Raw genomic sequence first — 123,315 nt, 5'->3', positions numbered from 1 at the left:
CCCCAAAACCAAACCAAACCAAACAAAAACCAGTAAAAGGCAGGGCTGTTTCTGTAGGTCAGTTATGGAGTGCTTGCTTGCCCAGCTGGCATGCAAAAAGCCAGTGGGTTTCATCTTCAGTGATGCCAAAAGCGGGCTAGGAGGTGCGCGCCCGTCATTCCAGTACTGAGAGGAAGAAGCAGGAGAATCAGAAAATGAAGGTCACTCAGCTGTATACTGAGTTCACTATGTCTCAAAAATGAGATAAGGAGCTGGGAACACGACTCGGCAGTTACGAGCACTGACGGCTCTTCCAGAGGACCTGGGTTCAGTTCCCAGCACTTACATACTTAGTGCAGTCTGTAACTCTGTGTGTAGGAGACTCACTGCCCTCTTCTCCATGAGATAAGCACGCACACACACACACACACACACACACACACACACGTGTGTCTTGTGCAGCACACATGCAGGCAGAACATCTGTAAGTGTGAAATAAATTTTGTTTAAAAAAATTGAAATAGGGGCTGGGGTTTAGCTCAGTGGTAGGCATTACCTAGGCAGCGCAAGGCCCTGGTTAAGGTCCCCAGCTCGAAAAAAAGAACCAAAAAAAAAAAAAAAAAAAAATTGAAATAGGGCTGGAGAGATGGCTCAGTGGTTAAGAGCACCGACTGCTCTTCCAGAGGTCCTGAGTTCAAATCCCGGCAACCACATGGTGGTTCACAACCATCTGTAAAGAGATCCGATGCCCTCTTCTTGTGTGTCTGAATCCAGCTACAGTGTACTTATATATAATAAATAAATCTTTAAAAAAAATTGAAATAAACAGACACACACACAACCAAACCACAAAACAATGACCGGTGCCATGCTTCATACTAGGCATGGTGCTATTTACTTTTAATACCAGAATTTGGAAAGCAGAGGCAGGAGGAGCTCTGTGAATTCAAAACCAGCCTGGTCTACAGAGAGAGGTCAAGGCCAGCCAGGGCTGCCAAAAAAAAAAAAAAAAAAGAAAAAAAGAAAAAAAGAAAGAAAGAAAAAAAAAAGGAAGAAAGGAAATGCGCTCTTCTGATGCTCAAACCATCCTTTCCTATGCCTGAAAAGGGGTGGGAGGTAACTACTTCTCACACTTTTTTTTTTTTTTTTTTTTTCAGAGCTGAGGGACCGAACCCAGGGCCTTGCGCTTCCTAGGTAAGCGCTCTACCACTGAGCTAAATCCCCAGCCCCTTGTTTTTTTTTTTTTTTAATTGATTTAAAAACATTGTTGCATTCATTTGTTTGTATTGGGGTTGGGTCGGGGGTCAGAGTACAACTGGGAACTGATTCTCTTCCTTGAACCCAGGCTTCAATGTGACAAGTGGTAAATGCCTTCACCTTTTGAGCTACCCTCCCGCCCCTCAGTCATCATATCCTAAACTCCCACTCGATTTTCTCTGCCTTTCAAGAATTGGAATCCCGGTGAGCCAGACCCCTCGTTCTTGTGAAGACTCTTGCTCTGTGATTGCTATTATTACAAAAACCAAATTGGAGAATGTTTTTTTTTCCTTAAAGTTACATGTCTGGGGATCTTCCTGAGAAACGGGAAGTCTGAAGGCAGTGAGCAAAGCAAGATACAGATACTTTGTGATCGTAGGAAACAAAGAAGCCTGAGGTCTTTGTTTCTGCTTGTGCTTGCTGGGGATGGAGCCCAGGCTCTCTTCCTCAGGCAAGAGCTCTGCCACCTTCCACACCCTGGGCCCCAGAACAATCAGAGCAAGACAAGGCAGGCACGGACATAAAGCTGGGGAAACAGTGGAATGTGGAATGTGAATAAGGAGGAGGGGTTTCTGGCTGAGTCCTTGGGAGCTCCTACTTAGGACATCTTGGTTGTCTGGGTTGTCCCGTTGTCCCAAGGTGTCAGAGGTGGCAGAGGATTTGTGACAGTGAGAATCTCTGTTACCTTCAGCTCAGTAACCCTCAGGAATGAAGGGAGAAAGACTAACTTCTTCAGGTTCCTTCACCCGCAAACTACTGCACCACAGGCCCAGAATGCTCTGGCATACTTTGCCTCAGATATCAGCTTTCAATGTTATTAAAATGACAGTAACAATTATTATTGATGGCTTGATGGAACCCAACTCAGAACCTTGCCATCTATAAGCAGGCACGCTATCATTGGCCACTCCCCCAGCCCCTCACTGGGGGATTCTAGGCAGGGGCTCAACCACTGAGCCACACAAAATTTCTTTTAAACAGTATAAAGTTATAATTATATTATGGTTCTACCCCAGGCTGGATGATTTAAAACACCCAGCAGAAATGACCGGGGGCTGGTAATTATAAGAATATCAAGGGGTTGGGGATTTAGCTCAGTGGTAGAGCGCTTGCCTAGGAAGCGCAAGGCCCTGGGTTCGGTCCCCAGCTCTGAAAAAAAAGAACCAAAAAAAAAAAAGAATATCAAACATACTTTCTACTTCTAAGATGTATGTGCATATGTGTATACACACACACACACACACTCACACACACACACACTCACACAAACGCGCACATGCACGCGCACGCACACACACACATTTGGCTGGGAATTATAGTTAGAAATTGAATCCTTGAACTTCTGATCTTCCTGTCTCAGTCTCCAGAGAAACTTGGATTACACAGATGAGCCATTAGACCCAGGTTAAGAAGACTTTAAGGGGCTGGAGAGATGGCTCAGTGGTTAAGAGCACCGACTGCTCTTCCAAAGGTCCTGAGTTCAAATCCCAGCAACCACATGGTGGCTCACAACCATCTGTAATGGGATCTGATGCCCTCTTCTGGTGTGTCTGAAGATAACTACAATGTATATAATAAATAAATAAACTTAAAAAAGAAAAAAAAAGAAGACTTTAAAATTAGATCTACTTTACCTGTGTGCTCTTGGAGGTCACAAGAAGGCATTGGACCCCTTGGACCTGGAGTGACAGATGACTGTGAGCCACCATGTGGGAGCTGAACTTGGTCCTCAGCAAAGAGCAGGAAGTGATTGAACTCCTGGAGGAAATCTCCAGCCCCGTGATTTAGGGTTCTTTACAACCCCCACCTAATACTAGGCAAAGGCTTTCCCACAGAGCAAACTCCCCAACCTCAAGACTTAGAACATGCCACCACTATTAAAGCCCTTGCCGGGGTGGGGGGTGGGGGGAGCGGTCTTGGTTTCTCTTGCAAGCGCCTCTGCTTTGGGGGAAGAGGCCTAAGAAAGGCTCCAGAGGAAGGGCTGCCTCTGTGCCTGCTGTGTGGAAGTTCCCAGCGTCTCCCCTAAGCTCAGCCAGGGCCCCTTGCATGCTCGGTTGCCTTGGAGACCACTCGTCACCGTTCAAGGTTGAGTGGCTAGAATTCTGCCTTGTGAAGAGGAAGAAAGTTCACTTAAACAGAGCGAGCAAGTGTTCCCTGTCCCACAACAGGGACGCTGCAGTCAGGACAGGACCCATACAAAGAGCCCCACCCCTACCCCATCCTGAAAAAGCCTCTCCTACACCTTTTTTTTTTCTTCTCCGTTCCTTTCCCTTCCCTCATTGCTCCTGATCTGCCTCCAAGGTCTTCCTCGGTTAAATAAAATCACTTATGTTTATTTTACTTTATTTTTTTTTTAAAGATGTGTGTGTGTGTGTGTGTGTGTGTGTGTTCACGCACGCGCGTGCGCAACTTGTGCAGGCGTGCTTCTTATGGAAATTAGGAGATGTCAGATCCCCTTCAACTGGAGTTTTGGGTGACTGTTAACCACCATGTGTGTACTGGGAACCGAATCCAGGTCCTCTGTAAGGGCAGCAAGTGCTCTTAATCACAGCCATCTCTCCAGCCCCTGGGCTGTTGCTTTTTGAGAAAAAAAAAAAAGGTTTCTTGTAGCTCAGGCTGGCGTGAACTCTTCGTAGTTGAGACTGTCCTTATTCGCCTGATCTGCCTGCCTCTGACGACTGGGATCACAAGTGTGCACCCCATGTCTGATATCTGTTTTTATATTGATATTAGAGTCACTTCCTTACTTGGCTTTTGTTGTTGTTGCTTAAGCCTGATATGGTGATCTAAGTAAAGCCTAGTGACAGAGACTGAGGCAGGAGGATTACTGAAAGTGGAGGCCACGTGGGACACATAAATTAAGAACATATCTCTGTGATCTGAAAGATTTTTTATTTTTAGAAAATGTTTTATTTTTTATTTAAAAATATATTTATTTGGGACTGGAGAGATGGCTCAGAGGTTAAGAATACTGGCTGTTCTTTCAGAGGACCTGAGTTCAACTCCCAGCCACCACATGGTGGCTCACAACCATCTGTAATGGGATCTGATGCTCTCTTCTGGTGTGTCTGAAGACAGCAGCAGTGTACAAAAATACATAAAATAATAAATCTTTTTAAAAAAAGAGAAAGATTTGCTTTAAAAATATTTATGTGCATTGGTGTTTTGATGTATATCAGTGTGAGAGTGTTGGATTCCCTATAAGTGGAGTTACAGATGGTTGTGAGCTGTTATGCGGGTGCTGGAAACTGAACCCAGGTCCTCGGAGAGAGCAGCCAGTGCTTTTAACCAAGGAGCCGACTCTTCAGCCCCAAGAAAAGATTTTACTTTAAAAACGTTTTCATCGTGTGTGAATTTATATGTGTATAATCTGTGTGTAGGGGTGCACGCGTGGAGATTGAATAATAACTTTATAGAGTTGGTTTTATGTGGGTGCTGGGATTAAATTCAGGCCATAAGGCTGGCACGGCAAATGTTTTTACCCTCTGAGTTATCTTGTGGGCCCCCTTTTTATGTGCATGAATGTATTCTCTGTGCACGCACGCGAATCACGTATGTAAGTGCACACAGAGATCAGAAGAGGGTGTTGGATCCCCTGGAACTGGAAATACAGAGGGTTGTGAGCCATCATATGGGTTCTGGGAGTCAAATCCAGGTCAAGGGGTTGCAAGGGCAACCCACGCTCCTAACCATTGAGCCACCTCTCTGGTTCCATCGCCTTAATTTTAAACGGACGTTCATAATTGCAATGGCCTTCAAAGGATTTGGGACACCCACACCTCTTGGGCTTGCGGGTCAAGGATGGCAGGTTGGGACCCCCATTGCCTTTCGGGAAGGATAATGACGTGGGTCTTGGCTCTAGCTAAGAGAAGCCCTGGCCCCAGTGAGGCTCTGAGGGACGGCCACACCTCTGTGGGGGAGGAGAGGGAGGCTGCCCTGAAGGGAGTGGACAGCCCCGCTGCCAGTCTTCCCAGGCTTAGAGTGTAAGATGAGAAGGAGAAGGTGGGCCTCACCCAGGAGGGGAGGGCGCCCAGAAACTTCCTGCCGCTCTCAGCTCCACCGCAGACTGAGCGCAAGGTCAGTTTGGAGAGGGTGGCGGCCTGCCTGGGGGCGGGAGACCCTCCTCGGGGCTGGGCGAAGGCCTTTAAGCGCCTCGCCATATTGAACCGCCACGCTGAGCCATCTTTGTCTGCAGAGTCCTCCCACGAACTTTCAACTTCATCCCAGTGTCTGGGGCAAGGGAGCAGCGATCGGAGCTCGTGCGTTCCCAACTTGGAGCAGGGACACTGGCGATTCCAGTTTGGACTGAGCTTTGAGCCTCGGGACTAAGCGTGCCTCGGTTCATGTAAGCATCCTGGAAAACTCCTTGCTACAACTCCGAGGGGGTTGGGGATACTCAACTTGGACTTGTCGCCTGAAGAGAAAATTGCAGGGAGGCGACACTCTGCGTGAGCAGAGTTGCTGGGACCCTCCACTGCTCCCTCCCCAAGACTAGAAACCGAGAGAGCCTGGGCTTCTTGCCCCCAACTCGGGAGTCCACACTGGAGATCTTAAAGACTCTCGAGAAAAGCCACGTGGGGGGATGGTTCCCCTGGGGCTTCCTCCCGTCTCCCGATTGCCTGATCCTCTGGAGTGTCCCCGACGTCTGCAAAGATGTCGATCTGGATGTGTTAGTGGAGGCCTTAAGGCCTGTGGGCACCTTCAAGAAGATCGGGAAGGTGTTCCGCAAAGAGGAGGACTCCACGGTGGGGATGCTGCAGATTGGGGAGGATGTTGACTATCTGCTCATCCCTCGGGAGGTCCGGCTGGCTGGGGGCGTGTGGAGAGTCATCTCCAAGCCTGCCACTAAGGAGGCTGTGTTTCGGGAGCGGCTGATCCAGTTTCTGCAGGAGGAGGGCCGCACCCTGGAAGATGTGGCTCGTATCATCGAAAAGAGTACTCCACATCCACCCCAGCCCCCCAAAAGAGCCAAGGTGCCCAGAGTGAGGAGAGTCCCGCAGATGGTCACTCCTCCACTTCGGCTGGTTGTAGGCACTTACGACAGCAGCAATGGCAGCGATAGCGAGTTGAGTGACTTCGATACATCCAAAGTCAAAGGCAAAAGGGGCTCCGGGAAGACCAGGAAGGTGCGCAAAATGCCGGTCAGTTACTTGGGCAGCAAATTCCTGGGCAGCGATGAGAGCGAGGATGATCAGGAGCTGGTAGAGGCCTTCCTCCGCCGTGGGGAGAAGAAGCCCTGCGCGCCTCCTCCACGGCGCCGAGTCAATCTTCCAGTGCCCATGTTTGAGAATAACCTGGGGCCCCAGCCATCCAAGGGGGACAGATGGCGGGAGTATGTCAGCCAGGTGTCCTGGGGGAAGCTGAAACAGAGGGTGAAGGGCTGGGCGCCCAGATCAGGCTCCGAGGTGGGCCAGGCCCAGCAGGCCTCCGTAGCTGAGAGGGCTGGAGAAATGAGACACAGCCACACCAGCCCAGACGATGATAGCTCCAGAAACACAGGAGACCTGAGCGACCAGACACTGATTACCAGACGCTGGAAGCCCAAGATCAAGTGGGTCTCCTTGAGACGATGCAGGAAGGAGCAGGTGCCACCCTCGGCTCAGGGGACAGCTGAAGAGCCCCGAGAGGCTGCAGAAAACCAGGGAGCAGGGGCTGCAGCTGAACATGGGGTAGAGGCTGCAGCTAACCAGAGGCCAGAGGCTGCAGCTAGTCCAAGAGCAGAGGCTGCAGCTAATCCAAGAGCAGAGGCTGCAGCTAATCCAAGAGCAGAGGCTGCAGCTAATCCAAGAGCAGAGGCTGCAGCTAATCCAAGAGCAGAGGCTGCAGCTAATCCAAGAGCAGAGGTTGTAGCTAATACAAGAGCAGAGGCTGCAGCTAATCCAAGAGCAGAGGTTGTAGCTAATCCAAGAGCAGAGGCTGTAGCTAATCTAAGAGCAGAGGCTGCAGCTAATCCAAGAGCAGAGGCTACAGCTAGTCCAAGGGCAGAGGCTGCAGCTAGTCCAAGGGCAGAGGCTGCAGCTAGTCCAAGGGCAGAGGCTGAAGTTAACCAGAAGGCAGAGGCTGCAGCTAGTCCAAGGGCAGAGGCTGAAGTTAACCAGAAGACAGAGGCTGCAGCTAGTCCAAGGGCAGAGGCTGCAGCTAGTCTAAGGGTAGAGGCTGCAGCTAGTCTAAGGATAGAGGCTGCAGCTAGTCCAAGGGCAGAGGCTACAGTTAGTCCAAGGGCAGAGGCTGTAGCTACTCCAAGAGCAGAGGCTGTAGCTACTCCAAGAGCAGAGACTGCAGCTAGTGCAAGGGTAGAAGGTGCAGCTAATCTCAGGGCAGGAGTCCTACCTGACCAGAGGACAGAAGCCATAGGTAGTCAGAGGGCAGAGGGCCCAGTTAACCAAAGGACTGGTGCTACAGAAAATCAGAGGGTGGAGGTCCTAGCTGACCAGAGAGCAGGGGTCCTCCATGATCAGAGGGAGGAGGCTGGACCTCAAGCTATACTGGAAGCCTCGGCTGATTCGGGATCTAGAGCCCGGAAACAGGTAAAGACAGTGAGGTTCCAGACCCCAGGACGCTTCTCCTGGTTTCACATGCGCAGGAAAGCTTTCTGGCACACTCCCAGGTTGCCAACCCTGCCCAAGAGAGGCCCCAGGGCAGGGGCGGGAGAGGCTAGGAGCCTCAGGGTGCTAAGGGCTGACACCAGAGCAGACATGGAACACAGAGAGCAAGAAGAACAGCTGTGAGGGAAGCCCAGTGCCTGGGCACCCTGCCTGCACCCTGCCTGCGTGGTGTTAGCTGCTAGGATACTTCTCTCCTCTGCGGGCTGCCTCTTCCTCCACATTTGAAAATGGAGGCTGCAGGGGCAGGCAGCACTGCCCACACCTTTCCTCCCCTTTCCACACTCATTCTCTACTCTCTTCTGTCCCTCCCTGCCTCCTTCTCTCTCCTCTCTTTTTCTTTCCTTCTCTGTCTCTATATTTTTATTTGAGACAGAGTCTTGCTATGCAGCCCTGATGGCCGGGTGCTCCATATATAATTGGTCTTAAACTCACAGGAGTCCTCCAACTTAGCGCCCAGAGCATGAGGTTACAGGTGTGCGACACTACATCTGGCTCAGTGACCCTCTTTCTGTTTTGTTTTGTTTGAGACAGGGTCTCTCTCTATAGCCCTGGCTGGCCTGGATCTCACCATGTTGACCATGTCTAGAATTAATGTAGACCAGGCTGGCCTTGAACTCACAGATCTGGTTGCCTGCCTGTGCCAGGACTAAAGGCGTGTACCACCGTGCCCATCTTCCAGTGGCCCTCTTTTTTTTTTTTTTTCTTTTTTCTTTTCCAGTGGCCCTCTTTATCATCTTGTTTTTACTTGATGAGAGTGTGTATTCAGGGTGGTACGGCTATAGACACACTTAATTTTTTTATATGTTGATTTAAAAAAAATACTAAATATAGCATCTCAAAGCCCGTGGAGCCTGGTTGCCTGGGTGGTGTTTTAACTCCTTATGTATTTTAAGTGCTTACTAAGCCTGGCAAAGGGAAATGGGTAGAGGAGGGAGGAGGGGGGTTGGTCTGTTCTTTGTCACTAACTTGGATTGATGGCCTTTTTGCACTTAAAGAGAGAACTCAAGCTGATATGCAAATAAAAATGTGTACAAGGCGGTTTCTTGTTTCCGAGGTGGCAATAGAGAGTGTTGGGGTGATTTGGCTGACCCAACCACGATGACCCTGTGTTTTACCTTGTCACTTTGCCTGCCATGTTTAGGCTGCTAAGGGCTGGAGGATCTGAGGGCACAGGGCCTATGGGCTTCACATACCTTACTGATCTTGTTGAAAAGGCACAGAAAAAAAAAAAAAGAAAAAGAACAAGAGAAAAAAGAAAGAAAGAAAGAAAGAAAAGGCACAGAAAACCCACCATGTGGGTTCTGGGCATCAAACTCAGGTCATCAGGCTTGGCAGCAGTCACCTTTAACTGTTGAGCCAGCCCTCCGATCTGTTTGAGCAAGCCCACAGACATCTGGGATGTTCTTGCCACTGGATGCTTTAAAACACTGTTAGAACAGAAGCATGCTCATAGTGGGAAATAGTGTGCACAATTGCTTCTTATAACCAGATCCTGGGCTGCTGAGGGCCTCGGGAAGGAAGGTGGAAGTGTATCTGTGATGCTTGGCAGCGGCACAAGTAGCAGAGAAAGAGAATAAATGTACACACACAGCCTCTAAGTCAGCAGGAGCAGCGAGCATTAGTGGAAAAGAGCAGCCCAGTGCTCATGAAACTGAAGAAGTATGTCCCAGGAGCCCTAACACCACCCCCACTGCCATGGGAAGATATCTGGGGAGATAACACAGGCTCCCATGATAGGCAGAGGCTCTCCCGCTGAGCCACGCCCCCAGCCCCTCACTGGGGAATTCTAGGCACACGCTCTATTATGCACCCTTGTATACCCACTTTCTCCTTCCCTGCTCTGTTCCGCACAATTCTCTGGGTGGCCTTTCTATGGCGCCCTTTGCTATTGTTAATGGACGAGGCTTGTTTCCTTACAGCTCAGCTTGTCCAGAAGAAAGTCCCACTGATGTGTTGAATAAAACACAAAATATGGACCCCACCTGGGGGAGTGGAGTTGGTGGGGGCTGGAGTTGTCTGGGATGTCCAGGTAAGGGGGAGAGGTCAGGGGTGGTCCTTGCTGTTGTCCAAAGCCACCTGAAGGCAAAAGGAAAAGCATCAGTAGATGGTGCCACCTAGTGGCTGACCGTTGAGCCTCCCTCACGGGCCTGGAGCTCAGTGGGCTTTAGGGATAATATTGGAGTCTGTCCCAGGGAGGGGCTTTGCATCAGCAGCAGGATGGGTTAGACACAGGACTGTGCACTTCACAGATGTCACTTGCACTTTGTGACACGGGCTTGCGTGCACACACACATAGACCCTAGGACAGGCACAAATGACAGGTCCCTATACAAACACACTGGTGGCCCCCCAGAAATGTCCGTAAGTTTGTGGGCACACATATGCAGTATTCATTCACACTGGCACAGACCCGCCAGGCTCCTGCACCTGCCAGGAAACCCTTTGTCCCCTGCCACACACATTCCACCATACTTACAAATGTTAGCATTGGTACCCATGCTGCCGGACACGCTGTAGACATATGCAATGCTACTGAAACCCAGAAGACAGCCACAGACTGGAATAACACTACAAAACAAAACAAAAAACAAACAACGAAAAAAATCCGTCTTCCTGGGAGTTATTTTCACAGTCAGTGCTCTTAACCACTGAGTCTTCTCTCCAGCCCGGTTTTTGTTGTTTTAAAGACAGGGTCTCTCATGCAGCCCTGGCTTGCCAGGAGCTCCCTATGCTGCAGAGGAGGATAACCTTTAACTCTGCATCCTCTAGTCGTTGCCTGCCATGTGCTGAGATAGCAGGCTGTACCACCACGCCAGGGTTCTTTGGTGCTGGGGGATCAAGCTCAGGGCTTCGAGCATGCTAGGCAAGCACTCTGCCAACTGAGCCAGATCCTCAGACTCACAAGGTATTTCTGCTAGGCTGATTCCAGAATTCAGCCTGGCATGCAGAGAGGCCAGGCATAGCTTTGGTGCTGTTAGATGTTGAGCATACCCAGGGCACCCAGTCCAGTCAAGCTTAGTCACCTGAGTAATTTGGACCTGGCGGATTGGATCTCCACCTGGTGGCCACAGTGAGAACTGCAGCTTTGGCTGCTTGGTTGTTGCTGGCTTGGGAGTGAGGGCCCTCATTCTAGACAGTTCTAGAACATGGCCACCCTGCGAGACATCTCAGCGTCCTGCGACCAGCAGTCATGACCAAGTTGGGATGATTTCTGATAAATGACTTTGAAGCCCCAATCCCGAATTGTGAATTTGGGCGTAGCAGGTACCATTCAGATTCTCTTTGTGGCCAGGGTGGTTATGCCAGGAGCCCTGGAGTAGGACACTGTGGAGATCGAACTCCTGGCCTCTCCAAGTTTTGTCCTGTGGGAAATGGGGTGAAACTCCCTTCCCTCATACTATCCCCCCTCTTCCCTAAGGAACGAAATGAAAACAGGCAAGGGAGCAACCCAGAGCCCCACCCCTTCACTTTCTTTTCTTTTTTTTTTTTTGGTTCTTTTTTTTTTTTTTTTCCGGAGCTGGGGACCGAACCCAGGGCCTTGCGCTTCCTAGGTAAGCGCTCTACCACTGAGCTAAATCCCCAGCCCCACTTTCTTTTTACTTATTTAAAAAATCACATGTTAGCTAACATAGCGGTACCCAGCTACTCCAGGGACGGAGGCAGAAGAATCATTTGAGCTTAAGAGTTCGAGGCCAGCCTTACCTAGGTAATAAGGCGTGGATACATCCACCTCACATGGATAAACATGGAGACAAACAGATAAACAAATCAAACTCGGTCCCATGAAGCACATCTGTGATTCTGGTACCTGGGAGGCGGAGGTGAGGACTAGAGAGACGAAGTCTCAGGAGTTGAGTGTTGAGCTGCTCCTGCAGAGGACCGGAGTTCAGTTCCTAAGCGTCTCCATCTCGATGCTTACAACCACTTCTAACTCCAGCTCTAGGGCATTCGATGTGCTTTATTCATTGGCCACCCCAGGCCATGACACCTGTCCTGCACGCACGCACACGCGCGCGCGCGCACACACACACAAACACACGCACACACACCCACATGCACACACAAGCACATGCACACACATATGCACACATGCGTGCACACACACAGACACACGCGCACACGCACACACATGCACATGCACACACACACATGCACACAAATACGATTTTACAAAAAGAAACAAAAGAATGTGCGTGGTAAGGGGGAGTGAGAGGTGAAATCACACTTTGGAGCCCACAAGCTAAGTAGCATATTCTTTTTTTTTTTTTTTTTTTTTTTTTTTTTTTTTTTTTCGAGCTGGGACCCAACCCAGGGCCTTGCGCTTCCTAGGCAAGTGCTCTACCACTGAGCTAAATCCCCAACCCCTAAGTGGCATATTCTTATTCTCTCCTTGCTCTGTTGTAGCGGCAGCTCTGATGAGTGGATAACACTGAGTCAGCAGGGTGCAGGGACTCGGAGATCACTTCTGTCTATCTCAGACTAATTGAAACCACTGGCTCTCATGTGGGCCCAGCCAAGAGCATGATGGGGGGCACCTTTGACACTTTTGTCTGGTATGGTAACAAATGATGCAGGAGGATTAGGACTACAAGGAAGGCTATAGAGTGAGTTTTAGACCAGCTTGGTCTATAAGAGACACTGTCGAAATAATAAATGAATAAATAATACAAAAATGGCAGGCTATCCTGCACTAAGACATTAATATTGCTCATTTCTGAACATTATCCTAAGACTGATTACACAGCTAATTGCATTTTTCTGTGGTCCTGATCGCACTTGCTTTTTAAAAGATGAAGCTATTGGGGATGGAGAGATGGCTCAGCGGTTAAGAGCACCCGGCTACTCTTCCAGAGGTCCTGAGTTCAATTCCCAGCAACCACATGGTGGCTCATAACCATCTGTAAAGAGATCTGATGCTTTCTTCTGGTGTATCTGAAAGACAGCTACAGTGTATTCCTATATATAATAAATGAATAAATAAATCTTTAAAAAACAAAGATGAAGCTATTGACTTCAAAGTGGAACCCAGGGCATTATGCGTGTCAGGCAAGTGCTCTACCATGAAACCATGCCTTAGGGCCTCACTGGATGCTGGGGGATTCTAGGCAGGGGCTCTACCATTGAGCCACACCCCAACCCCTCACTGGATGCTGGGGGATTCTAGGCAGGGGCTCTACCACTGAGCCACACCCCAACCCCTCACTGGATGCTGGGGGATTCTAGGCAGGGCTCTACCACTGAGCCACACCCCCAGCCCCTCACTGGGGGACTCCATCTCAGAGGTATAGTTCCAAGCTCTTCATTATCTGAATCAGTCTGGCTGCCATTCAGTGTCACAAGAATGAGGTGAAAGAGCTGAGGCTCCCAGGCCCAGGCTGAGGAAGGAAGGTTGACAGCCGTGGAGAAACAGGAGTCAGGAGGTGGTGGTGATGGGTCTTTGGAGGAGCTTCCTGGACTACTCCTGCCATCTGGAGCCACCTCCATCCTCTTTTTGGGGTCTGTACACATCTGAAACTAGTCTCTTAGCCACCCTTCAAGACGGAGATGCTGTGGAGTCCTAGTGCTCTCCTACTCTTTGTTGCCCCTGACCAGCGAAGATTAACCAGCAGCTTTTTTTCCTCACCACATTACCCTTGACCATGACCACCATAGGGGGAAGGTGTGCAGAGACCACTTGGAGACCAGGCAGGAAGCATCCATGCTCACCATCGATCCTCTGACTGCTGTCTGGCTCTTATTCTCCATAACCACATTTCCCTAGCTCAAGTTTGGGAGCAAGAGGGGTCATCATCAGGTGAGTCAAGAAAGTGGGTTCCTATTTCAGGGCTGTGTGACTCTTGGCCAGTCATCCACCCTCTCTGAGCCAATTTCCCCATCTGGAAAAATGCTCACAATAAGAGCATCTAGGACTGGGGAAGTAGCCTGGTTGTTGCTATCTTGTAGGAAGCCCTGGGTTCAACTGCACCACCAAATCCACACTCAGTGGTGCATGCCTGAAACACTGGCAGCACTCTGGAGGTAGATGTAGTAGGATCAAAAGTTCAAAGTCATCCTCTGCTACATGGGAGGTTTCTGAGCAGCCTGGGTTACAGGATAACCCTGTCTGTCTGGGTAGAGCTTTAGACATTGTAGAACATCACTGGTGAGATAGAAACATCAGCTTCTGTGGGTTTTGTAACAGGTATAAACTGCCCTCCCCCCATCTCAAAGGTGGACAGGCCTGGGCACGCTATTTTGTCCTGAGTGCCAGCCATCGATGGGTTTTTAGCTGTGGTCCTGGAGCACCACCTAGTGGTGGATTCTAGTCTTGCCTGGCAGGGACTTAGGGATTCGGGTCTCCAGCACCTTCATTCCTCCCATAAGTCATTCTAGGCCCTTGTCACACACACAGAATTGTTTCTCTGCCTGAGTGATCCAGGGGATCCTGGCACATTGAACCACTGTACATGTCATGCTCTACAACTTGGCTTCAGTCTAGAAATTATTTACTCTGCCAGCAACAGTAGAGGGTGATAGTGAGCAGGACCTGGAGTCCCGGGCCTGAGTGACACCTCCCCAACTTTTGCTTTATAGGATCTCATGAAATCAGGCTGGCCTGAACTTGCTAGGTAGCTATAATTTCTGATTTTCCTGTTTCTGTCTCCTCAAGTGCCTGTGTTCCCCACACTCCACCCTAACCCCCAATCTTAACCTGCTTTCACCCAGTGTGGGGTGAAGTCCACCCGTATTCTGCCCCCAGGGTTGAATGTGGGAAAGGCGGAGGACGGGAGGGGGTCTGCAAGTGGAATTCCTATTGCGCTGTTTACAGGTCTGGTTTGGAGACTTATTTCCTGAGCACTCTTTGGCACTGGACCTCGTTGTCCTCTCAGGCCTTTCTGGTGAATTCTGGGTAAGTGCTTTCTGGTTGAGCCACATCCCTAGCTCCTCTTCAAACTGTCTGGGACTTCTTTGCTGGGCTTGTGATGATTTTCAGGAAAGATCGATTAAGGATTGAAGACCCTGGCAGCAGGTGGCCGATCCAGAGAGAAAACACCAAGCTTTTTCTGAGGAAAACATCGCTTACCTTCATTTTTTAAAAAAATGTGTGGAGGAGGACAATTGTGTGTGTGTAGGAGAGGGCACGGGGGAATGTTGGTCCCTTCCCACCACGGATCAAACACAGGCTATTACATTAATCTTGGTGCAGGCAAGCACCTTTACCCACTGAACTCACTGGCCCACAGTTGAGGCCCTGTTCTCCCGCAGGTACAGTGGCCCTACTGTGTGATGTGAGCCCTGTTCTGTGCCTTGAGAGAACACTGACACAGCGTGCACTGCTTGCTTCTATATCAGGAAAGATGTTAAAGTCAGTAATCATGGGAAACTCATGGTTTGAACAAACATATGGAGAAACTTCATAGCCCAACTAAAAAAAGCTGTGTTATTACTGGGGGTGGGGCACGTCTACCACAGCGTGTGTGAGGTCAGAGGGCAACTTTATAGTCAGCTCTCCAATTTTTGCAAGGGATCCAACTTGGACTTTGAAAGTAGAACTTTTTAGACATGTGACTTAGCTGGAGGATGCAGGGCACAAAGGGTGGCCTTGAACGTTACTAGCTGGCCCTGCTTGAGCTCTGCTCTCTGCTCTCTGGCCACGAAAGCTCCTGCAGTCTTGACCCAGCATGGTCATACTGCCTTTCCTGAATGACGGCGCACTCTTCGACTGACTAGCAACCATCCCTGGAGCTGCTTCTGTCAGACGCCCTGCACAGTGTGGAGAAAAGTACCTGCTATAGGGGCAGTCAGTCACACAGGTTGCTAGGGGTTTACAGCACACTAGGGACTATGGAATTTTCTGAGAAGTTCAGTGTAATCCACCCTCAAATTTGGAAATAAACACCAGCCACACCCGCTGGTCACACTCTCAGTTACAGGATTCTTAAATTCCTCAAGCACTACTGAACTGAGGGCTCCAGGCCTCTCAACTACATAGGAGCAACAGAGAACTCCCAGGCCAGAAAAACAGCAGCTTCTCAGGCAGAGTCGTTGCTTGTCCCCTGGCAGCCCAAATCCTTACTTGTCCCATCAGCACCCAGCACAGCAGAACAGCTGCTGGGCACGGCCCCTGCTGAGAACAGCTCTGCTAGCCCAGAGCCCTGAGCCCTGAGAATGCTGGCTTTGCATGGCTGCAGGGAGATGAGGGTTCAGAGGCTTCTGAAGGGGTCTGAGGTCACATTGCAGCCTGCACAGGTCTCATGAGTCGGATGATGCTTCTGTGGTCGCTCTTGTCCTGTGAGGCATCCAGAACCAAACTGCACCCACCCTGGAGGAGCCCGCACATGGTAGACACATGCCAATGTGGGTTTGAGATGAGGTTTGACTTACAATAATGACTTTATTTTATTTTAACATATTTAATTACAGAACATAAAATAGCTGGGGGGTGGGCCCCAGCCTCGCCCCACCCTGAGGCTACCAGGAGGAGGCCTCCCTGATGACCCTCTTTTGGGGTCTTCCTATGGCAGGGTCCTATTGCTTTACCAGGGGAGGAGCCATGCAGGTGAGGGGGCAGGACCTCCTCTCGGCCCTACCCCTACCCAGGTTGGCCTTCCTCCAAATGCCCAGGCTGTGCCCTACCCCCAGTTTCAACTCCTCCTTTCTCTGACCAGGAGCCTGTCGTCTGCTGCCCCACGCTGCCCCCACCCCCTCTGCAACCTAAAGGGGAATAAATACAAACTTTACAAAGTAAAAGGGGGTCCAACGCTGCCCTGGGGCGGGGCAGCAGGCCGAAGGCGGGGCCCTCCAGCTGTGCAGGCCCTGTTTCCTGCTGTAGACTGCCTCACATCATTCCTAGCTGCAGCAGCGTGTTGGCGTATGCCATGGGCTTGACGTTGGGGTGAGGCTGCAGCAGGGGCAGAAGGAGAGGGAGGGTCAGAGGACTTCCCCACACACAGCACCCGCCCGGGCAGTGCCTGTCCCAGGTCACTCACCACTGCTGTGAATTGGTGGAACTGGGGCCGCAGGTCGGAGCCCTGGAGGTGGATGTAGGAGGCTTTGTTTCCCATCTGGTCACTGTAGGGACAGGAGCAGAGGGGCTTGTGTGGTTGGGGCTGGAGATTATGACAAGGTGAGAAACAGAAGGAGGGAGACAGGAAGGGGCTGCAGAAGATCAGAGAAGAGGGAGACATGCTTGCCACGGAGAGATGGTGGTGCCAAAGAAACCACACTGAAGGGCTGGAAGAAATTCACGGGAAGAAGAGGCAGCGGGAGAGCCTGGAGACCTGATCTCCTACTACCCTAGCACTAGAGGTTTAGTATAGGGACAGAGTGATATGGCACCATCAGGCCACAGCCTATCCAGGAACAGAAGCCCAGGGAGCCCTGAGTCTTGGCTTCCTCTACAGATACTGAGAGGAGAGAGAAGACTGGGATGAAAAGACCTAACACCTGGGGCTGGGGATCAGCGGAGGGCGCACAGTTGTTCATTATACGACCAGGTGTCCTTCCTATGGAAGTTCCCACACATGAAAGTTAAAGCCAAAACCAACCACAGTGGCTCATGCCTGCGATCCCACTACCAGGGGGCCCAAGGCAACAAACATGCTGTTAGTTTGACACCAGACAGCAGTTAAGACCCTGTCTCAAAAGCCGTACATACACAATCCACACGGAATAAATCCTGTGGCTTGAGCAAAGAGTGAGGGGTAGACGCACCAATAATTGGGGGCAGAGAAGACGGTGACACAGCGGCCACCATGGGCCACCTCGTAGCCCTCAGCTTTGACTTCATGGCTGCGGATGATGTAGTCCAGTTGATTCTCCTCCAGGAAGGCCTTGGTGACATCGGGCCCAAACTGGCAACTCACACCACGCTTGCTGACGGAGCGCCCATTCTGGTAGGAGCAAGGGAACAGGAGACCCTGGGTGAATGAGGGCCTGGCTCCACCCCATCTCAGTTCAAACCCACAGCCAGACCCCTGCTCACCTGTGGCTGGGGATCTGACCACAGCAGGTCACACATGGGACCTAGGGGAGAGGGGAGAGGGAAGATATCAGAGATCTACCTGTCTCCCAAGCTTCATCAGACAGGTGCCTACCCCACAGTACAGCTCAGTGGTAAGGGTAGTGGGGTCTCACAGTTGAGCTGAGCCCAGTTTCCCTGTGCTCTCATTTGATCCGTTATATGCCTGCTGCTGAACGGAACTTTCACCACTGATTTAGAGCAGGCCTGTTCTTGTCCAAGGCCTCCTGTGGCTCCCCACTGCCCCAGCACAAACCCATGCTTCAACCAACATCTGTAACTCTCAGGATGTGGCCTTGGGCCTTTATGTCTAGCAGGAACCTCTGAGGGCCAGCTCTAGTCAACCCACCCTATAAGTGTCTGCTGCCCCCCTGTATTGGACACAATACTGCCTGTCTAGTGTCAGCTCAAATGTCACCACCCCACAGAGTTCACCCACACCATCCATGTCCTCAGTGACACATATCTCTGGGACTTGAACAGATGCCTTAATTCCTCACTCTGGGGTGAGGGAAGTCAAGGAATGACAGGTGTGTCAAAGACTCTGATGTTCCCCAGCCAACGCAGTCCCACACAGCCAGACTGCAGATGGGAAAGCCACAGAAGGTCTGTGTGGGTCCAGGCACTCTTGCCTATGTCTGGGCCCACTCACCTGAGTCTGGGGGCTGCCGATTCCGCTCAATCTTCCGGATGTCATCCAGAGTGACACCATCTTCACTGAATAGGCCTCCATGCATGATCTAGGGGAAGCATGTGCCTCTGTGAGGGAAGGAGCCCATCTCACCCCCTCCCCCACACCCGCATGTTGCCTGCATGGTGTGAGAGGCCCTGAGACTCCTCACCAGCACTTTGCCATTGATACACTGTGCCAGCGGAAGCCACTCGAACACCTCGCTGAAGAGCTCATACATCTGGGCTGTGTACTTGGCCTTCACCTCGCCCTCGAAGCCATAGATCTGGTTCATGTTGTCCGTCTCGTGGTTGCCTGGCCATAATGGAGGACCAGGAGAGGACCTTAGCCTCCAGTCTATTTATCATTTACCCACCTGGTAATCTCAGGTACAGACCCGGGGACAAGATGGCATCGCCCAGTGATGGCTAGCTGGCACTGAACCTTGCAAATGAGTGCCCAGCTCGCTACTCAGCCGGACCTTTGTGCTAGATTAGTGTCCCTAGGGGGCTGGTCACACTGCTGTGTGTGAAGTAGAAAAAGGCAGCCTTCGTCCTTGAACCTTTTGTCTGGCACCTACCAGCAAAGGGCGTAGTTAACGCCCACCGAGCTGCCTACGCCAGTGCTGCTGCACCTCTTGCGGTGCTGCCGGGGCAGTACACAACCTGTTCAACTTCACATGGTGGCCCGTGTACAAGACAAGCTTGCCGAATTCGCCAAGTGCATGACTATACTACCCTAGGCTTCACAGATGACGACAGAAGCCCAGGGGAAAGTGAAACCCTCCTTACCTCGAAGTAGATGAAAATGATCTGGATACAGGAGCTTGAAGCCAAAGAGGGTGAGGATCACTTCAACGGAGAAGGAACCACGGTCCACAAAGTCGCCATTAAATATCTTTTTTTTTGTTAAGGAAACTGTGGTTCAGGTGGCAGATGGGCCAGGAGGGCAGTCAGTCCTGTCCCCTTGGCTCCAAGGCTCCTGGACCTCCAAAGGGGGCACACCTCTGGCCTGCCTTTGAACTGAAGCTCCCCAGGATGCACCAAGGACCCAACCTCACCTGTCCCGGGGAAGCCAAAGGCAGAGCCGAGGCAGCCAGCTGTTCCCCGAGGCAGAGTTGTCCTCAAACTACAGGGGACAGGTCCTACCTCCCAAAAGCACACGGCCCAGGAGCCCACACAGAGGCTGAGCATCAGGAAACTATCCCGTCAGCCATGAGAGGAGCGGCTGGGACTGTGGGTGGAGAGGATGCTGAACACAAGAAAACCTCAGGCTTCATGCCCAGCACTGCATCAACCACAATCCCATCGAGAGGGACACGGGAGGCCAGAAGCTCAAGACCAGTGGCACCTTGTGGCAGGTGAGAGAAGTGGGGCCTGAACCTGCAGGGGACTGTGGTATCAGTAAGATGAGGTCCCTATGTTCTTCCCTGGTGGGGCCCACATGGGGTAGCATAGAGGATACATAGGGGTTGGTCTCTGAGGGTAAACCGTTGAGCTCAAATATGTTGAGGAGGTCATAAAACTGGCCATGGGTGTCCCCGCACACTGTAATCTTCTCTGTCTGAAAGAAAAGAGGCCACCGGAGAGGGAGGGGCCCAGAGAGAGATGTGGGGAGGGGGCAGAGGGGAATGAGGGGTGAGAGGTCACAACAGACCAAGAAAATCCATGCAAGACACAAAGGTAAGGGACACAGCAATGAGGAGGGCAGACAAGTAGGAGGGGTGTCAGGTACAGAGAGTAGGGAAGGATGCACAGGTGGGTTTCTGAGTCCGGAGCTGGGGGACCTCCCGACTGCTTGCCCTGCCTTGATCACATGCACCCCTCCACCCTGCACCCATAGTCCAAGGCGCACCTCTTTCAGCGTTGTCTCCACCAGCGTGCTCAGCTTGCAGAGGACTTCCTTCACCTGCACTAGAATCTGGAAGACAGGGCAGGCTGTAAGCACGGCTGCCTGGGGGCAGGAGTACAACAAAGCCTCAGCTGTCCAGGAGCTACTGAGAAGGCCTGGGCTACTGGGTGCTCCCCAGGGACAGGAAGAGAGGTAGCCATCAAGCCGTGATCTGATCTGGCCTATGTGTCATTTAAATACTATGATTGGGGGCTTAAGACGTGGCTCAGCAGCATTGGCTGCTCTTCCAGAAGACCAGGGTTTGATTTTCAGCACCCACATGGTACCTTACAACCTTCTACATCTTCAGTCCCAAAGGACCCAGTACCCCTTTCTGGCCTCACGGGTACTGCATACATTCAGTGTACACATATACACACAGGCAAACAATCTCAACACCACCATCACTTCACAAGGATTTTGGTTCATCTTTTAAAATTCGCCAGCATTAGGAAAGAAAATCATGAGTTCACAGTACAGGAAACCTTATAGAAGGAACCAGCCTAGAGCCAAGGAGATGGCTTAGTGGGTAAGAGCACTTGCTTGGCAAGGAGCCGAGTTCAAATCCCCAGCACTTTTGTGAGGGGCCTGCAGTTCCAGCATTGAGGCTCAGAAAGAAGGCAGCTCCTCAGAGCTTGTGGGCCAGCCAGCACAGATGAAGTGCTGAGCTTCCAGTGGAGTAAGATCCTGTCGTCTGCCCTCCTGTGGCATCTGCAGGTGCATCCAGGAGCGGATGCACACACATATAAAGAGCTAACCTGCACACATGTAAAGGCCATGGTCATAAAGATGAGTTTTTCTAACGGCAGAGAAGGGTGGAGAACCTTCAGTCCTGCGGTGGGTATTGGCGTTCTGAGAATCTGCTAAAGTGAGTGTTCGGACACACCTGTAATTCTGGCAGCTTATAGCCAGATTTGTTCTTTTGATTTTTCAGACAGGGTCTCACAATGTATCTCTGGCTGGTCTAGACTTCCCTATGGAGATGAGAATGGCCTTGAACTCAGAGTTGCATCTGTCTCTCCCTCCCAAAGGCTAGGATCGAAGGTGTGTGCACACCACCATGCCCTGCACAGCCTGGGATGTATAGCAAGACCTTGTCTCAAGAACCCCCTCAATCACCTTAAACATATTTTGGGGGACTTGAGAAATGAAAACACCAGGACATCTGTTGGTACAACTTGCTCACACTGAACATAACCTTGAGAAAAGTCAAGTGTGTTTATCTGTGTTTTAGGTTTTATGGAGAGCCTTTGGGTTCATAAAGCCATTTGATTCTCAAATGTTCCTGGAAAAGCAAGGAATGGAGTCCCCACACCTGTGAAAAGTATGTGGCTAGATTTTTGTTTTTGTTTTTTAAGATTTTTTTATTTTATGAATATAAGCACACTGTTGCTATCTTCAGACACACCAGAAGAGGGCATCGGATCCCATTACAGATGGTTGTGAGCCACCATGTGGTTGCTGGGAATTGAACTCGGGACCTCTGGAAGAGCAGTCAGTGCTCTTAACTGCTGAGCCATCTCTGCAGCCCAAGTATGTGGGCTGTTAACTGCTCACCTTCCAACATCCTTGTAGGTTTAATCATTAAGAAAAATAAAACTTGGGGAGAAGATAAGTGTCATAAACCCAGGGGCAGCTATTCTGGTCAGGCAAGGACACCGCAAAGGATGGAAACAAGCCAAACAGCCAACATCACACTCACAAAGAAAACCAACAAATCCACCCAGGAGCCCCAGTACAAAAATCCTGAAGGACTCACACCACCGAGTGACAAGCAGCCCCTCCATGGGGTAGTGGGGCTAGGGCTGCTCAGGTTGGTGGGCAGGAAAAGTGGCTCCTGTTAGGGCTAAGCACCAGGGGAAGGCAGTGACCACTGGCAGGCTGTGACCTCATTACAGGAGAGGCAACACATGCGGCTAGCTCTGTCACAGAAATGACTTCTCTTATCTGAGACCTGTCCTGACCATGCACGTCCTCTTACTCCTGTCCCCAACTTAAGCCAGCCATGCCCTTCAAGAATTCCTCTCTCCCATGCCTTCCCAAGATCTCACTTCTGAGGCTGGGCAGTCTTCTAAACTCAGCCCGACGCCCCCAAGTGCTGTGTTATTAGACGAGGACAGTGTAGCCCTCAGCATGTGCCCAGCACACTGCCCTGTCCTAGGACGGCTGGCAGTGGCAGGCTCATTCCCGAGTCCTAGGCGTGTGTGGCACAGGAGGGTGTGTTACCTGGTAGGCGCACTTCCGGTGCAGTTTCTTCTGATCCTTGTACCACTGCATGAGGTCTTTCATGAAGGTGATTGTCACTTTGCCGTCCTCAAGCTTGGGCCCACTGTATTCATCTTCAATGGCTGGTGTATGGACAAGGAGATTAGTTAGGGGCTTCAGCCGTGGAGGGGCAGGAAGGGGACCTGGCCCCCAGGGCTGGGGTAAGAGATTGGGCAATGAAGTTTCCCATGGTACTGTGGTGCTCCTGATCTTAGCATCAGCCCACAACTCCTGCAATCCCTGGACTCTGGCCAGTTCTAAGCAGTGGCTTCCTGCTTTGGCAACTGTCCTTTGGGGAGTTGTTTCCCCTCCCTTTGCCCCACATTCTAAACTCAATTAGCAGAGGCTAAGGGGTGACTGCTAAATAATCTGTTCAGACTCAGAGCCAGAGCACCTGTTAACCTTTGGGTGACATTGGAATGTGAGCCACTCTTCTTCCCTAGTTCTGTGCATCGGCACACACGGCACGGGGAGCATTAGGCTACACTGCAGTCACAAGCCCATCCAAAGACGGTGGGCGCCATGGCTCCAGAGGGTCAAGGCCCACTGTGAAGACACTCAGGCCAGAAGAAAGATGACGGCACACACCCTGAATGATGAAGACCCCATCCTACATGTAGCATCCTCTCCTAGATAAAACCCCTTGTGAACCAAGTTCCCCGAGTGGGTGTGTCCGGGAGGCAGACAGACAGACATGCTAGCTCCTGCCACATTCTTAGGAGGCAGGTCTTCAAATATAGCTGGTTCCTCCATCAACTCCTGGCTCCCAGGTCCTGGCTCCTCAATGGCTAATGGTTTAACCCAATGTCTATGCCTACGTAAAGAAGTCTCTGTAAAGACTCTGAGGCAAAGGCAGGCAGGACTCTGAGAGCTCCTAGAGTCTAGGACCTGGACAGTAGAACCCACGGAGGCTCCAATGACCATGTATGTGCCTTCCCTCCGCAGCTTTTCATCTGTAGACTGTATAACAGACTGGTAAGGACCCTTGCGGGTTCTGAATCACTCAACAAACTAATGAAACCTGAACGGCAGATTGTAGGAGCCCTGATTCATACCCAGTGGGTCAGAGGCACGATCAAAACCGATGTGGAATTTGAACACGCGTCACTGTGGAGATGGCAGGTTCTGCACTAGCACCACGGCACATACACACATTTACTCACACAACATGACAATCAATGAATATTTTTCAAAGCGGGGGGGGACGGAGGCTTGGGCTGTGTCTCAGTCTGTCTGATCTGAATCAGAACAATATGCAGATGGTAGCACTGCAGACTGGAGGGCTGGTTATGGTGGGAGACATCTGGATACAGTCTTGGTGACCAGGAGTCTGTGCTGGCTGCTGGGGAAAACCAATGCTCTGCACCAGTGTTCCAAGTGGGATTTGCTAGGACGGCTGTAGCTCACAGAAATGTGATAGGGGAAGGAAGGAACAAGGTTAAGACAGGAAAGTAAGGGCTATGACTTCCGGGTAGCCACATGATCACCCACTGTACAGGGCTACAGCTGTGCCGTGTTCTCACTAAAGGCACCAGCTCTACATTCTATAAGAAAATGTGAACCGGGGTTGGGGATTTAGCTCAGTGGTAGAGCACTTGCCTAGCAAGCGCAAGGCCCTGGGTTTGGTCCCCAGCTCCGGAAAAAAAAAAAAAAAAAAAAAAAAAAAAAGTGAACCGCTAAAATGGCTACAACTGCAGCAGAAAGAGTTTAGGGACTGATGCTGGCCCAAGACCAACTTTTTAGCCTCCAATAGCAGCCATGGGAAAGTCACACAGGGACAACAGCACCTCCAGGACCTCTGGTCACCAAAAGTGAAAGAAAGGACCAGAGGGAAGACCAAAAACACTTCTAAGAGCAGAGGGCCTGTTGTTAAAGGTCTGTTTGTTTGTGGGAGCCTTACTGTAGTGTTCTAAAGGCTTTGACTCAGAATGGTGCAGAGCAGAGGGACACACTGGGCAGTGCAATGGTTAGTGTTAGTTACTGTCAACTAGGCAGAGTCCAGAATCATCCAGGAGAGGGGCAGCTGGGCATGTCTGTAGCAGGATTATCTCAATTAACTGAGGTGGGGAGACCCACCACTGTGGGTGGCACCATTCCCTGGCTGGAACCCTAGATTGTGTTAAGAAAAAGGAGTGGAGCATACATTCATCTCTTTCTGCTTCCTTCCTACTGTGGAGGCAATATGGTCAATGTTTTAAGCTGCTGTCGCCCTGGCTTCCCTGCCATGAACTGTACTTTTAAACTGTGTGCCAATACCCTTTTCACTGTATTTTACCATAGCAACAAGAAAAGAAACCAAGACAGACTTCTACGGCATACTGCAGGGGGCCGCACACACCCCAGACGTGCCAGGGTTACCACCCAGAAATGGCTTACCTGGCCGACTGACTACAAGCTACTGTACTGTCTGCTCACTTTACATGGGGTGCCTGCCTCTTCCATCAGTCTGGAAGAACACCCCAGAGGAGTAGCTGCTCTGCTTCCTGTGCAAACCATGTGAGGTTGCAGACCCTCTCTGCTCCATGGAGCTTAACTGTTACAAAACCAAAGTCAACTCAGAAGCTCTGCTAGATTTGTGGTCCCCACTTCCCCGTATAGGTCTGAGAGATCCACTAAGAACACCAAGAAAATGAGCAAGAAGAAGGAAGAGTGCATCCCAGGCAGGGAGCCGTACTGAGGGTTATTAAGAAAGTAAGACGAGGTGTGCTGGTGCGTGAGCGCAACACTAAAACTTGGAAAGCAGAGGCAGGAGGATTTGAGTCTGAGGGCTTCTTGAGCTTTACACAGAGAAAAGATGAATAGAGAAAGTGAAGAGAAGAACTGGCAAGATAGCTCAGTAGGAAGACAAAGGATCCCCAGGACCCACATAGTGGAAGGAGAGAAGTGGAGAGAGCGAGGCTTCCACCCACAAGCCATGGTGTGTGCCCTCATCATGCACACAGGAACACCCCACACTTACCCTACCCCACATACATGTACAAACAGAGCCAAGAGGAAAAGGGGTTTAAACACAACATGCCATCATAGCTGGGGTCGGACAAGGGAGCCCCTGCCAAAGCCCAACGTTAAGGGAGTCCACAAAAATTTGCTATATTTATCCCTGTTTGGAAATGTCTGACATTTCTAAGTGATTATGGTGAGAAATCTGGTCAGACATTGCTTGGAGCAGCAGACATACTAATGATACCGAGTAATAAGAATTGAGAATTTAGAAATAGACCCCACCCCACTCCTGAGATTACAGCAGTAGGTCAAAGGGTTAGAGGGGATAGAGAAATTCCCAAAACCTCTCCATGTGCATTGTGGTGCCTAAATATAAGGTTGGAGTTGTAGAGATGGCTCAGCAGTTAAGAGCACTTGCTGTTCATGCAGAGGCTCCAGGCTCAATTCAAAGCATCCACACAGTAACTCAACTACCTGTAACTCTAAGCCCAGAGGATCAATACCCTCCTCTGGCCTCTGAGGGCACCAGGCCCATAAGTGATGTGTGTGTGTGTGTGTGTGTGTGTGTGTGTGTGTGTGTGTGTGTGTGTGCATGTGTACACATACACACACAATATATATATATACATACATATACACACACACACACAGAGGCAAAGTATCTATACACGTTAAAATAAAATTAATAAAAGACTTCAAAAACTGGCAGGACTGCGAGTTGGAGGGTGAACAGGTGTCTTAATAGTTCATAGGGGCTGATGTACGTGAACACACGTGACAGACACACCCGTCCACCTCGCCGTATTATGGGAGGTACAGTGGGGTCAGTCTCCTTTCGGGCAGGACCAGTGAACATGTAAACTGAACCTGAGCATGCTGCTCAGGCCATGTGAGCCCATGTCATCTGTCACAGGGACAGAGGGCTGGCCTGGGCACATTTCTGTGCTGCAGTCCTGGGCACAGACTTGACTGGGGCTTATAGCATTTCAATGTGGGCTTTCTCTACCTTGCTGTGGGACACTGACTGAAGCTCCCCCTGTGCTGAAGGGCACAACATGAGACTCCATAATGTCTAGGTGAGTCACTCGAAGGATAGTGCTCTTAAGCATCTCACATGGTACCTGGGAAAGCAATGAGGAACCCTCACAGGAGCAGGGGACCTCTCTTCAAGGCTGACTCTAAGAAGCTGGGTATTGACTGACATTGGACAGTGGCCTCTCGTGAGAACAGGGGAACATCTCTGCTAAGCAGTACAGCAAATTGGATGGTGTCGAGGCCCATGTCTACGCCTGTGCCAACATAGTCAGGAAGGAGAGCAATGCAAACCGGCCTGGTAAAGGGGTGTGTGCTTGGAGCATAGACCTGGGGAGGTTGGAGGAGCTCACTAAAGCAGGGATGGTGAATGACCATTGTAGTTTCTAGGGATCCCTGGTACAAATGCTAGAAAGCCCAGGCTGCAGGAAATGAATGAACATGGGAGCTGCAGCACAGCAGAGACGAGTCTAGACATTGTCTCCTCAGGTACAGCCTACCTGCTGGTAGCTATGGGATAGTCTTGTGGGTGAACTCCCTGAATAGCTGGTGAGTCAGGGTGATGCTGGTGGCCTCAGGGGACTACAAATGGGTTGTGACAAGATTCAACACTGACACTGTGGCAGGGAAACATGCTCCTCAGTCAGTTCACCACAGAGGAAAGAGGACAAGCATCCAAAGGACTGGCTGGCTAAATGAGGGGAGATGTCAGGCACGGTGACTCAGCTCTGTAAGCCCAGCACTTGGGAAGCTGAGGCAGGAGGACCATCATGAGTTTGAGGCCAGCCTATACTAGATCCTTTATGTCTGTGTCCTGATACACAGAAACCCTGGACTTGCACACCTGAGGAAATCTAAGGGGCAGGGATGGGCCTAGATCCGCCTGCCATCTGGAAGATGGGGTAGACACAGCTCTCGTTAGGAGAGAGAGATGCCGCAGCGATCCCACTACTGTCTCTTCTTCCCCATCTTCGCTCCCCTTCTCCCCTTCTAACTGTGAAGTGTTGTCACAGATTACTGGAACCTGGGGGAGTCTTAAGCACAGCACTATAAACATTATACTCGAATTCTTCAGGATCTGATGGGGGCAGCTGATGTCCACAGCTCATCAGGCAAAAACAAGCGTGAGAGTGAATAAAAAGGCCACCTCATCCATAAGACATGGTGGGGAAATAGAACCAACACGTTTGGCACCATGCACCCTGAGTCTAACCAGAAGGGAATGGGCCAGGACAAGGCACCTGTTAGAATGTGACAAAGGAAAAATCCTGACACCCTGAGTTTAGTCATAAGGATTCCCACTGTTATGATTAAGATTGGGGGGAGGGGGACTGTTATGTAGGGGGAGGACTGGGATGGAGGGCAGGACTGATATGAAGGGGGGGGGAAGAATGAGATGGAGAGAGAGGACTGGGATGGAGGGGCAGGACTGGGATGTAGAGAGAGGACTGGGATGGAAGGGGAGGACTGGGATGGAGGGAGAGGGCCAAGGAAGACAGCAGTTGTAGGTGACACCTACATTCTCAGATGCCCTCTGAGACCTTGTCTTTACCAACCAAGTGTAGCAGGGATAAGCGTGTAGGGGTATAGAGCCAGGCCTACTCACTCATGCTTTCGATGTCCAGAGAGTCCACGACAGAGCGTCTGTGCTCGTCGCCCGCAATGGCCCTCTCAAAGGCCTTCTGCTTCACAATCTTGCTGCACTCCTGGTACTTCATCTTGGCATCCTTGTCATTAGGCTTCACCTTCACCACCTGGACGGGAAGAGGGGGGGGAGGGAACAGGTGTCATTCTCTGGACGGCCAGCCACCTATCCCAGAGGAGCCACCAGGGGCACTGTGGTGTCGTTGGCCTATACCCCCCTGGGCTGAGTCAGACCACCCAGGGGCTACCACATCTAGCAGGGCAACCCTGGGCCTGTGTCACCCACGACTCAGTTTTTACATCCCCACACCAAGCATAGCAGAGCTGCCCCACAGGGTGGCTTTAGAGACAGGGCTTCAGCTCAAGCATGTGTGCTCTTACTAAACACCTCTGGCCCTGTTACAGCCAAGCAGGTGTCCAGCTGAACACACAGGTCTCAGGTTCCCAGTGCAGCTGGGGGGCGAGGCCAGAGTCTTAGAACAGCCTGGATTCTTTGCACCTTAGTGTCCCGGTCTGTGAAGTGGAGTCTGCGGAAGGACTTAGGACTTGGTATACAAGAGGGACTCTGTAGGTGGCAGTCAGCAGCTTGCTTTCCCTGGGGCTTTTTGGGAGACTGGGGCTCTAATTTTCCTGTTTCCTCTGGTAATGGGGATAGAAGATACAGCTCAAGTCCCAGCTTAGCCAGTGATGATGGGGCTGCCTGGATTATCTCAGCTGGTCTCAGTTTCTCCTCTAGGAAGGGACACTGGCAGCAGAGTCGCCCTGGAGAGCTGGAAGAGTAAATCAGGGAATACTTTTAAAATATCCAATGGTCAGCTGTGGGCCACAGTAATTAAAGGAGCCCTGCCTGCTTCCCACAAGCCCAAATGAATCCCAAGAGGTCAGAAGACAGAGCTGAGCCTGGTGGTGCATGTCTGCAATCTCAGCACTTGGGAGATGGAAGCAGGACTGGGAACCCCAGGCTGGTCTGGGCTATGGAGTGGGACCCTGGGCAGCAGACTTCCCTGAACCTCTGCTTGGTTACCATAACTGTAACTGGACCTGCCTGATGTTCTGTTGTTTAACAGGTTCCTCTGAGATTGAAACATTTCATCCTCCAGGGAAGGTATTTAAGCAGAGAGGTGAACAACTCAAAATAGCTTTCAGGAAGGCCCTGAAATTGACTGGATTCACTAAGCCTTTCCCTGCCAGAGAAAACAATGAAGACTGCAAATAATAGCCAAGCTACAGAGAAGACAAGACCAAACCAGCTGCCTAGAAGAAACAGAGACTAGTTGAGGTGCCTGGAAGATGTTTAGACCAACTGAGTCACTTGGAGAGGATAGTCGCCAACATGCTGAGCTGCCTGTATGCTGTGCAGTGTACTCCAGGCTTGCAGCTTTGTGAGCTGTCACCCATGCTAGAGTGGGCTTTGGTGATATGACTTGACTTTGAGTCATTTTTGCTCCTATATATGTAACCCCTTACCTATACTCCTGTAAGTAACCCCAATAAAACCCAGTGCTTTACCATGGTGACTCTGGTGGTATCTGAACTTTGGTCTGTTGTGAGTTCCCTATATGACATGTGTGTTGCACCCCTGCCCCTTTGTCATTCATCTGCTGACCTACACAGCCACCCTTAGATTGAGTTCCCCACAGCTTCCATGCTATTAGACAGAGGAGTCCTAGGGCTGGTCCTCAGAATGCTCCCCTACCCCCAAAGCTAGGTGACTGAGTGAGTCAGAGCCTGGGCAAAGACAACCGCTACTCCCTGCAGGTGCTTGGCCAGCAGCAGGCTAGGCAAGCCTAGGCTGGGCCACCTGCCAGGCAGCTCTAGTGGGGTGTGGGTGTGGTATCAAGCTTGAGGGCTGCCAGCTTTAGGCAGCCCCTGGAGCCCTTCCCAGGGAGAGGCAGGGAGGCCAGGCTCTCTCTGCTTCCCAGGATAAAGTCCACATGGCTCCAGGTCTGGCCCTCAAGGCCCGCCCTATCTTTTTCTGTAGCCTGGTACTGCCTCTCACAGGTCCCCAGGATGCCAGCTCTCCTGTGGCTGAGGCCTTTTGGTCATGCTGCCTTTGCCCACACATTTCACTTTTAAATCTAAGCTCCTTTCTGCTCCTCTCCCCCAGGAAGCCCAAGGCCAGGGACAGAGCTGTGTCCTCAGCAGAGAATGCCTCCTTAAGGAAGAATGGGGAGCGAGCAATTCCTAGGAGACGGATGCGAAGGAGAAAGATGGAGCAGGGAGCTGCCACCATGGTGAGTGACCCCTACTCACTGGAACCTCTGTGCAGTTCTATGGGGTGGCCAGCAGAATCCCCATTAGACAAAGTGGTAAAGTTATTAACCAAAAGCCAGGGCTCTGTGCACTCCTGGATTAATGCCAGCACTCACGTAGGGCAGCTTCCCTCCTGCCACCTCCCCTCCTGTGGCCTCTCACCTCTAGGACAGAGCAAAAGTTCTCCATTTGGGTTCCAGGATACATGTCCTGATCACTTAGGAACCCCAGTTTCTAGAAAATAGGGAGCAGTGCTAGCACCATAGAAGGTTGGTTGGTCTGAGACTTTACTGCTGGGTCCACCCTCCACCCAGCTGTGTCAAGCAAGCACTCAATTCTAAGGCCTGCTATGCCAGTGTTGATGAGTGCTAGGTCTGACTGACAGGAAGAAGGCCTTATCAAGCTCCTCTCCTGGGGAAGGGTATTTGTTTTACACTACCGGGCTCTTCAGAGGCCTACTGCATCAGAACTTAGTGCCAGTGCCAGACGTTTTCTCTCTCTTTTGAGACAGGGTCTCACAATGTAGCCTAGGCAGGCTTGGAACTCATAGTGATTTGCTAGCCTATAACTTCTGTCTCATAAGTTCTGAGAGTAAAGACATTCACCACCACACCTGGCCCACAGACATGTTTTAAAAAGTGTCATCTGAAGCCAGCTGCAGTAATATGTGTCCAATATCCCTGTGATTCTGGAAGCCCAGAGAATGGCTTGAACCTAGGAGTTCAAGGCCAGCCTGGGTAACATAGTTAGTGAGGCTCTCAAAAAACAAAACAAAGGGGCCAGAGAGATGGCTCAGCAGGTAAGAGCACTCACTGCTCTTCCACAGGTCCTGAGTTCAATTCCCAGCAACCACATGGTGGCTCACAACCATCTATAATGGGATCTGACGCCCTCCTCTGGTGTGTCTAAAGACAGCTAGTGTACTCATGTTAAAAAATAAAAGAACAAGCCATAAACAATATACTCTACGTGGCAGTGTTCTGTGATATCTACATGGTTCACGCAGGCACTTGACTGGGTGAAACTAGGATCTGGGCACATGATCTACCACACTTTTGAAGAAATGAGATGCTTTTAAAAACTGGTATCTTCAGGGACAGAAGGTATAGCTCTGTGGCACATGCTTAATATTTGGGAGGTAAATAGGATTAGATGAGGTTGTGAGGTTAGGTCCCCTTGATAGGATTAGGGGCTTTACAAAAACACAAAGAACAGAAAGGGAGTGTGGCTGGGTGGTAAGCCCCTGCCTAGAACCCCCCAGTGAGGGGCTGGGGTGTGGGTCAACTGTAAAATGCTTGCACAGCTCCAAGTTTTATCCTTAGAATTGAAAAAAAAAAAAATACAACAAATGGCACTGGCAGCTGTCAGGGTTCACAGGTCATCATTACTATCTACTATAAGCCCTGGAACATGTGCTTGGGAACTTGGACTCACTGGGATTGCAGAGGCCATTCAAGGCATGCACCCTCCATCATGACACTCACAGCAGACCCAGGCACTTCCATTATCATGGCTCTGTTGGCAACAAGAACTGTGTTCCTGCCCGCTGGGAGCAATCCAGATCACCAGAGCACTTCAGTCATTCAGGCTTCATTGGGTGCCAAACAAAGCGGCCCCATTTATCGGAACTGGTATAAGGACTAACATAGGGCATTATGGCTCACCTGTAGGGCATAGACATATACTAAGGCCGGGCCCAAAGGGGCCAACATACCCTTTCTCTAGTAAGTGAATCTACCAGGACATACGCAGTGCCCACAGGATAAACCAGGAGTGATACCATCAGTGCTACCTGCCTAGGGGCCAGGACAGTGCCAGGAACTTACGTGACACAGATGGCATGGTTAGGAGCCTGACTCGGAACAGACACCACCTCCTGGGGTTCCTGTGAGACGGTAGGAGAGTGACCTATCTCACCTCTGAACTTCAGTTTCCTCACTGTAAATCAGGGATCAGAGTGGCCCCTGCTGTGCAGGGGACCCTGGAGATAAAATGACAGAACGGAAGTTGCTAGCATGTGAGTGTTCAGCTAAAGACCAAGTGCGACTGTCCCTATTTTGTCTGTATCACTCTGTCAGGGGTGTCACAATGCATGTCTAAGAAACACAAAGGTAAAGTGTATCATAAATCAAACAAAACCCACAGGACCCTCAGGCAGGGTGGAGAGGACAGGATGACCCCCCTGGTCTTGCCTGGGCTTGCATGGCTGACCTGTGGTCCGAGCGCATAGGAAAGAACACAAGGAATCCCAACGGAGATGTGACCCAGGAAGCGGTGAGCCTACGTGCAAGGCGTAAGTGTGTGCAGGGGTGTATCATGGCCCCATGGTAAGGAAGACTGGCTACTACTAAGAGTCCAAGGCATGGCCCTAAATAGTAAAGCAAATAAGAGACATGCCCAGGTCCTTGTGCCTTTGCAATGTTCTGGCACCAGCATGAACTAGGGGCCAGAGGCCCACTTCACCATGCCTTGGCTTTGGAGGAAATCTGGCAGCCATAGCTGATGCAGATAGAGTGAAAGGCAGGCCCTCTCCAAATGCACCCACACACTTAACCCTCACAATGACACTTCAAGGCAGGCCTATGTGTTCCCTCGTTTGCAGGAGAGTGTTTGCCTGAGGTGCTTGAAGACACACATATACCCAGGTCTGAGCTGAGCTGGTCACAAACGTAGACATCCAGAACTTGGAGCTGGTGCCTGAACACTCTGCCTATGGCTGTACACCTGACTCTAGCCCATAGGAAGAAACATGCTGGTGGCAGTGGACAGCATCTATGCTCATGCAGGCACACCTGGTACACATGGCGTTTTATAAAATAAGCTGTCTTTCCTCCTGCTGAAGATGAAGTGCTGGGCACAGACAGTTTAACTTTGGAGCTGGGTCCTTCCAGGTGACCTTGCAGGAGGTGTGCCCTTTCTACAAAGAAGATACATTCCTCACGCACAATGCTCACAGCAGTGTTGAGCCCCCTGCCCCCCATGTGCATACAGACGAGGAAAACAAGGCTGAAACAGACAGGAGATAGAGGCACGGGTGCGTTTGCCCTCACCAAGGCCACACACCATTCCTGACCAAAGGCCAGGGCTGGAGCATGTCCTCCATGAACTCCAGCTTTTTCCTGGAGGATGTCTTGGGCTGGGAGCTGCCATAGTCCAGCCTCTCAGGCTTATGCTGGGCTTTCACAGGGCTGATAATTTAGGTGCTGGGTATGGCTCAACCTCAAGCAGATTCTGCAAAGGGCTCTGGACTTTCCTCACCACTGACCCACAAAGACTGGAGTCCAGCTCAGATGCTGTGTGTCCGCCATCTCCCAGCCTCACAGAGAAAGCAGTGAGATGTCAACCTCTGGAGCACTTTAAAAAGAACCTATTTCCTTACTCAAAGGAAAGAAGTTTCTCTCAGCCCAGAGTGGCAGAAACCCTGCACCAGAGCCATAGCTGCCCAGGAGGTGGCCACTGCTCGTCACCATATTCCAGATTAGGACAAGGGCAGGAAAAGGCTTTGTTGCCCCTGCCCCTTTTGTCAGTCAGTTCCTTCGTCCCTTCCCTCTTCTGCCCTTTGCTAAGCCTTCGTTTGGTTTGCTCCTAGGACAGGCTGAGTGACCAGCTCTCTCTTGCTGCAGACATGGCTCCTCAGCTCTCTTGGGGCCCTGTGCACATGACAGAAAGGTCCACAGTGAAAGGCTACGCACACAGAGTATGCAATGATCCACTCTGCACTCAGAGTCCCCTGAGCAGACAGCTAACTGTCTGGAGGAGGAGAGATGCAGTCAACGGCCACACTGGTTCCAATCCTAGCACTGACGAGTTGTAGCCTCAGCCTCCTCACCTGCAGGAGAGGGGCAATCTCATCCCCCTCTCTGGGTGGCCATAGTGACTCAGCCAGTCTCTATGAGGGAGCACAGAGCACACCTGTCCCAAGTGGATACTCTGGTAGTCAGTTTCTACTAGTCATCAAGGTTGTCACCACAGCACATCGCCTATAGATAGTGGGGGATGAGGAGCTGTTCTCTGGATCCCTTCTCATCTCCACAGGGGAGCATGTCCTCTCTACAATGTATTGCCCTGTTCTATATTCTTGAAAGCACTACTCTGCACTATAGTCATTTTCCTGGCCTACTCAGTGACATGGGACTCCCACCTGCCCCAGAATCTCAAGCTCTCAATGCTCTGTGCAGTCTCTGCGAATAACTGCTATTGTCACTAAACACCATCACTAATAACAGCCAAAGCAGTCACAAGGCTGAGCTATTATCGACCACAGACTATGTGCCCGTGCTGCTCCAAGCATGTACACAGCAGAAACTCTCCTACAGCCACCCAAGGCTGGGCCGGTTCTCAACATACAAAGGAGGACAAGAAGATGGCCCTGGTATACACAGAGACACAGACCAGCTCCTCCCCACCTCTGGTGCCATCCCTCCACATCCACCTGGCTAGGGTGCCGGGAGCTGGCCCATGCCCAAGGCCCGGCTCACCGTCTCGTAGTCACGCAGGGCAGCCCGGAACTTGCCCAGTGCCATGTTGCTAGCCGCCCGGCGGTAGTAACCTTTGATGTACTTCTTGTCAAGCTCGATAGCCCGTGTGGCATCGCCCAGTGCATAGCCATAGCACTCGGTGCGCAGGTAGGCCAGGCTGCGGTTGCCATAGTAGATGGCATTGCTGGGGTTCAACTCGATGGCCTGACTGTAGAACTTGATAGCGTTCTCGTAGTCCTTGGCTGTGGAGGAGGAGAAGAGGCATGAAGCTCTACTATAGGCAGGAATCCACCCTAGGCTGGGATCCTTCTTAGAGATGGGGAGACTGGGATTCAGCATGGAAATCCATCCCAGATGTCTGACCACAGCCCAGGCCTTACAGCTCACATCAGTCTCCAGCACCTGAATCAATTCTACAGCCCAGCCCAGCCCAGCCCAGCCCAGCCCAGCCCAGCCCAGCCCAGCCCAGCCCAGCCCAGCCCAGCCCAGCCCAGCCCAGCAAGGTTCAGGCTTTCTCAAAGTCTCCCCATGAGCAGAGGGATGTGCCAGGAGTGCTAGGGCTGTGATCTGAGCCAGGCAAGCTGAGACTGCCCCAGCCTGTGGTTGTCCAGATGTTGAAGGAAGGCAGACAAGTCTAGAGGGGGAAGCTCCTTAGGCTACAGAGAAGAGGTACAGCAGCTTCAGAGGACCAAGACCTGCTGGTGTGGGAGCCAGGATACTACAGCAGGCCTAGGCATTGGGGCTCTAAGTGTGGAGGGGCAAGGGTAACTTCCACCAAGGGCAAAAGGTCAGGCTTTATGGGAACCATGCCACAGCTGGGCCTTGAGCTCTCCATCAACTTGTGGGATCCTCCTGTCTCCTCACCATAGTACCATCTGGTGCTCACCTGACAGAAGCCAGAGGGCTAGTTCAAGGTCAGAGTCCCAGTCTGTACTGGCAGAGGTAGGTCTGACCCCTCCTCCAAAGGATTCAGTAAACAAACAACAGAACCAAGGCCTGAGGTGCCTCTGAGACCTGCCCAGGCCAGAGGACCAAGTGCCAGGGCCACACAGCACCCTAGGACATATGTGCCTTCAAGCAACATGAGGGAGAAAGCCATCTCAACTCATCTCCAGATGAGGGGGTTCAAGTTCAGAAGGAAGGCCTGTGCTTGATGTCAAGTGGCAGGCAGAAATGGCAGTGCCCCCAATCCCCACCACTGTGTGCCCTGGTGGGAGCCTGGCACAGTGCAGCCTTAGGTTCTGGGAAAGCAGCCTGGCCCCACCTCTTTTAGACTGGGTAGACTTGGGGGACCCAAACATCCTCTCAGCCTGAGGGGATGGTGCTCTTGCCCTGGCCCCACTTTACTGCTCTGTAGAACACTCACAGTGACCTTCACAGTCTGCTTGCTGAACCCACACACTGTACAAGAGGGTCTGCCTCCCTTCTCCGGGCTTCTGCCTTGTCTGTGTACATAGACCTGCCCTCCAGGGACTGCTGGTCTTTCCAGTGGCCAGATCTGACCCCAGATTAACAGTGACAAAGTACTCAGGGCTCAGATAGCCCAGGGGCCTGAGTCAAGCCCTGGGGCAGAAATGTGAGCTTGAAGCACTAGGCTTCATGACTGGGGAAGGAAGGAAGTGGCCAAGGGAGGATAGAGGAAGGGAGAATGAAGAAAGGGGAGTGTAAGATACTGGGACTAGAGGTGGCCCAGCTGGTCCTAGAGGCGCAGCTCAGGAGTTCTTCCTTCATCACAGGGCACAGATCCCCCCTCAGGAAGCCCTAGTTGACCTTCCCAGCTTCCCTACCCTAGCTCAGCCACTCTGGTGGTCTCCCAGACCTGTGAACCTTACGACGTCAGGACCTAGAAGCCACCAAAGACAGGCAGAACAGCTTAGAAGAACCCTCCCTGGAATGTCAGTGCTTCTGAGGGATTCGTTGTTCTGGCTGAGCTCCAGAGGCTACTAGTTAGTAGTCCAACCAGTGAGGTGAAGACTTTAACACAAGTGGACGAGGATATGCAGCAGGCACTTAAGTGCAGGTGGAGAGTCTCTCCCTGGAGTCTCAGGCCCTCAGGCCACATGTCTGCACCTGAGAACCAGGATGGGCTCAGCCGGAGGGAAGGAGAATACTGAGAACAGGAGGCCTCCACCATGAAGGCATCTAGCAGCTGTCACACTCCAGCCTGGGGTCATCCTTCAGCTGCAGTAGTATCACCCTCTGGGTACAATGGGGTTCCACTTTGTATCTGTGTTCAGAGACCCCTGAATCATGATATAGTACTCCCCTCACCCTCAACCCTCAACCCTCAGACCATGAAGACCCTTGGATGAGCACAGCCTTATTCCTCAGGGAGGAGAAAGCAGAGGTTTGCTTCCCTTGGACTCTGACTGAGCTCGGGACTAGGTTCTGTCCTTACAGTAGGGCAGATAGAGGAGCCCTCTATGTTTGAGGGTGGGGGTCTTCTGAGTCCCTGAGATCCCCCTTTCCTTCACAGGCTATCCTCCCCACTGAGACCAGATGAATCTAACAGGGAGAGCTGAGCTGAGCACGTGGGGAGGAAGGGGATATCCGCTTTCTGCTCACACACTCTGACCCTGGGCAAGAAGTTTCACTCTGAGTTGGCTTCCTCTATAAACCAAAGTGGCTGCTCCCTGCCACCCCCAATGCCCCAGGCGTGGTTCAGCTCAGGAGTACCTGGCCACCACAGGGGTGCAATAAAAGCCAGCTGCAATTATTCTTTTTATTGGTATCCTTATAGTCTGAGCCTGGGGTTCTGTACTTGCCACTGCCTGCCCACAGTAGCGGGAGGCCGGCATCCGGAAGGGTGCTCCTTCAAGCCAGCTCCAGGCCAGGCCCCTCTGGCGGCCTGCCCAGCCCTAGGTTCCTGAGAGCCTGACTCTTAGGACCTGGAAGGTAGGTAGGGGTGGGGATGAAGGGTCCCTCCTGATAGCTAACTCCATCCCCCACTTGTCCTCAGCAGCAGTAGCCCAGTTTTTGGTTGATCTTTTCAGGACCCAATGAAAGATGGCCATGCCTTCCAACCAATACATAGCTGGGCCTGGTCAACTGGTGCTGGCAGCCTCCAACCTTCCAAACCCTGCAAGCTGGGCTTACTGTCCCGATAGTATCTCTCACACCCATTAACTTCCTTAGCCCCACCCTGCCCTAAGCTCTGCCCTCCCCTGCAGAGTCCTATTCTGCTGTAGCCTGTATCTTGGCCTCCCAGCTTCCTGCCCTGTCTTTTAGAAGGCATGAATCTGGACCAGCTTTAGTTCTCCAGGGCCTCAACTGACAGCTCAAGTCTCCTCCGGAGCCTGCTGTAACCTTCTGTCTGTAGTTCCATCCTAACCCTCCTAACTACCTCGAACTCCTGCCCCACTCACTAGGTGCCAGGCTCCACTCACCTTGGGCCTTAGCCACGTGCTCCCCTCCCCCTCTCCAGGCAGCCAGCCTGGTGGAAGGCTCCACCTCCTCACTGTCTTCCCTCCCAGTGTCCTCTCTCCAATCCAGCCTTTGGATCCAATCTCTGAACAGCAGGGAGGACCAGTACCTGTACCCAGAGTAACTGGACCACTCTCTGGAAATCCTCCACAGCTCCTTGCCGCCTTCAGGATGACACCTATGAACCCACTTGATCCTCTGAGGCTCTAACTCTGGCCTCCCCTCTCTCCTTGCTATGTCACCCCCATCCTCCTCAGCCCCCCGAAAGCTGGGTTGACTGACATGCATCACTACATCTGGGCTTATCCCCATGGAGGTCCCACCTTTCCCTAGGACTCTAAATCCTTCTCACCCTCCCCCACCTCCTCCAGATCTGTTACAGCTGGGCCTGTTTCTCTTTTGGGCCATATCTGAAAAAGCATCCCTAGGGACCCCCACCTACTCCCTCTTGCCATCTGCCCCGATTCTCCATTCCCCTTCAGAACCGAGACACTTGTGCCTGTTGGTCTCCAACTCCTCCCTTGCATTCGCCAGCCAGGGTCTTCTGGGCTAGCAGCCTCTTTATCGTTCACAACTATCCTCAACATCATCACCATATTCATCTGGGAGCAAAACCTCTGACGGACAATGCCTGGGGCTAGGTGAACAGGCATATGGCTTTCTTTCTGGAAGAGCCTTGCTCTCTTAGCCTTGGCACCTTTCCTGGCTTCTCAGTCACTTCTCCTCAGCAGCTCCCTTTCCACTGTAAACATGAAAACTCCATTCTAGGTTCTCTCAGATCCCACTCTTGGGTGACTTCATCCATTCCCAGGGCGCCTCCAACCAAAGGCTGGATACACCCAAAATTTTCTCCAGCCCAGACTGGCCCCCCTACCTACTCAATGTCCTTTTTGGGACAGCCGAGGAAACACAAAACTAATCTTCAGAACGACTTCACAGATTTTGCACGCTCTGGCCCCTTTGCCAATCTTACCTTGTATCAGTCTTCCCCTCATACCCCCAGTTTGCTCAAGCTCCAACTAAGCCAGTTTGTTTTCATTCATTCTCCACCCCGGGGTACACAAGATCCATGGTAAAAGCAAGCTCGTGTAAAACTCCTTCCCAATTCTCCTTAAACCCACGTTTAAAACTCCTTCCCAATTCTCCTTAAAAAGCCTTTCTCCAGGCACTCCAGACCTCACCACCTAAAGCACATTCTAAGCTGTATTCCCTACTTTGTTACCTTGAGCCAAAGTGATCATCACAAGTTAGCAATTATTGGTTCTGCTTAAATCCGAGTCATGCGTTTCATTCATTGCTACAGCCTCAGAGCCAAGCACAGGCCGTGGCACATGACTCTTATTTAATACAAGTGTACTGAAAGAATGAATGAATGGAGACATGTCCTCCCACATCGCACTCTTATCCCAAGATCACCCTATTCGTTCCTGCTCCACCTCTACACCCTACTCCTTTCCTTGGATCACCCCAAATCGCCTTCCAATATAATTATCTACTTCCATCCCCATAATTCACTTCTCTGTTTGGGCCTTCTCTCCTCAGTTGGTCATATTCCCCTCAGGCCTCCCCGCTCGGCAGCGCCATCACTGCCCTAAACACATGTCACTATTTGGTAGCGCCCTCTTCAGGTCTGACCATTTAGCACCTCTGTCCAGGTCTCACATTTGGTAGCACTCACATGTCGGCCCCCTGCTTGTCCCCTATCCTTTAGCAGCGCCTGCCTCAGTATCCCCAGTGAGTAGCTTCTGCTCGGTACTCCACTTCTCAGTAGCTCTCCCCCCGTCTGCCGTCCATCCTTGGCCTTCTCCTCGCGCCGGGCTACTCAGTAGTGCCTGCCGGGCGCCCAGGCTGCCGCTCCGCGTTGCCATGGTTCCCCGCGGGGCCTGGCACCCCCACGGCCTGGGCCGCTGTCCACCCTCCCTTACCCCGGTCCGGGCCGGACGCACCTTTGAAGAAGTCGTTGGCCTGTGTCTTGAGCTCCTCTGCCCGCTTCAGAGTGCCTTCGGCCGGGGGTTCGTCCCGGGGGGGCTCAGCACACTCAGTCCGCTCGCCCTCCGCCATCGCCATGCCGCAAAGCGACCCCCACCCTGGCAACGGCCACTCGCGGCACCAGGCCGAACCGTCGCGAAGGAGTGCCGAGTGACCGCCGCCGCTGCCGCACAAGTGTCGTAAAGCGCGGGCCCCAAAGGCACTCCTGACGCGCCTGCGCGGCGGCCCCCCCACTCCCTCCACCCTCCACAGAGCGCCCGGAGGACAAGGTGACCAGAGGGTATCCAGACGGCACTCGTAGAAGTAGCCAATCAGAAAGGAGAGAGAGGGCCATGGGGGTGGGGGCAGGCCCGGAGGGCGCCTGTTTCCAAAGTTTGCGAGGCTGCAAAAAGTTTCTTGGGTCTTGGAGGTCTTCGTTTAGGGTTGGAAATTGGGTTGTGATGCCTCCGGCGGGTGGGGCTGCTTTCAAGTCAGCACCCTGCCCAACCGGGAGCTTGCTTTGGAGCCGGGTGCTGCCATTTACTCGTGTGACCTTGAACAAGTCTATCTCCTGTCGCCCCAGTGACCCTTCTGGAAAATGGGTAGTTTCTCAAGCAAACAAAATAAAACTTGAATGTTTTAAGTCAAAGCTCTTTATGAATTATTAACAGGGCATCCCGATCTTCAAGCCTTGAGCACGTATCAGTTGTATCGTGTTTGTTCCGAGACCAACAGCATCTTTATTATTTTATTTTTTATTTTGAGTCAGGGTTTCATTATGCAGCCCTAGCTAGCCTGGAACTCCCTATATAGTAGACCCGGCTGGCCTTGAACTCAGCAACCCAAACTGCCTTTGCCTCCCAAATGTTGGGATTTAAAGCTTTGCACCATCTTATGAAGTCCCAGGAAAATCTTTTAAAGGGTCATGGATGTAGCTCAGTTGATAGAGTACTTGTCTAGCATGCTCCAGGCTTGAGTCCCATCCCCAGCACCATATAAACCAGGCTGAAAGATGCACATCTGTAATTTGAATGATTGATAGGTGGAGGCAAAAGGATCAGAATTTCAAGTTCAAGGCCAGACTGGGATACCTGAGACCCTATTACAAACACAAACAACCACACCAAGGGGATCTCTTAAGTGACACTCCTGTTGCTGGCTGCATTTCTTGGCCTGGATCGCAGCTTCAGCCTCCTCTGATGCTTGCTTCATCCTCCCTCCTCCAGTTTACCTTCCATATGGCAGTTAGAGGCATCTTGCTAGAACACTGTAAGACTGGCACCCGCCCCAGCCTTCCATGGCTCCCCAACTCCCTTAGGAGAAAACGCAAACTCTTTCTGAGAAGCCACGGCTAGTCTAGCCTCCAGTAACATCTTCAGATCCCACTGTGTATCTTCCTATTCTAGAGTCTTTAAGTCTTCTGGATAGACACTAACACCAAGTGCTTTAAGGCTGTGTATCAGCCTCACTCCACCTCTACCCCTCAGCACAACCAGCAATCACTCTGGAAATAGATGTTGGTGTCCATGTCTGTCTTACGTGTGTCCACAGGACTCAGCATACTCCCGAAAAATCTCACCAGAATCTGAATCTGAATTCCAGGCACGATTCCTATTTGACTACACCTGTCAGTGCCAGTGGGACCATGTAGGAAGTGAATTTTCTTTTGATTTTTTTTTTGAGGCAGTATCTGCTCTAATAAATTTGAATCCAGCTTGGATTGTTCCTGAAGCTACATGACCTTGGGTAAGCCATCATCCTATTATTTCCTCTGTAAAGAGGAGATAGTAATAGTGCCTGCCTATAAATGCAGAGGAGGCTTAAGAGAAACCTGGATCGCTGGCTCGCCCTTGCAATCCTAGCACTTGAGAGGCTGAGGAGGAAGATTTATCATGAGTTTCAGGCCAGCATGAGCCACAGAGTGAGTTCCAGGCCAGCCTGGGTTATAGAGTAAGATGCTGTCTTGATCTCTCTCTCCCTCTCTCTCTCCCACTTTTCCCAGCCTAAAAAACCTAACCTAACCTAACCTAACCTAACCAGAATTTCATATGAGTTACAGTGTTTAACTGAGAGATTTAACAGAAGGACTCTCCATGTAGAATACTTTACAGGTAGCCTGAGTTCAATCAAGTGAGTAAAGCTGGAATGAGGGACTTTCAGGGAGCTGAGGAAGACCTTGACAAACCTGGGGGAGGGAGGCAAGCATGACTTCCTGATGGACTGTTACTCCTGAGAGCTGAAGTATTAGGGTTTGCTTGTTTGTTTGTTTGTTTATTATTTGGACAGGTCCTATATAGCCTCTGCTGGCCTTAACTCAGCGTATAGTCGAGGATTGCCGTGTACTACCTTCAGCTAAGAAGTGCTGGCATTACAGGTCTGTGCCACAGAGCCCTGCCTTATGTGGCACCGGGGATAGAACTCAAGCCTTCATACATGCTTGGTTTATAAAGTTATAAACCAAGGCACACCCTCAGGAAAGACATTTAAAGCAGAAGGCACCGCACGTGCAACAACTTGAAAGTGCTTTTCTTGCTTGGGCTCCTGTGTGGGACACGGGAGAGGGATACAAGAGTGACACGCACGGAGACGAAACAGAACAGATACACCCTCCTACACGGGAATCTGCAGAATCAATCTCCCACACAGTCTCAGCCTCTCTCTCTCTCTCTCTCTCTCTCTCTCTCTCTCTCTCTCTCTCTCCCTTCCCCTTCCTGGGATTACTGTGCTAAACTGTCCCACACACATATGCAATATCACACAGACATTAAAAAAGAAATCATTGGGGGGCAGTGCACTGTGCTCACTCGTGGCTGGAGACGCAGGTCAATCGTTAGAGCGATTAGCATGCACAGGCTCCTGGGTCCCCAGGACCGAATAAAACAGTTATGAGGAAGCAGGTGTCATCCCAGCACTCGGAAGATAGAGATCAGGAGGATAGAAGTTCTTGGCTACACAGTGAGTTAACAATCACCGTGGATATATCAGATCCTGCATTAAACAGACAAACTCCAAACTCCACGGGCTGCGGAGAAGCATCAGCAAGTGAAGATGCTGTCTCCAAACCTGAAGGCTTGAGAGTTTGATACTCAGGACCCTCATGGTGGAAGGCAAAAATCAAGTCCTGCAAGCTGTCCTTTAATGTGCCCACATATAGCATGCACTTACACCCAAACTCATGCACACAGAACAAATGAAATGAAATAAAAATCACAATGTTGTCACACAAGCAATCACAGAAAGAAAATCCAGATACTAACAATGCATGATGACATGCAGAAGGAATCAACGTTCCCACCATGCTTACCCAAATTAGCAACATTAGCCCACGCACGCACGCATGCGTGCACGCGGGCGCGCACACACACAGCATCACAAAGTATTATGGAAGCCAAATGTAGTGCTACACCCCTGTTATACCAGTACTTAAGAGGTAGAGGCAGGCTGATCAAAGTTAAAGGTCATCCTTGGCTTCAAAGTGAGTTTTAGGCTAGCCTGGGCTATAATAGGCTCTGTCTCATTCTCCATAAACAAACAAGGAATCCCAGCTACACAGTGTACCCACAACCTCCAAAGCAACCCCACAGATGAGTCAACACAGGTCTCTCTGGTGCCTACCAAGGCGAGGTCTTTATGGTAGTTTTGGAGACATTTGTGGGTTTCTGAGCTAAGCACAGCTGGGCCAGGTCCTTCCCTCTCCCCTAGCCCAGGACAATTCTTCCCATTAAGGGCCTATAACATCCATGAGGGGAGAGAGGATTCAGGCCCTTTCCTCTGTAGCACCTGAACAAGCCACCTCTTGACAAGACAAATTGAGTATTGCCTTCCAAAGAGGGGTGAATAAGGTAGAGACGGGGGCCTTTTCCTGTGGAAGACCCGGAGTAGCACCATCGTAGAAGGGGAGCTGGGGGTTAGGAAGACGCATGGCTGGTGGGAGACAGCTGAGGGGTCCTGCCCTCTTTCCCCACCCCAAGATATGCAGATAGCGCTGTGCGTGTGCCTGTGTGCGGCTGGGTTATGGAGCCCCTAGGAAGGAAGAAGGAGCCCCAGGTCCCTAGATACCTGGAGTAGAGTTAAGGTTAAATGCATGCCTGGAAGCTTGGGGTGGGGTGTGAGAGAGGTTCTAGGGTGAGACAGGAGAGCATGAACTTCATGAGCAGAGCATCTGGGATGAGAAGACTTGAAGATTAAGAACTGAGACAAGTTCAGGGAGGGCTGGGAAGCCCAGATGGAACAAGAAGGACTAGATTTGGACCCAGGCAGTCGAGGGGTGTGAGATCTTTTTTCTTTTTTCTATTTTTCGGAGCTGGGGACCGAACCCAGGGCCTTGCGTTTGTTAGGCAAGCGCTCTACCACTGAGCTAAATCCCCAGCCCCGGGTGTGAGATCCTGAATCAAGGAAATCTACATGATGAGTTCTAGATTCTATAACAAGAAACATTTGAAGGCTGCATTCTACAGCCTAAGGAAGTAGGACCAGAAGCCAGAGGCAATTGGAAACTATGTGGCTTTGAACCCCAGGGACTCAGAGGGACAGACATAAACAAAGTCTAGGACAGAGGGTGTGTCTCAGTTGGCAGAGTGTTGGCTTGTCATGCACAAAGCTGGGGTTCATCCCTGACACCACACAAAGTGAGCATTTGAACATTTGCAATCGCAGAGTTTGAGAGGTGAAGGGTAGAGGTGACAAGTTCAAGGTCATCTCTGGCTACATGGTGAGTTGGAGGCCAGTCAGAGCTGCATGAGACCCAGCCCCTCCCTGGAAAAAAAAAAAGAGCCACCAAATGAAGTTCTAGAATCCACAGGAATTTTAGGATCTTAAAATCTAGAATTAGAAGGAATTGAGATCGCTTCTAGGCCTTTTGGCTAAGATCAAGTGTAGTTGGGATTCTAAGGTTTAGAATTAGAGAAATAGATAAGGCAAGATATTAGCTGATATTTTCAAGCCGTGGTCTAGATTAAGGGTACTTTGAGTCATAAGATCTGAAGTAAAGTAGACTTGGCAATTGTGAGGTCTAGAATCAAAGGAACTCATGGGCTAAGGTCTAGAAGCAGAAGACATTTATAGAGGCTGGGTGTATCTCAGTTGGTAGAGTATTTGCCTAGCATGCAGTAGGCTCTGGGTTCAATCCCCAACACCACATGAAACGGGGTATGTCTGTAATCCCAGCAATTGGGAGGTGGGTGAAGGGGTATCACTGGTTCAGGGTCATTTGACTACATAGCAAATTTATGGTCAGTGAGTTTGAGTTCTGGAACTTGTTCTACAGATCGGCTGGCCTCAAACTTAAAGATTTGCCTGTTTTTGCCTCCTAAGTGCTGGGATCAAAGATGTGCACCACCTTGATGTATGAAGCTCAGTAACAGGCAGATCACCAGGTCGTCTGAGAACAGAGGATCCTAGAAGTTGCAAGGCCTAGAGTTTGCATAAACTAAAACATAGGTAATGATTGAAGATAATGAAATCTGGAGCCCAAGAGAATGGGCACATAGTATCTGGCTCCAGAAGGGCCAGATCCAAGTTCAAACATTGCCTTACCCCTCCTTATTGGGGGAAAGCAATTCTTGAATTCTTGAATGAAGAGACCTGAATAACAATAAAATTGACATCATGTGGTTTGGAACAAAAATTATCCAGAAATGAGGTCTGGATCAGGAAGACTAGAACTAATAAGAAGCTTGGAGTTGGGGGATCCAGAAACACGAGGAAATCATCAATTATAAGATTAGCTGGGGTCAGTCTCAAAGACTTGTAATTCCCAGTTTCTTGGGAGACTGAGGCGGGAGGATCATGAGTTCAAGGCCTGCCTAGGTTTACAGACTTGAGTTCAAGATTAGTCTGTGCAATCAATAAAGATTCTGTCTCAAAATAAGACATAATAAAGGACTGGGAACACAGCCCAGTGGTAGAGTGCTTGCCTAGCATGTGCAAGGCCTTGGGTTTAATCCTCGCTACTACACACACCAATGATCTTCAATGACAGGGAGCAGAGGGCATGAGAACCAGAGGATTTTTTTTAGAAGAGGACTAAAACCAGAGGAAATTACAGAATAAGTCTTAAAGCCAAAGGATTCTTGGTGGTTGTAGACTTTAGATCCAGAGAGCCTTAAAGATTATGTAATTCAAACCCCACTTTAAAATAGCAGGATTGGGAGTTGTGAGATTCAGCCCAAGAAAGAACTAAAGATGATGAGGTGTGGAATTAGAGGAGTTTGAGGAAATTGAGGTCTGTAGCAGACCATGTTGGAGATGATGCTGTCTAGAAGGGGTGTGTGTGTGTGTGTGTCAATGATAGCATAGTCTAGAACCCCAGGGAAGTAAAAGATAACACAGTCTAGAACCAGGGGGAGTCAATGATAGCACAGTTTAGAACCAGGAAATGCCAAGGAAGGCTAGTGGTCATATAGTTTGGAACCAATGAAGATCAAAGGCCAGATAACATAGAATCAAAGAAGGTCATAGGCTGTACAGTCTAGAACAGCAGTTCTCAATCTGTGGGCTGTGACCACTTTGGGGATCATATATCAGATATCTTGTGTATCAGGTCTTTACATTATGATTCATATCAGAGGCAAAATTACAGTTATGAAGTAGCAACGAAATAATTTTAGAGTCAGGGGTCACCACAACATGAGGAACTGTATTAAAGGATTGCAGCATTAGGAAGGTTGAGAACCACTGGTCTAGAACCACAGAAGATCAGAGGGCCTGTGTCTAGAATCAGAGAAAAGACCAGAAAAGTGGCATGGTCTAAAACCACAGCAGGGTCATAAGGCATACAGTCTAGAGTCAGGTAAAAGACTGGAGAATGTGCAGGCTAGAACCAGAGAAGGTCAGAGGCTGCACAGTCTAGACTCAGAGAAGGCAGGAACAACACAGTTTCGAACCATGGAGGTCAGAGGCCACAGTGTCTAAAACAAGGGAAGGCCAGAGGTCAGGAGCACCTCAAACTAGAGGAGACCACTGGTGGTACAGTCTAGAGCCAATGAAGCTCACAGGCCTCACACTCTAGAAACAGAAAAAGATGAGAAACAATGGAGACAGAGAGCCAGGAAAAGGCCATGGATTGTAGGCTTTAGAACCAGGGAGTAGAAGGTCTAGAATCAGAGAACCCACAAACCTCTAGAAGCAGAGAAGGCCCAAGGGCCTACAATCTAGAACCAACAAAGAGCAGGAGCTGCAAGGTCTAGATGCAAGGAAGAGAGAAAGTGGTATAGCCTAGGTCCAGGGAAGGCCAGAGGTTACAGTCCATAAACAGTAAAGGCGGGAGTCAAGTATTTGAGATCCAGAGAAGGCCAGAGATTATAGGTCTGTGGAGTGGAGGAAGTGGCTGGCTCCCTCTCACATAGGAAGATCCTTTTCAGGCAGGGTCGGGGACCAGCAGAAAGTCAGGAGCAGAAAGGGTAAGCAGAGCTGGGTGGCAGCCTTGGGAGGCGGAGACTCCATAAGTTGCTTGAGTTGAGATCAGACCCAAAGTCTCCCCAAGTCCTGCCATTGCTGTGGATCTGGGAAATGCAGAGTGACTGAATGCCCTGTTGTGAAAAGGACCAAATAAAGCTGCTAGAAGAGGAACGGGAGAAACCAAAAAACCGTGATTACAGTTGTCTAAGCTCCATGGGGCTGGGATGCAGAGATGGATCCCTGATTTTCCCAACCCCTCATTCTCCCAAATAAAGCAAAGGTAGTCAGAGAAAGGGGTAGTGAGGTATGGAGAACTGTGGAGAACCCCAAAGGAATTCCTGAGAGGAGGGGGGGAGGGTTACACACCCTTCCCAGAGGTCACTGAGCTGAGATTACCCAAGAAGCCTCTGACTGCAGGAAGGCAGAAGGTTGGAGGGGGCTGAGGTAGGACTGTGGCTGGCTGGGGGGCACACTCAGAGGAGAGAGGCCCCATCCTGGGTGTAGGCTGCTGGTGTGGAGTGCGGCTGAGTCCTTTCTGGGGTAGAAGAAGAGGGCTGAGAGGAAGGCTGACTCAGTGAGTCTGGGCCAAGCCTGCTGCTGGGAGGAAGTGGTTCCTGGGCTGGATAGTTTCCTCATGCTGGTAGAGAGAGAGCAGCGAGGGAGCTAGGCCTGCAGAGAAAGGGAAGGTGAATCAGGAGAGAATGAGCACCCAGTCATATACGTACTTGCATCTAGAGCAGGGAGGCAGGCTGGCAAGATGGCTCAGTGGGTGCAGGTGTTGGCTGCAAGCCTCGACAATCTGAGTTCAATCCCTAGAAGCCATAGATTCGAAGGCAAAAACAAACCTTTGGGTTCGATCCCTAGGACCCACCTGAGGCTCCAAGAGAAGCCAAAGCTTTTGGTAGCTGCAGGGAAGATCACCATTAAAGGGCAAACAAGCCACACCCTGCGGCCACAATAGGAGGTGTTTCTTGAACACTTACTACCTAACGGTTCTAGGGTGAGTTCTGCCCATGCAGCATCTCCACAGTTCAATTCTTCAAACAGGTTCTCCGGGTAAGAACTGTAGTCATGGGCCCCCACTGACAGATAGAGGAGCCGAGGCTTCACAAGCAGCCGCCCCAAAACCACAGGGCTGGGAGTTACTTTGTGGAGTTGCTTTAACTTGGTCAAGCTCTGAAGTGGAGCTGGATATGGGTCCAGAAGAACTTGGCTTCCACCCTAAGGGGTAGCCTTCCTAAGTTCTTACCCTTCCTTAGCATCTCTCCTTCTTTCCAGAGGGCTCAGAAGTTGAAAGGGCTGTGGGCACTTTCCGCATTGGACAGTTTTATGCCAACCTGACACGGGCTAGAGTCGTCTGACAGGAGGGAAACTCAGCTGAGAAAATGCCTCCTTAGGACGGGGCTGTGCTTAAGCCTGTAGGGCATTTTCTTAATTAGCACTGATGGGGAAGGGCCCAGCCCAGGGTGGGTGGTGCTATTCCTCGGCAAGGGTTCTGGGTTCTATAAGAAAGCAGGCTGAGCAGGCCAGGGGGAGTAAACCAGTAAGCAGCACCCTCTGTGGCCTCTGCATCAGCTGCTGCCTCCAGGGTCCTGCCCTGCTTGAGTTCCTGTCCTGTCTTCTTCCAATGATGGTCTACAGTGTGGAAGTGAAATAAATCCTTTCCTCTCCAACTTGCTTTTGGTCACAGTGTCTCATCACAGAGAAAAATAGCCCTAAGACAGCTTCCTTCCCCTTTCCCTAAGATTCTTCCATTCCTTCAGTTATTTCTGGACCCATCCAGGGAGGAAGAGGCCTGACGTTTTTGACTTTATGACTCACCCAAGGGCTCATGAGAATCCACGAGTGGGGCTCTGGGATCTGGCTGGTTCCCTGGGAGTTGTCGACCTTGCAGAAGGAAACTCTGGGGAGTTAAGGAGACAGAGTTGTCATTATCACCATTAATGTCATTATCGGTACCACAACCATCATCATCAGCCTCAAACAGCCATTAGCATCATCCTATTAGCTCTGTCAGCATCAGCATTTCAACACTATCATCAGCACCAACACCATCATCGTCCTAAGCATCATCACCACCACCAGCATCATCATGCTTACCATCATTAGAATCATCACCATCACCATCATTATCATCATCACCATCATCATCATCACCACCATACCACCATCATCACATCACCATCACCATCATCATCATCATCATCAAAGACAAGGCAGTATGGTGCAGTGGTTAATTGCAGCCTGATAAGTACTAGTCATTAGAGAGACTTTGGGATAAATCACTGCTCAGGGACATCCTCTGGATGGTCCTTCCTCCTTTCTCTACCTCTGTGCCCCAGGAGGCTGACCACACAGCTGTGCAATTTTGCTGTTTTCTTACTGGACTCAGCAGACCCTAGCTGGTGGGAAGAGGAAGGTAGCCTTCTAGCTGCTTCTCCGCTGGGCTGCTGCACGTTGGCTGTGTCCCACTCTGGAAGGCGTTAGCCCTTAATGGCTAGGGGCAGTGCTGGCTGCTACAGCAGCTCTGCTGACCGCATACACTGTACTCACACCCCGACGGGCCTGTTGCTAAATTCTTCTAAGTGTGCTATCTGGACTGACGGATAACGCTCTTCCACCACTGTGTAACTGTCTTACCATAACGATAGTCATTATTATTAAATACTATTAAAGTGTCCTCATGAGGATTAAACAAGTTAATTTTGTACTTTAGTGCAGCAGTAAATGTGAGCTATTGGTATTAGTCGCACCCTTCATATTCAAACAGTTCTTGCAGACTACAGAGCGGAGAAGCCCTGAAGGAGAGAGGCATGAGACAGAGGAATTATGGAAGCCATACAACCCAGGGTGGCTTTAAGAAATAAACCGGATTTTGTTGTTGTGCACAACAAATTTTTTTTTCTCGTTTGTCTTTTGAGACAGGGCCTCACTACATAGTTCAGGCTGACCTCAATCTGATTATCCTTAGTCTCCCTAGGGCTGGGGTTTAGGCCATGGCCCCCATCTTTTTTTTTTTTCTTTTCTTTTTTTTCGGAGCTGGGGACCGAACCCAGGGCCTTGCGCTTGCTAGGCAAGCGCTCTACCACTGAGCTAAATCCCCAACCCCCATGGCCCCCATCTTGGCCCCAGTGTTCATTCTTTAAGCACTACAGTGGTACTCCAGCTGGGAGGCTGTCCTCACTTTGGAGGGGTCCATGGAAGGAGATGAGCTCCCTCCTCACCCGATGAGCTGCCCCGCTCATTGTTGACCTACTTCATGTGTTTTTGGCACTAGCTATGTATCTGCAGACTGAGAGGATCACGATCCTGGCTCCAGCTGGACCATTGAGCTGCCATCTGACCTTCAGCCAGCCCATCTATAACATAGGAGGTTTTATATCTGCTGGGTCCAGAGGATTGGCGAGCACCCTGCCTTCCATACCCAATCCCAGGTCTCTAAACCTACCAGGCTGAGCGGAGGCAGCAGGACGCTTCCAGGTTCTAGTCTTGGGGACCGCTTGGGGGGCTTCGTTTCCAGCAGCTCCAACCCTTTGTCCTCTGAGCTCTGGGCCAAGGCCCTGTAGAGAAACAAGCAAGATTCTCAGAATACAGTGATCTGGGCAAATGTGGGTATCTGTGTTAGAAGCTGATGCCCTTCCCACATACATGCCTACCAGTCTACTCATCCACCCACCAAACATCCTCTCATTCATTCATCTGCACTGTGACTGACTAGTGTCTACACAGCAAACCTTCATCTGTCTTCTCCCCCCATTCCTGTCTATCCATTTGTCCATCTACCCATTCCTCTCCCACCTACTCACTCATTCTGTTCACCTATCCACTCACCCATCTGTCTACTCATCCATTCAGTCATGAATATATTCATACATGCATATATTCATTCATGATATATTCAGTCATTCATGATATATTCAGTCATTCATGAATATATTCATTTATTCATGAATTTATCAATTCATTCATGCATACATTCATTCACTCACCTACCATGCTCCTCCTATCCATGCATAGGTGATCCATCCATCCATCCATCCATCCATCCACTGAGCTTTCCATTTATCCTTCCATACACCTACCTATTCACCCATCTAACCGCCCATTCACCTTCCAGCCACCATCCATTCATCGATTGATTTTTTTTTAATTTATTTAATGTATGAGTGCTCTGCTGCATATACATCCACAGGCCAGAAGAGGGCATCATATCCCATTATAGATGGTTGTGAGCCACCATGTGGTTGCTGGGAATTGAACTCAGGACCCCTGGAAGAACAGCCACTGCTCTTAACTGCTGAGCCATCTCTCCAGCCCAGTCTATTGATTTTTTTAATCTACTCATTTATCCATTCATCCATTTACCTACCCACCTACCCACCTACCCACCTACCCACCTACCCATCACTAATTTTCCCCCATCTCTCTATTTACCCATTCATCCACCTCCCCACAATGGCATATAGCTCAGCACTAGAGAAAATTACCTAGAAAGCATCAGTGAGGGCGCTGGGAGTATGGCTCAGTAGTTGAACACCTACCTAGAGTCCTCTAGTTAGGGGCTGCCCTATTTGACTTTAAACATGTGACTGAAGGTCTCTTCTAGAAAAGCAGTCTATCATTGAGCCACACCCCTAAACCCTCATGGGGGCAATACCTCTGAGCCACGCCCCCAGCCCCTCACTGGAGGATTCTAGGCAGGGGCTCTACCTCTGAGCCACGCCCCCAGCCCCTCACTGGAGGATTCTAGGCAGGGGCTCTACCACTGAGCCACACTCCAGCCCCTCACTGGGGGATTCTAGGCAGGGGCTCTACCACTGAGCCACGCCCCCAGCTCCTCACTGGGGGATTCTAGGCAGGGGCTCTACCACTGAGCCACGCCCCCAGCCCCTCACTGGAGATTCTAGGCAGGGGCTCTACCACTGAGCCACGCCCCCAGCTCCTCACTGGGGGATTCTAGGCAAGTTCTCTACTGTGGAGCTGTATTTCCAGCCCCAATTTCTTCTCACTATAATAAGAAATGGTCACTAAGTCATATGCAAATGTGTCATAGTGAGTGCTGCTGTGGGATTTGGGTAAATGGTGAGAACAGTGGAGATGGAGACAGGAAGCATGCCGGGGGATGGGGCTGATGCATGAGAGTGAACAGAGACATTCTGTATGCCTGTGCTATGTTCCTCTCTCGCTGAGGCTCACCTCTTCCGAGTTCCAGGCGTCAGGGGGGCTGTGGGGGGATCCGCCCTGGAGGAGCTGGAACAGTTCAGTCGTGGATCACTCCCCCAGCGGGGCAGCAGGGTGGGCTCAGGGATGGGTGGCGACAGGCCATGGAAGCTCCGAGCACGAGGCCTGCGGGCCGTCCTGGGAGGTCTGCGGTGGACTTTGGGCAATTGCTCGCTGGAGTTGAGCTGGAAGTCATCATCCATGGAGATGTACGGAGCCAACATCTCCAAGTCCAGAGTGTCAGGGTCCTGTAAGAGCCAGGAGGGTGTTTGCAGCAGGACCCATGGCCTAGGGAGCCGGCCTTAGGCTGGGTTCTGAGTACTAACTCCTCTCAGGTGTTTGCCTGAAGTTGAAGCTTTCCCTTATCTCTCAAATGGGTACAAAGACTATGGTAGTCAGTTCCCAAGGTGCTTTAAAGATTCTCTTTCAGTACGGTCCCTTTCCACAGAATCAGGTGGCCCGGGCATGAAAGGACATGATTCTGCACGTCTCTCGTATTTAGCTGTAAGGCTGGTAACTGTGACAGTCTCATTTGTGCCCATTTGTCTCTGTGTGTCTCTTTTGGTGACTTTGTGGTTTTGACCTCATCTCTCCAGCTCTGCCCGTGGCTCTCTATCTCTTCCTTCTTTGTCTCTCTATTCCTGTCTCTGTATCTGTTTCTTTGCCTGTCTCTCATTCTCCGTCACTCTGTCTCTCCCCTTTCTGTGTCTGTCTCTCTCCCCTTCTTCATCTCTGTCTCTTCTTAACCCATCTCTCTGTCTTTCTGTCCTCCTGTCTGTCCTTCTCTTCGTCTCTTTCTATCTTTCCCCTTCTTGGTCTCTGTGTCTCCCCCTCCCTGTGTCTGTCTTTGTCTTTCTCTCTCTCTGTGTACTTGCTTCTGTGTCTCTGTCTCTGCCCCTGTCTCTCTCTCTCTCTCTCTCTTACCTTGATTGTCTATCATTTTGTTTCTATCTTTCTTTCTGTCTCCCTCTTTGCTCTTTTGTCTCCTCTTTCCCATTCCTGGCCAATGAAACAATGGTCTACTATATATGTATGTATGCATGTATGTATGTACGTATGTACGCACGTATGTATGTATGTATGTATGTATGTATGTATGTATGTATCTTCCATCTATCAGTCAATCAATCTATCTATTATCTACTTGTCAGCTATCTATAACCTGTCATCTATCATCTATCTATCTATCTGTCTGTCTATCTACAATCTGTCATCTATCTTTATCTTTCATCTACCAATCTATCTATCCATCTATTATCTATCTATAATCTATCTGTCATCTATCAATCATGTCTGTCTATCTAATCTGTCATCTATCAATCATCTACCTATAATTTATGTTATCTATCTACCTATCTATCTGTCAACTATCTATCTGTCAGTTATCCATCCATCCATCCATCCATCCATCACATAAACATATCCATCTGTTTCCATCTATCTATACATCCACTCTTCCCATCACCCTTCTATAAAGCCAGATAAGCTGACCCCTTCATGCCGGTGCTTACCTGAGCTATATCTAGATCTGTCTCCATGGTCTTGTTTTTCCGGGCAGTGGAGAGTCTGTGTGCATTCTCCAAGCCCACAGCCAACTGATCTGGGAGATCAGCCTGAAGGGAAGAGAGCAGAGACATGGGACACTGAGTCTGAGGAGGTGCTGACAGTAACAGTTCTGGGCAGAGGTGGGGTCTTAAGCTGTAGCTTGCATGGGGTCAAACAGCAATGCAAGATGAAGGTGGTTTTTTTTGTTTGTTTGTTTTTTGTTTTTTGTTTTTTTCCGGAGCTGAGGACCGAACCCAGGGCCTCTACCACTGAGCTAAATCCCCAACCCCTTGAAGGTGGTTTTGATTGTTTGATTTGATTGCTTGTTTTCGTTTGAGACATTGTCTCATGTCTCCCAAGATGGCCTTGAATTACCAATGTAGCTGAGAATGACTTAGCACATTGGGTCTTCCTGCCTCCAGTTCCCAGATTCTGGGATTACAGATGTGTCCCTTCATTCTTGGCTTTCTTTTCTGATTTATTATTTTAAGGCAGGGTCTGGGATGCTTAGCTTTAATTATCAGCTTGCCACAATCTAGAATCTCCTAGGAAAAGGGACTGTCTACTCAGTAGTTGGCCTGTGGAAGTCTGTGGGTGATAGTTGTAATGAAGCTAACTGAGGTAGGAACTGGAGATATTGCTCGGTAGTTAAGGAAATTTGTTGCTTTCCCTGAGGATCCAGGTTTGATTCCTAGCACCCATAGGGTGACTCAAAAGCATCCATAACTCCAGTTTTGGCGGATCTGATGCTCTCTTCTGATTGCCACAGGAACGAGGCACACATGTGCTCTGACAAAACACACATAAAAAATTTAAACTTAAATGACGTGAGAAGACCCAGCCCACTGTAGGTGACACCATTCCCTAGTCAGGGGTCCTGAACTGCATAATGGAGAAATGATACTGATCATACACTCATTCATTTCTCTCTGTCCCGGACTATGGGTGTGGTATGACCTGTTGTCTCATGCTCTTGACATTGTGACTTCCCTGCCATGATAAAATAAACTTGTTGCTTGATAAGTGATAAGTTTCCTTTCCTCCTAAGTTGCTTTTTTTTGAGTGTGAGTGTGAGTGTGTGTGTGTATGTGTGTATATGTGTATGTGTGTGTGAGTGTGTGTATGAGTGTGTGTGTGAATGTGTGTATATGTATGTGTGTATATGTGTGTGTATGAGTGTGAGTGTGTGTGAATGTGAGTGTATGTGTGTGTATGTATATGTGTGTGTATGTGTGTGTGTATATGTGTGTGTTTGTGTGTGAGTGTGTGTGTGAGTGTGTGTGAATGTGAGTGTATGTGTATATGTATGTATATGTGTGTATGTGTGTGTATGAGTGTGAGTGTGTGTGAATGTGTGTGTGTGCATGTGTGTGTATGTGTGGGAGTGGGAGTGTGTGTGTGTGTGTGAGTGTGTGTGTGTGTGAGTGTGAGTGTGTGTGTGTGTGTGTGAGTGTGTGTATGTGTGTGTGTGTGTGATGTGTGTGTATGTGTGTGTGAGTGTGTATGAGTGTGAGTGTGTGTGAATGTGAGTGTGTGTGTGTGTCTCATACACATGAATGCAGGTACCCATAGAGTCCAGAAGAGGATGCTGTTGGATCTTCTGGGATTGGAATTACAGGTGATTGTGAGCCATCCAGGGTGGTTGCTAGGAACCAAACTCTGGTTCTCTGCAACAGCAACACTCTTAACCACTGAGCATTCTTTCCAGCCCCCTTTGCCACAGTTTGAAGACAGCAACTGATAGTTTGTCACAGCAATAGCAATGGAAGCAGAAGGGGGTCTCATTCCAGGCTGCTCTAGAACTCACTATACAGATAAGGCTGACCTTGAACTCTTCCCGCTTCAGCCTCCCAAATGCTGGTATGGCAGGAGTGCACCTCCATGCCTGGCTGCTTGTTTTTTGAAACAAGGTTTTACTGTGTAGTTTAGGTTGACCTTAAACTCAACCCTCCTGCCTCAGTTTCCCAAGTACTGGGGTCACAGGTGTGTGTCACCATACTTATCTTGTAACCTGTGTCTTGGAGAAACCCCGTCTCATTCCTAAGGTGGAGAAATTGACCAGAGCAGGACTCAAGCCAGAGGCCCCAAGCAGCACGGGTTCCATCTGCTCAGACAAGTGACACTGTTTACCGGAAGAGGACTTTGGGGTCTCCGTGCAGCTTGTGGGGTGCTAGGGGTGGCGGCTGTGGGAGGTCCATCCAGGATGGGTGCCATGAGGCGGCGCAGGTCTGGGCTACAGAAACGGCGAGGGTCAGCAGCCAGGGAGGCCTCACTCAGGGCTGGAGGGTGCAGGAAGGCCAGGATCCGTGGAGCGGGAGGGTCTGCGGGATGAGCAGAACATGGTTGCACAAGGCTGAAGGCGCTGCTGTGCTAAGCCTAGAGGATGGCTGTGTCATTTTCAACAGCACATCAGGGTGGCCGCTGTGTTTGCTGCAGGAGAGGAGTAGCCGAAGGGCCTCATTCTGAGCCATTTCACAGCCAGATTGCTGTGGGGCCCTGGAGGGTCCTAGGCGAAAGATTCAGTAACTCCGAATAGTTGTGGCCATTCAGTTCTTGTGTGTTGAGACTGGCCCGATGTCTCCCCCCTCTGCTGTATCCCTAACACCTCCCCCAACTGTGTTAAGAATGGCCCGATGTACTCCCCACTGTATCCCCTTCCTGTGTTGAGACTGGCCCAATGCCCCCCCCCCTTGTTGAGACTGGCTTGATGCACCCCCTTCTCTGCATCCCTCCCACCTTCAAGGAGTAGGAAATTTCGAGCTCTAGGGAACCACAGTGGAGAAGACAACAAAAACCTTAAGCAGTCAACCTACTCATGGCCGTAAGTGGGGCGGGGCAGGGGGGACTGGAGGGAAACACACTGTAAGCAGAGGAGCAGCATGTGGAAGGCACTGGGTGTGGCCTGCCGGGAGCACTGAGAGGAAACCAGCATGGTTTGGCTGCTGAGTGGCAAGGGGAAAGAGGCAGAAGACAGGTCCACAGGGCCTGGGGAGCCCATGTAAATGTATCTGACCTTCCTTCTTAAGGTCCTGAGGACACAAGGGCCTTGATCGTACCTAGACTGTTGCCAGGGATACCCTTCTTCGAGGAGGTACCCAGCTGAGGGGGTCTGCGAGTATGCTGCTCCGTTTGTTCCAGGGACAGCACCACTCCGTTCTCTTCTACACGGCTGAGAGGAGGGGGCAAGGCAGAAAGCAGAGTGGGAGTCAGAGAGGGTCCTTGCTCGCCTGCAGCTGCTTCCAGTGTCTTCCTACAGAGGCCATTTCACCCAGGAGCTGAAGGGAATTTGCCAGAAAGTAATTCCCCATACTGCCACACTGCTTTCTTATCAGGATCTATTTCATCTTGAGATGAGTCAGCCCTGTGTAGCCCAGGCTGGCCTCAGACTCCCACGAACGACCCTGATCTGCTAGGCAAACACTGTACTGACTGAGCTACGTCCGCCCCTTAGAAATGCTTTAGGATAAGGGAGACTCAGCCTGTGATGGCATTGATAAGTTGACTGATGCTTGCTTACTGTGCTGGGGATTGAATTTAGGACCTCATGCATGCTAGGCAAACTCTCCTCCACTGAGCTATCTCCCTAGTTCCTGGGATGGTGTTGAAACGAAACTTAAATCCTGGAGCAGTGGGGCCAACATACAGTCTCATACTTGGGAGGCTGAGGCAGGAAGTTTGAGAGTTGGAGGCTTTCATGAGCTACCACGAGGAGACCCTGTCCCAGCAAGACAAACAAAACAGATCTTGTCGCCACTGCCTGTAATCCCAAGGCTTGGGAGGCGGAGGCAAGAGGGCCAAAGTCTCAGCCCGACAGTGAGTTTAATGTTGGTCTGCTCTACAGAAGACTATGTCTCCAAAAAAAACCTAAAAAATTTAACATATTCTTCATTACTTTTCCAAATATGAAGAATTCATAGCTATATTTCTATGAATAAGCATTTATTTGAGAAGCTTCTATTCATAGACATCCCGTCCTCAAGGGAACAGATTTATAAATACATCCTTCTGTCCCCCGCACCTCCCAGCCCACAGTCTCTGGCTCTGGAGTCAACCCAAATGCTGGCTTTGGGGGAGTGGGTCTGAGGTTGAGAAACACGAATACATTTGCACCTCATTAGCATAAGCACCTAGAGGGCGGAATGCGGGTGGGTCTGGTGCTCCTGGCAGCTCTTGGAGGAGTGGGCCTCCTCCCCTCACTAAACCTACCCTAGAGGTGTACCAGTTTAAGCCAGCTACCTTTATCCCCTTAAAAGACATGGTGCACATAGTGACACAGGGACACCCTCGGTACACAGACAGAAAGGAATACCCGTAGACACCCAAGTGTCTACCTAGAGAAAGAGAGCACGCACAAAAACCTCTACGCACTCGGTGTCATATCTATGCATACAGGCTACAAGAGCTCAGTAATTTATTCATTCCCCAAACACCTCTCAGTTAAGCATCACAGAGGTTAGTAACAAGGACTCTGAACCCAGCGGATTGGGTTCAAATCTCAGCTCTGCCATTTCTGAGTTGCATGGCCTTAAACATGTGGCTGACTGTCTCTGGACTGGTGGACAGTAGGCAAATTGCTCTCTGAGGGAACTCTCTAAGCAGGAGCTATACTCCCAGTCATTTCCCTAGTCCTTCACTGGGAGATTCTAGGCAGGGGCTCTACCACTGAGCCATGCTCCCCCAGCTCCTCACTGGGGGATTCTAGGCAGGGGCTCTACCACTGAGCCACGCCCCCCAGCCCCTCACTAGGAGATTCTAGGCAGGAGCTCTACCACTGAGCCACGCACCCCCAGCCCCTCACTGGGGGATTCTAGGCAGGGGCTCTACCACTGAGCCACAGCCCCAGCCCCTCACTGGGGCACTCTAGGCAGAGGCTCTACTCCAGATTTTACTAATTTGAATTACTAAAGTGAAACTATGCAGAAACTTCGTTGGCAAGGTTGAGAGGACTACTTCAATCTCCATACACCATGGAAGTGAGTGCTAAATGAAGCAGCACTGTGAAAACCACAGACCAAAGTTTCCTGGCTGACACACGGACAAAGAACTTTGGTCCATTTATTCTTCAATGACCACTAGTCAATCTGAGAAAGGAACTGTTCGTCCAGACCTACTGGTTCATGTTTGTAATCCCAGAACCCAAGAACCCGAGGCAGGAGGATTGCTGTGAGTTTGAGAGGAGCCTGGGCTACATAGTGATTTCCATACTAACCAGAATTCAGAGTGGTACTTTGTCTCAAACAAACAGACAGACAGACTGACAAAGAAAAGTTACACATGCCCTGGCTCGATGCTTGGACCCCTAGTAAATGTGGAGGGGTCACACGGCCTCCCCAGTTCTGGGACCACAGACGTTCACAGTCTGGTCTCACTTCACATCATCTTTTCCTTAAATGACCAGCATGGGGCAGTTCCTGTGCTATCTGCCAGTGACGCCAGCCCCCGAGATCAGGAGTTCAAGATTATCCTCAGCTACAAAGTAAGTAAGCTTGGCCTGCAAGAGAGCCTATCTCAAAGCACTAATACGTTTTTTAAAAAAAAATTAGCCAGGGGCCCTATGGGTGCACACGTTTAGTTCTAACAAAAGCAGGAATATCTCTGAGTTCGAGACCAGTCTGGTTTACACAGAGTTCTAAAATAGCCCATGCAACACAGTGAGAGCCCGTTTCAAAAAAAACAGTTTTTTAAAAATTATATTTTAAAAGTAGCACAGAAAGTATGCACAGAGATGCATATGTGTATTCACATGGCCATATATGTTCCACATAGAGGGACACATTATGTACTTTCTTGCACACGCACAATATGAAGGTCTGCCTGTGCATACCACACACACACACACACACACACACACACACACACACACGCACGCACGCATGCATGCACATACATGCACAGACACATATACAGACATACACACAGAGATATAGACACAGATACACAGATACTCACAAACATACATACTTTGACACACACATACATTCATGGACACATATATACTCAGACATTCACACACAGACAGACACATACATACACATATGCACAGACATGGACAGATACATACATCCTCATACACACAGACACATATACACACTCAAATACACATGCAGACACATACACACAGAGACATACATACATACATAGACAGATGCATACATTCTCACACACACAGACACACATACACACTCAGATACACACACACACAGACACATATACACGTATACATGGACAGACACACACATACTCACAAACACACACAGACTTACACACAAATAAAGACACACACACACACACAGGCACAAACCACAGACTCACAAACACACATACTCAGACACACATGCACACACAGAACACACACATTCACAAACACACACAAACACATGCAAAGATACAGACAGACACACACACATGCAAAGACACACAGACACCCAGGCACACACACCTTACACCCTTCTGCTCACCTGATCAGGAAGTGGACGCAGATGATACTTTCCGACTGGGGGCCCCGCCCCCCTGACACCACTGTAGCCTGAGTCTGAGTCCACAGATAGCCTCCAGTCCGGGCCAGGAAGCGATACTGCCCCGTTACTGCCTGGCCCTTGCTCAGCACTGGGGAGAGGGGAGGTAGGGGTAAGGGTCACTGCAGGGACACCTGGGGACAGAAAGCTCAGGAAGCTAGAATTAGGAATAGGAGGTCAGAGAAGACAAAAATTCTTTGAGCTGTTCAGGCCCTAGTATTTGGGGTTCAGGGGGAGACAGGAGTCCCACAAAGCCCTGGGCTTTCTGTTCAGGAGACCAGGAATTGGTGTCAGCTGGGGCCATATAGCAGCTGGCTCTGGCCTGGGGACATATTGGTCACGTACAAGTGTGGATGCTCCTGCTGACTGCATCAGAGTCCAAAGCGTGGATGTATTCATAGGCAGAACAGCCAATCAGGTCATCGGGGCTGTAGCCAGCGACTTCTGCAATCCTGGAGTAAGACAGAGAGGTACTGGTCAAGGCCCAGACGGAGGGAAGGGGGCGGGTGTCATATACAACACCAGTAAGATGAGAGAGAGGGCAGCCACAGAAAGGCAAAGGGAGGATAATATACAGAGGGGAATGTAGTGACTTATGTCTGTAATCGCAGCACTCAGGAGGCTGAAGCAGAATTGTGAATGTGAGGCTTGGGATACAGCAAGGCCTTATCTTTACAAAACCAGGGGCTGGGGTGTGGCTCAATGGTAGAGCCCCTGTCTAGAATCCAGTGAGGGGCTGGGGGTGTGGCCCAATGGTACAGCGCCTGCCTAGAATCCCCCAGTGAGGGGCTGGGGGTGTGGCCCAGTGCTAAGCATGTGCAAGGCCCTGCATTCTACCCCTAGTGTGACAACAGTAAATAAATAAATGAATGAGAAAAGAAACATGGTGTGTGTGTGTGTGTGTGTGTGTGTGTGTGTGTGTGTGTGTGTAGCAAAGGGTGAAAAAGGAAGCAGCAGAGAAGATAGAAAAAGAATGTGAGAGAAGAAGCATAAAGCAGGAACAGACACTGCAAAGAGAAAAGAATAAAAATTGATACGGGGGCTGGAGAGATGGCTCAGCGGTTAAGAGCACCGACTGCTCTTCCAGAGGTCCTGAGTTCAATTCCCAGCAACCACATGGTGGCTTACAACCATCTGTAATGGGATCTGATGCCCTCTTCTGGTGTATCTGAGGACAATGACAGTGTACTCACATACCTAAAATAAATAAATCTCTAAAAAAAAATCGATACGGATAGAAAGCAAGACACTTCATTGTGTTCTGCACTGTGCAACACAAGGACTGCTGAGAACAATGGCAGAAGACAGGGGACATTATTCTCCTATGGGACAGTTGAGGACAATGGGGCACAGAGAGGTGAAGTGACTCGGTCAAAGATGCAGATCCAGGATGGAAACCCAAGAAGTCAGAACCTAGAGTCTTCATTGCTTCTGAGCATGTGGCTTAGTCTGCGAATGCTCTTCTAGTATGCACAGAGCTCCATACCTGGCATCCTGTGATCCCTCCCTTAGGAGGAAGAGGCAGGGCAATTAGAAGTCTAAGGCCATGGGGGTTGGGGGGAGACAGAGAGAGACAGACAGAGAGACACAGAGACAGACAGAGACACAGAGACAGAGAGACACAGAGACAGAGAGAGACAGAGAGAGAGAGCGACAGAGAGAGAGACAGAAATAGAGAGAAACTGACAAACAAAAACAGGTAGAGGGAGGAAGGGGACAGAGAGAGAGAGAGAGAGAGACAGAGAGAGAGAGACAGAGAGAGAGAGAGACAGAGAGAGAGAGACACAGAGAGAGAGAGACAGAGAGAGACAGAGAGAAAGACAGAGAGAGACAGAGAGACAGAGGGATAAACAGAGGGAGGAGAGAGAGGGAGGAGAGGGAGAGAGACAGCAAAGAGGGAGGAAGGGGAGAGACAGACAGACTGAACCACTGACAGACAGATTTAAGTAGGTGGTGGGCGGGTATGGTGCTGCATAAAGCTACTGCCCACCTCTCGTCGCAGTATGTGAACTTCATGTCCAGGCTGTGGCGACTGAGAAAGGCCCCTCGGCCCAGTGGGGGCTCCAGACTGGCTGGGTGGGGGATGGCTTCACAGATAAGCACCAGGCATTGCAGGGGAGGCTCGGAGCGAGGGCTCCCGGCGGGGGAAGTCTGTGCAGGGGGCTTGTAGGCCCTCATATGTCCTGAGCAGTGCAGCACCTTTGGGTGAAGTGGGGTGTTGTGAGCACTCATCCTAGCCCTAGGGCTGGAATGCCTGCTGTGTCTGGGTCCCACAAGGAAGAGGGGAGAAAAGACTCTCAATTATTCTTGAAAGTCATGAGGAGCTTTGGCATCTTCCTTCCCACCCTTGGGAAACTTGCATGATTTAATACGGAAGGCTGAGGACCTTTGCATCCTCAACATCTAGCCCCGGGATACTGAATTTCATAGGTGCTCTGATGCCCTACTGGACTCAGTCGGAGGCGTTCCACCAAATCTCTGAGCCTTGGGAAAGCCCAGATCCAGTAGGAAATGAGACTTTCAGGGGCCACACCCACCGTACTGAGACCAAGCCCAGCCTACCTTCCAGGTGGCCGCTTTGAGGTTCAGCGTGCGCCCCCTGCTGGTGAGTGTGCTCTTCATTCGCAGGGAAAAGTGGCGTCCTGTTGCTGCTTCCGACTTCTTCTTTGACAGGCCTAGGAAGCATGGAGAGGGGGGCAAGTCATTGAGTAAATGTTAGTCTCCCAGCCTCAGAGATGGCTTAACGGTTACAAGCGTTTATGGTTACCTCTCGCAGGGGACATGAGCTTGGCTCCCTGAATCTATGTCAGCCAGCTCATAACCAACCATCGGTAACTCCAAAACCCACTTCCTGCCTCTGAAATCACCTGTACTCACATGCACTCTCCGGCCCCTTTCTTCCCCCTTAAAATAAAATGAAAATAAAATCTTCTTCCTTCCTTCCTTCCTTCCTTCCTTCCTTCCTTCCTTCCTGAGACAGGTAGACCAGGCTGACCACGAACTTACAGAGATCTGTCTGTCTCTGTCTCATGTGCTGGGATTGAAGGTGTGTGACATGACACCTGGTAAAAATAAAATCTTAAAGTCTCCTCAGCCTCATCTCCAAAGTTGAGACCTGGAACCAGTGAAGGGACACCCCCTCCAAGGAAGGGACCCCCGCCCCAGGGGGCTAAGGGAGCCCCCAGGGAACGAATGCCAGGGTGTAACTAGCTCTGTCCACTTTTCTCTAGGTAAATGTTCCAGATCAGGGAGGGGAAGCCCAGGTCAATATCCTACCCTGAATGGTGGGCACTCACTTGGCCTGGGGGTCAGGGCATCCTGGAGTTCCTCTTGGTCGCAGGGATGGATAAAATCAAAGATACTGTGTCCAATGAGCTCCAGCTGTTGGTGGGGGGCGGGATAGAGTGTAATGGACAGAAGACACTTAACAGGACCCCTGAGCTCCTCCTTCTCTGCTGTCACTTCTGCCCCAAGACATGAGTCATCAGCCCATTCATTCATTCATTCATTCATTCATTTGTTCAGCACCTAATATCTACTAGGACCCTTTCTTTTTTCTTTTTTTCTTTTTTTTTTCCGGAGCTGAGGACCGAACCCAGGGCCTTGCACTTGCTAGGCAAGCGCTCTACCACTGAGGTAAGTCCCCAACCCGGACCCTTTCTAAATGACTGGCCAGATCACATGGATCTTGCTTTTTTCAGGGTGGTGTTTGTGCATGCATGTTCATGGGGAGGCATCTGGGGTACAGCCACATGATAATAAGACGCTAGTTTAATGACAGTGGTCTGAATAGTTCCTTGAGGAGGCAACATTTAAAAAATAAACATCCTGAGCTGGAGATATGGCTTGTGCAGACCAGGCCCTGGATTTGATACCAAACACCATGTCTGGGCATTTTGTGTCTAGCACCTATAGTTCTAGTATTGGGGACATGGAGGCAGGAGGATCAGAAGTTCAAGGTCGTCCTTTGCTATGTAGTGGGCTTGAGGCTAGCCTGGGGTGTATGAGACACTGTTTCAAGGGGAGATAAAAGCTCAACAATGTAACTAAAGTGAGTCTGTGGCTCTCTGGAGTAAGAGAGCGCTTTTAAAAATGGGAGTCATGAATGGTAGGGTGACCGTGCCTTTAATCTTAACATTCAGAAGGCAGAAACAGGTCCATCTCTGTGAGTTCCAGGCCAGCCTGGTTTACATATCAGGTTCTAGGCAAGCTATGGTTACATAGTAGGATCCTATCTCAAGAAAAAGAGGGGTAGGGAGTGGGGGATAGAGAGATGGAGACTTGTCACTCATTAGTTAAGAGCACTTGCTGCTCTTACAGAGGATCTAGGTTCACTTCCCAGGACCCATATCGGGTGACTGACAACTGCTTGTAATTCCAGTTCCAGGGCATCTAATGCCCCCTTCTTAACCTCTGAGGGCACCTGCAATACATGTGATGCACACTTGTATATTCAGGATTCACCTGCAATGCACATGATGCATGCACACACACACGTACACACTCAGGGCCCCCTATATACACATAAAATAGAAAAATATTTTACTAGTAATAAAGAAACAAAAATAAAAACAGGATTCACAAATGCAAAGGCCCTGGGGTGAGTCACACCTCCTGGGCAGGTCCAAGAATCTGCTCCTTGTTTCAGTTTAGCAAGTGAACCTGGTGGCAGTGAGGAGGGGACACACGAAAAGGCAGCCACAGTGGGACCCCACCCAATGGTGTCTAGAAGACACATTACTCTTCCAATAACACCTCTTGTAGCTAGGTTTGATGGTTGGCTCTACCACTTCCTAGTTTGGGACTTCGGGGCAGTCACTTGTCTGACTCTGAGAGCTCACCCTCACAGAGAAATTGGTACCAGGAGTGGGGTTATGTATCAGAGAGGAGGAACAGAGGTCCACTGCACAGCCATTTACATGAAAGACAAAAAAGAACACAAACTTTCTCATATAGGGCTTGCTTTAAGGATGAATTAAAAGTTAGTGTTAGTCCCCAGATGTCTTGCCCAGCTCTTTTTCTCTTGCCTGAGACTTTTGTCTACTCCCTGCTGATCCCTTAACCTCTAGCCTTTCTAAATCCATCCCCTTTCTAAACTCTAAATATGATTCTACTTCTTCAGCACAGCTTCCCTCTTGTTTTGTTTGACTCCTTCTATGGCGCCTCAGTGCCTGGGAGACAAACCTTCTCATTTGGACACATATTACCTGTTGATCTGTCTGACCTCCCCGCCTCCTCCCAGGCTGGGTCAGGTCTCAACTTCACATTTCCTACATCTAGCCTGTCCCAAGAGGCTTTGATCCTTCTGTCTGGTGCTATTCCTCTCTCCCCTCTTTCCTTAAAGGAAGAACTAAGGTTGTGTGGGGAAACCACAGTGCCCCCCCTCCCCCAAATCACCAGTGCGGGTGTGGCAGGCACAGAGCAGGCAGCTCACCTGACTGAGGCCCAGGTGCTTGCTGACATTTTCCGACAGGTAAGCCATGTCTCCCTCGGCGGTGAGCACCATGACGAAACCCTCCAGGGCCTTCAGGTAGCAGGCGTCCAGTGGTTCTCCCTCTTTTCCCACCTGGTTCCACTCCCCTGGTGCCCCAGCCGGTGGGGAGAGGGAGGATGGGGCAGCTGTGGTCAGTCATGGTTCTACCCTAGATAGCTTCCCTCCACCTTTCCTTACCCACATGAATGCATAGAAATGCCCAGGTGGGTGGGAGAAAATTCTAGGGTCTCGGAGTGGCAAGGAAGAGGGCAAGGCCACTGAGCTTTGGAAACAGGAGCATGAACTCCCAGAGGGGACATAACCCTCCAAGATTCTAAGACTGAACTCTGAGGGGTTGGAATTAGGCCACTTGGAGTTCCAGAGTTGTGGGTACGTTTTCTAGAATTCTTGAGGGAGGATATGGATGGACGGGACGATATGCAAGATGGGCAGAATACTAAAATGCTGGGGGCTTTCAGAAGACAGAGTTCCATTACATTTTGTTTGTTTGCTGTGGATGTAGACGTCAGAGGACAACTGGAAGAATTTTAAAGGAGCGAAGTCTCCCCCAGAATTCTATGGGGCAAGGGGAATTAACCGGCAGAGCCTCCCTAATAAAAGCTTTTCAATTTTCTAGATATCTAAGGGGTGTGTGTGTGTGTGTGTGTGTGTGTGTGTGTGTGTGTGTGTGGTGGGGGAGCATGCAAACACTTCCTTGGGTGGGTGTTGATAAAATAAAAAATAGAACCAGAGAGAGAATGAAGAGCGACTTTTAAGGATTAGCTAATCATGGTGGCTATGAGCTGAGGTAGAAGGTTAAAAAAAATGCAAGTCTTGCCTGCCTATCAAGGTAGTTCAAGGCCAGTTTGAACAACTTAGTAAGACAATATATGTCAAAATAAAACAGTTTTTAAAAAGGGCTAGGGGTGTGGCTCATTGGTAGAGCACCTACCTAGAGATGTTAAGTGAGGGGCTGTGGGATGTGGCTCTGTGGTACAGTGCTTGGGTACCACATCCCTTGGATTTGGGTACAATCTCCAGTACGGCAAGAAAGAAAAACAAACACATAAATTGCCGCTGCAGTGGCTCATTCCTTTTATCTCAGCACTCAAAGGCAGAGTGAGGGAGGCAGACAGATCTCTATGAGTTCAAGGTCTGCTTGGTTTACATAACAAGTTCCAGGCCAGTCAGAGCTACAGTGAGATCTTGCCTCAAAAACAAAACAAGATAAAACAACCAAAAAACTCAAGAAATAAGGGGGCAAAATACGAAGCCTAAAGCCTCAAGGGGCCGCTCTTAGATTCTAAGGGTGGGGCCTCCCGCAGGGTCTTCCTGAACCCAGGGCTCCGACTGGTCCAGCACTCGAAGGGGCGGAGTCTCGCCTAGAGAGCGGATCCCGCGGCCAGGGAGGCGGGGCAGGCTTCCTAGGGGCGGGGCCTCCGCGGCAGGCAGCGGCCGGGGACCGGGCGTTCCGGGCTCACCTGCAGCGCAGAGGCGGTGCATGCGCAAGTAGCTGATTGTGAGGCGCATGATGGAGGCCTTGTCCAGGTGCGCGCTGACGCCGCGCGCAAAGGGCAGGGTGTGCGCCAGTTGGTACAGCACCTCCGTCTCCTGGCTGCGCCTGCTGCGGGCCGCATCCCGCGACTTCTCCTTCCGCAGCTCGGTGCTCGACCTGTGGAAAGGAAATGGCACGCGGCAGGTCGCACGTGGGACACCTCCGCTTGGCGTTCCGGCGACATCTCTGGGCCTGGCAGTTTCTCCCCTTGGAGCCCCTTTGCTTGCCCCAAAGTTTACCTGTCTTGGTCCCAGTCCATGTGGCCCTCCCTGCGAGGCCTTGCTCCAGGCTTCTCCCCCAGGTTGTGTGCCTAAGGCCCTCTGTCTTCTCCCGGACTTAGCTGTAGCTCATTTCCCGAGCTAGAGACGCCGCCTGGGGGATAGGGAGGCCTCCGGGTGGGAGGGGGTGGTAGAGCTGGCTGGAGTCCAAGGGAGAGATGGAGCACGGAGAGCCCCAGCCTCCCTGGCCTTCCCACCCGGTTTCCCGTCCTTAGACAGGCTGATTCTCAAAGACAGAGATATCTCAAAGTCTAACGACACACCAAAGGGGCCTTAAGAGGGGCAGGGCCCCACTAAGGGTGACACAGCAAACCAACCCCTGTGTTCTGCCCAGCACCTCTACACCTTAATACATTTCAAGTGCCTGACTTTTTCGAGAGAGAGAGAGAGAGAGAGAGAGAGAGAGAGAGAGAGAGAGAGAGAGAGAATCAGTAATATTAATATCTATCAACTACCCATTATTATTAGGTTATTTTCTCCATCAAGTGGTAAACCTGTTTCAAATTCCGGATGGAGCAGCACATGCCTTTAATCCCAGCATTTAGGCAGATTTCTGAATTCTAGGTCAGCTAGTCTACATAAATCAGGTTCAGGCCAGTCAGAGCTTCTTGTGAGATTCTGTCTCAAAACAAACAAGCAACCAAGCAAAAAGAACCCAAACTTTGTTTATCTGATACCAAAGTCTATTTGTCAGGGTTTCCTTGTGTAGCTCAGGTTGGCCACAAACACCCACTAAGTGCTAGGATTCTAGGTATGTATGTATCACCTATAGACACTTGACTCATGGCTCTTTTCGACTGTTTATTTTTTAATGTATATTGTATCTAGTTTTATAGTCATCATTATTGATGCTTAAACAATATTTCTAACCCATAAGACAAGTTGATTAGCCTATGTATTTGGCATATGTAAGCATACATCTGACCCTCAGGGGAGCCCAAAGGGGATATTATTATTATTATTATTATTATTATTATTATTATTATTATTATTATTAATGTGTATGTATGTATGTATTTTTGAGACAGGGGTTTTCTGTTTAGTCCTGGCTGTCCTGGAACTTGCTCTGTAGACCAGGTTGGCCTCGAACTCAGATCTTCTGCTTCTGTCTCCTGGGAGTAAAGGTGTGTTCCACTACACCTGTTATTATTTGAGACAGGGACTCATGTAGCCCAAGCCAAGGATGACCCTAGGCTTCTAATCTTGAGTCCTGGGATTACAAATCTATAGGCATGTCACCATGCCTGGCCTCAATGGGGCACATTTTAACCCATTTTGCAAAGGGGGAACTGAGGCTCTGAAAGGTGAAGTCCTTTGTCCAAGAGATCACATAACCAGTACCTGGCTGAGCCCAGTCAGTGAGGTTCCTATTCTCAAGCTTTTCTCTAACCAGCTGCATGTGATGGCCACCCTCTACCCCGAGAAAGCCGGCTCTGGGGTAGGAAGGAGGCTGCTCTTTCCTAAACGCCTTCAATTCGGGGCGCAGAGGCCACTTCTGGGGGTGGGAGGGCTACAAAACGTTTTAGTCTGGGTGCGGGGGGTGGGGTTGGGGAGCCATTAGTGCAAGGCGGTGAGAGGCCCGGAAGGGGGCAGGCTGGCTTAGTTAGTATTGGAGAAGCCAAGGGGGCGCCCCTATGAACTCCCTCCTGGCTGGTGGGGGCAGGGGCCTCAGTCCTGCCTGCCCAGAGGACATTCCGTCCTGTACTGTACTGTTCCAGCCCTGTTTGTCTTCCTGCCCAGAGGGTGGGGGTGGGCGGGCCTCACAGAGCTGGGGGCCCTGGGACAGAGGGAACTAACTGGGAGAGAGAAGGGGAAAGGGGTGGGGGTGGGGCCGGTGCCCCACCTCCCAAGCAGCTGAGCTCTGTAATCCTACTCTCCACGGCTAGGGTGGCAGGGTTTCTTCCTCCATAGAAGGAGCCAGCTGGTGGCTGCAGAGGGACCCTCCTTCCCCTCTCAGCCTGTTCTCCGGATGTTCTGACGGGAAGTGTGGGCCTCTCACTGGCTTTCTGGCCTTGCTGTGAAACAGAGTGGGGGCTGCCTGTTCTGGGTCAGGGTTCCAGTGCTGACACCATTACTGCCGTTGCTCATTAGCTGAGTGACTTTGGGCAGGTTGTTTAACGTCCCTGGGCACGGTAATATCCTCCACCTCCTCAAAGGGTATTTTTTGTTTGTTTAGGTTTAATGGTATGTGAGACGAGGCCGGGAGACAAAGTCTCACTGAATAGCTCAGATACGCCTCAAACTCATGCCTCAGCCCCTTCCTCGAGTGCCAGGCTCACAGGACTGCATCACCTTGATGGATTCCTACAGTGGATTGAAGATTAAATGAGTTAATATATGTCAGAGCTCAGGAATTGAGGCTTGGCAACTGGCTAGTGTCAGTAACAAAAGGCTCTAGTGTGAGTCTCTTGTACCCTGGAGTAACCTGTGGGCCTCTGAATGTACAATTACCTGTATGCAGTTAGTCAGGCATGCAGGTATGTGTGTTGAGTGTGTAATCACAAGCCCAGCTTTCACACAAATATCTCGAAGGAAAGAAATAACCGTTGCACACTCAAAAATGAGAGAGCCCCCATTCCTGCCTTATAGCAACCACATGGACCAGAAATGATTACCTCCCTTTTGAGAAGGTAGGAACAGGGTCAAGCTTGACCACTTGAGTTCGATTCCCGGAACCAGCACTGTGGAGGAAAGAACTGACTCCTGACCTTCACACACTCTCAAAGGCAAACATGTGCACCCCTCCCCTAGACACACAGGTACAGAAATAAGTAAATAAAGTCATTTTTTTTTAAAAGATAGAAACAGGGCCTGGGATGTTTGTAGTTCAGTTGGAGGAGCATTTGCCCAGCAGAGCTACATGCCCAGGATGTGGTTCCTGCCTGCGAGTCTATCACTAAGGGGAGCAGAAGGAGCAGGAGTTCATGGTCATCCTCGAATGTAACGAGTTCGAGGTTAGCCTGTCTCAGACAGAGGCTGAGGTCCAGAGCAATGTCAGGGCTGGCCTGGGTGGCTCAGGTGGTAATCGCATCCCCATTCCAGTCTGCCTCACTCAGTTACCTCTCAGACAAACTTCATACCCACGGTGCACCCCCATGCATTACCTTCCTGCTTAGAAAGCTACCACAGATGGGTGACAGAAATTGCCAGAGGTCACACAGTGATCTCTAGGAGAGCCAGGTCTGTTGATTTCAGGCACCTCAGTGTGTGTGTGTGTGTGTGTGTGTGTGTGTGTGTGTGTGTGTGTGTGTGCTGGGAGAGAGATCTGTTTCCTCACTAGGAGAATTCCGACTCCCATTATCCAAGACTTGAAGCTGGCGCTCTGGGAGGGAAATCCCTGGGCCAAGATCATACAGCCAGGAAGTGGGAGTTTGGGGATTTGAACCCTGACTTTAGGGCCTGTGTTCTAAAATGCTATTCTTCAAGAGGGTGTGCCCATTACCCAAGGGACACTTATCTGTTCCTTTCTGCTTGGTGGCCTAAGTCCTTTCCTCCTGTCCCAGCACCGCCGCGGATCTCCCTAGCTGGCCCAACTCTGGTCCAACCCCTTGGCAGTGTGCCCAGCTTGGGACGTGCGCCTGGAACGTTGCCACCTTCACTCCGTGTTCTAGCTGAGAACAGAGGGTGGGGCCTGGGGGCCCAGGGTGAGGCCTGGGAAGGGAGACTTGGAGCTCAATGGTATCTTAGCTAAGACAGAAAAGACTCCATCTCTTCCTCACCCGGAACAGCTTAGGGAATTAAGACAGCCCCTTTCTCACATTCTGAGCTTTTGAGTCTTAGCTGGGAACTGGGGGGCTTGCAAAAAACCGTAAAGGATTTGAGGTGTGGTGGAAGCTTAGCTTTACATCTGAGCAGAGACCCCTTTGAGTTTGCTTGGAGGTGACCTGAGAGGCCAGGGACAAGGTTTAGGTTGGAGAAAGGGATTGGGGTAGGGGGTTAATGGGGAGTCTCTCTGACCTTGATCCAACTTGTTCTCATAGGGTCATTCGGTGGGGTGCCTAGCCATCAGTCCTGTTTTTCCAGGAAACCCTGCTTTCAGGGCAGTGTGCTCGTTCTTGATCTCCTATGATTACTCCCCACAACGAGTAAGATAGCTTGGAGGCAGAAGTTAGAAGAAAGAAGGGGGCCCACGGCGCCGGAGGTAACCACTCACCCTCACCCAAGACCCCTCTGATGCCAAGTGCCATCCTGGGGGTGTGGGAAGGGCCCGGAGCTCAGCCGTGAGGCGGGTGCGAGTTATGAATGGGTGTGAGGCGGCGTGGGATGACACTACAGGAAAGGGCTGGCCTAGGATGGTGATAGGGGGAGCACTCTAGTTCAGCTAGGAGAGGCCCCTCACACAACCATAAGGGGGCGCTGTCACGGGCGGCACCAGAGATGGCCTAGAAGGGGTGGGGATTGAGTTCCCTGGTGGGCTCAGGGCCAGAAGTTGAAATAGATGGGCCGGACCGAGCCAGCAAAGGGGGATCCTGGGTGGGTTGAGGCAGGGGTCAAAACTGGGCGTAGAGAAAAACCAATCAGACCTAGAAAACCAGAGAGGAGGGACAGGGGTGAGGCTTGAGGGATGCCCCAGTTTAGACAGAGAATGCCGAAGGTCTAGGCAATTTTTCTGAGGTCTCTTGTGGCAACTTGGCCGAATGGGCTCCACTGGCTATGGTCTCACCCGCAGCCTCTGCACCTGTTGCAAGGTGAACACAGAACACTTCTACCTAGGGCGCCCCCAGCTGTGTCCAGCCACAGGAGGGCGCTGCCTCCCTCCCTCGATCAGCCAGGGCATCTTTCCGAAGGATGTCCCTCAAATAGGGTTAGGGTGGGGCCCTCCTCCCTCAGTTACAGACTGTCGAGGCAGATGAAAGAGACACAGAACCAGGCTGTGGGAAGTGGCTCAGGTTTGTCCCGTTGGTACTGGAAAGGGGTGACCCTGCTTATTTAATGCTGTTTTTTGAGACAAGCTCTCTATGTAGACTAAAGCTGGTCTGGAACTTGCCGTGTAGGTTAGGCTGACTTTGAAAGCATCATTGTCCTGTAGCTTTCTAAGTGCTGGGTTTACAGGCGTGAATCTCCTTCCCTAGCTATCATTCCACTTTTTGAAAGGAAAAAAGTCCCTGGTTGGGTCCCACACAGCTTCTAATGAGACACCCCTCCCCTTACCCCCAAACACACACATTTCCAGGGCGACTCGAAGCTTGGGAGACTGTTAGAAAGGGCATGGCAAAAGCAACCTCTCTTCTGGAATTCAGAAGTAGAGTCTTTCAGGGACTCCCTAGAAACCTCAGTTTAGGGATCCCTTTTGAATATCACAAGAGTTAGACTGTCAAGAAAGACTCTTTTCAGGGACTTGGAGGAAAAGCCTCTTTTGGAAGAGAGGCCACTGCTCAAACGCGACCACCTCCAACTTGGAGTTTCACTCCCAGCCAGATGGAGGATTGAACCCGATGTATCAGAAATCGCAGCTCATAACTCCAAAGCTGGAGCTCTGGGGGTATATCCCAGATACCGGCAACCCTCTAGGGTGGAGGGTGCATAGGGGATGTGCCCCCCAATCGCGCGCCTCAGGGTGTCCACAACTTGAGCCACACCCCAGAGATGAGGGGTCCCCCTAAACCACCGTCAAGGAGAGCCCCCAGTCCCCATCATTCTATCCCCGAAGCCCTGTACCTCACGCGCTGCAGCCCCAACGCCATGGCTCGCCCTTCGCGGTTCCAGAGCCCTCGATGCCCAGCTACCCCCTCCCCTGTCCGTGTGAGCCCCCTCCCCAGCTCCACCTCTGCCACTCCATTGGCTGGTCTTTGCCCAGCCCGCGGCTCTGATTGGAAGGTGGGCTTGTTACTCCCGAGGTGGAGGAGGGACTAGAAAGAGAAGACTTGGAACTTCAAGGGGTGGGGGAATCTAATGTAATGCACACCCCCAGCCACGCCCCTGCCCCAGACTTCCTTGGCAGTCCGGAGCCCGCCGGGCGTGATTTCCCTCCAGTCTCTGTACACTCCTGAACCTTCTGATTCACTGTTTTCTGCGTCCCAGCTTCTGTCCTACTTCCACTCCCACCCTTCCCAACCCTCCCTCTTCTTTTTCCTCTGTCCTTTTTTGACGTACTAAGTCCCCACTTTTCTCCACCCCGAACTGTCTACTTCACCTGTATTCCACAACCCCTTACTTTGCCATATCCCATGTCCCTCCATTGTGTGGCCCCACTGTAGACCCCGCCTCCACGAACCTTCCTTGTCCACCGGTCTCCACTCCACCCTGACCCCGTGGCCTCTCTTAACTCCCTGTGCAGGTTCCTGCGGATGAATAATTAAGCTTCTGTCAAGTAAATATGCTTTAGCTCCATCACACCCACTTGTAAAGGGAACAGAGAAACGATGAGAGATACGTGCGCAGTGACCACGGACAGGTGGAAGACGGTACAGCTGGGTAAGGAAGAGGAAGGAAGTTCCTGCGTAGGCTAGAGAGGGCGTGGGACACTACAGGACACGACAGGGGTAAAGGACCCGTGTTACTTCCGCATGCAGGTTTGGGTGTACTACACTGCGGCAGAAACGGATTTACTGTTTTTGAGTTATTGGGCAAACTCCATCTTAGGGCTTTCATACATAGTGGGTGCTCTCTTTAGAGTGGTCTTCTTCTAGCCTAGAGGGTTGGCTCCGGGGTTAAAGGCCCTTCCTGCCAGGCCTGAAGACCAGCGTTCAATTCCCCAGGATCCACATCGTGGAAGGAGAGAACCAACTCCAGAAAGTTGTTCTTTGACCTACCTGTGTACCCGTGCACACACGTAAAATGTAATTAAAAAAAAAACTAAACAAAAAAAATTTGTAGGGCTGGAGAGATGGCTCAGTGGTTAAGAGCACTGACTGCTCTTCCAGAGGTCCTGAGTTCAAATCCCAGCAACCACATGGAGGCTCACAACCATCTGTAATGAGAGATCTGATGCCCTCTTCAGGTGTGTCTGAAGACACCTACAGTGTGCTTACATACATAAAATAAATCTTTTAAAAAAATTGTCTTTTAAAAATCCACATGGCTCCCCACCTCAACTCAGAAAAATATTAAGCTGTCTTCTCTTCTCCATCTTCCTTCTCCTCTTCTCCTTCCTCCTCCTCCTTTTTCCTTCCTCCTTTTCTCCAGTTTTTGAGATGGAGTCTCATGTAACCCGCTCAAGGCTGGCCTTGAACTCACTATGTAGCAAGAGCCGACCTTGAACCTCTATCCTCCTGCCTTCACCTTTTGAGTGGATTACAGCTGTGCACCACCATGCCCAGCTCCCATGCAGTTTAGTTTCAGTTGATTTTATTTGAATAAAGCTGACTGTATCAATGCTATCAGCAACTCCAGGGAAGAAGGCGAAATCCAGACAGAGTCAATCATTGTAAGATTTCCTTGGCCACAGTGACTACTTGTTTGGGGAAGACATATGAACCAACCTAGTACAGTGAGGACTAACTCTGAGGACTTTGCTATAACTGTCAGGAGAGGGGGTTTATTTATTTATTTTTATTGTTTTATTGTGTTTATAGCTTAGAGGATTGAATTTAGGGCTCAACTCGATGAGAGCCACACCCCCAGCTCCTCACTGGGGGATTCTAGGCAGAGGTTCTACCACTGAGCCACCCCCAGCTCCTCACTGGGGGGATTCTGGGCAGAGGCTCTACTACTGAGCCACCCCCAGCTCCTCATTGGGGATTCTAGGCAGGGGCTCTACCACTGAGCCCATGCCCCCAGCTCCTGGGGGGATTCTGAGGCAGGGGCTCTACCACTGAGCCACGCCCCAGCCCCTCACTGGGGAATTCTGGCAGAGGCTCTACCACTGAGCCACGCCCCCAGCCCCTCACTGGGGATTCTAGGCAGAGGCTCTACCACTCAGCCATGGCCCCAGCCCCTCACTGGGGGATTCTAGGCAGGGGCTCCACCACCAAGTCTGGGCTCCATTGTTCCTTTTAGCAATGTGACACACAGAGCAGCTACCTTATATGTGTATTGTATTTCACAATAATAAAAATAATTAGACAATAATTGTCATTGAGGAGCGCTGAGTTACCTGGAGGTCAGAACTGAAAGCAGAGAGCTGGGATCCTCAAAATAGAATTTGCAAGTATGTGAGAGGGCACTCTGAGGTGTTTTCAGCGATGTCCTCCTCACTTCCCCACCCCCGCATTGATCTCCAAGCGCAAAGCTGTTTATTTTTTTTCCTATGAGACATTGAATTTATTGGTTTGGGGAAATGTGATACACTGTCACTGTATTACAACTGAATCATTAGTCATGTTGCTTCATCAACGTTAGCTGGTTCATTTTCATGGTGCTTCAGCTCTTTCTGCACAGGCAAAGCTGTTTTTATAACACTAGTAAGATGTTCTTGCCTCACTCTTCTTCCTGTGTACACAGGAAGAGAAGAGAAGTTTCTAGTGGTCATGGGGTATGTGATAGGAGACTCAGTCTGATGTTGAAGGATCTATTTTATTTTATTTTTTTTAAACATTTATTTATTATGTATACGTCATACAGCTTTCTGCCTGCATGTATGCCTGCAGGCCAGAAGAGGACACCAGACCTGATTACAGATGGTTGTGAGCCACCATATGGTTGCTGGGAATTGAACTCAGGACCTCTGGAAGAGCAGACAGTGCTCTTAACCTCTGAGCCATCTCTCCAGCCCAAGGATCTATTTTATTATCATAGTAATTTAATTTTTTTTTTCGGAGCTGGGGACCGAACCCAGGGCCTTGCGCTTGCTAGGCAAGCGCTCTACCACTGAGCTAAATCCCCAACCCCTTAGTAGTTTAATTTTAAAATAATCCTGTACATTGGATTGGTGTCAAATGCATTTCCTTTTAGCTTTTTTTTTGATTTCTCTCTCTCTCTCTCTCTTTTTTTCTCTTTTCGGAGCTGGGGACTGAACCCAGGGCCTTGCGCTTTCTAGGCAAGCGCTCTACCACTGAGCTAAATCCCCAACCCCTTCTTTCTTTCTTTCCTTTTTGATTTTTTGAGGCAGCATTTCTCTGGGTAGGGTAGCCCTGGCTGTCCTGGAACTCAGAGATCTGCCTGCCTCTGCCTCCCGAGTGCTGGGATTAAAGGCGTCACCAGCACCACTCAGCTCCCTTTAACCACTCTCATCTCTTCTTGCTCTTGCTGACTCCTGTCCACATTCCAACTTGTCCTCTTCCCGCTTTCATGTATTTTGGGGGTGTCTGGGGGCAGGTCGTGTGCGGGTAGCCACAGTTGCTGTGTCTATAATTGCAATGGCCGCGTCCTATCCAGAAAACAGCATTTTGGGGCTCTCCTTTCTGTCTTCTGGTTCTTACAGTCTTTTGTCATCCCCTTTCCTTTGGTGACAGAGATGTCTTGTTAACTCTCCCCTTATTCTCAGATATTTGGCCATTCATGAGTTTCTGCTTTAACCGTTGCCTGCTTCGAGAAGAGACGTATCCAGCCAAGGTGGAGAGCTGCATTAGTCTGTGGTATAAACAGAAACATTTAGAAGGCGGTTCCACTACATGTTTATCTGGGAGACCATCAGTAGTAGATTTGCCCATACGTTTCTGACTGGGATTATAGGACCAGGTATGAATCCCGTGGTGTGGATTGGGTCTCAGCTCCAAGGAGAAAGCCGTTGGTTACTCCTGGAACGTTCATGGCACTACCACAGGGCTGCACGTACTTTGCCTTGTGGGCCAGCATCACAGCAAGCAGGGCCCATAGCTGAGTGAGATCACTGATGACGTCCCCCTCAGCATCCTGCTCATCACCTGCCGGCACTGCTGTGAACTCTACCCAGCAGGAGGGAAGCGTCCAGATCACTTCCAGCTTGGCTTCCCTGTGTCTTCTGCAGCAGGATCTTACTGTCTAGTTTTCCTGGGTGGCTAATGGAAAGTCTCTATCACGTCTGGAGCTTTTAGGGGCCCCGCAGCTCCTAGGGAGGTATCCTGCACTTAGCATGGGAATTTCATTAAAAACCCCATGACTTTGGGGAGCAGCATGGTCTACCGTGCAGGACATCTGCATCTCTGTTTAAGCTCCTGTGTGTGTGTGTGTGTGTGTGTGTGTGTGTGTGTGTGTGTGTGTGTGTGTGTCACTTTGGCCCAGGCTGGCCTTGAACTCACTAAATCATAGGCCAGTGGCTCTCACCCCTCCTAATGCTGTGACCCTCTAATTCAGCTCCTCACTCGTGGTGATTCTCAATCTTAAAATTATTTTCGTTGCTACTTCATAACTGTAATTCTGCTACTGTTATGAATCATAATGTAAATATCTGATACACAGGATACCTTCTATGCCACCCTTGTCAAAGGGTCATTCAGTGTCCCCTCCCCACTGGACTCCGGATCCTCCTGCCTTTGACCCTTAAGTCAGGAAGTGGGTCACCATGGCCAACTTCTGCATCTTATATGGCCTATTTTAGGAGTGCTCCATATTTTGAAGGGATGTAAAGGAGTTTGGGGAAGTCAAACCCGCAGGTAATGGCGCTTTAACTAAGCCTGGTGTGCCCTCTTGTGGTCGGAGTTGGGATGGCTCTGCTGACGCCTGTGCCTGCCTAGTTGGTTGTGAGTGCGTGCAGGTGACTTCACATCACATTGATTTTATATTTTAAGATTTTTGTGGGGGTGCTCTGGAGAGATAGCGCAGATGGCAAAGCGCTTGACACAGCACTACAATTAAGGTTGAAAGAGAGAACAGACTCCTGCAATTTGTCTTCTGACTCTTACATATGATCTCTCTGTTGTTCATCTGTCTGTCTGTCTGCCTGCCTGTCTGTCTCATACACACATGCAAATAAATGTAATTTAAAAATTTTAGTTTGGGGCGGGAGAGATGGCTCAGTGGTTAAGGGCACTGACTGCTTTTCCAGAGGACCCAGGTTCAAATCCGTGCACTCACAGGGCTCACAACCGTCCATAACTCTGAGAGCTGACTCTCTCACATAGATGTACGTGCAGGCAAAGCACCAATGCATATAAAATAAAGGTAGATGGATTTAAAATTTCTCCAATTTTCCTTTGAAATGAATATTTTTATTCTGTGTCTATGGGTGTTTGGCCTGCATGGACGTTTTTGTAGAATGTTCATCGGTGCCTGTTGAAGTCAGGAGAGCATGACGGATCTCCTGCAGCTGTAGTTACAAAAGACTGTGAGTGCTGGGAACTGAACCTGGGTCCTCAGCAAGAGCAGCCAATGCTCCTAACCTCCAGCTTTTCCAGCCCCTGTGTGTGTGTGTGTGTGTGTGTGTGTGAGAGAGAGAGAGAGAGAGAGAGAGAGAGAGAGAGAGAGAGACAGACAGACAGACAGACAGACAGAGAGAGAGAGAGAGAATAAAGTCCAGTGTGGCCTGTAACTCTTGATCCCCCAATTCCTGCCTCCTGAGTGCTAGGATTATGGTCATGCACCTTCACACCTCGGTTCATTTTACATTTTAGTAAATTTGTTGTTATATGTTAAGAAGTCTTGGGCTGGAGAGATGGATGGCTCAGTGGTTAAGAGCACTGACTGCTCTCCCAGAGATTTTGAGTTCAATTCCCAGCAACCAGATGGTGGCTTACAACCATTTGTAGTGAGATCTGATGCCCTTGTCTGGTGTATCTGAAGACAGCGACAGTGTACTTGCATATATTAAAAAAAAAACAACCTAGGGGTTGGGGATTTAGCTCAAAAGGAAGTCTTTTCAGTCTTTCAGCCTTTCCTGTCATTGTAATTAGCTTCACAGTTCTCTCTGAGGGAGTTGTCCTTGTCATCCTCTGTCTGAACCCTTTGAGAAGAGCTGGTGAACACCATCTTGATTCTGTTTTTTTTTTTTTAATTTTTGAGACAGTGTCACTGTGTAGTCCTGGCTGTCCTGGAACTTGTTCTGTAAACCAGGCTGGCCTGGGATTAAAGGTACACACTATCATGCCTTGCTGAAAAAAATATATTTTATGCATTTATTCATATCCCTTTACACACATGCATGCACTCTCAAACATATACAGGCATACACGAAAGCATGCATGCTTGCATATCCCAACACATGGATAGAGGTCAGAGAACAACTTTCAGAAGTTGGTTCTTTCCTTCCACTGGGTGGGGCCCAGGGATCCAACTCACCCCTTCAGACTTCGTGTCAGGCCACTCACCAGCTGACCTGGTTCACCAACTTCTGAATGCTTTCACGTGCAACTCTCAGGAAGGACACTTTCCTAAGGTAACCAGAAGCCAGCAAACCCACGTCGCTGTCATCCAGTTGCTGGGCGCCCTTAAATTGGGTTCGTTGGCCTCTGTTTCCAGTGAACGTTCGTTGGAGTTAAGGTTACTATTGCTGTGATGAGACATCATGACCATAGCAAGTTGGGGAGGAAAGTTCTTGCTTTTAGGTAAGCAATCACTGAGGGGAGTCAGGGCAGGAACTCAAAACGGCAGGAACTCAAAACGGCAGGAACCTGGAGGCAGAGGAGCTGATGCAGAAGCCATGGAGGGGCGCTGCTTACGGTCATGTGCCCCATGGCATGCTCAGCCGGTTTACAGAACCCTGAATTACCTACCCAGGGACGTCACCACCCACAATGACCCCTCCCCCACCAGTCACTAATTAAGAAAATGCCCTACGGCCTGATCTTATGGAGGCCTTTTCTCAACCGAGCTTTCCTTTTTTCAGATACCGCTAGTTTTGTGACGTAAAACTAGCCAGCACGGCGATGAAGAGACTCGTTGGTGCACAGACTGCTGAGAATAAGGGATGTTGGAGTGTTCCGCCTTAGACGAGGTATTAGTACTCCACCACAAGACCCTGGAAACCCTGCAGCATTGGAAAGAACTTAAGAACGGAAGAAGGACTGTGAAATGTGAAATGCCATCTACTGGTCATGTCGTGTCATTGCAATCATGGACCCCTGCAGACTCCAGAGGATGATTTCCACCCAATGGTCATACCGACCGCCTTGGTTAAATAGAACGAGTCACAGAACAAAACCTAAGGTCCTAAATCAGAGGAAGTGTCAGGGGTTTGGGAGGGATGGGAAGGAGATAAGGGGTGAGGGAGAGGATAACCAGAATACATCGTACATATGCACGAAAGTGTCAAAGGGGTAACCACTAAAGCGTATTACACAAACGGTTTGCTCCACTGTCCCGCTGCCATTCATTCTAACAGAACGGCGGACGATGTTTGCTTGTTTAAATACGGTTTGGCTTTCACGGTCTCCTGCTTTGATCATCAGCTTCTTATGTTCTAGAAATCCCTTCTGTTTTGTTTTCTCACCCATTGGCATCGAAAAGCTTATTTCAGTTTGTGGTTGTTTTTTTTTTTTTTTAATTGCTTAAGCTGTTGCCTGTCTGTGGGATATGTTCTAACCGGCTTGTCTGGCCTTAGTGGGAGAGGAGAGCCCTGCAGGGACTTGATGTGCCAGGGTGGAGGAGATGGGGGGCTCCAACCTCTCAGAGGAGAAGTGGAGGGAACATGGGAGAGGGACAGTGTAAGGGAGGATGGGGGCATCGATTGGAATGTAAAGTGAATTAAAAAATACTAAAAAAAAATGGAGAAAATGAAAAAAGAGGTTCATTTTAGAGCACTGCAGCCAGGGTGGTCCCACCTGGGCACAGACTTCACAGATGAGCTCTGTAGATCTGTTTCTCACAGGAGGTCGTGCAATCGTTTCTTAGAAACTGCAGGGAACTGACTTCAGCCATCCTTGGAGGCCCAAACCCACTGATGCCCAAGGATAGAAAGGTGTTACACAGTGTTTGTTGTCTAGCCCTCGGTCTTTTTTGTCAACTTACTATAGGCTAGGGTCATCTGGGAAGAAAGACTCCCCATTGAGACCATGTCCTCATCAGATGGCCTGTAGGCAAACACATTGCATGAAATTCTCAAATAATTAATAAAAGTTTAAACAATAAATTAAAAATTAAAGAAGAGTCTCATGTAGCCCAGGCTGGCTCCAGAGGTGCTGTGTAGCTGAGGATGGCTTTGAGTTCGTGATCCTCCTGCCTCTACCTCCCAAGTGGTGGGATTACAGGTGAATACAATCATGCCAAACTGAGAGTCAAACCCAGGGCTTTGTGCACTCTACGCAAGCATGCGATCAACTGAACTACATCCTTAGCTTCATTTATTTTATGAGTCTCAGGTAGTTCATGCGGGCCTTGAACTCCTGAAGCTCCTTTCTCATCTTCCGAATGCTAGGATTATAGTCGTAATTCATAACGAAGGGCATGATTTTGGACAAAAGCTTGGTTTTAAATTGTATGTGTATGAAGTGTGCACTTGTGCATACAGGAGTCTAGGAGAGGCCATTGAAGCCCTTGAGCTGGAGTTACAGACATAGTCATGAGTCACCTAATGTAGGTGCTGAGGACCGAACCCATGTCCTCTGGAAGAGCAGCCAGGGCTCTCAACCACTGAGCCATCTCTCCAGGCCTCATTCTTATTAAAAATTTAAAAGTTCTTTGAGAATTACACACACACACACACACACACACACACACACACCCACCCCTATATGGCCTGTGTTAGGGATTATTGCTGTGAAGAGACACCGTGACCACACGGCAACTCCTATAAAAGAAATCATTTAATTGGGGCTGGTGTACGGTTTCAGGCCCTTAGTCCACTGTCATCATGGCAGCGAACATGGCTGCACCCAGGCAAACATGGTGCAGGAGAAGGAGCTGAGAGTTCTGCATCTTTTTTTTTTTTTTTTTTTGGTTCTTTTTTTTGAGCTGGGGACAACCGAACCCAGGACCTTCGGCTTCTAGGAGCAACCACTGAGCTAATCCCCCCCCCGAGTTCTGCATCTTGGTCTGAAGGCAGCCAGGACAGACTCTCATTCCACAATGGGCAAGAGTCTGAGCGCTGGAGCCTCAAAGCCCACCCCACAGACACACTTCTCCAACAAGGACACATCTACTCCAATAAGGCCACACCTCTGTGACAGTGCCATTTCCCAGGAGCCAAACATTACACCACCACAAGCACGTGCAACACACACACACACACACACACACACACACACACACACTGGTTTTTTTGAGACAGGGTTTCCTCTGCGTAGCCTTGGCTGTCTGAAAACTCACTCTACAGACCAGGCTGGTCTTGAACCCAGAGACGCACCTTCCTCTGCCTCCCACATGCTGGGATTAAAGGTGTGTGCCACCACCACCCAGCTATCCAATGTATTTTGATGATATTCACTCCTACATTGTGGGTTCACGCTCTGTCCCACCATTAGGAAGGTGAAACCTGGGGAGTGCTTGACTGCCACCATTGGATGCTGGGCTTTAGGGAAGCACGAAGGGGTGTTCACTCCCACTCAAGGGGTGGGAAGACACAATCTAAGATGGGGGAAGCCAAAGGTGGGATTTCCTGACCCCAGGGTGTCCAGTCGCCACTGGAGTTCTGCACAGAGGAGTCAGGAATGAAGGATGGGGGTCCATGGGCATACAATGAAGAGACCAGGACTGTTGCGGGGCTGAGGGATGAGGACAAGGATGAACCCAGTGTTGGGGAAATGGGGAACTTCTGCTTAGCTCATTGGTGAAGGTAGGTCGTCTGGAAGCTTCTACAGGAGCCTTAGGCCGTGGCTCTGTAGGCGAAGGCCTTCTCCGTGCTCGTAGTCTGATGAGAGTGGTGAGAGACGCGTTAGTTTACAGGTATAACGAGAAGTCGTTAGGAGTGGGTGGAGCAGAAAGTACTGGTTTCTTTGGAAACGTCAAGTGATGTTTTGCTGGGGCACACAGGCGAAAGAACGTTTTGCTGAAGCAGACGTATGAAAGGACGTGAAAGGTTAGAAGGAATAGAAATCTGGCCCCACAGACACTGAGCCAGAGCATTGGATCACTTCCTGCTTCACCTTACACTGTGTTGCTGCGGTTCGATTGTGGTGACATCACCGAGAGAAACTTGCCAAAGAACTTGAAAGGTTCTTGCAGCTTCTTGCGGCTTTAGCAGTGGACTCAGGCTGGTCGTAGTCTCTTCTGGACTGAACTACCCTTGCCGATTCCTGCGTGCTGCCTGCTGAATGGACTGGAATGCTGCTGCTATTCGTATTGGAGTTTCGCTAGAGGACTGAACTGCTGATATTCTGACAATGGAGGTTAGACTCGCCCCAGAGGACTATTTCTTCTTTTTTCTTTTTCTTTTTTTTTTCTTTTTTTCGGAGCTGGGGACCGAACCCAGGGCCTTGCGCTTGCTAGGCAAGCGCTCTACCACTGAGCTAAATCCCCAGCCCCAAGAGGACTATTTCTATACAGGTCCACTTCCCCCGTGTCCTAATAATAACCTTTCTTTTCCACTACCTCTGGTAAGTGGTGGGCTAGAGGGGAGATTGAACACTTAATTAAAGCATATTGAGAAAAATTTATGCCTACATGTGGTTTTCTTTTTTTTTTCTTCTTCTTTTTTTTAATAGTCTTTTTAAAAAAAGATTTATTGGGCTGGAGAGATGGCTCAGTGGGTAAGAGCGCTGACTGCTCTTCCAGAGGTCCTGAGTTCAAATCCCAGCAACCACATGGTGGCTCACAACCATCTGTAATGGGATCTGATGCCCTCTTCTGGTGTGTCTGAAGACAGCTACAGTGTACTCATATAAATAAAATAAATCTTAAAAAAGTATTTATTTATTTATTTTATATATATGAACACACTATCGCTGACACACCAGAAGAGGGCATCTGATCTCATTACAGATGGTTGTGAGCCACCATGTGGTTGCTGGGATTTGAACTCAGGACCTCTGGAAGAGCAGTCAGTGCTCTTAACCTCTGAGCCATCTCTCCAGCCCCTCTTCTTCTTTTTTTAAATCCTTTAGCAAAATAGAAGTAGTACATTTTTTCCCTATGGCCCATGACTGTCTAACAATAGGTTCATAGCCCTAATGATGGTGCTTGGCATGGGTTCTGTCTTGTGGAGTGGGCCTTAAATCCAATCAGAGAATGGCTGGCTACTCTTATGACGTTCTTGCCACAATGGTACTGGTTGGCATACCTTGCCTGACTGCTTATCACTGTAGCTGGTAGAACTCACAACTGAGTAAAAGTGATGCTCACTCTTCTCCCGTGGTAGCCCACACAACACCTTCCTTCCAGCACTATAAAAGCCAGTCAGTAGTGACGAAGCTTCCAGGTGACGACTGGTTTGATTTCTCCATGTCCCTGACTCCTTATATGGTGTCTTCAGCAAAAGGGTTTTCCTATCAATTTCTGGAGAGTAAAGCAAGAGCAAGAGCAACAACCTGTATTGTTTGGGGGTCATGGGGCCGTACTGATCAACAACAGCAAAAGAGGCATCCCGTGGTGTTCTTAATTATTACTTAAATTTATTTATTAATTTACATCCCAAATGCTGCCGCCCCCCCTTCCCGGTCCTCTCTCACAGAGTCCCTCTCCCTTCCCCCTCTCCTCTGAGAGGGTTGGGTTCCTCCTGGGTATTCCCCTGTTGGCCTTTGTACTGGAGGCTTTCCACGGAGATCTCTGGCCCCGCCAGGTGCGAGGGTTCAGGCGAAGGGGAGAGAACTCAAGCAGGAAGGGGGAATCGCCTCCGTAGCCTCCGCAGCCTCCGCTGCCTCCGCAGCCTCCGCAGCCTCCGCAGCCTCCGCAGCCTCCGCAGCCTCCGCTGCCTCCGCTGCCTCCGCTGCCTCCGCTGCCCCACCTCGGTCTCTGCTGCTAGTTCGTGCACACCTTTAATCCTTCTGGATAGGATTCTTATATACAGTTTTGGGGTGGGTCGGGGGTCTGACAGCAGGTACTTCCTATTGGCTCAGCCTCAGAGCTTGGGAATACCTCATCTCCATGAGGGAGGGGTTAGTCAGGGACTGACAGCAGGTACTTCCTATTGGCTTGGTCTGAGAGCTTGGGGATACCTTATCTACATGTGGGAGGGCTTAGGGTGCTGCTTCTATGTGACTGATGGTCACAAGCCTCTCTATAGGGGACTGTGCGGAGGCTGTAGCTACACGACAGGAGCCTGGCCTCCTGGGAGTTTAGGGAAACATCTACTGTCCCTTTCAGGGTCACCAGGGTTTCAACCTTATCTCGACTGGGAACCAGGATACCTTTCACAGCCCGGTGCCCCACATTCCCCCAGGCTGGTGCATCAAGTCTCTGTTAGATTAGGCACATCTTCTGCCCCTGAGGTCAGACAAGGCAGCCCCGTTGGGGAACAAATACCACAGTCAGGCTACAGCTTTAGGGAGAGCCTCCACTCCAGTTGTGGGGGACCCACATGAAGATTGAGCTGCACGTCTGCTACATATGGAGGCATTCCATTCTCGGCAGCCAACTTCTTATTCAGCAGCCTATGACATCTGGAAGGGTCATAGGCTAACTGTTAAACCCTATAACCCTGTTTTAAACTATTACATATATGTGCATGTGTATTTTTTGGAGCTCCTGTAATAAGCATGGCATCTTTAAAGGACTTCAGTCATCTCTGCCCATATTTTGTCCTTTGCCGCGTCCTCCCACTTGGCCCACTTAGTCCTCTTGGCTCCATTATCCCCCATTTCTTCTTTTTTCTTTTTCCAGTGCAATTAGCTCATGGCACATGAAGGTTTACAGAGCTCTATATGCAGCTTTTATTCTATAGGGGGCTTGAGATAACATATCAATTTAGGAGGTCTATAAAATCATTATCAGGAATTATGAAATCATCAATTCATCTAAACAGTATTACTTGAACATGCAACTTCATAATAATTTTGCAGGAAATCTGCCCAACAGAGTAGGTAAATACTCAGGAAATCGTTAAGCTATGTAATAGGGGCAGAAAAGGCATATCAGCAGTGAGAAGCAACCCTAGGATGAAGTCTCTGGGGTCCCTTGCCTCTTAGAGAACACCCCTGGCAGACATGCAAAATGGCCATCTCCAGAAAACTCACTTGCTTGCCGTAGACTTTCCAATATGCCTTTTGTCTCCCCTAGGATGGTGGGAATTGAACCCTTGTCCTCTGAAAGAGAAGCCTGTGATCTTAATCACTAGGCCAACTCTCCAGCTCTTAGCCTCACTTTCAAGTTGTTGGTGCCCTCCCCGCACTGCTCAGCTCATGATTGATGCACAGTGCAGATGGAGGGGGAAATGTTTATTTGTTCTTTTTTTTTTTTCTTTTTCTTTTTTTTGGAGCTGGGAACTGAACCCAGGGCCTTGCGCATACTAGGCAAGCGCTCTACCACTGAGCTAAATCCCCAACCCCTGTTTATTTGTTCTTAATCTTCCAGGCAATGCTCGAGACACTTTTTTCCTCCATCTTTATTAACTTGAGTATTTCTTATTTACAGTTCATTTGTTATACCCTTTCCTGGTTTCCGGGCCAACATCCCCCTAACCCCTTTACCTCCCCTTCTATGGGTGTTCCCCTCATCCCCATCCTCCCCCCATTACCGCCCTCCTCCCAACAATCACGTTCACTGGGGGTTCAGTCTTAGCAGGACCAAGGGCTTCCCCTTCCACTGGTGCTCTTACTAGGATATTCATTGCTACCTATGAGTTCAGAGTCCAGGGTCAGTCCATGTATAGTGTTTGGGTAGTGGCTTAGTCCCTGGAAGCTCTGGTTGGTTGTCATTGTTGTTCATATGGGGTCTCAAGCCCTTCAAGATCTTTCAGTCTTTTCTCTGATTCCTTCAACGGGGGTCCCGTTCTCAGTTCAGTGGTTTGCTGCTGGCATTCGCCTATGTATTTGCCGTATTCTGGCTGTGTCTCTCAGGAGAGATCTACATCCGGTTCCTGTCGGCCTGCACTTCTTTGCTTCATCCATCTTGTCTAATTGGGTGGCTGTATATGTATGGGCCAGATGTGGGGCAGGCTCTGAATGGGTGTTCCTTCTGCTTCTGTTCTAAACTTTGCCTCCTTATTCCCTGCCAAGGGTATTCTTGTTCCCCTTTTAAAGAAGGAGTGAAGCATTCACATTTTGATCATCCATCTTGAGTTTCATGTGTTCTGTGCATCTAAGGTAATTCGAGCATTTGGGCCAATATCCACTTATCAATGAGTGCATACCATGTGTGTTTTTCTGTGATTGGGTTACCTCACTCAGGATGATATTTTCCAGTTCCATCCATTTGCCTATGAATTTCATAAAGGCATTGTTTTTGATAGCGGAGTAGTATTCCATTGTGTAGATGTATCACATTTTCTGTATCCATTCCTCTGTTGAAGGGCATCTGGGTTCTTTCCAGCTTCTGGCTATTATAAATAAGGCTGCTATGAACATAGTGGAATTGCTCGAGACTTTTACTGACACAAAGGGGTAACTGTGCTTGGCAGCCATGAACTTGTGCAGTTTGTAATAGCCACCCATCAGAGCCTGCTGGGCGCTGCACGCAGTGTCAGAGACACAATGTATGCCAAGGGATCGCTGTTGTTTTAGAACATCACTCAGATGGACAGAGCCTATTTTGACCCTTCACTTCTCAAATGCTGAAGTTTGAACCTGAACAAACACATAAGCGTCAGTACATAGACAGTCTGTGCTTCTGTTTGACATCTGGGGGTGACATGGGGCTGTTTCTATGTTGCACACACAGGTATGGGTTGTTCTTGCTTCCTGTCAGTATTTTATGCCCATTTGAGGTTTGAGCATTTAGTGCAGGACATTACCAGGGTAGACAAGCTGCAGTCTCAGAATCTTTATCTGAATTCACCTTGCTGATAGGGGCGTGTTTGGTGGACCAACTCATCCCAAGGGTCAGAATAAGCTTAGGATATGTGGCTCTCACCATAACTGTATAGTCTGAAAGAGAGTCTTTGGACCCAGGCATGGTCTGGCTGAGGGAATTATGGATCCTTATTAGAGTGGAGACCACCAGGGAGGTCCTTGATCCAGATCATTGTCCTAGACTCCTGACTCCGGGTAACCTGGGGAAGTGTGCTTGGGGTTGAAATCTGACCTGTCAAAGCTAACGGAGAAGAATGATTTATTAGCTGTGTGAGTCTCCTGGCTCATGGAACTAGCAGTGTAATGTCATGAGAGAGCCGCAGTTAGGCTAGGTCACCCGGGCATTTCCTTCTGAGTCTCAGCACGGAAAGCACAGCTGCACAGGTGCCCAAGCCACTGCACACTGTTCTGATGGATTTCTGGGACTTCACATTAATGTCAGTGTCCCCAAGAGAGGGACATAGGACCTAGGTCCTCCTGATGACTCAATGTCCTCAGGGGGTAAATCTAGCAAATTTTCTCCTGCAGGCAAAGAGGAACAGACAGTGCTGATCTGGACGGCCGTCCTGTCTCAGTGTCAGGGCCTTGCTCATATTTAAGAATAAATACATTTCAGTATTTATTCACCATGTGTGATATCAGGAAAATGAGACACAGGGAACACAGTGACCACATGAGCCTCACACAGGCCATGGATGTGAAGCACAAGCAATCTGTCTCCAGCCATATATCCAGTGTCTCCACCCTGGAGGCCTTCTCAGGTGTCTGCAGAGCAGGGAGGATCTGGTGTTGATCTTGGTCATTAACAGTTGAGAGGACATGCTGTCCAGGAAGTAAAAACAAATGGACCCTTAGATTTGACTCATGGACTCAGTCACCTGACTCTGGAGAATTTCTGAGGAATTCTAGGTCTGCCAGCCCACATACTAGACAGGACATCATGTGTACTCTGGTATACAGCAGTCACTCCTCCTGGAACACAATGGACAGGATTTTGCTTCACCCTCCCATTAGATCTTGCAGCTACCACAGGGCTCTCTCTGCTCAGGAGTCACTGATTTCCAACAACTTTACTCTCTGTCTCTCATCTCACCTCCCTGTGCTCTTTAGAGAAATCTTTGCAGGGATTCACTTTAGACCCTGGATATTAGTAATGCCAGTCTCCTATGGAGAATGTTAGCATCCCAATTCCCTAACCCAGGTCTGCCAAACACACCTGTTCTTCTAGCCTGAGTTCTAGCAAGTTCTTCCCCTCTACCTTCTTCCAGACTGATTGCTGAAAATATCTACATGGGAGGACTAGGGAGATGGGTTAAGAGCACTGGGTGCTCTTGAAGACCTGAGGTCATCCCCAGCACACTCAGTGCAGCTCACAATCATCTGTAACTTCAGTTCCAGGGAATCCAATGCCCTCTATGGTTTCTGTGGACACCAGACATTCTTGTGGTGCACAGATAAGTTTGCAGCCAAGATAACCAAACACATACAAAAATTAAAAGGAAGAAAACAGCTATCTGCTTTTCAGGAAATATCCCTGCATGTTCCTCACCTGTGGGAGACAGGGCATTACAGGCTGGGGGGAAAATAATGGTTTTATTTCATTCGCATCAGAATTCCATTCTCTTCTTTCTCCTAGATCATTCTGAGGCTCATCCTTTGCCTTCTGGGGTCCTGTGCCTCATGCCAGTCACCATGGAACCCCTGGGAAGGTTGGCCCATGTGATGATGGTCTAGTCTGGGTAGTGAGCTGAATGCCAGGCTTGCTCATTGCCTCACATGAGCTTTCTGAACACACATCAGGCCCTGAGGACAGGCTGTGGATGTTCCTAAGGGAAGCTCAGTGTGCAGTCTTCTTACATCTGACTGGAGGACATCTTTAGGCAGCAAAGCCATGAAGGTCACTGGTCCAGGCTCAGAGGAGGTCAATGTAGCTGGAGGGACCCAGCTCCATGGAGCAAGGCAGGCAATGGGTCAGTGAGGACCAGGAGAGACCTGGGCTGTGACTCCAGGTCCTAGGTCTGTACCATCAAGCTCTGCAGCTCAGCTCCCATGTGACAAAGACTGTTTCTCCCACACAGCACAGAAGACCCAGCACATCTGAGCACTCAGATCCTTTTGCCTGGTTCTCTAAGGACATTTATTGGGGTTGGAAGATACAGACACCAACACTGGATGAAAGAGGCCTTTGCAAGGATTATACTTCCCACAGGGAGCCGTGTTCTCTCTGTTGTCTGCACAACACTGCCACCCAAAGCCACCATGATATGTGACAGCTCTGACCCAATGGAAGTGAGAATGGTAGACTTAAAGGATGAACATGAGACTCAGAATAAACCTACCTGTGGAGGATAAATGGTCCAAACTTCTTAGCAGGTGACAGGATGAGGCTGTCCGAGGGCAACAAAACTCTCATGGCTCAGTGTCCCAACTGACACAGGATCCTAGGAGTGTGAAACCTGGAACCCAGTGAGTGCCAACCCAAGTGACCCAATTAACCTGGATATTACCTGTGACTAACTTCTGTCCCATCCTCGCTACAACTGCCTAAAAGTAGAGGGCTGGAGCTAGGACACATGATCATTCCTGGGTTCCTGACAGACCCACCACACAGATATCTAAGAAGACCAGGGAATCCTGGCCTAGCCCAAGCACATGCAGCCGGACCCAACATTGATCTAGAATGGACTGAAGGGACTTCTGCTCAGAGAGGCTCAGGGGACATCTGAAACTCAGGCTCAGTGAACACATGAATGTCCAGTGGGGTGGTTCTGTGTATTGTGGTGCTGATAGATAAGGACTCATGCATGCTACATGAGTACCTCTCTTCTAACCTGCACCCCTGCTCTGGCTGGGATCTGATGAACTGAGGTTACAGCACAGATACTGTATGTAGCCTTCTATAGGTCAGGATTTCCCCTTCCCTCTACTGACATCACATGAGGCTTTATTCTGTTCACTCCAATGACTCAGATGTCCGGCTGATGCCCTCTTCAGATCCTCATTTCCACCCGGGGTTAAACCTCAACCTCTCCTGCCATGCAGCCTCTCATCCAACTTCACAGTAGCCTTGGATTATCAATGGGAAGCCCCAGTCACGCTCCCAAGATCTGTTAATCCCTTCCCTCGCTACTAATAATAGCAGATCCTATACCTTCTTGTCTGGAATTCTGCCATTGTCATCGGTAGGACAACAGTGAAGAAATGTACAGGTCTTGGTAAGTGGATCCCTGAAATGTCAGCACTGAACTTTGTTGGGAAGCCTTGGTTTTATGAATAGATGCAGAAGTTAATTCCCTGCCTGTGCCCATGGGAACAAGCGACTCCCAATCCTCTCATGAGGTTCCGGTTTGGTCTCTTACTCATGTCCTTCCATCTCTCATCTTCTGGGTGACCCTGGATTGGTCCTGGAATGTGGTTGGGGATATTTTTCCATGTAGCAGGACCTTCCTACAGGGAAGGATGTACTTAAGGTCAAGTAGGTTTTTCTTTCTTTCACTAATTCATGCCATCCTGTCCCGGCCATTTTGCTTTCATGGTCTCCATTCTTGATGGCCCAGAAGGATCATCTAGAGCTTTGAACCATGCTGATGTTCCTTTCCAGAAATGCTCCCAGCTCCTGGCTTGTCTTAACTGGTGATTGACTTCTCTGATTCCAATGGAGCCAGAAGAAGCAGGTAATGAATGTGTCTGGGAGGCCTGTGCCGAGTCAGGGTGGTGTTGATGCTTTGAAGACGCTTGTTTTACTTATTGTTAAGGATGTCAGTGGCGTTCACCAGAGTGTCCTTGAGCTCAGGACATGGGGAATTTGGAAAAGTGAAACTCAAGGTAGATACCTGTGAGTTATGTTCTGCCTCTGATGGTCCAGCTGTGAGGGGCTGTGGACTCCAGCCCACGTGATGACTGGAGAGGGACACTCACTTGGAGAATAGGGTACATATATTAGTCTCTGTGGAAGAGAGAGGCTTAACAGTTTGATACAGTGTCCTAGTTAGCATTTACTGTCAAACTGACACAGCCCAGAGTCTTGGCAGTGGGGAGAAGAGTCTAACTGAATAGCCAGCTTTATCGAGTCTGGCTATGGGTGTGTCTGTGAGGGAGTCTTAATTGATGAATGATGGCAAGGCCACTGTGGGCAGCACCATCCCTAGGCAGATAGTCTTGGTTGTATAAGAAAACTAGCTAAGCATGAGCCATCGAGCTGGCCACTGGATGAGCAAGCCACAATCTTGTTTTGTGCCTTGATGTCCTTCTATGGAACAAAATGACCCAGACTCAGAAGGGAAATGGACCTTTTACTCTCTTTCTTTATCACACCAAGAAAGAGAGACCTAGAACAGTGTATGGGGAAGAGCAGATGGCACATCCATTTCAATCAGTGTTCTATGTACTCAAGAGCTGATGCCCTCAGCACCCTGTAGGCAAAGAGAAGGAAGGATTGAGACCCCAGAGATAGGCCAGCTGGTAGAGGTGCGGTCCTTTCATTACTGTCCTCTCCTTTGAGTCTGAAAAGAAATGTACCACGACTTTCCACTGACATTTTGTGAGAACAAGCTCCTCTCGAGGCTACCCATCCTCTAGATGTACTCTTCCTCCAACTTTGGTCCAGGACTTCCTAGGGAAGATCTGGAACCTTGCTGTACTGGCTGGTTTTGTGTGTCAATTTGACACAAGCTGGAGTTGTCACAGAAAAAGAAGCCTCAGTTGTGGAAATGCCTTCATGAGATCCAGCTGTAAGGCAGTTTCTCAATTAGTGATCAAGTGGGGAGGACCCAACCCATTGTGGGTGGTGCCATCCCTGGGCTGGTGGTCTTGGGTTCTGTAAGAGAGCAAGCTGAGCAAGCCAGGGGAAGCAAGCCAGTAAATAACATCCTTCCATGGCCTCTGCATCAGCTCCTGCTTCCTGCCTTGCTTGAGTTCCAGTCCTGATTTCCTTTGGTGATGAACAGCAATGTGGAAGTGTAAGCTGAATAAACCCTTTCCTCCCCAACTTGCTTCTTGGTCATGATGTTTTATACAGGAATAGAAACCCTGACTAAGACACCTGCTTAGACACACCCTACACTAGATGGAAACATGAGTTCTGTAGAGCACAGTGGACAGGGTGACAGGCCCTGCTTCCACCTGTGCTGAAGGGATCAGGGCAGATCACAGTTGACTTGTTGATCACCCCTATTGTAGCCCTAGACATGAGATTGCAGTTCTCCCAGAGAACTCCAGGGGGAGATACCAGGATGCACATTCAACACTTAGAAAATTGTTTGCCTAAGCCATGCTTGATCTTGGTTTGTAGAGCTGTTTGCATTTCTGTCTGTGTGGACCTGGAGCTCACTGTCACTACCCTGTTGTTACTTGTGTCTGAGAATACCTCTCTGACTGAGGAACCTGAAAGTCTGCTCACTTCTGGCATCTCCCATAAGGGAAGGCAGGATTTCTGATGGGGAATCACCCAGACAAAGGGCATAGGTGACCAGAGAGAACCTAGGCTCACCCAACACACAGTTCAGTCAACCCATGTTGCTGGAATGTTGCTTTGAAACTCCCAGTAGGAAGAGGCACCCACAGTCCTTTCCAGGACACACATGTCACCTCTTCCCAACATCCAGGATGTTGAAACTGGTCACACAACTTCTTCTGGGTCTCTCTCCTGGATCAGGAACTTGGTGACTGTAGTGATAAAGGGTTATTCATCACTCAGTTGGTCCCTTTCCAGCCCTCATAGGCATCTCTGTCACTTCCTGCTGGGAAATCTCACCTTCCATGAGCACTGAGGACACAGGGCAGACTGGGTGCTCAGCTGAGTCTCTGTGTCACAGGGACACATAGACAGGATGGAGGCTCCCTCTTTGACACAGACAGACTCAAGACCAGGACTCAGCAGATGTCAGCCCTGGGATGAGCCACTGTTCTCTGAGGGCATGGGGATGTTTATCAGCCCTGTTGCTCAATGAGAGTCTTGGAGGAGAAGCATAAAGAGAGAAAAGTTGGAGGGATGCAGGGCAGCACTGAAGGTAGAAGGGACTGAGCAGTGCCTTGGACCCGACCCCACTACCCACAGCCCATTGGATTCTGGGAAGTGCTCCTGCCTGAGAGGAAACTCAGTTCAGAAGGAGGAAGGACAGCAGAGGCCAGGTGCCTTGTTGGAGTTGAAGGTCTTCTCCTCAGAGCAAGAACATGACAATGAGAAGACAGATGGAGGCATCCTCTGTGTTTCCCTTCAAGGGGTGTACCCCCTGCCGAGGGTTCCTGCTCACAGGTAAGAATGCCTACTCCATGATTGTGTGTGGGGAGGAGACCTCAGAGAAAGGCTGAAGTTTCCTGAGAAGACAGGAGCCCTAGAGGAGACTTGGGTTTTTGTTCACAGTCATAGGGCAGAAGGTGCAGCGAGGGCTTAGGTTTAGCAGGCTGAAGCCCTCAATGGACAGGAGCTGATGAGGATGGAGAAAACCCCTAGTGTTCCCTACTGAAAGTCAGTCACACTGTCTGCTCTGTTGTGAGTCCCGATGTGTCCAACCATCACACGGTGACTCTCCAAATGGAAGTCAAACAGATAATAAGAGGGCTCAGTGTGCAGAGACATGACAATCTCCATTCAGTCCTCAGCTCCAGCATGGTAGACAGGGAGACGGGACTCCTGCAGGGTCTTCTCTGCCCTCCACACCCATGTGGTAGCTTTAACAGTACTTGAAAACACCAAGATACTTGCCTTCAGACATGTGCTGTGGCACATACCCAAACCAGCTCACGCTGAGACATGTGCCTTCATGAACCCATACAATACAGAAGTAAATGTAAAAATATTACATCACTCTTGAGTATAGTTATTGTTGCTAGCTACAGACATAGGAAAGATGTAGATTAATCTATGGACACACCGATCCATCTATCCACCCACCCACCCACCTCTCCTTCCTTCCTTCTTTCTTTTCTCCCTTTCTTCCTTCCCTCCTTCCTCCCTTCCTTCCTCTATTGATGTCTAAGACTTTTCCAGGAACCGAGTCTTCCTAATGTCAGATTACTCTCTGTTCTCCCAAAGCCCTGATTCTAGTGGGTCAGAAGTCAGTGTATCTGGAAGATGATATCATGGGTTGACTGGTACAGCAAAGGGGACAGAGAGCAAACATTCGGAAAGTGAGGTTTCTCCAGAGGAGGAGGTCAGTCAGGCATCCTCACACTAAATATGGGAGTGCTGAGGTGTGAGCTAGGCAGACAACTGAGCAGAGAATTGCGGAGTTGATGACACACTGAGAGCCTGTGTGGGACTGGAGGTCATGTTGCTCACCTCCATCAAGGAGGGTAGACACGCCCCTACCCACACCCCTAAGGTGAGTGCTGATCTCTGTAGAGGGACATGTTGATTTCTTAATTATGTCAATAAAGAAGGTGGAAGCTAATTTCTAAAATCAGTTAGCTGATAAGAACCCAACAATTGTGCTATTTGGCTAGTTTTAAAATATTAAAACTGTCTAGCATTTTCCATCTGTGCAGTAAAGGTGGGCAGAAGAGAGTAGCTGGGGTGGATGTTGGCGGCTTGGGGAAGCTAGATGAGAGGGTCTGGGTCAGGGAACCAGCTGGTTGTGGGCAGATCGGTTGAGAGTGAGACCAGTGACAGCTGATCTTGGGCCTTAGCCAGGAGTGTGGGCAGAGCTCCCGGGAAAGGCAGAAGTGTGATTTTAAAAAAAATCACATGCAACAGATTTCACCTGCTCAATATCGATGGTTGCTCTTTCTTCCCTTTTAGCCTCCCTTGTAACCTGCTGGCTCCTGACTACTGCCCAGGTCAACATTGAATCGGTGCCATTCAATGTGGTTGAAGGGGAAAACGTCCTTCTTCTTGTCCACAATCTGCCAGAGAATCTCACAGCCTTTGCCTGGTATAGAGGGCTGAGGAAAATTGGAGTATACATACTGAACACTGAAGTAAGTGTGACGGGGCCAATGTACAGCGGTAGAGAGACAGTGTACAGCAATGGTTCCCTGTGGATCCGCAATGTTACCCAGAAGGACACAGGATTCTACACTCTACGAACAGTCAATACACGTGGAGAAACTGTATCAACAACATCCTTGTACCTCTACGTGTACAGTAAGTGATACTTTGTGAACTCTGGGTGTTGTGTGGGGTTCATTCCAGTAGACACACACAGAAGGGGCAGGCCTACCTACCCTTTGCATTGTGTCTCCTTATTGAGGTGTGAACATTTAACTCAGGAAACACAAGGACAGTAATGCCAATTGAACAGAATCCTTCTTTTGACTTTACCTTGCAGTCAGCTGGATGTGTGGTTAAGACAGTGAAGGACAAAAGCCCTTGTCTAGACTTCTGGGGGTCTTAGCAGTAATGTGTCCTTGGGAAAGACCTCGAGGGAAGGAGATTGGGTTTGAATGAGGTAGCCATAGGATCCTTATGGAAGTGAGAACCAGAAAGCCCTGGCTCCAGACCTCTGTCCTGACTTATCTCCTGATGGCCCCGAGAAGCATTTTACAAAGACTGGATTCTGACATCTGTTGGCAGGGAACAGTGCTTTTGAGGAGCAAATCCTTGTGCCACATATAATCAGCTGGTGCACTGCCATGAGAGCCACAGTTAGGCGAGGTCTCCTGGATCTCTCCAGTGACTCATCAGGGAGAGAATAGAAAGACAGATGTCCCGGCCACTAAGTAACTGTTATGATGGCCTTATGAGACTTCCAGGAAGGTCATGGTTGCCAGGAAGAGGGACAAAGGACACAGATCCTCCTGACAATTGCTTGTCCTTTGGGGTCCAGCTCATAGAAGTCTCTCCTGCAGGCAAATGACACCAGGCTCTGCTGATGTGGATAGCTCCCCAGATGTGAGCTGCAGTTCTCCCAGTCATCAGCAGGGGCAGCCTCAGGGAAACACAATTAACACCCAGAAGAGTATTTGTCTAAACCAGGAACTTACCTCCTCCTCTGGCTAACTGCCCTGTTCCTACAGACATGGGGGGGTCACACAGCCTTCTCAGACCTACCAGCTGCTTCCTGTATCTGCTGCCTTGCTAGGGAATTATGTGTAGTGGCTGCTTTGTGTATTTTCTCTGGAAAAGATAGAGTATCCTAAGGGAACCACCTAGACAGAGGCCCAAGGCATCTCGGAAAGGCCAGGGAGCATACGGGAAGACACAGTTCAGCAAACAGAGGAAGTGTGCCCACCATCTTGAAACCCTGCATGGGATGATGGAGCCCAGAGCAGTCCTTCTAGGACTCAGGTCAACTCCTCCCACACTCAGGAAGTGAGGCTCCTGACACATTTGCTCCTGGGCTCTTTTTCTCCCTGAGAATCCTGACTGGTGACTGCAGTGAGAACGCATCTGTCCCCTTCCCCACTCATCACACAGTTGGTCCCTTGGGATCCTCACACACATCTCTGTTTCCTTCCTTCTGAGAGCAAACTCCATCTTTGCAGGGCACTGAGAACACAGGGCAGACTGGGTGCCCAGCTGGTTCCTGGGTCACACAGGGAGTGCAGAGGGTCACTCACTGGTGCTGACTGAGCCAGGATGTGGCCAGAACAGAGGGCTGCCCCTGGGTGAGCTGCTGTCTTCTTAGGGCACAGAGATGCTCAGAGGTTTGTTTGTCACTGTGTGCTCTGGAGAGCTGAGAGAGGTTAGGTAGGTAGGACTGAGTGTGCACAGGGCAGAGAACACAGAGTTACCCACAGCCCTTGGGACTCTGGGAGATGATCCTGTCTGGAGGAGGCTGAGCTCAGAGGATCAGAGAACTTGGGAGCTGTATTGGAGCAGATGTGCTACAGACTGAGGACAGATCTGGCCACAGAGACCAGGGCGGTGCCCTCTGTACCATCTGCAAACAATGCCCCACCTGTTGGTGCTCCTGCTCACAGATGAGGAGGCCACATTTTACAGTGTGTGAGAGGAGAGGACTCACCTACTGTCTAAAGTCTCCTCAAGGGGACAGGGACTGGAGAAGAGTTTCAGGTTTGTGGGCTGAAAACACTGAAGTATAGAGGCTCATCATCATCATCATCACCACCACCACCACCACCACCACCACCACCACCACCACCACCACCACCACCACCACCACCACCACCATCATCATCATGAGGCTCTTGGTAAATAAGAAGAAGCAGCGGGGAGGAGGAGATTATTGTCACCCACAGTTCACCATCACAGAGCCCAGTGTTCTGAAGACTGAGGTTCTCTGCTGTGATGCCCCAAATAAGAAACCAAGCTGGTGTTGATCTGGCTCAGTGGATCTGGGTGTTTGCTTCATGTCTGACAACCTGAGAACCAGTGAACACAAGTTGTCCCCTGACCTCCACCTAGGGACGGCGTTTTGCACCCAACACAGACACACTGAGGCATGCCCTTGCACATGAACTCATACACCAATATAATAAGCAAATGCATAAAAATTATAGCAAATGGAAGAAGTCAACACTGTATTCCCAAACATGCTAATTTGTTAAATAAATCCATGGCCATGTATTAATTCATTCACTCACTCATTCATTCACTCTCCAAGATATTTGAGTTTTCTTTTGCAGTCTTTTTTTTTTTTTTAAAGATAATATAAGACAAATCTCAGTTCTCATTATTCCCTAGCCCTAGACTGGCAGACAGATCAATGAAGAAAGCTAGAAGGTGAATCAGTCACTAAAGGACAAGAAACAAAAGAGTCAGAGTGTGACGGTCGGGAGGCTTCACCCCAACACCCATCGACACTGACACTGAGGGTGAGCGGGGATCTGAGGACGGTGAGGCAGGGCCATGTTGACACCTGAGGGGGGAGCAGCATAGAGAGGAAATGACAAGTGAGGGGCACGGAGTGCATGGAGGTAAAGCACTGACTCCACTAGGTAGGGCAGGGAAACTCCCACACCTCAGCTGAGCCCTGGACACGGCTGCTCAGGACGCAGGGCACCGTCTTAGCCAAATACTAAAGTCCTGATGTTGACGGATCTCTCTTCCCTTCTAGCCTCTCTTTTCGTCTGTGGGCGTCCTTTTAACCCTGCCAAGCTCACTATTGAATCAGTGCCGCCCAGTGTTGCTGAAGGGGGGAGCGTTCTTCTCCTCGTTCACAATCTCCGGGACAAGCTTCGAGGGTTTTTCTGGTACAAAGGGGCGTCTATGTCTAGCAACCATGAGATAGCCCGATACAGAACAGCCAAGAATTCAAGTGTGCCAGGCCCTGCCCACAGCGGTAGAGAGACGGTGTACAGCAATGGATCCCTCCTGCTCCAGAATGTCACCCGGAATGACACTGGGTTCTACACCCTACGAACTCTGAAAAGACATCGGAAAATGGAATTGGCACACGTGCAACTTCAGGTGGACAGTAAGTGATTTTCCGTGATCGTTCAGTGCTGGGTGGGGCTTTGTCACACAGGACTGTCACCCCTGGCATGTGACTACCTCCTCTCTGCCTTTTTATCCCCATGTTGTGGTTAACCACTATGTGCAGGACACATGTGATGGAGAGAAATGCCCATGAGTCACTCTATGATCTGACTCTCCCCTGTATCAAGGACAATAACTCAACCCTAGGTGCTAGACTCGGCCCAGTCTTCTGGGGACTCTTGCCATGCACGTGAGGAAACCATGGCATCCTCACAGAGTGGTGAGCACCAGGAAGCTCTGATCTCAGTCGTTTGTCCCAGACTTGACTGCAAATGTCTCTAGGAGCATTTTGTCAGGAGTGCTGCTTACTGCCTCTCTCCTCACAGCCTGCCCATCCTGATCTTATAGCACCTAGGACACTGAGCCGAGGGGTGAAAATGCTCTCAGTGGCCTGGCTCTCCCACATCAATCACCAATTAAAAATGTACTACAGGTTAGCCCACAGGTTATTTTGGTGGTGGCATTTTAAATTGAGGCCCCTTGTTTCAAAAATTCTAGCTTGTGTTAAGTTGACATAAAGCCAGCCAGCAGGATTCCTGAGCCCTTCCCAATACCTGTATCTGCCAAGAAGACCGCATTCTTCCCACCCATCATCCAGCCTTAGTCCTGGGTGCTATAGGCTGAGCAGTGAGAACATGTGGGATGTGAGATCTGAGGCTGACTGCAGGTACAAAGGAGATGAGAACGTCAGAGCGTGAATATCCAGGGTGTGTAGAGACCGAGGTCACGGGAGGCATCATCCCAAAGCACAGTGTGCATGAGTGCGTGCAGTGTCTGAATGAGGGCAGTGAGGGACAGCCACGGAGACACTGAGGAGAGAGCTCCATGCAGAGGAAATGACAGGATTCTGGGCACTGAGGGAATGGAGGCCATGTTCCCGACGTCCGTCAGGTGGGAGAGACACACCCACACCTGCATCTCTGGGTTGAGGGAAGAATCCATCTCCTCAGGTTGGAGGTCGCCATCTTTCCACTAAGCACAGTGATCCCATGTGATGACTTTTTCCTTTCCCTTCCAGCCTCCCTTTCCTCGTGCTGTGACCCTCTCACCTCTGCCCCACTCATGATAGATCCAGTGCCACGGCATGCGGCTGAAGGGGAAAGCGTCCTTCTCCGTGTTCTTAATCTGCCAGAAGACTTTCAAGTGTTTTACTGGTACAGAGGGGTGTCTACCTTCCAGGTCTTTAAAATTGCAGAATATAGCAGAGCCAGGAATTCCATCACCAAGGGGCCTGCAGAAAGCAGAACAGAGAGAGTGTACACCAACGGATCCCTGCTGCTCCAGGACGTCACCGAGAAAGACACGGGCTTGTACACTCTACAAATGATAGACAGTAGTTTCAACATTGAAACAGCACCTGTCCAAGTCACTGTGCACAGTAAGTGACTCTCAATGGCTTCCAGATGCTGGGTGTGGTTTATCCTACTTCATAGCTGACTGTGAGGACTGGGCTGTGTCCGCTCTCCCCCACTGCATTGTGTCCTCTCATGGGTGTTTGGGCACTTACTGCAGGGCACACATGGGCTAGACCAACAGCATTAGAGCAGAACCCCTCACTTGTCTTTACCTGCAAGAGGAAGGCCTGTGCTGGGTAAATTCAGGCCAGGATGTCACACTCAGCCCTGACCCTTGGGTCTCTCATCATGCACATGGCCTCGAGGAAGACTCTGTAGGGGTCAGTTAGGCCCTGCCTGAAGAAGTAACTCCAGGTCCTCACAGAGAGCACCAGGAAGCCCTGGCTGTTAATCTCCACCCCTGTTTAGACTCCAGGGAACATGGGGAATTGTTTTTGTCACTGCATGTTTTTGGAATCCTGTTGGAGCTGACATGAGACAAAGCTCTCTTGGCATGTGGAACCAGCCAGTGAACTGCCATGAGTGTCAGGGTTAAGCTAGTTCCCCTGGACACCTACCTCAGAGACTCAGCAGGGAGAGCATAGCTGGACAGGTGTCCAGGCCCTTAATTACTGTCCTGATGGGCTTATGAGACCTCAGCGGAAGGGTAGGGTCCACAAGGCACAGGTCCTCCTCTGCAATTGGTTGCCCTCTGAGGTCCAGCTCCTGGAATTGTCTCCTGCAGGGAAACAATTGCACAATAGCTCAATTGGGCAGATCCAGGCATGAGGCGTAATTCACTTCGTGGTCACTAGGTGACCCGAGATAATATCGAAAATAACTCAGCCTAAGACTTCACACTCTGCTCAGTCAACCGAGGCTCTTGCTATGCTCAGAATGGCTGAAAACTCAGAAAAGTAATTCCAGGAGCCATAAGCTTAACTTGTAACTTGGCTCCATCCCGGTCCCTACAGACCTGGAGTTCTCTTGGGCAGTCTTTCAGACCTACTAAGCACATCACTCTGTCAGAGGATCCTGTGTTACCAGGTTCCTGGCTCTCCCTGGCATATTCCATGGGGAATCACCTAGACAGAGGACAGCTGCCTCTCAGGAAGGACATGGGCAGACCATAGCTGAGGCTCAGCCAGCACAGGATGTTGAGAGTCCCTCTGGAGCTCTCCTAGGGATACAAAGCCACTGCCCTCTCTCTAAGACTCAGGTGACCTCCTGTGTCACAGCCACATGAAACTCTACACATGACTGCTCCTGGGTCTCATGACGACGCACTCTGACTGGTGACTCCAGTGAGCATAGGTCTGTCCCTTTCCTAGCATCGGCCATCAGGTCCCTGCCCAGCCCTCACAGGGATCTCTGGCACCTTCCTGCAGAGTTGATTCCACCTCGCCAGAGTATTAAGAACACAGGACAGCCTAGTGCTCAGGTGGGATTCTGTGTCATGAAGGACAATTCGGGAGAACACAGCAGAGGGCAGGTCTGCAGTGAGCTGTTGCTGCCTCGGGGTACAGAGATGATTATGAGCCTTGTCGCTCACTGTGTGGTCTCGAGGACTATATCTATATGAACAATACAGACAGTGAAGCCACTTGGGGCACCATGCAGGACTCAGGGTGGAAGGGACAGACCAGGACCCTGGACACCATCCCTGACAGCAGTTAGCGTTACCCTGGGAAAGGCTCCTGCCTACTAAAAGTCTGTGCTCAGAGGAAGGAAGACAGCAGAGTTTGGGGAGCAGTGTTGTAGCAAATTGTTTCCTCAGAAGGAGGGCAGAACAGGCAGCAGCGGCCACGGTGCCCACTATGTACTTGGCCTGTATTGGGTGCAGCTCCTGGTAGTGTTTCCTGTCACAGGTGAGGAGAACAGTGCCTGACTGTGGGAGCAGGGGAGCTACCGTGGAAGGAGAGGAAAGGCTCCCTCAAGTTAACCTCTGACCTCCATCTGGGTGCTATGTCCTGCACTCACCCACATACACAGGATGGTGTACACCTATACCAGCACTGACACACACACTCACACTCACACACACATACTCATATCCCCCGTCACACACATGCACACACACACACTCACATATACACACACTCACACACACACACACACACATACACACACATACACACACACACTCACACTCACACACACACTCACACTCACTCACACACATACACTCACACACACACTCACACATACACACACACAAACTCACACTCACTCACACACACACTCACATACACTCATACACACACATATACTCACACAGACGCACACACTCACATACACAAATACACACTCACACACACACACACACATTCACACACACATACTCATATCCCCCGTCACACACACACACACACACATACACACACACACTCACACACTCACACACGTGCCCAGGTTAATGTGAGCTGGAGGTTTAACCGCTGTCTGTAGCTTTAAATACGAGAATTTCATTAACAGCCGGCCTTGCAAGGCCCTGAGTCGTTCTTTCATCCACCCACATGCTGAGCCTGACCACTTACTGGAATTTCCAGAAAGATTAAACTACTTTATAAACACAAGGTCCTAGCTTTAGTGGACAGGAAGTCAGACCAGGTAGTCCATCTCGAAGCGAAGTCAGCATTGAGTGATCCGGAGAGGGGAGAGATTGGAGAGGTCAAAAGGTGGACACTGGGGTTTGTAGAGGAAGAAGTGAGGGAAGGCACGCGACTTCCACATCTTCTGAGTGTAAGCAGGCACGTGAGGACAGTGAGGTTGGCTCACATCAGGACAGAGTTCCACACAGAGGAAGTGACACACAGTCAGGTGCACCGAGGGCCTGGAGGTTGTTTGCTCACTCTTGCCTGGAGGTGCAGACACTACCTCCCACCTCTCCTGAGTGATGGATCTAAGCTTCTGTGGTCACAGGACCCCATCTTTTCACCAAAGACAAAGATGTCATTATTGATGAATTTGTCTTTTTCCCTTTTATCTTCCCTTTTAGCCTGTGTTCACCCTCCCCCCATGGTCTAGCTCACTTTTGAATCAGTAAAAGGAGCACCAGGAAGCCAAGGATCCAGACTCAACTGTAGTTGCTCCCAGACAGCTTCTCCTCAGGGCTAGCATTGAATTTCCTGTTAGAGCTGACAGGGAACAAGGCTCTGCTGACTGACCAAGCCACATAGGGCATGGGATCAGCTGTGCACCACCATGATAGCTGCAGTCATGTAGGTCACATGTGTGCCTTCTTCTCCTGAACCTCAATGGACAGGTGCCAGGACAGAAGCCAACTTTCTTATGGGCTTAGGAGGCTCACAGGAAAGCCAGGTCCCCAAGAGGAGGGACAGAGGTGACAGTTCTCTAGAAACCTACTTATCCTCAGGAGTCCAGCCTTGGGTAAGTGGAACAGGTGCTGCTGATGTGAGCAGCTCCCCCATCCACTGGTCAGAACATTGCTCATACCTGATCTTAACTATAAGCACTGCAACCATTGTGCACAGTGTGTCCTAGTAGAGGGAACCTGAGGGACATCAAACTCAGTGGCTGAATCAGGGTCACACAGCCCTTGGGTCACAGATGTAAAGCACAAGGTATGACTGTAGTCACAGCTCCAATTTCTCCTCCCTGGAAGCTTTATTAGGTGTGAGCTATAGAGGGACTGGTTGAGGTGTCTGAAGGACAACTGTCATTTGGTCCCCTCCTCTGTTTCTTTGCAGAGCCTGTGACGCAGCCTTTCCTGAGAGTCACGGAGAGCACCATTACAGTACAGAGCTCAGTGGTCTTCACTTGCTTCTCAGACAACACTGAGATCTCCATCCGTTGGCTCTTCAAGAATCATTATCTGCAGCCCACAGAGAGGATCACACTGTCCCCATCTAAGTGCCAACTCGGCATAAATCCTGTCAGGAAGGAGGATGCTGGAGAGTATCGATGTGAGGTCTTCAACCCAGTCAGCTCAAAGACCAGTCTCCCAGTCAGTCTGGTTGTGAGGAATGAGTGACCCCTCCTCTCATGCTACAGCAGAGGGGTAGCATTCCTTTGTCAATGAGGTACAAAATGGATGCAATTTCCATAGTAAAAATTGTCAGTAACTGGTCATGTACCTCCAGCATGGTGGCTCCTGCCTGTAGTTCTGACACAACAAGGTACAGAAGAACAGGCCAAAAGGAACAGGTGCCCAAAGGAAAATAGAGACATCGATACAGTAAACAGTATTGCAACTGTGTTAAGACATTAGGTTGTGGATTGAATGTATCACCAACCCCGAGAATCTATGGCAACTAGTATCAGGAGTCTCCAAACTTTGGATGTTCCATGTGCCCTGTTAACATGGTCCAGTGTTTGCACAGCGACAAATATGCACTCATATGCTCCAATAGTTTCACCTAACCCCAAGGCTGGACCCCAGTCACCCATGGGAAGTGCAGAAGATGGCAGAAAGGACTGACCATTTTTCTCAGTGCACATAACTGGCTACTAGATAGTTTTGATCTACAGTTTCTTTGATGCACAGAATTGAAATCCTTTGTGTAAAAGCCAACTGGAATGTTTGTATCCTAAGGGTGGCAGGCACAACGTGACCTTGCACACAATTCTTTTCTGTAAGCATAAATAAATAAATATAATATAGATGATATATAAAAATATAAAAATATAGTATATCCAAGTATATATATTATATGTATATGAGATTTATCCCTTTAGCTGTTATGAAGCACACAGCTGTGTGAAGCTCATTTATATTGTCATGTGACCATCACCACTGCCCATTTCCAAATCATTTTTTCCTTTATTTTTAACTTTGGAATTATATTTATGAATAGAAAACGTATTGTACATTTAACCCAATTTAGTGGTGAGTTCTTTAGCCTTTGCCTTTTCCAGCTTGAAAACGAGAGCTACAGACTTAGGACCCAGAACGTTGGCTCCCCAGTGGTGGCAGGTCTCATCATATCTGTCATTATAAATGTCCTAATAGCTTCCACCAGCTTAGCTAGAGCACTCTTGTCTTCTGAGTTAACCTGTGTGAAGGTAACAGTGATGCATGTCTTCTGTGGACCAGGAGCCCCAGCCTGAACTTTCCCTTGATGATGCAGTAGGGTACCCCATCTTTCAACACAGGGCAGCAGGAAAACCACTATCTCAATGGGGTCTACATCATGGGCAATCACCACCAGCTGAGCCTTCTTGTTCTCCACGAAGGTGGTGACTGTATTGTCCCCTGCTCAGAGGAGAGGCAGTCTCTTAGTTGGGACGTCCCCTTTGCCAGCAGCTTTCTTCTCAGCGCGGGCCAGCAGTCTCTGCTTTTTCTCCTGCTTTGTCTCTGGCCTGTACTTGTGGGCAAACTTAAGCAGCTGAGTCACTGTTTGCCTGTCCAGGGCCTGGGGGAACTGGTTAATGGCAGGAGGTACTGTGAGCTGCTTATAGAGGATGGCTCTTTGCCGCTGTAGAATGACATAGCGGGGACCAGTTGACAAAGTGTGTGAGATCTCTTTTGGGCTGGATGTCCTGCCTAATCCCGAAGTTCTTGGTCCTTTTCTCAAACAAAGAATTGACCATGTTTTTGGTCTCCTGTTTCTTGACAAACAGGGGGGTGAGGAGAGGTGGAAGATTGGGGGTGGGCTCCAGGGCCACCTTCTTCCCTTTGGCCTTCTTTCCTTTGGGCATCTTGCTCGGCTCGGGGAGGTCCAAAGCACTTCTTTTTTTTTTTTTAATTTTTTTTTATTATTAACTTGAGTATTTCTTATATACATTTCAGTGTTATTCCTTTCGGTTTCCGGGCAAACATCCCTCCCCCCTCCCTTCCTTATGGGTGTTCCCCTCCCAACCTTCCCCATTGCTCCCTCTCCCCAACAGTCTAGTTCACTGGGGTTCAGTCTTAGAGGACCCAGGGCTTTTTCCACTGGTGCTCTTACTAGGATATTCATTGACCTATGAGGTCAGAGTCCAGGGTCAGTCCATGTATAGTCTTTGGTAGTGGCTTAGTCCTGGAAGCTCTGGTTGGGCTGGCATTGCTGTACATATATGGGGTCTCGAGCCCTTCTTCTTCCAGTTTTTCTCTGATTCCTTCAACGGGGTCCTTTCTCTTCAGTGGTTTCCTGCTTTTTGCATACGCCTCTGTATTTGCTGTATTCTGGCTGTGTCTCCTCAGAGGCATTCACATTTTGATCATCCGTCTTGAGTTTCATTTGTTCTAGGCATCTAGGGTAATTCAAGCATTTGGGCTAATAGCCCTTATCAATGAGTACATACCATTCTTTCTGTGATTGGGTTAGCTCCTCTCAGGATGATATTTTCCAGTTCAACCATTTGCCTACAAATTTAAATTAAAGTCATTGTTTATGATAGCTGAGTAATATTCCATTGTGTAGATGTACCACATTTCTGTATCCATTCCTCTGTTGAAGGGCATCTGGGTTCTTTCCAGCTTCTGGCTATTATAAATAAGGCTGCGATGAACATAGTGAGCACGGTCTTTTTTTATATGTTGGGGCATCTTTTGGGTATATGCCCAGGAGAGGTATAGCTGGATCCTCAGGCAGTTCAATGTCCAATTTTCTGAGGAACCTCCAGACTGATTTCCAGAATGGTTGTACCAGTCTGCAACCCCACCAACAATGGAGGAGTGTTCCTCTTTCTCCACATCCTCGCCAGCATTTGCTGTCACCTGAGTTTTGATCTTTTCTCACTGGTGTGAGGTGAAATCTCAGGGTTGTTTTGATTTGCATTTCCCTGATGACTATCTATTAACATTTCTTTAGGTGTTTCTCAGCCATTCGGCATTCCTCAGCTGTGAATTCTTTGTTTAGCTCTGAACCCCATTTTTTAAAAGGGTTATTTGTCTCCCTGCGGTCTAACTTTTTGAGTTCTTTGTATATTTTGGATATAAGGCCTCTATCTGTTGTAGGATTGGTAAAGATCTTTTCCCAATCTGTTGGTTGCCGTTTGTCCTAACCACAGTGTCCTTTGCCTTTACAGAAGCCAAAGCACTTCTAAAGTCATCCTGCTCCTTCCAGCCGTGTGCAATCACATCTACACTAGTCTATGCATTTGACCAAACATGTCATCCGGTTATTTGAGGTCAATATTAATTTCCAGAAGTGCAGCTCAGGTGGGCGTTTATGTTCCTAATTTCCAGAACCTTCTATAGATTCTTTAGGATTTTCTCCAAACATCAGCAGATACACTCTACAACTGATTGGTTGGCTACCATCCATTTCTTTTTGTTGCTGAATTGTGTCCAGGACTCCTAAGGGAATACTGAGCAGACACCACTGAGTGACACCAAGATATCACAGCAGCATCCTTTCATGGATCCTGCTCTTAGAGGGAAAGCTGTCAGTGTCGTCCCCACTGAGTCCTGAGTTGACTCTGTGTTTTTTTCCTTTAAACTTATTTATTTCCTTTTCATCCCAATATCAGCCCCACTCCTCTCAGACTCCCCCACCCCTGCAGCTCATTTCTTCATCCCCTGCTTTTTCTCCCTGGGTATCTCCCCCTCAATCCCCTCACTCACCCAGGACCTCAGTCACTGCAGGCCTTGGTGCATCCTCTCTCATGGAGGCCAGATAAATCAGCTCAGTTCAGTGAATGGGATCCTCAGGCAGGCAACAAATTCAAGGATAGCCCCTGCTGCAGTGGCTGGGGTCCCACATGAAGACCAAGCTGTGCTCATGCTACATATGATTGGCTGTGGGTCTCTGCATCTCTCTCCACTGGCTGCTGGGTGGAGCCTCTCAGATGACAGTTATGCTAGGCTCTTATCTGCAAGTGTAACAGAGTACCAATAGTGTCAGAGATGGGTGGGTCTCAGTTTGGTTCAGTCATTGGCTGGCCATTTCCCCCAGCTCTGCTCTATCTTTGTCCCTGAACTTCTTGTAGGCGGACACATTTTAGGTCAAAGCTTTTGTGGGTGTGTTGGTGTCCTCATCCCTATGATGGGAGTTCTGCCTGGCTACAGAATGTGGAAAATTCAGGATCTATATCCTCTACAGCTAGGAGTTTCAGCTACAGTCACCCAAATAGCCACCCTGGGGTCTACCACGTAATAGAGATGTCCTGTGTGTAGTGTTCCCTTTCACTGATTTCTGTTCTCTCTCCTGGGTTCTCCCTACAACTGATTCTCTCTGCCCTGCTCCCCTCCCCACCCCAACTCCCACCCAATTCTCTCCATCCCAATCAAAGTGTGCTGGGATCTGCACAAATGCTGAGGTTGGACCTAGACAAACGCACCAACTGTCACCATGTAAATATTCAATGGTTTCGTGTGACCTCTGCCTGAGGTTTTATGACCTCTGGGTGCAAGGTGGGATGTTTTCACTTTGCTCACACTGGTATAGACTATTCCTGCTTCCTATCAGTATGTTGTGCCCACACTGGGGTTTTAGAATTTAGTGCAGGAACCACCCAGAGTAGACAGACTGAAATACCTGAATGTTTTATATGAATTCGCACTGTTAAGAACAGGGTGTATTTTTGGGGGGCAGTAACTCAGCCAAAGAATCAGGAGAAGCCTTGATAGTGTCGGTCTCACCGTAAATGTGGCCCAAGAGAGATTCTTGATACTAAGAATCTGGCTGAGGGAACTGTGCACTCTTAATAGAAGAGACTGCTAGGAATTCCTGGCTCCAGAGAATTGTCCTACCTTGGGGGAGTGTTGGAATCTGATCCATTAGAGCTAAGAGAATGATTTATTAGCTGTCTGAATCTCCCAGTTTATGGAACTGTCCAGTGCACTGCCACAAGAGCCACAGGTAGGCTAGGTCACAGGGCATCTCCTGAGACGCACGGAGAGCACAGCTGACATATGCTTAGACCACCAGTCAGCTGTTGTGATGAACTGGTGAGACTTCACAGGAATGTCAGTGTCCCCAAGGGAGGGACAGAGGACGTAGGTTCTACTGATGACTCCATATCTTCAGGGAGTAAGTCTAATGAATCCTCTCCTGCAGGCAAAGAGGAACAGACACTGCTGATCTGGACAGGTGTCCTGCCCCAGTGTCAGGGCCTTGTTCATACTTAAGGCTACCTTGTTGACACTGCAACACTTGTTCCCCTAGGTGTGCTGTCACTGGGACTCAGACACAGGGAACACAGTGGCCACACGAGCCTCACACAGGCCACATGTGACAGAAGTGTAGCCCAAGCTATCTGTCTCCAGCCACGTATCCAGTGTCTCCACCCTGGAGGCCTTCTGAGGTATCTGTAGAGCAGGGAGGATCTGGTGTTGATCTTGGTCATCAACAGTTGAGGGGACATGTTGTCCAGGAAGTGAAATCAAATGGACCCTTAGATTTGACTCATGGGCTAAGCCACATGTCTCTGGAGAATTTCTGAGAATTCCAAGACTCCTTATCCCACGTGCTAGACAGAACATCATGCATTTCTGGTGTGCTGCTGTCACTCCTACTGGAAGGTGAAGGACAGGTCTTTGCTGTGTCACCCTTGTTTCAGTAAATCCTTCTAGGTTTTATCTGCTCAGGGAGTCACTGATTTCAAATGACTTTAGCATCCATCTTTCATCTTACCCTATTTTGCTCTTTAGAAAAATAATTTTTGCAGGAATCAGCCTTAGATTCTATAGGTTGGTAACAATGGTCACATATGTCAAAAGTTAGCATTCCAAATCCCTATCCTGGATCTGCCAAACACACTTGTCCCTTAGAGCACAGTTCCAGCACATTCTGGCTTTCTGCCTCCCTCTAGTTAGAAATGACTCTGAAAACACCCAGTGGGAGGGCTGGAGAGATGGCTCAGTGGTTTTGAATACTGGAATCTCTTGTAGAGGAGTCCATTACAGTTCCTAGCGGCTCATAGTCACCTGTAACTTCCTATTCAGAAGATCCGATGCCCCCTTCTGACCTGTGTGAGCATCAGGCATTCTGTGGTGCACAGATATGCATGAAGCCAAAATTATCTTGCACATAAAATATTGAAATCAAGCAGCCAGCTGTGAATTAGGAAATACTCCTGCTTGGTCCTTACCTGTGTGAGACTGGGCATTACAGACCAAGGGGAAATAGGATTCTGTTTCAAACCTGTTTGCTTTTCCCTCGTATTTTTCTTCTTCTGAGGGTCAATCTTTGTTTCTTGGGGTCCTGTGCCTCATGCAAGTCACCATGGAACCCCTGGGAAGCCTACCCTATGGTGCAGCCTGAATAGTGTGCTAAATACTAAACCTGCTCATTGTCTCACATGAGATTTCTGAATGCACATCAAGTCTTGCAGACAGGCTGTGGATGTCCCTAAAGGATGCTCAATGTATCAAGTACCAGCCTTGGGTTGGAGAGGGGTTCTGAGGAAGGGGTGTCTGGGAGCAGTGAATAAACAACTGGAAGTAAAATTGTGGGTTACAAGCTAACAGTATATGTTTGTCTTGAGACAGTTTTCCATATGGTTCTCTGGTCTTGACAGTTTTCTTTTGCAATTCTAAAAATTCTCAGATTTCCAGAGTTGTACCAGCTTGCAATTTCACCAACAATGTCAGTCTGGAGGGTCCTTAGAAAATTGGACATAGTACTACCTGAGGACCCAGCTATATCACTCCTGGGCATATACCCAAATGATGCTCCAACATATAACAAGGACACCTGCTAACTATGTTCATAGCAGCCTTATTTATAATAGCCTGAAGCTGGAAAGAATCCAGATATCCCTCAACAGAGGAATGGATACAGAAAATGTGGTACATCTACACAATAGAGTACTACTCTGGTACAAAAAAAAGACCTCATGAAATTCATAGGCAAATGGATGGAACTAGAAAATATCATTTTTTTTGAGCTGAGGACTGAACCTGGGGCCTTGTGCTTGCTAGGCAAGCCCTCTACCATTGAACTAAATCCCCACCCGAAAATATCATTTTTTTTTTGTTCTTTTTTTCGGAGCTGGGGACCGAACCCAGGGCCTTGCGCTTCCTAGGCAAGTGCTCTACCACTGAGCTAAATCCCCAACCCCCGAAAATATCATTCTTAATGAGGTAATGCACTCACTGATGAGTGGATATTAGCCCAAAAGCTTGGATTATCCAATATACAATCCACAGACCCCATGAAGCTCACCAAGAAGGACAACCAAAGGGCGGATGCTTCAGTCTTTCTTAGAAAGGGGAACAAAAATATTCACAGGAGTAAATTCAGAGACAAAGTTTGGAACAGAGACTGAAAAACAGGCTATCCAGAGGCTGCACCAGCTGGGGATCCAGCCCATATACCATCACCAAACCTGGATGATATTGCTGATATCAAGAAGTACATGCTGACAAGAGCCTGATATAGCTGTCTCCTGAGAGGCTTTGCAAGAGCATGACAAATACAGAGGCAGATGCTCATAGTCAACCATTGAACTGAGAATGGGGACCCCAGTGGAGCAGTTTGAGAAAGGATTGAAGGAGCTGAAGGGCTTTTGCAACCCCATAAGAACAACAGTACAAACCAACCAGAGCTCCCAGGGACTAAACCTCCATCCAAAGAATACACACGGACAGACCCATGGTTCCAGCTATATGTAGCAGAGGATGGCCTTGTTGGGTATCAATGGGAGGAGAAGCCCTTGATTCTGCCAAGGTTGGAACCCCAGTGTTGGGGAATGTCAGGTCTAGCAGGGGAGAAGGAGTGGGTGTGTGGATGGGGGAACATCCTCATAGAAAGAAGGGGAGGAGGGATGAGATAGGGGGTTTATGGATGGGGAAACTGGGAAGGGGATAACATTTGAAATGTAAATTAAAAAATATACAGTAAAAAAATCCCTGGAGAGCTCATCTATTACTGACCAAAAGTTCAGCCTTTAATTTACTTATCAATTCAATCATCCACTCCGCATTCCATTTTGATTATCTCAAGAATCAGCATCCCATGACCCCAGCCCACTGATTCTTAGAAAGAGATAGCAAACACATTTTTTCATCATTGCAAATGATTTCAGAGATCTGTCTGCCTTTGTGAGCACAGACAATAAACTTAGCTGGGTGGGATTCCACCCTGTAATCGCCATTTCTACCACGCTTGGATCTTGACCTAAACTCCTTTTTCTCCTAGGCTGACCTTGAACTCAGGAATCTGACCGCCTTTGTATTTTTCTGCCAAAGTGGCTCACAGTGCAGTTGCCACTGTTTTTCTAGGTGAGTGAAATTTCTCATATAATTCATATCGCATCCTTATATTTTACATAGTTGAAAAATTATATAATTTTGTACTCATGTTTTCAGAATTTTTTCCCACAGCCTGAAGGGCTGTCCTGAAGATTTTAGTTTTTACCATACTGCTGAGATATAAACATGCCCTTGTTCTAAACTCATGCTACTTTTTTTTTCTTGGATATCTTATGTATTTACATTTTTTGACTTATTTGACTTTTTTTTTTTAAACTAATCCACTATTGGTTTCTTTGACCTTAATTCCCCCAGCCCTCTGACAGTTTTACCTCTCTAATCCCTCTTTTAAATCCCTTCCTGATTAAACCGATACACAGAACACAGCCCAACCTTTAGGAAGTCAAACTATACACCTTTTATCACATCAAAACAAAACCAATTTCCCACCAACTTCCTTCAACTTCGATTTATTTCTCTCCTTCAAAAATGACAGTAGTCATATATAACATGTATTGAAAACATGCCATTAGGAGAAAGATTTATTAATTGTAAGTCTTTGACTATGTGTTGGATCCACCCCACCCCAAACACTTCTGCCTTCCTCAATTGTCTAATCACCGAAATTCGTTCCCAAAATGGTGAGGAAATACAAATGTTGTATACAAAGGTGGACGTGTAAAGAATGCACCAGGAAGTATAATGTATTTAGTACTGTGTGAGTATACAGGAAGCTAAGATAAGGACTGTGAGAATAATGAGCAGAATTTAGGAATGAGTCAAAATCTAGAATCAGATGGGAAGGGGGCACATTAATTAGTCCTAAGGTCTTGCTGTACAAGGTAGGGAGCTATTCCTGTAGCACCTATGTGAAAATGGTAAATGTGGAGGGGCCTGTGAACGGCTAAGAAAGGACGTATTTACATTTCAGATGTTTGCCCCTTTACCCCCTCTCCCATAACCCCTGCCCTCCCCCTTCTATCAGCTTCTATGAGGATGCTCCCACTCCCACCCATCCCACCCACACACTCCAACCTCAAAGACCTGACATTATCCTATACTGGGGAAACGGACCTTCACGGGACCCAGGGCTTTTCCTCCTATTTTTATTTTATTTTATTTTTTATTGGATATTTTTCAAATTTACATTTCAAATGTTATTCCCTTTCCTGGTTTCCTGCACATTAGCCCCCTATCCCATCCCCCTCCCCTTCTTCTATAAGGGTGTTCCTCTCCCCATCCAATCCCCTTGCCACCCCCCAACACTCCCCTACACTGGGGGCCCAACTTTGGCAGGATCAAGGGCTTCTCCCTCCATTGGTGCCCAACAAGGCCATCCTCTGCTACCTATGAGGTTGGAGCCCAGGGTCAGTCCATGTATAGTCTTTGGGTAGTGGTTTAGTCCCTGGAAGCTCTGGTTGGTTGGCGTTGTTGTTCTTATGGGGTTGAGAGATCCTTCAACTCTTTCAATCCTTTCTCTAATTCCTCCAATGAGGGTCCCGTTCTCAGTTCAGTGATTTGCTGCTAGCATTCGCCTCTGTATTTGAAATGCTCTGGCTGTATCTCTCAGGAGACATCTATATCAGGTTCCTGTCAGCATGCACTTCTTAACTTCATCAATTTTATCTAGTTCTGTTGGCTGTATATATGTGGGCCACATGTGGGGCAGGTTTTGAATGGCCGTTCCTTCAGTCTCTTCTCCAAATTTTTACCTCCACATAATATTAATATTTTTGTTCCCCCTTTTAAGAAGGAGTGAAGCATCTGCATTTTGGCCATCTTTCTTTTTGAGGCTCATGTGCTCTGTGGATTGTATCTTGAGATTTTTGGGTTAATACCCACTTATCAGTGAGTGCATATCATGTGTGTTTATCTGTGATTGGGTTACCTCACTCAGGATGATATTTTCTAGTTCGATCCATTTGCCTATGAATTTCATGAAGTCATTGTTGTGATAGCTGAGTAAGTACTCCATTGTGTAGACATACCACATTTTCTGTATCCATTCCTCTGTTGAAGGGCATCTGGGTTCTTTCCAGCTTCTGGCTATTATGAATAGGGCTGCTATGAATATAGTGGAGAATGTGTCTTTTTGTTTTATGTTGGAGCATCATTTGAGTATATGCCCAAGGAGAGGTATAGCTGGGTCCTTAGGCAGTGCGATGTCCAATTTTCTGAGGAACCTCCAGACTGATTTCCAGAGTGGTTGTACCAGTTTGCAATCCCACCAACAATGGAGGAGTGTTCCTCTTTCTCCACATCCTTATCAGCATCTGTTGTCACCTGAGTTTTTTATCTTAGCCATTCTGAGTGGTGCGAGTTGGAATCTCAGGGTTGTTTTGATTTGATTTTCCCTGATGACTAAGGATGTTGAACATTTCTTTAGGTACTTCTCAGTCATTTTCTTGAGATGTGAATTCTTCGTTTAGCTCTGTACCCCATTTTTAATAGGGTTATTTGGCTCTCAAGAATCTAACTTCTTGAGTTCTTTGTATATTTTGGATATTAGCCCTCTATCAGATGTAGGATTGGTAAAGATCTTTTCCCAGTCTGTTGGTTGCTGTTTTGTCCTAATGACAGTGTCCTTTGCCTTACAGAAGCTCTGCAGTGTTACGAGATCCCATTTCTCGATTCTTGATCTTAAAGCATAAGCCATTGGTGTTTTGTTCAGGAAATTTTTCCCAGTGCCCATTTGATTGAGACTCTTCCCCACTTTTTCTTCTATTACTTTGAGTGTATCTGGTTTGATGTGAAGGTCCTTGATTCACTTGGACTTATGCTTTGTACAGGGTCATAAAAATGGATTGATTTGCATTCTTCTACATGCTGACCTCCAGTTGAACCAGCACCATTTGCTTAAAATGCTATCTTTTATCCACTGGATGGTTTTAGCTAGTTGGTCAAAAATCAAGTGACCATAACAGTGTATCCACTCGATGGTTTTGGCTCCTTTGTCAAAGATCAAGTGACCATAGGTGTGTGGTTTCATTTCTGGGTCTTCAGTTCTATTCCATTGATCTACCTGCCTGTCTTTGTACCAATACCATACAATTTTTATCACTATTGCTCTGTAATACAGCTTGAGGTCAGGGATAGTGATTCCCCCAGAAGTTCTTTTATTGTTGAGTACAGTCTTTGCTATCCTGGGCTTTGTGTTATTCCAAATGAATTTGCAAATCGTTCTTTCTAACTCTATGAAGAATTGAGTTGGAACTTTGATGGGGATTGACTTGAATCTGTAAATTGCTTTTGGCAACATGGCCATTTTTACAATATTAATCCTGCCAATCCAGGAGCATGGGAGATCGTTCCACCTTCTGAGATCTTCTTCAATTTCTTTCTTCAGAGACTTGGAAGTTCTCTCATACAGATCTTTTCACTTGCTTGGTCACACCGAGGTATTTTATATTATTTGGGACTATTGTAAAGGGTGTCATTTCCCTAATTTCTTTCTCAGTCTGTTTGTCCTTTGAGTAGAGGAAGGCTACTGATTTATTTGAGTTAATTTTATATGCAGCAAATTTGCTGAAGTTGTTTATTAGGCTTAGTAGTTCTCTGGTGGAACTTTTGAGGTCACTTAAGTATACTATCATGTCATCTGCAAATAGTGATATTTTGACTTCTTCCTTTCCAATTTGTATCCCTTTGACCTCCTTTCATTGTCTGATTGCCCTGGCTAGGACTTTGAGTACTATATTGAATAAGTAGGGAGAGAGTGGGCAGCCTTGTTAAGTCCCTTATTTTAGTGGGATTGCTTCTAGTTTCTCTCCATTTAGTTTAATGTTAGCTACTGGTTTGCTGTATATTACTTTTACTATGTTTGGGTATGGACCTTGAATTCCTGTTCTTTCCAGGACTTTTTATTATGAAGGGTTGTTTAATTTGTCAAATGCTTTCCAGCATCTAATGAAATGATCATGTGCTTTTTCCTTTGAGTACGTTTATATAGTGGATTATGTTGATGGATTTTCTTTTTTTTTTTTTTTTTTTTTCTGAAAGAAAATTTTTATTTATTTATTTATTTATTTTTTTTTTATTATTAACTTGAGTATTTCTTATATACATTTCGAATGTTATTCCCTTTTCCGGTTTCCGGGCAAACATCCCCCCCTCCCCTTCCTTATGGGTGTTCCTCCCAACCCTCCCCCATTGCTGCCCTCTCCCCAACAGTCTAGTTCACTAGGGGTTCAGTCTTAGCAGGACCCAGGGCTTCCCCTTCCACTGGTGCTCTTACTAGGATATTCATTGCAACCTCGAGGTCAGAGTCCAGGGTCAGTCCATGTATAGTCTTTGGGTAGTGGCTTAGTCCCTGGAAGCTCTGGTTGGTTGGCATTGCTGTACATATGGGGTCTCGAGCTCCTTCAAGCTCTTCCAGTTCTTTCTCTGATTCCTTCAACAGGGTCCCGTTCTCAGTTCAGTGGTTTCCTGCTGGCATACGCCTCTGTATTTGCTGTATTCTGGCTGTGTCTCTCATGAGCGATCTGCACTCACATTTTGATCATCCGTCTTGAGTTTCGTTGATGGATTTTCATATCGTGAATCATCCCTGCATCCGTGGGATGAAGCCTACTTGATCATGATGGATAATCATTTTGATGTGTTCTTAGATTTGGTTAGCGAGAATTTTATTGAGTATTTTTGCATCAATATTCCTAAGGAAAATTGGTCTTAAGTTCTCTTTCTTTGTTGGGTCTTTGTGTGGTTTAATTGTAAGAGTAATTGTGGCTTCATAGAGAGAATTTGGTAGTGCTCCATCTGTTTCTTTTTTGTGGAATAGTTGGATAGTATTGGTATGAGGTCTTCTATGAAGGTTTGGTAGAATTCTTCACTAAACCCATTTGTTCCTGGTCTCTTTTTAGTTGAGAAACTTTTAATAAGTGCTTCTATTTCTTTAGCAGTTATGGGGTTGTTTAGATGATTTATCTGTTCCGAATTTAACTTTGGTACCTGGTATTTATCTAGAAAATTGTCCATTTCCTCTAGTTTTTCCAGTTTTGTTGAATATAGGCTTTTGTAGTAAGATCTAATGACTTTTTAATTTCCTCAGATTCTGTTGTTATGTCTCCCTTTTCATTTCTGGTTTTGTTAATTTGGATATATCTCTGTGCCCTCTGGGTAGTCTGACTAAGGGTTTATCTATCTTGTTGATTTTCTCTAAGAACCAATTCCTGGTTCTGTTGATTCTTTTTATAGTCCTTTCTGTTTGTACTTGGTTGATTTCAGTCCTGAGTTTGATTATTTCCTGCTTTCTACTCCTCTTGGGTGTATTTGCTTCTTTCTGTTTTAGAGCTTTTAGGTGTGCTGTCATACTGCTGATGTATGCTCACTTCTGTTTCTTTTGCAGACACTCAGAACTATGAGTTTTCCGCCTCGTACTGCTTTCATTGTGCCCCATAAGTTTGGGCATGTTGTGCCTTCATTTTCATTAAATTTTAAGAAGTCTTTAATTTCTTCCTTTATTTCATCCTTGACCAAATTGTCATTGAGTAGAGCATTGTTCAACTTCCACGTATATGTGGGCGTTCTTCCCTTATTGTTATTGAAGACCAGCTTTAGGCCGTGGTGGTCTGATAGCACGCATGGGATTATTTCTATCTTCCTGTATCTGTTAAGGCCCGATTTGTGACTGATTATATGGTCAATTTTGGAGAAGGTACCACGAGGTGCTGACAAGAAGGTATATCCTTTTATTTTAGGATGAAATGTTCTATAAATATTTGTTAAGTCCATTTGGTTTATAACTTCTGTTAGGTTCTCTATGTCTCTGTTTAATTTCTGTTTCCATGATCTGTCCATTGATGAGAGTGGGGTGTTCAAATCTACTATTTTTTTTTTCCGGAGCTGGGGACCGAACCCAGGGCCTTGCACTTCCTAGGCAAGCGCTCTACCACTGAGCTAAATCCCCAACCCCCAAATCTACTATTATAGTGTGAGGTACAATGTGTGATTAGAGGTTTAGTAAGGTTTATCTTATGAATGCACATATCCTTGCATTTGGAGCATAGAGATTTAGGATTGAGATTTCTCTTGGTGGATTTTTCCTTTGATGAATATGAAGTGTCCTTCCTTACCTTTTTTAATGACTTTTGGTTGAAAGTTGATTTTATTCGATATTAGAATGGCTATTCCAGCTTGTTTCTTCAGACCATTTGCTTGGAAAATTGTTTTCTAGCCTTTTACTTTGAGGTGGTTTTCTGTCTTTGCCTCTGAGGTGTGTTTCCTGTATGCAGCAAAATACTGGGTCCTCTTTATGTATCTAGTCTATTAGTCTATGTCTTTTTATTGGGGAATTGAGTCCATTGATGTTTAGAGATATCAAGGGATAGTAATTGTTGCTTCCTGTTATTTTCATTGTTAGAGGTGGAATTATGTTAGTGTGTGTCTCTTCTTTTATATTTGTTGCAAGAAGATTACTTTTTTGCTTTTTCTAGGGTGTAGTCTCCTTCCTTGTTTTGGAGTTTTCCATTTATTATCCTTTGTAGGGCTGGATTTGTAGAAAGATAATGTTTAAATTTGGTTTTGTCATGGAATATCTTGGTTTCTCCGTCTATGTTGAGAGTTTTGCTGGATACAGTAGCCTGGGCTGGCATTTGTGTTCTCTTAGGGTCTGTGTGACATTTGCCCAGGATTTTCTGGCTTTCATAGTCTCTGGTGAGGAGTCTGGTGTAATTCTGATAGGTCTTTATATGTTACTGACCTTTTCCCTTACTGCTTTTAACATTCTTTCTTTTTTTGTTTTGCATGCATTTGGTGTTTTGACTATTATGTGATGGAAGGAATTTCTCTTCTGATCCAATCTATTTGGAGTTCTGTATGTTTTGTGTATGTTTATGGGCATCTCTTTCTTTAGGTTAGGGAAGTTTTCTTCTATAACTTTGTTGAAGATATTTACTGGCCCTTTAAGTTGGGAGTCTTCACTCTCTTCTATACATATTTTCCTTAGGTTTAATCTTTTCATTGTGTCCTGAATTTCCTGGATGTTTTGGGCTAGGAGCCTTTTGCATTTTACATTATCTTTGATGGTTGTGTCAATGTTTTTTTTTTTTTTTTTTTTTCGAGCTGGGGACCAACCCAGGGCCTTGCACTTTCTAGGCAAGCGCTCTACCACTGAGCTAAATCCCCAACCCCTGTGTGTCAATGTTTTTTATGGTATCTTCTATCTCGTGTATTCTGTTGGTGATGCTTGCATTTATGACTCCTGATCTCTTCCATAGGTTTTCCATCTCCAGGGTTGTCTCCTTTTGTGCTTTCCTTTTTGTTTCTATTTCCATTTTTAAGTCCTGGATGGTTTTGTTCAAGCCCTTCATCTGTTTGCTTGTGTTTTCCTGTAATTTTTTAAAGGGATTTTTTTTTTGTGTTTCCTCTTTAAGGGCTTCTACTTGTTTACTTATGTTGTCCTCTATGTCTTTAAGGGAGTTATTTATGCCCTCCTTAAAGTCCTCCATCATCATTATAAAATGTGATTTTATATCTAAATCTTGTTTTTTCAGTGTGTTTGGATATCAAGTATTTGGTTTGGTGGGAGAGCTGAGGTCTGATGATGCCAAGTAGTCTTGATTTCTGTTGCTTAGTTTCCTGTGCTTTCCTCTCACCATCTCACCTGTCTCTGGTGTTAGCTTGTGTTGCTGTTCTGACTGTGGCTTGACCCTCCTGCAGGCCTGTGTGTCAGCATTCCAGTAGACCTGTTTTCTTTCAGTTGTATCTGGGAACAAAAAGCCCTGCTCTCAGGTGTGTAGGCACTCCTGGTGACTAGTTTTCACCTCTGGGTTCTGGTAGAAACCCACAGGTCCTGCCCCTTACTGCTTCTAATCCTCTGTGCCCAGGGGGCACAGATGGCAGTAGGCGATTTCCTTGTGGGTTGGGAATATGGGCAGAGAGTATTCTCCTTTGAGTTCTCAGGAGTACCTGCACTTCTGAGGGTCCATCTCTCTAGATTTGGGTGCAGGGAGCTATGTGACCAGTTCAGTCCAGTTCCAGGAGCAGGTCGGACCAGCAGCTTCCTACTGTTGACTGCTCCTATATTCCTGTATCCAGAGGCACTATGCAGTTTCCTCTTTGACCAGGGAGATATGGGAGCTATGGGAGAGGTGGGCAGAAGTGGCAGACAGTCCTGAAGTCTCAGGATTGCCGGAGCTTCTGAGTGTTCAGCTCTCTCACCCATGGGATTTGGGTTCAGGGAGCTGTTGGATCAGTTCAGTTTAGTTCTGGGCACAGCCAGAAACCAGAAGTGTCCTATCTCTGAGGATTTCTGCCTTTGTGTGTCCTGAGTCCACTAGGCAGGTCACTTGGAGCAGAAAAGTTGGTCTTACCTCTGCTATCAAGTGTGTAGGCACTCCTGGCGACCGACTTTCAACTCTTGGTGCAGGCAGAAACACGAAGTTACCTGACCCTAACTGCTCCTAGATCCCTGTGCCCAGGGGACACAGATGGCACTAGGCAATTTTCTCTTGGGCCAGTAATGTGGGCAGAGAGTAGTCTCCTCTGAGTTCTCAGGAATGTCAGCACTTCTGAGGGTCCAGCTCTCTCCCACACGGGATTTGGCCATGCTAGTTTTACTTGTCATGGAATCATTAACTTTGCCAGAGAGAATATTTCCCAAAGGAATTACATGAAGAAAAAAAATTTGTACAAACAAGCCTCACACTCAACAACTGTCAAAACTCCTGGAGGCCCATGTCCTGCTGCCTCTGTTCCATGGGCCGTAACCATGTCATTCAGTCCCTTGCATAGCAATTCCAGATATGGCATTAATGGAAAGTCTTCTTATTTAAGACAGCCTTGAACAGCAAAGCCATGGAGGTCGCTTGGCCCCTCTCAGTAGTTGGGTTCAGTGTAGCTGGAGGGACACAGCTCCATGGAGCAAGGCAGGCAGTGGGTCATGAGGACCAGGAGAGACACTGGGGCTGTGACTCCAGGTCCTAGGTCTGTACCATCAATATCTGCAGCTCAGCTTCCATGTGACAAAGACTGTTTCTCTCACACACCACACTTGACCCACCACATCTGAGCACACAGCTCCTCCTGCATCTGCCTGAATCACCTTCTGCCTGGTTCTCCAAGGACATGGATTGGGGGACTAGGTTACAGAGACCATCACTGGCTGAAAGAAACCTTTGCAAGGATCAGAGGTCCCACAGGGAGCCATATACTCTCTCTCCTGTCTACACAGCACTGTTACTCAAGGCCACCATCACAAGGGATAGTTCTAACCCCATAGAGCATGACAATGGTAGCCTGAAAGCATGAATTTGAGACTTAGAATAAAACTACCTGTGGAGGATAAATGGTCACTGCCTTTGAGCAGGTAACAGGCTGAAGTTGTTCAAAGACAACTGGACTGTCATTTACTCATGTCACAAGTGACACAGGAACCGAGGAATGTAAAATGTGGAACACAGTGAATAGGTTGGAGGGCCTTCTGTCTTGAGAGGTTTAAGATGATGGAGAAGGAGGGAACATCTAAGACTCAGGCTTAGTGAACAAATGAATGTCTAGTGGGGTTATTTTGTGTGTGTTCAC

The 123,315-nt window shown here is 49.0% G+C and overlaps 4 protein-coding genes and 2 pseudogenes across 5 annotated transcripts; 3 read left to right on the top strand and 3 right to left on the bottom strand.

The window, feature by feature from the left end:
• The first annotated feature begins 5,102 nt into the window (after positions 1 to 5,102).
• Ccdc8 (coiled-coil domain containing 8) lies at positions 5,103 to 8,522 on the top strand. The gene is made up of 2 exons (XM_032894347.1): positions 5,103 to 5,313; positions 5,432 to 8,522. The coding sequence occupies exon 2, from the start codon at positions 5,988 to 5,990 to the stop codon at positions 7,962 to 7,964; it is 1,977 nt and encodes a 658-aa protein (XP_032750238.1). The 5' UTR covers positions 5,103 to 5,313; positions 5,432 to 5,987; the 3' UTR covers positions 7,965 to 8,522.
• Positions 8,523 to 16,190: 7,668 nt separating this feature from the next.
• Positions 16,191 to 40,610, bottom strand: LOC116892572 (serine/threonine-protein phosphatase 5). Of its 2 annotated transcripts, XM_032894351.1 has the most exons (13): positions 40,386 to 40,606; positions 35,017 to 35,258; positions 28,248 to 28,395; positions 22,628 to 22,749; positions 20,366 to 20,431; positions 19,976 to 20,074; positions 19,303 to 19,408; positions 18,684 to 18,826; positions 18,494 to 18,581; positions 17,806 to 17,846; positions 17,535 to 17,713; positions 16,811 to 16,892; positions 16,191 to 16,722 (listed from the first exon to the last, which is right to left on the bottom strand). In XM_032894351.1, the coding sequence occupies exons 1-13, from the start codon at positions 40,504 to 40,506 to the stop codon at positions 16,660 to 16,662; spliced, it is 1,500 nt and encodes a 499-aa protein (XP_032750242.1). In that variant the 5' UTR covers positions 40,507 to 40,606; the 3' UTR covers positions 16,191 to 16,659. The 2 variants fall into 2 exon arrangements, with proteins under 2 accessions (XP_032750242.1, XP_032750240.1); XM_032894349.1 differs by having other exon boundaries at positions 19,976 to 20,431; positions 40,386 to 40,610.
• Positions 40,611 to 45,249: 4,639 nt separating this feature from the next.
• LOC116895112 lies at positions 45,250 to 45,427 on the top strand (annotated as a pseudogene).
• Positions 45,428 to 47,998: 2,571 nt separating this feature from the next.
• Positions 47,999 to 74,120, bottom strand: Hif3a (hypoxia inducible factor 3 subunit alpha). Its single transcript, XM_032894373.1, has 15 exons — positions 74,050 to 74,120; positions 68,040 to 68,230; positions 66,520 to 66,665; positions 64,382 to 64,466; positions 63,648 to 63,760; positions 63,076 to 63,284; positions 61,431 to 61,537; positions 61,029 to 61,176; positions 57,627 to 57,739; positions 56,701 to 56,891; positions 54,537 to 54,638; positions 53,002 to 53,273; positions 51,254 to 51,365; positions 49,627 to 49,708; positions 47,999 to 48,474 (listed from the first exon to the last, which is right to left on the bottom strand). The coding sequence occupies exons 1-15, from the start codon at positions 74,073 to 74,075 to the stop codon at positions 48,377 to 48,379; spliced, it is 1,995 nt and encodes a 664-aa protein (XP_032750264.1). The 5' UTR covers positions 74,076 to 74,120; the 3' UTR covers positions 47,999 to 48,376.
• Positions 74,121 to 94,968: 20,848 nt separating this feature from the next.
• LOC116892576 (pregnancy-specific glycoprotein 22-like) lies at positions 94,969 to 106,352 on the top strand. The gene is made up of 5 exons (XM_032894356.1): positions 94,969 to 95,253; positions 96,739 to 97,083; positions 99,959 to 100,318; positions 101,399 to 101,758; positions 105,425 to 106,352. The coding sequence occupies exons 1-5, from the start codon at positions 95,172 to 95,174 to the stop codon at positions 105,706 to 105,708; spliced, it is 1,431 nt and encodes a 476-aa protein (XP_032750247.1). The 5' UTR covers positions 94,969 to 95,171; the 3' UTR covers positions 105,709 to 106,352.
• A 195-nt stretch (positions 106,353 to 106,547) lies between these two features.
• Positions 106,548 to 107,375, bottom strand: LOC116892585 (annotated as a pseudogene).
• Between the last annotated feature and the right edge of the window lie 15,940 nt (positions 107,376 to 123,315).

This window comes from Rattus rattus, chromosome 2 (genome assembly GCF_011064425.1).
Source record: "Rattus rattus isolate New Zealand chromosome 2, Rrattus_CSIRO_v1, whole genome shotgun sequence".
NCBI classification, from domain to species: Eukaryota; Metazoa; Chordata; class Mammalia; order Rodentia; family Muridae; genus Rattus; species Rattus rattus.
This window is presented reverse-complemented; position numbering and strand designations above follow the sequence as displayed.

Excerpts from the sequence above, each read along its gene's own strand:
- Ccdc8 (XM_032894347.1), top strand. The coding sequence starts at position 5,988 with ATGCTGCAGATTGGGGAGGATGTTGACTATCTGCTCATCCCTCGGGAG.
- LOC116892572 (XM_032894349.1), bottom strand. The coding sequence starts at position 40,506 with ATGGCGATGGCGGAGGGCGAGCGGACTGAGTGTGCTGAGCCCCCCCGG. Across the intron at positions 20,432-22,627 it reads ACCGGAAGTGCGCCTACCAG|ATTCTAGTGCAGGTGAAGGA; the intron begins GTAACACACCCT and ends CCTGTCTTCCAG. Across the intron at positions 18,827-19,302 it reads TCATTTTCATCTACTTCGAG|GCAACCACGAGACGGACAAC; the intron begins GTAAGGAGGGTT and ends CATTATGGCCAG.
- Hif3a (XM_032894373.1), bottom strand. The coding sequence starts at position 74,075 with ATGGCGTTGGGGCTGCAGCGCGTGAG. Across the intron at positions 63,761-64,381 it reads TGCCCTGACCCCCAGGCCAA|GCCTGTCAAAGAAGAAGTCG; the intron begins GTGAGTGCCCAC and ends CATGCTTCCTAG. Across the intron at positions 49,709-51,253 it reads TGCTGCCTCCGCTCAGCCTG|AGTTTCCTTCTGCAAGGTCG; the intron begins GTAGGTTTAGAG and ends TTAACTCCCCAG.
- LOC116892576 (XM_032894356.1), top strand. The coding sequence starts at position 95,172 with ATGACAATGAGAAGACAGATGGAGGCATCCTCTGTGTTTCCCTTCAAG. Across the intron at positions 97,084-99,958 it reads CTTGTACCTCTACGTGTACA|CCTCTCTTTTCGTCTGTGGG; the intron begins GTAAGTGATACT and ends CTTCCCTTCTAG. Across the intron at positions 101,759-105,424 it reads TGTCCAAGTCACTGTGCACA|AGCCTGTGACGCAGCCTTTC; the intron begins GTAAGTGACTCT and ends GTTTCTTTGCAG.